Here is a 111,781-nt window from a genome sequence, read left to right as displayed (position 1 = left end):
TTGAAATCTAATACCACAAGGTTTATGTTGTTATCTGAATTGTTTAAGTTTTTTTCCTAAATTGTTAATCTTTTTGAAGAAATTAGCTTTTGTTCCTTTTTTACTCATTTTAAATTAAATACACACACACGGATAGAAACATTTACATTATTTATTTATTTATCCAGTGTATGTATTTTTAAATTGTGCTTAAATAATCTCTAGAAAAGCAATTTAATCGATATGTTCTTCCATTATGTTTAATATTACTTGAATGTTAGCACCAGATGAAAACCGCCCTCGTTAATAAGTTGTAGTCACGTGGGTGACTCGCGCAAGCTCTGCCGCACACCTCCTAGTTTGATTATATCGCAGATGACGCAGTAAGGTCCAGTGAAGATGGCTCCCTTTCCGGACGAGGTGGATGTTTTTACTGGCCCACACTGGCGAATGAAGCAGCTGGTGGGTCTGTACTGCGATAAGGTACGTATACACAGCCGTAGCTCGCCTCCAGTCAGTTTCTGAAAACAACAAGCAAACGGTCTGCGGTTCAAAGAGGAGTGTTCGCCAGCTAGCACGCTAGCTAGCTGCTGTTAGCTGGTTTGTTTGGCAGTGAGTGTTGAGACGGAGTGGATGAAATGCTCCCGGGTTGTCTCGGGACTGCTTCGGCGTTGTTTGGTTGATATAGTGTTGGACTAACATCTAAACTTCTATTACTTTAAATTCTGTGTTACGTTTCTCATAATAAATTGTTTGCACCTTTAGCACAACTGAAAAGCAGCTTCGTATTTGGTTAGCCTACGTGCAGTATGTTTTGTTATGCAACATGTTCTAAGTGTGACACGCACGCCTTAGTGTTTCATCAGGCAGGGTACTCATAATAATGGGATTTGAAAGAGGCTTCCTGTCACAGCCTACAATAGGCGTCAGATAAGCTCAATTAGGACACTAGCTAATGCACTGCTAACCTTAACAACTGTGGTTACAAAACACTGCACAGCTGTCATGTTACACATGTTTTGCAAAGTATCTGTTACCATAATATGACACCAACAATAGGAATTTGAGCTAATGCCAGTTCCAGTGTAATTATAAACAGCTTTTTTTTTTTAATGATTGACTCAGGCATGTCTCTTCTCCACAGCTGTCCAAGACAAACTTCTCCAACAACAATGACTTCCGCTCCTTTCTTCAGTCCCTGTGCGCCACCTTCAAGGAGTTCAAGATGCACGAGCAAATTGAAAACGAGTACATCATCGGTCTGTTGCAGCAGCGCTGCTGCACAGTCTACAACGTGCATTCAGACAACAAACTGTCGGAGATGCTGTCTCTCTTTGAGAAAGGACTGCAAAGCGTTAAGGTGAATCTGCGTTCAAAACCACCTAAACCAGCTCAATGTCGTCATGGCCTGGCCATAATTTGTACCTGCTGTGCTTTTTAACAATAGGCCAGCAGAAAAATACCAGGGTTATACCATAGAGGGAAACCATAAAGTGCATGTGCTTCTCCACTGATGGCTGGTTAACAGCATGTCATTAAATTAACTGTTATGTTTACCACCCAATGTCAAACAACAATGTCAGGCCTGTTAATTTTTTTACATGTACGTGCAATTTATGAAAATGTGTACTGTTTCTACTCAAAGTATTGTTTAGTTTATATTATGGGAATTTTAGCATCTGCTATAATCAAAAGTCAAAACTATTTCATTGCATTTCTCATAAAATAACTGGACTTAAAGAGAAAAGCAGTTTTTGTCTCGGGATTAAAAAAGAAAACGATAAAAAAAAGACATTCTGAGTAAATGTTTTGTAAATCTGACCTTCCGCTTTGCCAACTGCTTAAACAAAAACCTAATTTTGGGTCAGATTGAGATCTGGCTTCCTTTCTAAAATATGTTTTCATGAGAGATAAACAATACTGCTCTGATATATTTATAAATATTTGAAATATGTTTAATTTCCCTCTGTTTGAAAACAGAAAGTTTGGAACATTGGGTGACGGGGAGGTGAAACCCTGTGCCTCACAAACCTAAGAATAGCAACAGTGTAACAAAAATATTGCTATCTCGGCTAAAACTCCTTGCTTGTGAAAATATCAAGTCTGTGACTTGCCTTTTGTCAGTTCTGATTCGAAACGTAAACTGTTGTGGTCTTTTATTTATATATATATATATATATATATATATAAAAAAAGCCCATTACATGTGGAGTAAGTAAGTTTTGTTGAGGATTAAAAACCCCAAATTACCGATTTGATTTTTCTGATTGTAGAGTGAATATGAACAGCTCAACTACGCCCAGCAGCTGAAGGAACGACTGGAAGCTTTCACGCAAGATTTTCTGCCACACATGAAGGAAGAGGAGGAGGTATAAAACATTCAAATTTATCTCGGTGTGATAATCTGTTGCAAGTCGTTTTTAAACTAGAAGTGTGTTGCAGGTGTTCCAGCCTATGCTCATGCAGTACTTCACGTACGAGGAGCTGAAGGACATTAAGAAGCAGGTGATAGCGCAGCACTGCAACCAGCAGCAGCCGGACTGCGCTGCCGAGGTACTGAAGGGCTTCAGCTTGTGGACCCAGGCTGAGGAGCTGCAAAAGGCTTTTAAATATGCTGATCACGAGAAGACGGATTATGGTAAGTGTATTCTTTTAAAATTGTTTTACGTTTTCTTTACAAGCTCACTCTTAAGTTTTTTCGTTGTTGTTGTTTGTCCAGATCTGGAACAAAGAAGGAGTTCTTCTTCAACCCACGTCTCCCAGCTTCCTGCAGAAATCATGCTGAGGCTTTTCCATTACTTGGGCCCCGTGGATCTGTGCCGCTGCAGTCAAGTGTGCAGCGCGTGGTCAGACTTGGTCAAGACCGGCTCGTTGTGGAGGCACCTGTATCCTGTCCGCTGGGCCAGAGGTGGGCTTTAGTTTTAGAGTAAACCAAATGTACTTCCTTAATTTAAGGAAGCGGTGAGTATGCCGAGCTTCTAGAATATTTATTAAAAGGATGAACTATTATGTACCATGAGGCAGTTCAGTTTTATTGTATTTATTTATTGCAGACAAAATCAATTTTATTGCCAGTTACTGACACTATAGTTTGGTTAAGGAAGGTCAGTACAGATTCCTCTTGGTCAAAGTCTTCTCATGACTCTAGAGCAGGAGTCTGCAAACTGCTACTCTTTGGACCTTCTGCAATAGCTAAAAATGATAAAGAACAATCAATTGTTCTTTATCATTTATCAGATGGATGTAAAACAAATGTAAGTCAGTTTTTATGGAACAATTGCATTAAATTTCCACAACAAAATGACACAAAATTTACATCTTAGATCTATTTTCCTTGTCATTAGGTTGGCAACTATACCATATTTTCTGCACGTCATCATAACTTTACATATCCTCATTTTGGAAAAGTGTTTCTTTATTTTAGGATGACAAAAAAACTGAAATAAGTTGATGGTTCTTTAAAAATTACACTTTCGTATGTTAGATATTTTTCAAAAAACATTTTTTTTCTTTATGTAACATTTGTGGCTCTGAATGACTCAGTTGGCTTGACTCAGGGTAAAAATTTTATTTTTGGATTGTAAAAGCTGTAGACCCCTGATCTGAAGCTAAACGGACTAAAATGCAGGATCACTCATACAAACACTGAGTAATGTAATATTCAGATGAACCATAAACTAATAATCCCTCATTGTTTTTATGTTTTTTGTCTTATGTTGGCTTCTTTAACTTGGGTTTCATTGTTAATGCGTTCTTAAAGCTTATAGATGTTAACGTTGAGAGAGATATTGCTTTGATGGGTTTTTTTTTCTATAGTCTTAGTAATTTGTTACATAATCTCTAAACAGAGCTTTGAACGAACGAACGCAAACGTCTGTGATCGAGGCAACAGAAATGATTAAACAGCCGGTTTCTGTTTTCTTTAAGAAAAAAAAAAAGAAGAAACGGTTTCATCTCTGCGGTGTGCACCTGCGTCTTTTTTTCTTCAGGTGATTATTACAGCGGCCCTCCTGAGGATCTCGACCAGGACCCAGATGACGACTGGGTGAAGAGCCGGCAGAACGAGGGCCGCGCTTACCAGGAATGGGATGAGGATGCTGATGTTGACGAGTCAGGTGAGGTTTGGTTTTCAGCTGGTTTTCATCACTGTGGGGAAGAGTAAACAGTATCACCAGATGTGGCATCTAGAGCTGAAGCTGAACTGACTCGAAGGAAATGTTTGGTTTGAATCATCACCTGCATCGTCCGTGTCTTCCCAGATGCTTCCGGTCACACTGAAGGCTCCCTCGCCATCAGCACGGCCCAGAGGGAGAAACGGCTCCTAAATGGGATCATCCAGCACCTTCTTCCCACTGTGGGTTCTTTTGTCAAGTCCATGATTCTTGCCTATAGTTCTACAGTTTCAAGCAAAATGGTATGTTGCACAAGACTTTTTTTTTTTATCCTGGCACTTAACGTTTCCAACTCAGCATCCTCTGAAAGTTCTGCTGTATTTTATTTGCAGGTTCGTCAAATTCTCAGCCTTTGCCCCAACATCACTCATCTGGACCTGACCCAGACTGATGTTACCGATTTTGCTTTTGACAGGTAAAACGTCAAACTGAATGCTCTTTTCAAAAACATATTCTGAGTAATAGGAGAAGAAAATGATATGCCCTCTCCTTTAAGGATCCACAAGAGTTAATCTGAAGTTGACTGATCTTATCGATCAACTAGGCCTGTCATGAGAACAAATTTTGCTGGACGATTAATTGTCTAAAACATTATTGCATGCATGTGATGTCCTGCCATAGATAGATGCACTTTATTTTCAAAAGAACACATAACACTGGAACTAATAAACTAAATGAACAAAACAACCAAAACCAAAAATAAAATGGATTCTCAGTCTCCATTAACAAAAAACGTACTTGAATAAAAACTAAACATAAAGGCAAAGTGGAAATAAATATTGCATTCAACCAAAAGAGTGCAGATTATGAAGTCTGTATGTGCCCTTCAGTAATCACTAGATAGATAATGAAGATGGGCACATCCGACTACCTAATCCAGTAGTTCATACTACACTATTTTTTGCCCCTATTTTCTCCTTATGACAATCTTAGATCGTTGGCCGATCTAAGATTGTCGCTGGTGATTTCGTAACCGATCATCCTGCAGTGTGTGGTGTTATGGTGGATCGTCGTGGCCACTCCGATCTAAATCGGGGTTTTCCCCGACTGGGAGCTTAACGTTGAATGTGACAGGTAGCCAATCAGAAAGTGCAGATTCTCCTCCTTGCTTTCTGAGGAGAAATTACGGAGGGAAATCCCAAACAGCTGACACAGCGCAACCCGAAGTCCAGCGGACATCGGAGATGACATGTGATAACATTAATATTTATTCAACGTTTCGTCCAAAGAATATAGAAATGACAAGGAGAGGAGTTGGAGCCAAATTGCTACCGCAGTTGATAAACCCGGTAACTTTTCAGCTGTTCTTCGTTAATGTGAAAAAAATAGGTTATAATGATTTTCATTCAGTCAGGACTTTATGTTGACTCTAGCCACATGGATCACAGGTAGATTCTAGTAAAGCATTGATTAATGCCTGATTTTAAAATTAGTTAACTGGACTTGTAGCCATTATTTTGTGCCCATGTGGCTGGACACCACACGGCACGATCGAACAGTTATACCTAGGATTTCTGTCGGCTAATGTGTCTCAGGTTTTGAAAATGAGCCGACAATTGGCTGACAACTCGTGTAGTGTGAGTTGGACATTACACTAAGGAAATGAGGAAGGGAGGGTCAGTGCAGAGCACCAGAGCTTAGCCTTTTTCATTCAGTGTCATCAAGAGAAAGAAAAAAGGCAGGAAGAGACGATAAAGCTTATAACTAAAATGAGGTTGATAGGTTTAATTTATCGTGCGATGAATTGATTTATCGTTTATTGCGACAGGCCTACGATCAACTAACAATTTATTGATGAGAGCTGCCTTTTTGAAAAAACCTGAGAGGGCCAACTGTCTTTCTATAACATAAAAAGCTACGTTCTTCATACGTCGAATTAAAAAAAATAACAGTATAATTTTAGCATTATTTTGTGTCAGCTACTATTAAGTTGCTGACAAAATTTATATTCGTATTTCCCATTAACACATGGGATGTAATCTTAGTTTTATAACACATTTGGTTAATCTCTTAAAAGATGTAGTTTTATTAAAAAAAATTTCATGGGTTGATGGTGTAAAAATACCTTACATTCCTGTGACTCCAATACACAATTTTTTACTGAATTGTAGTCTTTGAACTAAATTATGACAATTATTATTTATTAAGAGAATTATAACATTGTACAGGTAATATTATAACAAATAGTATCTTAATAAATATAAAAATATGTTACACTTTGTTGATGTACATTTTAAGAAAAAATCAGCGAATGCTCAAATGCAACAACGGTACAGATCGCGCAGTCAGAAACCGTTTACCGTATGGACACCGCCATCTTTATTCCTGTATCAACTGGCTCCTCTTAAGGATGACCAGCTGCACCTCTTCTGGATGGAGGCCAAACTACAATACTAAGATGTTATTGATAGGAACTACTTTTAATCTAATCTAAAAACATTAATCACAAATTAATGTTTTTGCATCCGTTGTCTGCTTGGTGAGATTGTTGCTAAAATGATCCCAGAGCTCAATACTCGGTGTTGTTTCCTGTCTGTCCTCTATCAGCTGGTCCTTTCTTGGAGCTTGCCGCTCTCTGGAGCACCTGGATTTGTCGGGGTGCGAGAAAATCACCGATCAAACCCTGAAGAGACTGTCTGTGGGTCTGGGCGACCCCGTGTCCTCCATCAGTTTGGACAAACACTCAGAGCGACGAGCCAAGCTGCTCAAAAGCTGCCCTGTGCCCATTACCCTAGTGGAGGAGCGAAACCTGCACGCGGTTGGGCGAAGGCAGCAGGCCATCATTTTCAAGCACGGCACCAGTCGCTGGGGCTCTGCCTGCATCCCCACTCACGTCTGGGTCCTGGACACTTCCAGCCTCGCTGACATCGAAGACGCCGCAGAATGGAGTCATCGCGGCGGGATGCCTTTCTCTGAAAGCTTGGCGGAGACGACGCAGCTCGTGGGAGGCTCATGCTGCTGCAAGAGGAGGAGGAGGCACAGGACCGGCTCGGATTCATCCTATCTGCATCAGCAATATGCCATATCTGGGGAAATGTTTTGCGGTCACTCCACCTGCTGCTCAAGCAAGAAGGCCCTCAGGACTTTTACTGGGCCCCAAAGCGAGTTGGGCACCACCAGAACCAGCACTGCAGAATTGCGGACTAAATGCTCCCCGTCAGGGGGGCAGCAGTGTCTGGAGCCAGAGAACAGGACTGACTGCTCAAAGGCAAAACGATCACTCAAGTTTCTCAGCCTCTCTGGATGCTACCAGGTCACTGACCTGGGCTTAAGGTAATGATTGCACTTTGATTCAAACCAATAAATATTTACTTAGACTTCATTCTACCAGGATAAAATCCCTTTGAGATTAAAAGGCTTTTTCAATAGACTCAAAGTGAAATATGTCTCACTTGAAAAGTAATTATTTCCTGCTCAAATTTACTTTCTATTATGAAGATTGAAATGTTAAATTAAGGAGCTGCAGTGACATTCTTAATTCTTTAGTCTTTTCATAGCACAGATGAGGTTTTAAAACATTCAGCAATACTTTTGTAGCGATTCAAAAGAAAAGATTGAAATAACTTATGCCACTTATTGAGTAAACTTTTCTATACAGATATACAACTTGGATCCAATCCTCAGGTTTCTTAAAGCAAAATTTACACTGGTTTTTATAATTTAAAAAAATGTATATATATAATTTACTCATTGTCATTTATTAATTATTGTTTTATCATTTATTTTTCAGGTCTAGATGAGTCTGGAAAATTGGTTTTCCACACATTTTCTTTATTATCTTCTAAATGATAAACCTCAACTAAAGCCTAACTAATACAGGGTTTCTAAAGTCAAGAACAAATTTAAACATTTTTTATTGCTAAATCACATGTTGAATTGAAAGTTTCACTCGTATGTATTTTTCACTTACTGACTTGCTGCACCGTCATTAGGAATTCAGAAAACTGCAATTTTGTTGCAAACCACTTAGTTAATAGAAATCCTTACTTTTAAGGTTGAACTGGACTAGTTTCCAAACTGGGTCTGAGTAGTACTGGAGCATTTATAATAATTTTTTGCTAAATAAAATGAAGGCAACATTTGTTGTGAAATCTTTAAGGCAGGTTTCAGAAACTGCTTTAAAGAGTCAATTCCTTATTAGTCAAGACCAAAATTTGTAGATTAAAACGGCTAATGAACCAAATCCACAGTGTGAAAATTTGACAATATCATTATTATTATTGTGGAACCTAAAGAAGTTGGTCAAGCAATGTTAATACTTATTATATTGTATTGACATGTAAATAATAATAATAAAACAAATCTAAGGTGAATGTGTAAGAACCCTGACTCATCTGTCCTAAATAATACATTTGCTAATGAAATATTGTTAATCAGTGGCAATAATGAACAGTGCAGCTCCTATTAGTGTAAGTCTGGATTAACCATGTCCATATATTTGCCTGAGCTGTAAGTCTGCATTATTCTTTACCTTTAACGAGGTGGCATCCCCCTCTTGTATTTCAGGGCGTTATCTCAGCGTGGAGGGCTTCCTGTCCTGGAGCATCTCAACTTGTCTGGCTGCCTCTTCATCACTGAGGTGGGGCTGCAGGAGCTGGTGTCAGCCTGTCCTTCCCTCAATGATGAACACTTCTATTACTGCGACAACATTAACGGTAACACAAGCCAACGTGCTTTACACTTCTGCCTCCCATAAAATCCTTCATGTTTGTATGTTCTAGGAAGTGCCTTGATGAAGACCTTTGTCTCTGTTAAAGTGTAGTATTTTTTATGATGACTGTAAATGATTTGCCAGTAGACCTATAACTGTATGCAGCAGCTGTTACTTACAGGTAAGTATGAATTATGCTAGTGTCCGCCACACAGGCCTATGAGATGAGATGTTACAAGTTCAAAGTGTGTAAATATTAGTGATGCAAGTCATCCGTTAATGACTTAATCTAAAGCTGATTGATCTTATCAGTAGACCAACAATTAATTGATATGTAGCCATTTTCTTTTCATTTATGTGTTCGCATCCACCTGAATAATATGTAGTTGCGACCCTGATACTTGGTACCTGTGGTACCTGCATCTGTGGTTGTTCCAGGAGGAATGCTGCACTGAGAGCCATTTAAGGAGCTTGTTGAGTGTTTATATTTCAAAACAGAACCATGTAAAGTTAATTTTGCATCCTACACCCGACTCTGTTCGAACCATTTTTCTTTCCCATTCTGGTATGCTATCACATTCTTTGGTTCTGTATCAACTGATTCCACTTAAGGGTGACCAGTGGTGCCCTCTTCTGGACTGCTACCAAGTGACACTAAAAAAGGTCTTAAGTGGGCGCTATTAATCAATTAGAATTGATTTTAATCTAATAAGCCATTAATTGTTAATTAATTGTAAGTCAATTGCTTGCGTCTCTAATAATTTTTTTTGTAGCACAGCATTTGCTTCTTCCTGTTCTGATGTGTTTATCAGTAAGTAATCGGCATACAGGTGCTGGTCATAAAATTAGAATATTGTGATAAAGTTCATTATTTTCCATAATGTCATGATAAAAATTAAATTGTCATATATTTTAGATTCATTGCACACCAACTGAAATATTTCAGGTCTTTTATTGTTTTAATTTTGATGATTTTGGCAAACAGCTCACGAAAACCCAAAATCCCTGTCTCAAAAAATTAGAATATTATGAAAAGGTTCTCTGAACGAGCAATAAAAATAATCATCTGAATCAACAAAGTAACTCTAAACACCTGAAAAAGATTCCTGAGGCCTTTAAAAACTCCCAGCCTGGTTCATTACTCAAAACCGCAATCATGGGTCAGACTGCTGACCTGACTGCTGTCCAGAAGGCCATCACTGACATCCTCAAGCAAGAGGGTGAGAAACAGAAAGAAATTTCTGAACGAATCGGCTGTTTGCAGAGTGTTATATCAAGGCACCTCAGTGGGAAGTCAGTAGGAAGGAAAAAGTGTGGCAGAAAACGCTGCACAACGAGAAGAGGTGACCGGACCCTGAGGAAGATTGTGGAGAAGGGCCGATTCCTGACCAAATTAAATTTTCATCTCCATAAAGCTTTTCAGCAGATGGAAGCATGAAGTGCTCCAAAATCTTCTGATAGCTGCTGCATTGATCCTGCCCTTGATAAAACCCAGTGGACCAACACCAGCAGCTGACATGGCACCCAGACCATCACTGACTGTGGGTACTTGACACTGGACTTCTGGCATTTTGGCATTTCCTTCTCCCCAGTCTTCCTCCAGAGTCTGGCACTTTGATTTCCGAATGACATGCAAAGTTTGCTTTCATCCGAAAAAAGTACTTTGGACCACTGAACAACAGTGGTCCAAAGTACTGCTTCTCTGTAGCCCAGGTCAGGCGCTTCTGCCGCTGTTTCTGGTTCAAAAGTGGCTTGACCTTTGACCTGGGGAATGCGGCACCTGTAGCCCATTTCCTGCACACGCCTGTGCACAGTGGCTCTGGATGTTTCTACTCCAGACTCAGTCCACTGCTTCCCCCAAGGTCTGGAATCGGCCCTTCTCCACAATCTTCCTCAGGGTCCGGTCTCCTCTTCTCGTTGTGCAGCGTTTTCTGCCACACTTTTTCCTTCCTACTGACTTCCCACTGAGGTGCCTTGATATAACACTCTGCAAACAGCCGATTCGTTCAGAAATTTCTTTCTGTTTCTCACCCTCTTGCTTGAGGATGTCAGTGATGGCCTTCTGGACAGCAGTCAGGTCAGCAATCTGACCCATGATTGCGGTTTTGAGTAATGAACCAGGCTGGGAGATTTTAAAGGCCTCAGGAATCTTTTTCAGGTGTTTAGAGATACTTTGTTGATTCAGATGATTATTTTTATTGCTCGTTCAGAGAACCTTTTCATAATATTCTAATTTTTTGAGACAGGGATTTTGGGTTTTCAAGAGCTGTTTGCCAAAATCATCAAAATTAAAACAATAAAAGACCTGAAATATTTCAGTTGGTGTGCAATGAATCTAAAATATATGACAATTTAATTTTTATCATGACATTATGGAAAATAATGAACTTTATCACAATATTCTAATTTTATGACCAGCACCTGTATGTCTGTTCTCTGCAGGTCCTCATGCAGACACAGCCAGCGGTTGCCAGAACCTGCAGTGTGGTTTCCGAGCCTGCTGTCGCTCCGGAGAGTGATTCCTGCCTACTAACGCTCCCCTAAAAACGTCACGTCTCCCTATTGTTGCACTTTATCCTGGGAAATACCATTTGCTGTATTTTGTCACTTAAAAAGTGTTTCTTGATGAAACTGTAATTTTTGCTCCTGCTGTTTCCCTACTTATTTAGTGGAGATAACCGTTTAGAAAGAAGAAATAAATAACGGGGCGAAAGAGTACTTGTTGGTTCCTTTGGCTTTGGAAAAGTGAGAGAAAATTTTTACACAATTGTTTTTTTTTTTTTTGTAGATAGAAGCTGACTGTTCCCTAATGTTTGTACATACAACTTTTACCAACCACCACCCTTTATCCATCCCTTTGCAGTTGATGCTGGTGCAGAACATGTTTACTTTACTGAGGGCCCGAGTTCTGATATTTTCAGAATCAGGCACCTTCTGAATCGATCTACAGCATAAACAAAACAGTATGATTTTTGGATCCAGGCAGCAAAGACATAGGAACAGGCACATGATGTTGCCATATGTTTTGGTTATGATCTTTACCATTCTGCCCTTCAGCTCTCCTGTAAAGGCTTTTGCTCTTTTTCTCCATTTCTTTATGCACTCCAGTGGATAAAAAAGAACAAATGTTAATATGAGATGATCACCGCCATGTTGGAGGGCTCTGTTGTGTACATAACTGCTTTACCATTCATTCTGCAGCAGGATTTATTTTCTGGTTCTACAGTCTTGCATGAGATCTGTTGAAATTGTCAACTGGTAATAAAAGTTTAGGCACTGCAATCTACTTTTTTGTGTTCAAAAATACATTTTATTTTCAAATGTGTTTCCCTACTGTGTATTATCTGTAGTGCTCCTTTTCTACTGCTATTCCAATTCAAGGCATATAAATATTTCTAAGCACTGCACACCAGATATTTATACCACGTTGACAGATGCACAATAATTAGGTAGAAAGTCATACATTTTCTTTAAAAAAGAAAAAAAAAGCAACAGTGAAACGAGTGCATTGTTCAGTTTTTGTCATGTGCGGACAAGTGAGGCGAGGTACACCCACACAGACAGCACGTTGTTGGGATAAGGATGTATGTAAACGGCCAGTGCAAACTCCACATTGGATGAGTGAATATTGTGAACCCCAGTGCTGTGAACTGCCTCTATGATTGGTCCGACCTCAGAAAACGGCAGATGGAGGGGGAATCCTGAGATCTGAAAAGATGGGGATCTGCAGTCAGTTTTTGACAACTTTCTCCAAATACAGTGACATCTGCTGCCAGTTTCCACAGAGAACATTGAAGATATGACTCAAAAATTAGGAAGCAGTGTTAACAATGTCCTTTTATGGAAGTTGATCAGTGCTGAAGGGTCTCAAAGGTTTCCAACTCACCCTGTAGTCTCCGAGGAGGTTCTGCAGCTCCACACGGTGGCTCTCCGCTACATCCTGACCACGACCCTGCTCAAGTTTGGGCAGAAACTGTTTCAGGGTGGTGTTGCAGTACCGGTTCCAGCGAGTTGGGTGACGAGGGCGCCACTCCATAATCTTCTCCTTCAGTATCTTCTCAACTCTATCCAGAATTAAATGTTAAAGTGTAAATTTAAAAAAAAAAAAGTGTTTATAGTTGACCACTCTGGATCAGTACAGCATAACTTAGAGCTGCATTTATTCTTGTAACTCGCCTGTCCTGAAGCTCAGCTGCAGCTGCTTTGTCTGTTTGGCGGTACGCCAACTCCTCCGGCTTTGAGAGGAAAGAAAAACAGTGAGAACAGGGTGTCTGCAAGTTTTAGCAAATCACACTTTAAGACCATTTTAATTTCAGCTCAAATGAAATTTAAGACCAAAGAAACTAAACACTGGGAATGACTGGGGGATGATGCTGGCAGCAGAAGTGAGCCAGCAGCAAAAACAAAGATCGTCTATCCAACCGGTTGTACATTTGCACTTAGCCATGATAGCTAACTAGCTAGCTAACGAGGGTATTTTAGCAGCTAACTACCAACCGCCTTTAATCAGAATGTACTGAAGATGCTTGCGCAAGACTTTAAGCTGTTGCTTTACAGAAAAGTCCTGCAAGTCAAAAACAACTACCTGAATCGTTTTGCTACAACAAAATTTAACACTTGTAATTAATGTATTTGAGGTCAACTTACTATTTTCTCAATGAATTTAAAACATTTTAGGGATGCACGGGCACTCTAGAGAAAATGAAAATATAGATCTATATAGATAAGATTTTACATTCACCTGTACACTAGACAGCCCCGGGTGGGAGAAGGAGCGGGAGAAAAACGGTTTCCACATTTTGGCCTTGGTGATGTCAAAGTTGGTGTGTAGTGGTGAAGGATTTTCCTGAATGTTGAACCAAACCTAAACAACAAGCACCCCCCAGAATCTTGTTATAGAGGAAGGAGACATTAACATATGTATCATGTCACATATAACTGCTCATTTTTCACTCACGTTGTCAGAATTAACCAAGCACCCTACGGTTTGCAGAGGGCAGAAAGTGTCGCCCTTCTCATAGAACTGCCCGCTGCTGGGGTTCCAGATGAAGTAGCCACTCTGCTCATGGGTCAGAACATAAGCTGTTGGTCCCTGTGAAAAATCCACGCGTCTGAAAGGTGCTCCCAAACAGTTCTCTCTCTGATCTTGGAGGTTTTTGAAACGGCTCATTTTCCAGAAACAAAAAAAAAACGTGTGTTTTCTTTTTTAAGCACTTGAGCTGTTTTTAGAAACATTAGAGACCCAAATGGAAAAATAAAAACATGAAAAAAGTGAGTTTTGCATAATAGATCCCCCTTTATACTTTATATTTGATCAACTTCAAACCTGGCACACAAAAAAAACAAAACATTGCACTTGTGGCTACTTCTCCAATTTATCATTTCAGGTGGGTGACCATGTCTTGGAAGGTTTGCAGTTATTCCCTACTCTTTCCATTTTAACTAAAGCCCAATAAAATATATTGCAGTTGTATTTGTGGCAAAATGCACAACGATTCAAGGTTTGTTTATGAGGCACTGCCACTACAACAGGTTCAGGTTTAACAAGTAACGCTCACCTACCTCTGGTATGGCTGTGCCAATTATGAGCCATGCTTTCTTTCCCAAAAAAAGAAAGTAGTTGCACAACAACACAGCGTGTTCCTGCTCATCTCCTGCCAGTAGAGTCAAGAATTGCTGAGAACAAACAGAAGATACATGTGTAAGTACAGCGTTCGTACCGTTTCCACGTCTTACGGAGGTTTCACTCACGTCACATGTGCTCAATAAGTCGCAGGTCGCAGAGAAGGAAACCTGATCTGGCAAAGAAGGGATCAGGGAGACATATCGGGCAACGAGGCTCTGTGAGGGGACAGAAGGGGTATCAGGTCAGCCGGTACGCTGAAAGTGAAACCTGGCATCGCTCAGCGTTCAGTATGATCGCACCGACCGTGGCTTCCTGAGGGTTGTTAGGAAACGCATCCAGGAACTCCCGCGGGGGGTTGAGCGGTCGGATGTAACGAGTGATGAAGATCGTCTTTCCGCTGAGGTCGATGACCGTGGTGATGCAGGGTCGGTCCGGATAGCCTCTGGCTGCGTGTTTCTCAAACTTCTCTGAAGCCTGCAGTAAGCGCTCATCCTCCTGACTGTTGAACTAAAGTCACTTCAGATTAACACCGAGTGTCTTTCTAGAAACATTTTGACCTGATGCACAAGTCTGCACAAATGATGATAAAATGGGGTAAAAGAAAACAATAGAATGATACCTCTGCTTCCTTTATCTAGCGCACGAAGAGCAGAACATAAGAGAAGATAAGGACAAATTACTGAAGTGATATGTAAAAATCCTAATAAATACATAAAATAATAAATACATAAAAAGGAAAGATTATATATATATATACATACATACATACATACATACATACATACATACATATATATATATATATATATATATATATATATATATATATATATATATATATATATATATATATATATATACATACATACATACATACATACATACATACATACATACATATATATATATATATATATATACATATATACATACATACATATATATACATATATATATATAATATAAAGATATAGTGAAAAGTTTTTATAATCTTGAAACTTTTCAAACTGTGACATTACAACCACAATGTAACTGTGTTGTATTTTAACCAACACAAAGTAGAATGTAAATGTGAGGTGGAAAGAAAATATATGATATATATTTTAAAGTGTAGCCTGCATTTGCATTCAGTCAAATTTACTGTTACCCTTAAATTAAAAAAAAAAGCACAACTGAGTAGGGGCAGGTGGGCGATATGGACCTGAAGTTTAATCGCGATATTTTGTGTTTAATACTGTGACAACAACAAACTGAACTATTTATTATTTATCTTTTATGGCAGTGATGGCATAACACAGCCATATATTTATATTTATTTATATAAATGAAACAGCAGGTTTTGGTGAAACGATATCTCAGGCTTTGAACTCCTCACAGAACTGTGTAATCTACTGTAATCTACTGTAATCTACTGCTCCTCTTCCACAAGATAAAACTGAGATAAACTACTATGAAGCTTGTGATTGCAATGAGATAAACATTGGAAAAAGTTCAAGGGGTATAAATATTTTGCAAGTTAGTCTAAGCTTGAACCAAAAGAAGTCGAAAACAGCGATGCGGACACGGACACTAAAAAAAAAACAAAAAAAAAAAACCCGGACACAATGATGTGAGACTGGGTTACCTTCTCTCTGATGGACTCTCCAGGCACCAGCTGAGGTTCTACAGTGATGAAGAGCCGTACGAACGTCCCGCCCTGCGTGCTCCGCCACTGATCATAGACACTGGTGCTGCTGTGCTCCCTGCTGTATCCCAGCAGCACGGCCGGCGTGTTCACTTTGAACGCACCGTCAATCTGCCGGGCAAAGCGAGAAATGGAACGGTTGTTTGGGGAAATGTCTGCTTGTGCAAACAACGCAGTAGAGCCTTTACCTTTGACTGAGAGTAAATGGTGCTGAAGGGGATCTTGACGGAGCCCAACCAGTGCTTCTCTATCTGCGTGTGAATGGACGTCGCCCTCGATTTGTCGCCCTGCGCGGCAAAGTCACAGTTGTTACAACTTGAAGCGGCTGTTTCGGACATAAAACGTGATTTCAATCGTAGACGGCTCTTTACCGGTCCAGTCTCATAGAGCACTTCGTCAAATATGTTGATAAAGACTTCATCTTTGACAGACTGCAAACTGCCAGTGCTGTAGTCCCCATTCGGAGCACTGAGGAGAAGACATTTGAAACGGTACACCCATTTACCGCTTGGATGACTAGTTAGCAGTCCAGGAATGTCTCAGGATTCAGGTAATCATAATGTAAACACAAAATGAATTTTAATATATGCAGTATATAAAATACATTGAAGTTTATGGGAACAGGACAAAAATCTGTCCCAGCTGAGTCAAACTGGACGGCTGTGTTCGAGATCTATGTTTTAACTTAATAAAATAAAACCTTATAATAAATCATGAGAGGCAAAAAGTCTGCAGTCGGTTACTTAAATGGCAGCTGCAGCTCCTCATTCCAGCTGGGATTTGGTCCGTCTGCTGTGGTTGTTTGGAGCACCGTGCGCTGGAAGGACACTTCCACAAATGGCCTTACTTGTACCTGTATTACACAGAGTGTACATACTTAACATCGACCCTATAGCTCACAGTGTTTGGGTCGGGGTGTCCTGTACCTGGCTGAGGTACCAATCACTGCCCTGGACGGCACTCTGAGACGACTGTCCCGGTTTACTGGAAAGCAAAAAGTGGGACGGTGTCAGCCATCGAAAACTCCACAATCCAAGTACGAGTTCGACATAATGTCTTCTTGATTATTTAAAAGGAAAAAAAAAAAAGAAAAAGAAAAAAAAAGGTGCTGGCGCTCACCTGCTCTGGGGTTTGCGGATCGGGATGTTGTGGGCCCGGATGACGTTAACGAGCAGCTTGATGTCTCCGTCCGACAGATTCTGCGCTGTGACTTTTTTCCTTTCTTTCCTTTGAGGTTTCAGTGGCCGTTTGGATTCAGCCAGCTTGAACAGGTTGATTCCCAGAATGCTGTTGGCAGCAAGAGACAAGACGCATGAAAACCAGACGTTTAAACTATCTTATGGAAGAGAATAAAAATGGATGGGTGGGATTGTTGGCTGCTAACAGTACCCAGTGCATCAAGGAGACAGGCAGAGACTCCTGAGGTGAAAACTTAAGGTTCTCTATTGGTTAAAGCTTAAATTGTAGCTTTACTAGAGTGTGGCGTAACATATCCTGGATTTTAATTGTTGATATTTTAAGCAAGGACGTTAAAACCAACATTTTGCTGTAGATATAAATGACTTCAAAAAGGGTTTGTGTGTTAGTTACCTCATTGTGGAAGCAGTAATAGGATACAACTGTTATGACTTATGAATTTTGGCTTGTATAAAATATTAGAAAGGAGCAACATCACACACAAATGCCATAAGATGATGTATGCCAATGTTTCAGCACCAATTCTTACATTTTTGCACCATTTAATTGAGGTCATTCTACATAATCTTTTTCCAAAACCGTTGGAAAAATCTGAAAGTTTACAAAAGGACTGAACACTGCCAGTGGTCTACAGGCACTAGAGCTTTGGTACCTGCGTTTGCAGCTAAAAAGCACACAAAGACAGGGCAGGGTGGGGAAAGCGAAAAGAAAAGCATTCCAAACATACCCTGAACCTGCACCACTGTAAAAATGAAGTGCAAACGAATAGCATAAACATAGAAAACACATTTTAAACATCCAGTCACAGATATGAAAAGAACAGCAAACGTATCACAGATGCTCTGTTCTGCGTACATGTTATATATTGTACAAAGCAATTTTGTTGGGAAATGTGTAAAAAGTCATGAAGTAAAGTAATCTCTCTCTATTTTTTTTTTTTTTTTGCAGTAGTAGAGCAGGTAAATTCCAAATTTAGGCTTACAATCAAGGGATTACACTTTATTACCAAACTGTGCAGTTTGAATATCAAGCACTTTGAAGGGCTTTATAGAGAAGTCATGCACTTCCCAAACCTTGAAAACACCTCATTGATATTCAAGCATATTCAAGGATTTCAAGCACCTGTACAAACCCTGTAAAAAAAATTAAAAAAGTAGCCCCTGTGTATTTTATTTATTGCCTATGAGCCAAAAGGTCAGGGATTACTAGTTATTCATAGAGAAACGTATGAATAAAAAAAAGCTTCAGTTACATTAATTTTAAAGGGAATATCAATTGTGTCAATACCTGTGGCACTTCTCAATTCACCCCATAAATTAAAGGTTTTCTAGATTTTTTTAGAGCAACTGGAATGAAAAATGAACTTATTTTGGGGGATTTTTATGCATATTTATAAAGTTTTGTATAAATCTGATCATAACACATTTCTAAGACCGTCAAACTAATTGTTTGGATTGGTATTTTGCAGTAGCAACAAATTAATCTCACTCACTTCTTAGAACATTCTTAGAATAAACAATAAAAAAGAGAGTGAACTTTGCAAGAGGTGAGGCAAAATGTCTGGTTTAATATTCACCCAATGCTTGGTATTTCTTCTTCGATCACCAGGTCGGACAGCTGGTAGTGATGTTTGGCGAGAATAAATCTGTTGATGACCGATTCTCGTATCTGTGTGGCAACGGCAGCAGCAACACGGCTCGTTCAACGGCACAGAAAACAAAGATAGATCTCAGTTTCCACATTAAAAAAAAAAGCACTTAAACACCTGCTGAAGGTATTTGGCCACAACGGCTCTGTGAGGATCCAGATGTTGCCTGGTGTCAATCGTCTCCCCCTCTTTCAATCTTTTTTCATAATCCTAAACTCATTCAAACCAAAGAGAAAGAAGAACGGTTATTACAGCTCACAAATTGTCTGACAATCCTTTTCACAATATTCCGCGACGGAGTACGGCGTCGGAATTGCCGACCTGGAAAACCTTGTCAGAGACCTCCCTCTCCAGAAGAGGAACGAATTTGTAATTGCGAAACTCGGGCGCCTCCTGGTTCCTCAGCCTGAGCAGGCGGAACCTCTTGGACCTCTCCATCTCCTCATCGCTTACAAAGTTGAACTCCTCCTGCAGGTGTTCAAGGCGAAAGTAGTCGGGAGCGGTCACCTCGCCGCTGCTCGCCACCTGCGAAGACACGGCGGCTGCTCTTATCCGGGGATTTGACTTTATCCTGGGGAAATCCAGGAAGACAATCTTGTGTGTTACGCACTTTCAGCAGGTGCATGATGGAGGTGTTCTTGGGATCGTTGGGGTCCAGTCGCGACTGTACGGCCCACTCACCGATCTTTTTCATGTCATACAATCCAGACGCACCGATGTATGAGACGGCATCCAGATGGCCTAGCCCTCTGAGATGCAGAAATACACAATTGTTGATGTATGGGAAAAAGTCTAGAGGTGAGATATTTTCTGTGTAGGAGTGAGATGTGAGGTGTGGTTATGGAATTTCACTAGTTTTGTTTGCAGGCTGTATGGTTTCTTGCCATCATGTTTGTATCCTAACACCTCGCAACTCAACATCTGAATTTTTTTTTGTGCTGTTTCAACAAATTTTGAAACGGCACAACACTGAAGGTGGGTTTTGATTAGGCTGTCTGGTAAAAGAATATTTCACAGGTTTGCTGGCATCAGGAACAACAAAATCAGATTTTTTTTTAGGGATCAATAATACAAACTTATTAAATCAGAGATGGATTATCCTTTACTAAATGCAGAGTGATGATGCTTTGGAAGATTAGCTGGGAGCACAAGCAGCGGCACTCCAAACGGGGGGCATGGAGAGGCTGTGGCCCCCTCTTGCCATGTTCATGTAATAGAAAGGCTTACAGGGCCATCTTCTTCAGTGAAGATGTACACGTAAAGCCCAATAAATAAATAAAATTATATGTGGGTTTTTTTTTAAATTAATTTTTAGTTGTACTCACCTAAAAATTTTTTCTTGCCTTTCCTGGCCACCCCTATAAAACATTTTCTGAGGGTCCCACAGGTCCAGTTTAAAACTGTGACCATAGATGATCTATAAACTCTTTAGTTCTTCCCTCAGTTTTCTATACATTTAACATGTTTACAGAACTTTATGAACAGTTTTTATGCAAAACTAATTCAACTAGATTTTACAAATATTCTGGAAGCATTTGCTACAAATACGAGCAAATGTATTTGTCCTTGCCTAAGCAGACAAGTTTTCATTGTCCGTGTAGTAGGAATTCAACCTTACACCATCTGAGCAGCCCTTAGATCTGCGGTGCTGGTTTCATGGGCGCCAGGTCGGGAGCCGCTTTGTTTACAATGCAAATCGACAATCGTCCCCCTGTGACAGTGAGTACCTGTGTGTGCCACCAGGATGCTGAGAAAGAGGCGGTGCGAGTGGGACGCCTTCTTCCCCGATGCCCCACGACACGCAGCAAGACAGCTTCCCGGACGTCAGCAGTGTCAGCTTGTTGCTGCCATCGGACTCAAAGGAGAGCGGCACATCTGAGGACACCGACAGAGAAAGAGGGTCAGTGAGGATGCGCCGGTACTCCTTCATGCCTTTGAAATTTTGCTCCCAATGAATCGAGAATTTCTTTGCATTCTTTTTAAACAGCCAAGTTTTATTTTTATTTTAACTCGCTTTTATTTCTACTTTTGCATCTGATTGTCACTACGTTAGTGTTTGTTTACAGCTGTGGTTGACACAGAACTTTACAAGATTAACAGAAAACTAAGTCACAAAAACACATTTTTCACATTTTTCATATCTCGTTTCAACTAGAGCAGAGAAATTTCAGGATTCGTACACTTTCAAACTTCTACAGCACCACACTTGAGCTAAAGAATGAACTACAGAAGACCGCTCCTAATCACTGTTTTGTATCATTTATTACTGTTATTAATAATAACAGTATTGTCAATACTGTTATTATTAACAGTATTGCCAATACTAATCCTTGTGGATTAGTATTCTTATTTGTATGTTTTGAAGTGTCTTGCTTGTACACATCCTACACATGTGACTGATCTGAAATAGTTACAAAAAAAATCTCTAAAAAAGAGTTTTCTGGCATTAACTGACCTAAAGCAAGAGAAATTTGGTCTAATCTCATTTCAGAGGGTGAGGAAAAACATGTGCCTGTGTGTTTTAGTGTCGTTACATTTCAACTGTAAACAAAGTTTTCCAAAACGTTTTTACAAAACTGTGCAGTTTGAATATCAAGCACTTTCCAAACCTTGAAAACATTTAATTGCAAGCATTTTCAAGGATTTCAAGCATCTGTATGAATCATGATATTTGGGGCAGAAAAAAAGAGAAATTAGGAGTGACTTGAGTTGAGACTTTTGCAGAGTACTGGGTATTGTGGGTATTTTTAGTCGAAGGTAGAGTGATCTGGAAAAAAAAAAAAAAAACAAGTACCACTTCCAACTCCCTCGTGATCAAACATCACATGCTGGTTGCTGCTGAACTCGATTTCCTCTATAGGGGCTCTGCCTGTAACGACTGAAGGGTCGGGTACAGGAACAAACACCTGAGCCAGCAGGGAGTATGATGACCCAATCTCCTCAAACACCTGCTCAGACACAGTACACAAACACAGCCGGGTAGAACAGAAAGACTACAGCGAGTAAGTGAACCGAAATATGCAGGAACAGGCAAAAAGAGTTTTATTGTACCTGCAGATTAATGCTATGTGGACAGTTGAGCACCTTCAGATTGAAAATTTGTCCAAAGTGAACCCTGAAGTCGGTGCTCAGGGAGCGACTGTCTGTTCTGGAAACTTCCTTGTAGTTGTAAAGGATCTTGATGAAAAGAGAGCGCCTCGAAACATCTTCCCTGCGAGCTATTTCAGCCCTGAAAGACGATGCAAAACCTCTCAGTGTGGCGAACAATAACAGGGTTGATGAAGGTTTTGCCAACTCAAATTTAAGACATTTTAAGACCATTTCTAAACATAGGGCTCCCACTGGTTTTTAGAGAAAAAAAATCCATGATTTTCCATGACTCTCCATGACCTTCAATACAATTTTCCATGACCCATGCATAACAGGTTGAGAAAGAAAAGTGTATAACTGAAAGAGTAACTCCACCAGGCTGAACTACAGCAAACATGTAAAAGTGCAGTGCACTTTTCCAGAAAGGGAGGAAATGTTCAGAGCGTAACAGCGGCAACCGTTGCTAAGACGGTTGTGTATATTCGCTGTGTAGTAGCGATACTTCTTCTAATTGAGTTATTTTTAAGCTGGTGATGTTAATAATATATTCTATGGTATGTGGTATCAATTACCACATTGAGTTCCGTATTAGTATTGCTTCCATTTTAAGTTATTTTTACTTTGTGAGCCACAATTTTTTTGAAGAATCTAAGACATTTAAAGGCTTTTGTTTTAGATGCATGAATTTAAGACTTTTTAAGGACACGTGGACACCCAAAATACACCATTTGGCAAATATTCTGGCATCAGGAGGATTTGTTAGGTGCTACTTGAAGGTGCCTACCTGGGACAGAGATCGCTGGCCGTGACGCCTCCTGATGTACACAGCTCCGGGACCAGAATGGCCTCTCCTGGTTTCCTACGTATCCTGGAGGCTTTTTCTCTCACCCACTGCTCCAGGGAGTCAATGTTCGGCCTTTCTGGAACCTCCGGCTTCACGGGGGCTTCCTCAAATGGATCCTCTGACTCAGTCTGATCCTGTTCTTCTTCTTCTTCTTGTTCTTCTTCTTCCGTGTCGTCCTGTGTTTGGCCTTTCTTTTTCTTTTTCTTCTTTTTCCGCTTGGCTTTCTGCAAACAGTGAATATGAGAAGAGGTGCTTGAATACGAACGTGAGGCTGACGAAGTAAACAGGCTGACTATGACTGGTAGGAACCTGCTTCTTCCTCCAGAGTTTCCACTCTTCCAGTTGCTTGTTGTACTCTGCTAGCTTCTTTTGGTACTGCTCTTCACTTTCTGCTTCCAGCTCCAAAACTTCTTTCAGGATTTCACCTTCATACTCCCACTCGTCCAAAGCCCGATCTACGTTCTCCCTGAAGCAGTGACATAGAAAAAAAAGGAAATGTGACACAAATTAACACAAAGCTCTGATAAGAAGCAGATAAGTACAAGTAGTTGTTTTTACATTTGCTCATGTTACGATCACAAACTGTAATGAATTTTATTCGGATCTTATTAGAACAACGCAAAGTAAAATGAAAATTATGCATAAGATTAGAAAAACAAATAAAAATCTTAAAAGTGGATTCTTTTACTAATTAGGTGGATTCTGAAGGTAACTTGTTACAATGGTTGTATTTTCTGCCATATCTTCTTATTTTTAAAATTAGGGTGTCTATACAATCTTAAAAAGTCTTAAATGCATCTAAAATTATAGTACCTAAAATTAGTTTAAAGGCATTATTATTTTTGGTTGTTTTTTCCTTATGGGACTGTCGTGCAGACATCTTGAATTTTGTGACTTGAGGTGGTTGAAGCTATCGAGAACTAGTTGCTAACATACCCTTGCTGCCTAGCTAGCTAGCTTTTCTGTCTCTATCATGGGTAATTGCAAAGTTTTGGCCGGTTAGCAGGACGACAATCATTTTCGCCACATCTAGCGAGGCTAGATGCATTCTCTGAAAAAAATAAACAAAAAACTTTTAAGCTTGGCAGTACACAGGTCAAGGCTGTAGAAATCCATATGCAGTGTAATACACCGGGATCCCCAATATACTTATAGTTTTTTTCAGGTCTTAAATTTCATTCAAGGTGGCATTAAAACTGTCTTAAAAGCCTTAAAATTCTACTTCCTGAAACCCCCAGAAACCCTGAGAATATTGAAAACCACGTGTCATTTCCCTACCACCTCACTGTTATCCTGCACATTGTGTTGGTCCTTCATATAAAATCCATTGAGGTTTGCGGTTATAATGAGGAAATTATTGAAGGAGAGGGATCATTTTCACAGTGAAGCAACATCAGGCAGAAATTTAAAGATTAACTAATGATGTTTCCATTGAGAAGTCTATGAATTAAGTAGTTACCTTCTGAGAAAAAGCTTAAAAGGTGTATTGGTATACTTCTGAAACTCTCTCAGGGACTTGATCTCCTTCCACACTTTAATGATGCTCCTCAGTAGAGTCCTGTCTTTCTCCTGCTCCAAGTCGCGCAGCTGCCGAGTGTTCCTGTTGTGGACGAATAGAAAAACTGGTTTGTTACGTAGCCAGCACTGTTGTGCCTGCTACCGAAAAGAGACCTCACCTCACTTCTAGACTGTACTCAGAAATCCTGTGCTGCAAGGCCTCAGAGGAGCCCTGCTCACCATGGATCCTCATCATGTTACGCAGAGCTTTCCTCAGGCCGTTCAACTACAGCAGAACCAACACAAAAAGATATCAGACTCTATAAATACTGCAACAAAGCATCTTGGAACAATAGAAGCAAAATCGGGTTGGTGCGAGGACTGCTTTAATCCACTAGAGTTTACCTTCTCGGTAAGGTGCCCTGTGAGATTATTCTGTTGCCTGCTGAGGTACTGATCGTACAGCTGAGCCAGCCGCGATGCCAGGACGTGTTCGCGGCTAAAGAGAGGATGATGGGAGAAGATCAGCCCGGAGACATCAACGTCAAGCTGGTAGTCCCCCTCAGGGTCCGTGGCACCAGCAATGTACAGATTTGCATACTGGGACTTCATAGCCTAGGACATAAATAAAAGACACAATTACCCATCATCCACTGTCCTGAAGGATGTGTGTTTGGTTTCTTCACAATCGTTTTGTGAACATTTCATAGATAGATAGATTTAAGTTGTTTCAGAACATCTTTTGTGCAATTTATGAGCACAGATATCAATATCACAGCCTCCGGATCCTGCTGGTTTACAACTTGCAGTCTTCACTAGCAGAGGGATTTCTCCTGGATAATTTCCCCCCAGCGATAATGTCGGTGTTGCAGTGCTCATGTATGTGTCCAAATGCATTCAGTTGAATTTGGTTAAGGCAAAAATACAGCGTAGGAAAATTCTATACTTTGACTAGAACTTTTTGAAAAAGTTGCCACAAAATGAGCAACAACAGGCCACAACAGTCACAAAAAAAAACAAACATCCCAACATCCTGGAAAAACTATTAAAACTCCCAGCAAAGTCGCTCACCATGCTCAGCATTGTTACTATCAACATCAGATTCTGCTGATCAACATATTTCTTGGATGGATGGATTGGCTGTGAAGGAGTGTCTGACCTTCCTGTATACAGTTTGCAGAGCAGGATCCAGCTCTTCATCCATGTGGAAAAGGGGCGGCCTTGTGGACGATTCCTTTATGGGGTCAGGCAGAGCAAGAATCTTCCCATCGTCTCCAAACCATTTGCTTCCCTTCAAGGAAAGTAAAAAAAAAAATAAAAAAAAGACAAGCATAAATCTAAACTTGAACACACTTCTTTATACGAACAGTTTAGTAGATTAGCTGATGATACCTCAGCCATTTTCAAAATGCGATTCTCTGAAATGTTTTCGTTGGTCAAAGATACGGCAGGCCGTTGTCCCACGTAGAGGCCCTCCTCCTCCAGAAAGCGGGGCTTCGTGTTTTCAGGCAGCTTGATGGAGGTTGGGACTGTAAAGATTTTTGCACAATTCCAGTCAGTCCAACACTTGTGAGTCGAAGGGGTAACTGCTAAAACGTGCTTTACCTGTTCGAAAGCTCGGAGTAAACAGGAGTTCACGGTCTCGTTGGACGCGCTTTTTGAGACCAACGTACTCCGCTTTCCTCACTTCCACAAAGTCCTGAGGCGAATGGTCAATGACGAATAAATCGTCTTCATTTCGCACCAGAGGAGCTTCTTCACTCTTAGGCAAGGTGTAAAACAAGAGTCAGTCACTCACTACTTTACAGCGTAATACAGTGCTTTGATATTTCTTAAATGTTTCCATAGTTTTCCATGCTACATTCACAAAACTCAATTTTTTTGGGTGGTGCTATTTTGTGTTTCTGTTCATAATGTCGGACTAGGCCTGTCACAATAACAAATATTATTTATTTTGATATTTACAGGGATGATTATTGAAAATGGTTGCATTTTGAGATCATTTTCAAATAATATATTGATAATGGCATCTCAAAGACTAATGGACTTAAAAAACAAACAAAACAAAACAACCAAAAACAATAAATGAAAACAAAATAATAAAAAAAAAAACCCACACACAAACCCAAATCATAAATAAATTGATGATGAAGTCTGTGTGAACAAAATTGCCCTTCAAAAAAATATTTAAAGCTCATTTTAATTCATCATGCGATTAACTGATTAATTTCTAACTGCGACAGACTCAGTTGCACAGTTAGGAATAAAAAGAAAAACAGTCAGCTCCCATCTGTCGCCCTGTCCCAGTCTCTGTTTTTCACTGGCTGTCAGAAACATGTGTTAAAAGTAGATACGGTTATCGGTTCAGCCTGCATCCAGATCGGCCCTTGCAAAATTCAAAGATGTTGGTTTGACTCTGACTGAGTTCCTGTCCGGTCCCCTCACACACTTACAGAATCCAGTCTTCACCAAATCTCACACCAAATGTTACCTGGAATTCATTTTGGTCTTGATTATCTTCCTCTGCTTCATCCTCCTCTTCCACCTCAGCTTCTTCTTGTCCGTTCTCATCTCTGTCGTCCTCCTCAACTCCGTCTCTCTGTTTTTGTCTCTTCCTGCTCTTACTCTCTGGCTTACTTGGCCGGTCGGGCTCATAGTTAAATGTAAAGAAATTGTATGCTTCTTCAGTAGTTGGGAAGTCTTTTTCTACCTTGATTTGGAAAGGTACAAAAAAAAAAGCAGCATGTGAAAAGAAATATTAGTTTTAAGAGAAATATTAACGTCAGCATGCAGCTTACTCTTCTAGCTGGCTCTCGAAACTTGACTCTGGCGCGAAGGGTCAGGGGGTCGTCGTCTCTTCCTGAACTGGTTGGATCAGCCTAGTAAACACTGGAAAGTTACTTCTACTGCTGTACTTTATTACACATGCTCAGATGTCTTTCAAATCACCTCTCTATCGAATCTCGTTATGGTGTCTCTGTCTTTGAGCCGCTGGAGTCGACTGACTGGCTCACTAGAGTCCCTTGAGGTTTCCTGCTGCTGAAGGCTCTCTCCTTTAGACTGCAACGCAGCGTACATACAGTGGCACTCACAGACTGATAGGCATATGAGTGGTGATAGTCTTACTCATATAAAAAGGGAAAAAGAGAAACTGAAATTTACCCTCGCTGCTCTCAACTTCTCTTGCAAATGCCGTGTCACAAAGGTGTCTAAATGCAGAGAGCTGGAGGGCTGCTCAGATTTTACAGAGACACCTACAAGAAACAGGAGATAGATTGTAAATGCATTGTTCAAATTAACATTAAACTCTATAGAAAGTCTTGCAAAAATATAGACCTATTATTGGGTTGTTATTGCATTATATGACTGCTGTTTCCTTTATTCTGTGTACAGCATTTGGTCCTGTGGGCATTTAAAGAGCTCTATAAATAAAGCTGGTATGGAATGGCACTTAACAGTTAGATACCACTTTGTGTTTGTCTGTTACAGTAGATACAAATAAAAATGCATAAAAATGTGAGGTTGTTATGTGACAAAAACGGAAAAGGTTCAAAGGGGTAGACACAAACCTCTCTGAGAACCAGTTGGAGGTCTTGTAGAAACCACAGAATCATCCACCCTACTAGATGGTCCCTCATTTGGACTGTTGTACTGAGTGGGGGAAACTTCCCCAACATCCTCATCCTGGACGAAAGACTGTTCCAGCAACTAATCAACAAGAGCCACCAGTGATATTAGGCATAATGGGAGTAAAACTGAGCCAACATAAAAAATTTGAAAAAAAAAAAAAAAAAAAAAAAAAAATCCCAGACAACTGGGTTGCACCTTTGTCTTCCTCTTCTCTCTCTGGGCTCTCAGTGTGCGTCTCAGACTCTCTCCTGGGTCCTCATCGCTGCCCTCAGCTTCCTAGTGGAAGACAACCACGCAGTTTTAGAGCAGGCAGAAATACAGAGCCCACATCCACGCTGCTATTAGCCACTAAAGCTGCAGGAAGGCTTAGGATGAAGGGAGGTTGGTGTTGAAGAACCAGCAGCACACACAGGAGAGCAGCAACAGCCTAAAAGCTAAGCTAAAACACACAAACCAACCTTCATTGCAGTCGGTTGGTTGTCCACATTGAACTTGGCAGACGGAACCAGAGCCTATCGAGTACAGTTAGATTTATCAGAGCGTTAGCAGCCCCTGTTTCTGTGCTGTAACATCTCCTTCCTTCCTTTCTTCCCTCGGGTCATGTTCAGGCTTGTTAAAAGTGACGCTTCATGTTGGACTGACAGAATTAAGTATGCATGCACGCGCTAAATATTAAATACTCTGGTACGATATTTAGGCTTCATTTAACCTTAGAAGTTCAATTACTTTACCTGAATGTCATCCTCGTTTTTGTTTTTTACCAAAGTATCTTGCAAGGCCCGCCGTTTCTTTCGTAGTTTCTCCCGAATGTCACTAAAAATTTGTTTCAACACAGGAAATTATGTTTTATTAGTAACCAAGCGTTATAAAAGGTAATTCACAGATTTACTTGTTACCCGAGCAGTTAAATGTTTACCTTGACGCAGCCATTTTTTCCATCAACGTTCACCAACTTGTCGTGAAAATGTTACATTTATAACAGTGTAACTGTGCGTATAGATGAAGCGTTGTCTTTTAGACGAAGATGGTTTTCTGCTAATGTCTGGAACTCCGTTAACGCTGCTTGGTAACGACGTAAACTACTTCTCAACCTACCAAGAGCAACATCACGAATGCAACCTAATAGTCCAGAGAGAAGGATTTCTATTGGTCGGATTAACTGCCAATCAAGACTCTCATTTTAAAGCAACCCGCCCACTACATGGCGCGAGGAGGGACAAACGTGCAAGTTTTTTTTTTTTTTTTTTTTTTTTTTTTACGGAACTCATGTCGCTGGTGGAGTAGTTTTTCTCCTCCCTGCATCTACACTTCTGTAATAAGAACCAAATCTGACAAAACTGGGTAGAAATCAGCCCAGATTTGCAGATTTAACAAGGCTCGACAACAGCCTTGGTAGTAAGGCTAGACTTTATGGATGAATCCTGAACTAAAGTTGCAGTTTCATAGTGGAAGGATGGCAAATATTTCTTACTGCCTGCATGTCCTCTGCATTTTATCCCAGTCATTTTCTCACTTCCATTGCTGTATATTCTGCTAAATTTAAAAACTCACAAAAGGGGATCTTGTGTTTTTATTTGCAAATTATTTAAATCCAGCAAAACATGCTGAATATCAGTTTTTTACAGAGTTTGCATTCAAATCCATAATCCAAATAATTAAAGGGAGTAATGCTCACATCAAAACCTTGTTCAAAGCGATCTTAACTGGTCGCAGCGTTTATGTTCCGGGACACAGATTAAAGCCATCCCAACTGACCAGGATTAGGATTTACAGATTTGAAATTTGAATGGAGCAGACATGCAGCTTCAGCAGCTGTGTCTGTACATGGTGTTCAGTGTTTGGTTTTTTTTAACCATCCCAAAGCAAACAGGCTTTAATCCACTGGAGATCACAGAGGACACACAAGGTGACTAACTCAAAGAACATGAATGAGTATCACAAATTGAGACTTTACCACACCAGCAGAGGGTTGATCAATCGTGAATGAATGAGTGGCTTTCTTCTGCTTAACCAGCAGGTCAGCATCAGGTGTGAGTAGGCAGGTCTGCCTCAGATCATGTGCTGGTGGAACAAACCTGGCAGTAGAAGGAAAAGTACATGCAAAACAAGTTTTTTGAGAGTGGCCTAGTCAAAGTAAAACCTGTTAGTAGGGTTGAGGTGTGATTTCTTTTTCACATAAGCCCAGGCAGGTTTGGATAGCTCATTTCTCTAAACACACACACACTCACACATGCACGCACGCACGCACACACACACACACACACACACACACACACACACACACACACACACACACACACATATATATATATATATATATATATATATATATATATATATATATATATATATAATTGAAACAACTTTTGTATTTATTTATGTTATCTCTGATATTAAAATTTGTTTGATGATTTGATGAAACATTTCAGTGTGACAAAACGGCAAAAACAGAAGAAATCTGAATGGAGGGCAAATAAATTTTCACATGGAGAAGTCATGTTATGCTTACTTTGCAGAAATTAGTTTGCTTAATAGTCAGTTAGTTTAATTTTTTGGGGAAAAAAATGTTCACTGTAACAAATATGATAAAATTAAGGCAAAGCTTATGATTGTTCAGAGATCTTAAGCTCTGCTTAAGATCTCTAACATGAAATTCAAATATAATTTATGTATCCCAAAGAGAAATTAAACGTTGTTGTAGCTCACATTAATTCAATAAGGACTATAATATGGATGGTTAAGGCTGTTTTTCAGGAAAGATCTCCTGGAGCAGTCTGTATTACAGCACTCTGTCTCGTGAAGAGGATGATCAGGGTTGTCCATATTTGAAACTATAGGATTTCATTAGTTTAATTTAGAAAATATACAAAATAACAAATAGTTTCACAAAAACTTCTTCATGAATATAGAAGAATCTCAGCCAAAATTAGAGTAAAAAATGTCTCCCAAACTGAAGGTTAGAATGTTTTTTTTTCTAAACAAATTCACACCTTTAGTTATTTGGAATTTTTATTTAAATCAATTTTTCACCAGAATCAAATAAATCACCTTAAGCTTTATCAGACTTCCGCAATGTTAAATGAATACTTCAATAATCCCATAGTAGTACAAACATGTAAATAAAGCAATATATATAGTTTGTTCACTCCAAAAGTGTTCTGATTGAGTGATAATAGCAGTAGCAAACAGTTTGTGGTTCTGCCTTGTTCTCCAGGTTTTCTACGCGTAGTCGGCTGCCAGTGTGTCAAAGTAATTTGTGTCTGCATAGAGCAGGAACCCAGAGAACAGGCTGTCAGCCCAGCTGGGGTCCGTGAATAAACCGTTCTGATCACTATAGAAGATCTCCATCCAGACCTCGTCTTCAGGGTTCAGGAACATGACGGTGGAACCAGACGCCACGTCGTGGTTTCCTGTGTTGGCGTCGAAGGTCTTAATGCGGTACTGACCGTTCTGCACCAGACTGATGGCCAGGTGTTTGTTGGCCAGTGTAATGTCATAGGAGAAATAATAGACGCCTGGATATGCGCAGATGAATTTCCCCGTCTGGGGATTGTAGTGTCCGCCTTCATTGAAGAGGACCTTGTTGAACTTGATGGGGGTCTTCTCTGTGGGGTAGCTGCTGGTGATTCCCACCGAGAAGGCAGATTTGGGTAGCAGGCTGCCACATTTGCATGTTCCTGCAGTTCCACGGGGTCCCCGCTCGCCCTTATTGCCTTTATCTCCTTCGCGGCCTGCAGGGCCAGGAGGCCCCGCGTCTCCGTTGTCTCCTGCAGGGCCTCGTTTTCCCGCGGGGCCACGTTCACCTCGTTCTCCAATTTTCCCCGTCGGACCAACTCTGCCCTTCACCCCTAAAACAGAAACGCCAAAGTTAAATGTCAGTTTTGCAGTGTTATGGTTGTGACTTTACAACTGCAGGGTGTTCTATCGGGACACTATGAAACATATTTTGTCTGAAATTTCCTATTGTACCATGTTTTTCCCAACCCATTTGACCCAATTTCTTGCAAGATCCACCCCCAGCTCCCTGCTGGAGGGAAAAAAGCTGCTGGCTGACAATGACTACCTTTGGTTTTAGGTGCCAACTTGTCAACAAAACGCACTTAACCTTAAATGTACGCATGATATATAAAAGACAAAGGGATGCTAATTGTCAACACTATGACAACTAGATGACAAGGTCAGGAAAAAGTTTTAATAAAAAAAAAAACTACAACAAGGGAGAGGGAAGTAGGTTGGTGATGCTAGCTTGACTTTGACAACTTTAACATGTAGACGTGCTGTGGAATTTGGTTCAGTAAAACCGGCGACCCATACATAATTCCTACAGGTAGAACAGGTCTTTAAATTATTTTGTTTTCTTAAAATATTGCAAGTTTAACTTTTTAAACATATGGCCTCAGAGTAGTTCAGTTTGTGAAGATGTTGGTAAATGAACATCATTTCAGAATTATGCACTTCTCTGTGCTACGAAATCTCGATGAAATGCTCTACAGTTGGTGGTTGCTATGTAACACGTGAGAGGTCCATGGGTTACGAAGACTTTTTCACCTATGTACTGATTGCTTATTTTGTTGTTTTTCCATTAGTTGAATCAGTTTCAGCACCACACCCACCCCTTATATTAGGTCACAGCTGGAATGCAGCCAACCTGATATTAGAACAACAGCATAGTCTGGAGGCCACATTCCTCCGAACTATCTTATACCCGATCGCCTCCATCCAGAGTAAATAGCCCAAAGCAAGGACGTAGTTTATGTTTGAGCATGCTCCGTAGGCCCGAGAGGGTTATACAGGAATCCATGTCGTCAGACAATCTAAAACATAATCTTTTTTTCTTTTTACTTTTTTATTGCTGACAGATTTATTGTGTTATAGAGTTCTAAGGTGTTGATGGATTGGTATTTTATTTTGGCGAGACCAACAGGATCTAGGCTTCACAGCTTAATTGGATCCTTAGTGGAAGGGTTACATTTGGAGAAATCTTAAAGAAAAAAAAAATCTTGGCAAAATCAATAAATGCACAACCAAACAGCCCAATTTTTATGAATGAATCTATTTTAACTCGTGACATCTTACAAAATCATACCCATCTGCCTGTTTTTCACTCTCTGCACGTTGTCACTTTAAACAGTTCAGTGCAGAAGTACAAGGATGCAATTGTTAGGCTTGGCATTGCTGGTACATGCCTATAAGTTACACTGCGTGTTTTAGCAACTACCAATAACTCCAGCTCTCTATCAGCAAACTAAACAGTCAGTGCAGTAATGTTTAACGGAAACTCAGCCAAGACGAAACAGCTGTGTTTGAAAAACTCCCATTCTGAGTTGAAAACCAGCAGACCAAATACTGAAGTCAACTGGCAGGTATGATCACCTCCCCATGAGGGTTTTGCAAGGTTTTCGCTCACATCTCGAGTTATTTATAAAAAATAAAAAAATTTAAAAAAAAAAGACTTGGAAAAAGTGGTTTAAAAAAATTCCAAATCACTTCATGTCAGACTCTCTATGCCTAGGTTGGTATAATAAATGTTGAAGCTGATGATATTTACAAAATGACAGAACAAGTCTGACTTGATGGGAAGGATTGCCAGGCAGGAAAAGTCTGTTGCTTTTAATTTAAAAAAATGTGTTTGATGTTTTGTTTCTTTTCTTCAAAGTACATATGCCCAAAATAAAGAGTCCATATTATACCTGTATCGCCCTTTTCTCCCTTCTCCCCCTTTCGGCCGTCTCTGCCGTCTCTTCCTGGAATTCCGACATTTCCATCGGCCCCCGGCGGCCCGCTGGGACCCGGTTTGCCGGGCGGGCCAGGTGACCCAGGGACGCTGCAGATCAGTCGAGGCGCTCCTTTCAGCTTGGACTCGAGCAGCTGCCCGGTGACGCAGTGACACAGATAGATCACTCCCATTAATGCCCACATCTTCAAATCTGCAGAAGCAAATTATTTAGTGAAGGGCAGTTAGTTTTCCGTGTGCAAAACAATTTCTACCCCTGAACTTTTTCTGATTTTGTCATTTTGCAACAAACCTTAAAGAGTTTTATTCGTATTTTTGGACCAACACGAAGCAGTGTTTGGTTTAAAACTGGAAGGAACGTCACACATGGATAGCAGTTTTTTTTTTTTTTTTAATAAAAGTGTCAATACAGTCAATAGTACTATGTGGAAACACTTTGCACTGTATTTACTCGTGTTTTGGAGTGTGTCTTCTGCTATTTCTTTTTTTCCATGTAGGTTTTCCCTTTCTGAGAGAATGAAATTTGATGAGGAGTTTGTACATTAGGCCGACCCTCAACACCAATGATTGGAACAACTTACAAAAAACAAAGCTCAGTATGCTAACTTTAATATCAACCTTTATCAGCTCAGTAAAAACCAAACACCTTGATCAATATAGCTACTTTTAAAAACTATTGACGTAACATGAGATTATATTTAGTCAGTCTGAATATGGTTGCTCTTTTACTTTTTTTAATCATATTCTATTTTCTGCGATACGAAATTCCGTCGTATGATGTTTTAAAGTTTTCTGAACAGGTCGTTGTTGAAAATAAGATTTTGTTATCAATCAAGCTACCTCGTCAAATGAAGGTTAAATGAAATAATAATAATAATAATTTCCCATTATAAACATAAACATGCTCTACATCAAACCATTGCATTCATAATTCTGGTTGTATGTTAAAGCTCCTGTTCCTGTTTTAAGGTACATTAGATAGATTAAATCACATAGGTTACTTCTGAAGAACATAGGGTTTTATTTAGGGGTTTCAGAGTAAAAGGGACTTAAGACAAAAAAAAAAAGCAGGCGTCAGAATTTCATTAATAAAGAAATCTGAAAACTATTCCTCCCTTTCCTTCCACTCCCCAACTGTGGACTACTTTGGGTTGGTCTGTTTGTTACACTGAAGATACATTCAAGTCTGCAGTTGTAATGTGACAACATGTGAAAAAGTGTGAGTGTGTTGGGTGTGTGTGTGTGTGTTTGTGTAGGGGGGAATACTCTTGCAAAACCAAAGAAGGTTTTGTTCTTACAGATAATTAGGTGACAAATGAAACGACAGCTCCGTTTGAACCCTCACTCGGGGTTGACGTCATGGTGGCAGCAGGCGGTATGGAGAAAGCCTTTCGTCCGGCGCTGTTCTGTCTATACTGAACGCAGCATGAGGCCAGATGTGATTTTGTAATCAGGAACAGCTAATATCTGATCCACAGACTTCTCAACCAGCCGCAGGATTACGAGAGAGAGAGAGAGAGAGAGAGAGAGAGAGAGAGAGACATCAAAACAGAAATCTTTAGCTCTCTTCCAATGCAAGTCTTCTTCTGCCAAGACATTCTCCAGCTGTGACGTAACACGCAAGCGCGACTTCTGTCTCCTAAACACGAAGCAATGGCACTTCATTGGACCCCACGCAATCTAGCTTCCCCAAAGAAGAAGACGGAAGAACATCCCATAAGGAAAGGCATCCCAACGCAGGCAAATCAGCTCTCATCCTGGAAACCCTAACCCATCGTCTTCAATTCCTTACTTCTTACTCCATATGGATGTATACTGACAAATAATCCTGTCCTGTGAGAAGTCTTTAAACAGTTCGGCAGAGGGGGATTTGCGGAGATGATGGATGCACATGACCTTTTCTTGGCAGATTTGCCAACGTGGGTGTGAGAACGCGAGCAGTGCATCTGCTGTTTGTCTCTGGTCAGTGGAACATTCGGGTCAGGCCTACAGAGAAACATCGTTCCCTCCGCAGTCCTCAAACAGAGAGAGAGCTGTTTCTCCTTTCCGTTACTCATGCATTTGCTTTGTCTATCCTATAGACACCCCCAACCCGCCTGCAGGAATGTTCTGAACAGCCCCTCTTGTCATCGGTGTGCATTATATTCGATATCAGGGCTAATCAGTGGTCAGTCTCCTGGGGGTTATGTAATAGCTGCTCAGCTTTAAAAACAAAAAGATTAAATGAAGTTCCTGTATATAGCAGCAGGATAAGTTCTTTTATGTCCTCTGCAGGTGGAAGAGCATGTTTGTCTCGAGATCGATGTCAGCACTTTGGTGGTCACACTTTTGGTACTCAGCTATTCCAAATGGAAGAAAAAGTTAAGAAGTGAAAACAGAACAGAACATTGTCTCACTCGTACATCAGACATGTTTTTCATGCACTTATTATTCGCTCTAATGACAGAAAAGGGAGAACAATGGTCTGGAACATCATCTTCTCTTCTCATCCCTCCGAGTGAAACACTCTTAAATGTCCTTACCCCTCACTCTACAGTTGTGCGTCTTCACGGCTGATCAAAATTCTCCAACTTTGGAGCGTCTCCGTCCCTTTATGTGCTCATGTTCCAGCCTTTTCCTTCGCAGTACATGTTCCTCTGGCAGGTTTGACACAGAACTCCGCCGCTCTGCTGCTGACAGCGTCTCACAGTGCATCCAACTTCCTCCCCTCCTCCTCCTCCTCCTCCTGCTCTTCCTCCAGATCCACTCCCTTCTCTCTGCTCCATAAACTTCCCAAGGCAAACAGGCTGTGATCTTGTCAAACCCAGTGACCACATGTTGCAGTCTGGATCCGTGGAGTCATGGAAGAAGGCGCGGGTGTGAATCATGCGAGAATCGTAGAGCTTAGATGGGTTGATGTTGTAGAAATAAAGCAGGAAACCAGAAATGAGAACAATGGTTTGGAACGTGGTGACCTGTGTGGCTCTAATTTGCATTTATAGCGTTTACCTCAAGATGGCGCCATGACTTATTGTTATCTGTCACGTCGTTACGTTTCTAAAATAATAGCCTGAGTCATCTTCTTCTTTGTCTTCTTTTTTTTCTTTTCTTTTTTTTTTTGGACAAAGGTGATTTTGTCTAATAAATAAATATAAAACCGTACCACCCCTTTTTTGCCAAGATGATTTAGACAGAAAAAATATTTTTAGCAAAAAAAAAAAAAAAAAATTACGCCATTGTTTTAGGAAGGATGTGATGAAATATTAACTTTACATTGGCCTTTTGGATATTACTTTTAAAAAAATGAATAAACCCCCAAAACAGTAATAACTCTGAAGGACTAAATGAAATGTTTGAGACTTACAGTGAAAATAAAAATCGTTATTCAAACACTTCCATGAGAGCATCAACTATGACCAAAAACTGGGACTGAGACAGTAAAAAAGAAAAAGAAAGAATAGATAATTGACAACAATAGTCGTTCTCCGTTTATTTTCCCTTTATCGTTGAAAGCGCTCCTAGCCAAACGTGTTAGCTGTGTCTCTTTTATGGAGAAATGTACTGAGAGCGCTATTGGCGCCATTTACTCGATACGCTCATATCTCACATTTAAAGTTGCAGTAAGCGGCTTTTACAAAAATATGTTCCTAGCAAATTTGTTAAAAACGGTCACAGCATGGTGAGACAAATGACATGTGGAAACAAAAAGATGCTCCTCCACCTTTTACCAGAGTTTTCCAGTGCCTTCTAAAGAAATATGCACCACCACAAATAGCAGAGAGACCACTTACCATTCAAGGAAAACCATTTATGTGATGTCATCGGTGGCTATGCTAACTAGCCTGAGCATCCATGGTAGATTCTGTTGTAGTGAACCAACCAGCTGTAATGGTGTGAGCAGTACACAAATCATTGGCAGCGCTAAGACCCTCCTCCTGGCTCTGATTGGTTGTTTCTGACAGCAGTGTATTTTGTGCAAAATGACAGAGAAGCTAGATGAGCCTTTTTTTTCCCCACCAATTATCTCTTATACTGATCATTTTAACTAATATGTAAAAAAAAGAAAATCTTAAAAGTTACATAGTGTGCCTTGTATTACTGCACAGGTTTGACTGTGTGTGTTTTTTCTGTGCCTTTTTTTGAACCATGAGCTGGTCTTTTCAGATTTCTGTTCATGCTCAGCCTAATACTGCTGGAGGTCTCTTCCTGTTAAAAGCGAGTACTTCCTTTCCACTGTCTCCACATGCTTGATCAGGATGAGAGATGACAGCAAAATTAACCACTGAAGGTGTTCCAGATCACTTTTTTTTTTTTTTTTTGCTAATTAACACTATGATTCATTGGTGTATTGTATTGCAATTGGATCTGAATATGAAACTGAATCTGACTGACTATGAACTAAGTTAAATCTGAGACAAATGCAGAGTCTTTAAAAGAGGAGGGTGGCATGGAGGTCATTATGTAGTGACAAATATTTAGGAACAACACTGTTTTGTGAGAATTTGCTCAATTTTGTAGATTACATCACCGAGCTTGCATGTTACTTGAGGTTTAGAAAATACGGAAAACCAAGCCAAGGACAAACTGATCTTGTGCTAGACAACGTTTTGGCTGAAAACTATTGCTGGTGAACATAATCTTGTCTGAGAAACGGTGAACAAACTAAACAGAGCCCTCATTTGAGTGTGAGATCTAACTTGAAGACCAACGAAGAGCTCAGGGATCTAAAAAAAAAAAAAAAGACCAAAAAAGTTATTTGGAGCATTCGTTTTAATGAAGAAGGTGGATTATTCAGACGAGACACAGCAGAACTTGGCTTGCAGAACACGAGCCAGGTGATCTGTGAGTGGTCTTACACTTCAAAACTTGACATGTACAGGGGGTTTTGCAATAAAACGAAATATGTTTTAAATGAAATTTTATGAGTGTCAGAGATCCAACACAATCCCAAAAACCTTTTTTTTCTGAGGGTTGGAAGTAGACCTGTGGTGCTATACTAGATGATTGCACAAAATAATACATCATTCGACTGAGGGTGGAGAGGATAGTTAAGGCCTCACTCATAAGAACAGAAAATGTGCTTCTAAAATGGCACTAATTATTCACTTTACTCACTGATAAGTAAAGTGCAACATAGCTTATTTGCTTTTGTGCAAAATATTTTAAATTACACAAGAAATTGCACTTTTAGATACTTTTTCTCAATGTCAGCATATGAAGAAAACAAAAAAAGTTGATCTAAAAGTTTTATATAAAAATGTTTAAAACAGAAAATAGACTAGAGCATAACATCAAATATTTAAACCCTACAAGACATGATACTCTCTAGTAGACCTGAAGGCTCTTTGTAAATATGAACCAATAAAAATGCAGCCAACAGGAAGTCAGCGCAGTCAGCACTTTAACATGCTCACTCTTTCCCACTATTGCTAAAAGATGAGCAGTGGATGTTGCTGCTGTGTACAATAAAGGCGCAACTGATCTAAACGTAGTTATGACTTGTTTTTTAAATCTGGAAGGCAGGAATCTGTTTTTGTTAAGTGTCAACTGTACTGTCTGATTTTAGCAAAAAGGGCGCTTGGCTCGCCACTGTGGGCGCCATTCCATCTGGGGGTGGCACAAGAACTCAAAGACAAAAAGAAGTGATTTGTCAGGTGAACCCCAGACACATTTTTTATTAGTATCTGATAAACAATTTTTGATCCGATGCTGGCCTAAAAGTCTGTTTTTGAATCAGATCAAATTTGATAACTTTTGTTCACCATCGAATATACAAAGCTAAACTCTAAAGTATGCTATTTGTGAAAAGGTGTATGAAAACTGCAATATACTGTCAAGTAGAAACGGTCTCAAATATTCTGCACTGATTACTTCTCATCGAATTTTATGGATTTATTAGCCTTTGCTTTGCTTCTGAAGACAAAGAAAATCGTTTATTAAAAAAAGAAAAATCTCTAATCCTTTTTATGAGCCGATTTTCATGAAGGGTCTCAAGAGAAATGCGTCTTTGACGGGGAAAAACACACTGGGTCAGATTGTGTCCAAACAGAATGGGTCTTTATTCAGGAAGTGAAAGAAAAGAAGATTGTAATCAACACCCCATTTAAATACAAAACCAACAAAAATAAAAATAACCATGATATTCATCTTGCATATCAAAGAACCATTCAGTAATAATCGCAATCCAAACGCCTTATAGACCGCTTTGTGAATCTATACACAAACTTTGATTTAGAAATTAGTCACTTTACCAATAAAATTACAAATATTTAGCTTTAAAAATAATCAAAAACTCAAAAATATATCAGCAGTTAGCATCTCAAATATATTATGTGTGTCCACATAAAAATACAAATAAACCTCCACAAAAACAATGACATTTAAATATGACGAATTATTCCAAAGAAAAAATAAAGAAAAAAAGTCTGCTACTGTTAAACGAAAAATAAAAACGCAGGACAAAACAAGATGAAAGGAAATAGAAATACGCATGAAAAAGTCTCTCCTTTTGTTAGCAAAACACTATTCAAAATAACTACAATCATTTACATCAGTACAAAGATATCTGGATTTAAAAATACTCGCAATGAAAAAACGGGGTTCGTTTTTCTGACGGTAAAAAATGACACTGTGGATCAGAAATCTGCAAAATATGCAATGAAAAAAATAAATCTGCATTTTAAAAAGGTCTACACTGTAGTTCTTACTTTTATACAAACATTAGAAACAGTATTGCACATCACAACACAGAGTCGAGGTTAGTCGGCCTTTCAAAATGTGTTATATTCAAGTTTCAGAGCATCTACGAGGACAGGCAGCCGGGGCCTCGATGCAACGGGGGGAGGAAGGAAGTGGGGGTTCGGAGGGGGGCGAGAATGTCAAGTGTCTTCCCAGATTTAAAGAAAACCTTCATGTTTCCTTCCTTCAAACAACATGTGCCTCGCGTATCAAAATAAGAATCAACTGTGTATCAAAAACGTCTGATGGCGTTGCTAATGAAATGATTCCTCTGAACCTTTGGGGTATAATTCATTGGTTGGGGGCAGTGGGGGTGGGGAGTGGGGGAAATAAATTGTCATATTAGTCCTATTTAAATAGAAAAATACAATCAAAATCAAAAAATCTTTTTTCTCGTCTACAAAAATAGTGAAATAAATACGCTTTTACAAAAACAAAAGAACAAAACGAGGACACGTACAGAACAAACGAACAGTGTTTCAACATAGAAAATAAAAAAAGGAAAAAGAACCGCACGAAAACAGTTACGAGTCAAGTGTTACAGGTGACGATATTCACACATCATTGGGGTAACTAAAGGGAGGGAGACGGGTCGAGGTCGTTTCCATCGCTTCTCACTTTGTTTTTTTTTTTTTTCCTTTTCGGACTCCCGCTCCTCTCAACAACCAAATTACACTCAAATATATTAGGAAAAAATCTGGGATTCTGGCTCTAATCACAGAGAACATAGATAACTTAAGACCACTGCATCACGCTACATCTTAAATAAGTAATCGTGGGGAAAAAAAAAAAAATCATCTTTACAGTTATAATAAATAGGTGGAGTCCACGTTTGCACTGAAATCATTAGGTGGGGGGAGTGAATAGAAAAGTAGTGCATAATAATAATAATAATAATAATAATATATTATCAAAAAACATCTCAAAGAGCCAGTGAAGGGTAAGTAGTCGTCGACACAAACAGTTTAAATTATATGAACCACCTATAATAAGAATATATAAGCTTTGAGTTTCCGTCCCGTTAAGGTTTCGTAACAGCACACACTTGACTAACACTGAAGACCACACTTTGGGGGGCGGGGATGGGTTTGGGTTCGGACAGGGTGGACACCGAAATCACGACGACACAGGAGCGACACACGTGTACGGTAACTGAGTGGGCGGCCGGGGCGGGGCGGCCGTCCAAACAGAAAAGATTGTCCCTAAACGGTTTAAGTCGAAACGTCTTTCGAAGGATCAAGGCGGAAACCGACAGAAACGAGTAGAAACCAACGATTAGTTTTTTTTTTTTACTAAAGTCATCGTCCTTGCTGTAAGAGCGCAGGGCGGGAGATGATTCGTCGTCAGGTTTCCGTAAAACTGCGGCGCTCGGTCGCATGGCATGGAGCTGTGACTGTTACATTACAAAATATACGGAGCTTTGCAAACATATTCACACCCCTATATATACTTAGATTTAAAAAAAAATTAATTCATGTTACAACCACACACTTCCACGTATCCGTTTGGGATTTCATGTGACAGACCAACACAAAGCAGAGCATAACTGCAGAGTAGAAGGACAACGCTCCACAGCTTGCAATTTTGGGAAAACAAGGTCACCTGAAATCAGTGGACTAAAGATGACTCCAAACATTGAGCCAGAAATTGGCGTTCACATGTGCTCTCCATCTCAACAGAATGGCCTGCTTCTTTATTTCTCAAAAGAAATGTCAGACTGCACGTGTAATTTTCCTCCGTTTCAGAAACCTGCAATACTTCCCATTGGCCTATAACACATCGATGGTGGTTGTAGTGAGAAAAATGTCCGAGGGGTATGAGTACTTTTGCAAAACGCCGCATGCGGGCTGATGTAGGATGCTTAATAATGTCACTCTTGTGTTTGCATCTGTTTCTGCCATAGAGCTGCAGTCTCAGATCACTTGGGGACCGTTCAGAGGTCCGACCGTAGGAAAAGCGAAGGCATGTAGTTGAATTTATCTCTACGTAATCTGTTGATAACTAAACTAGAGCTATCACACTAAGAACAATCACACAGCACATGGACAACACAAACCACTGAACACCACTCTGCTTTTGAGATTTTTTTTTTCGTCTATACAAGGCGCCATGTCACCAAAGGATGGCGTATACTAAGTCTACATTAGAACCAATATCACTTGTTTTTGTATTGATAGTATGTAAACAGATCAAACAACAGAGAAACATCGATGCATGCAAGTTTATGTACTTTTTTTTTTCTTCTTCTTACCTAACTTCTTTTTATTTTTTCCTTGTCATTTAGGAATCTGCAGTTGATGATCATGCTACCCAGTACAGAATTTCAGTTTTGAAGCCTTTTTAAAATAGGATTTCAGTGATCAGCTGTTTTGGTTTATTATATCTTTCTCACATCTATCCTGCATGCTACTTCTGCAGCTACAAGCCTATTGTGGTTTGCATGCACTCTTAACTCTTTCTGTGGCGCCGTTAAGTGGTTGAGTGCATACTGCATTTCATTTTACATGATTCGGGTTTAAATATAACACCAACATATCTATTCATATATATTTATATATAGCAGCAAAGCTTCTAAAATAGCTTTTTTTTTCTTCTTAAGTATAAATGTTAGCAGAAAACCGGATTTTGTGTTTTGAGGTATCACTCTACAGGTTAGAATGAGCACAAAAAATAACCTTTTCTTCTTCTGGGTTTTTTTTTTCTCCTTTCAATAATCTCTCTAAAAAGTAAAAACAAAACAAAACAAAAAACAAAAACAACAAGAGAGCCCGTGGCGGCATTAGAAAGTAACGCTTGTTTCCACGTCAGACGGCGTGTCGGTTTTGAGCTTCCTATCGTTTTTTGCTACCTTTGGTTAAATCACCTGCGGCACGTGTCGACGTTAGAAAATCGAGGTCTTTTTTTTCTTTCCCCGGAAACAAGTGTGCACTGAACGCACTGTGTGGTTGCTAGCAGCAGACAGACAGACAGACAAGCTGCCCCCATGCAAAAAACATTCCTGTTTCTACTTTAAATCTCACATACAAAAATAATAAAAGTAATCACAATAATAATCATAATAATAATAATAATGATAATTATAATAAAAAAAGCTACAAAAATCAATCTCTTTTTTTTCTTTTAAATCTCCTCTTAGAAAAAGATGAAAGTACCACAAAAGAGTTGTAGAGTTGTCAGAGCCTGAGATGTGAGGGGGGTTTTGGTGAAAAACTGAGGCTTGCGGTGTTTGGCTGCTACAAAAGATATATAGCTATATATAGTATATATTGTATAGTGTTGCGCACTTGATTATACTGATAGCTTAGTTTAGCAGGAGAGGCAGAGCTAGACTCTTTTTCCCGTTAGCCGGTATTTCCCTTAACTCTGACCGTCACCGCTGGATGTGGAGACCCCCCGCCCCCTGTTAGTTCCAGCGGAAGTGAATCTGGCGCGGGCGGTCGGCGCCCTCCTTCACCAGGGGCTTGTGAAACTCTCGCCCTGCGCGGGAGTGGATGTTGGCCCAGCAGAACTCACAGTAGTACTGGAGACAAGTGACGTTAGCGCAGAAGAAGGGAGCGAATTTCCCGCCACAGCGAGCGCCCTGGCACTCGTCACACAGCTGGTCGTCCAGGACGTAGGGCTTCACCTCCACCTGCATTTTCAACGATAAATTGTGTGAGCGTCACATCTTAAATGGCTAGGTGTGTGGGAATTGTTAATAAAACAAACTGTACCCGCTTATCGATGTCTCCATGTTGCAGCTGGACGAATCTTGCACTGATGGCAGCGATGTAACTCTGCTGATTGGAGAAGGCCACCCGCCCCGCCCCCTTGGGGTACTTGAGCTCTGGATCTGTGTCGATTCCTGCGTAGCACACTCCACCGTAGAGGCGGTCCATGATCATGGCCAGCTCAACTAAACAAAGGCCAAGAATATTAAAAAAGAAAAGTTAACATGACATAATAGCAGTTGTGGGCACAGCTAGCTAAAAAGTTAGTTTCTCTAACCCTAAAACACTAATCATAAACAATAGTTACACAAATGCTAAAGCGCTAAGCCAACACAGTACTTAGTATAAGCTAATGCTAAAGCATTAAGCTAACATGATATTTAGCAGAAGCTAATGCTGAAGTGCTAACTTCAATTGAAATTATATGATGTCAGCCCTTGAAATGCTACAAAGGCAGACATATAAGCTCAGTTGAGGAAATTAGAAGTGAGGAAACAGAACTACAGCATGAACAGTCTCCACACACTTAAAAATAAGAGCATGAACGATTAGCTTGAAGAATTCATCTTAACAGTAGATAAATTGTCACAGATGTCAAACTTTATTCAACTGAAAGCTTACAAAACAGCCAAGAGAATGAGTACTTTATAATTCCCCAGAAAAAACATTTATTTAGGGGAGAGTAAGCTTGCTAAACGTTTTCAATGTTAGCAAAAATGCTAAAGCGCTAAACCAAGAAATAGCATCACTCTTAGCACATTAGTAGAAGAGAGACCACAATCGGATAACAGGCTGTCCCACTATGGCTGCAGTCAGGATAGTTTTGTTATTTCATGTTGTTGTCTACTAAAACACAGTCAGGGGTACGTACTTGCTCTCAGGGGACGAGGGACGCCTCCCACAAAGATGGTTTTACGGGGATCGAGAGGCTGTGATCCGTCCATCACAAAATCACTGTCGCTCAGGTTCCATGGTCGGATTTGCACCTGCAGTCAAACACGACGCAAGTTTGACTCACATCTCTTGATAGGACGTGAAACCTGTTCACGACAACTCCTTTTTGTTCCTGCCAGAGAGTTGCTGGGCGTTGAACTCACTGGTTTGTCCTTGATGGTGGGGCTGGAAACACACAGGTAGAGCTTCCCATCCTCCTCCATGCACGCGTCAATCAGGGCCTGCACCGAGCTCTCCTCCTGGAACAGCAGGAAGGCGTATCCTTGGACAAACACACACACACACAAGGTCTTAATGTGGATTCAGTTCAAAAACATCACTTTGCACAACCTACTAGGGCCAACAGGAAAGCATTTAATCTTCTCCCTTAACATTTCACCAGAGTGGATCATAGAGAAAGGGATATGTGAGCCTTCCTCTTTGAGAAATCTGTATCTGATGAGCCACTTCTGTGTTCAGTATATTTTGGGTTGTTATCTTGTTGGAAGACCCAGTGGGTTTGGTCCAGCCTTTTCTGTCTGTTCTTAAAATGATCCAGGATTAGTTGAACATGTTGGCCAAAATACGTTGTAATTTTCCTAGTAACTAAAAAAAATGCTGTTTGTGATTCACCAAAACTTATAATTATGTCAAAAATGTGCGTCTTATGTTTTATTTCTCACCGGTCGAAGTTGGGAATGTTAGGGCTACTAACTGCTTTCCATTGGATATTTCCTGATTTATGAAAATCTCTACAATATTTGAACGCAGAGCTCCTCCATTATGACTAATATTACAATCATGATTATTTTGGTCAGCAGTGATTTTAATGAGTTTCGAAAAACAGCACATTTATCACACTTGAATAACAATGAATAGCCCTGAAACACAACATTTCCCCTGATGTCTTCTTCTTGAATGGGAGGCCTAAGCCTCCCATAAAAAAACAAGTATTTATCCATATCCAGGCTAATAAATGTAGAATATATATATCAATTGCATAAACTCCAGCCCCTTTTTGCACATGTTTCTCATAAATCACTTCATGTTTCAATGTCGGCTGGCTAATCAGATTTGTCGTGTGGACGTGTGGTGCAGAAACCCTGGAGTAGAAAATCCTGCACATCAAGCATCTCTCTGCCATGTTTGATTGAGCTACATTTTCAAAATAAATGGGTCCAGCTTCCAGAACAAGACAATGACATCATCTACTATGTTTTTCCTATTTTGGATTAATGACTCGGGGTAATGGGTTTCTGTGTGATCATATTTACACCCCGGAGGGGAAACTCGACGTCATGGATTATTTACCAGAAATTGAAAATGACTGCTGGAGGCGAGGCTAAGCAGGGCGGATGATGGATGTTAGCAGGTGCTAATAATTGTGACACCAGTGATTCTACTAAATTATTTCTTAATTTGGGATTTTTTCCCACTAAATAAAGATTTTACTTTAAGGATTTTTTTGTTCTTTCTTAGATGTCAACATTTATAAAAAATGTTTATGATATATGTTGTTCATGTGTTTTGTCGATACCTTTAGGTGGAAAGTAGGATTTGCTCTCAGCTTTGTGTGGCCAGTCGACCACCAGGTGACCAAAGCGACGGAAGCTTGAGGTGATTTCATCTGAATCGACGTGTAGAAAGAAAAAAAACAAAAAAAAAAAACAAACAAAACAGACAGATGTAAAAAGTGAAAGACGGAACAGAAAAAAACCCCAGACGTGGGGCCGGTCTGGTCATCCTCACCTTCGTCTATGTCAGGAGGCAAGCCCCCCACAAACACCTTACGAGAGAAGCGCTCGATGCGCTCCCCGTTTTGGTGGGGGTAGCAGTTGGGGGAGCCGAGGACTCCAGGGACACCCTGGTTGCCGTGGCCATCGTCGAGGAGATTGTCGTCGATCGGGAAGAGAGAGGAGCGTCCTGGCAGAGACGAACAGAAAGGTGAGACAAGCGGGAATTTGCAGAAAGCGCCCCGGCGGTGCTGCCTCTTTAAGGGAGCATCATTTCTCCTCTTTACAGAGGGACAGATTAGAGAGTAAAGCGCTCTATAAAATAACCTGTCCACTTTCATCGCACTGCAACGCCGAGACAAAGCAGCAGCTTAAAGCGAGGATTATGTGCAGTTTCGTTTTTGGCAGATCTGTGACTGTGACACGCAATAATCTGCCCTCTGCGTGGAGCCGCATGGCCGATGAGGCAGGGCTGAAAAGCTGGGAACGAAATCATGTGACCTCCGAAGTGTTCAGTTTATTATCCGTCCAAATAAAAATAATTAAACTGATAACAGAAAAATCATGTTTTCGTCTAAAATTTCATTACCAGCTTTGCCAAAGGCAAATATATTCAATGTAATCTTTTGTAATTACGTTGAAACTATTTGTGGCCTGTTAGCCTAAAAAAAAAAAAAAAAAAAAACAATTAAGTGGTCCGCCAACTGTGAATATACAAAAACACAAAAAAATGTAATTAACTAAACAAGGTTGAATTACAAACTGAAGCAGCTTAGAGTTAGAAAATGTTACGGATAAGGAAAGAATATATGAGGCTCTCTCAAAAATTTTAAGAGTAATTTGATTTGGATTAAAAAAAAAATAAAAATACTGAACCAAACTTAAGGTGCCCAAAAAGTATTCACACTCCTTAAACTTTTCCCATTTTGTCCAGAAACCTGAATGTACCTCACTGGAATTTTATGTGACCGACACAAGAAGAGCATATTTACATTATTCAACCCCATTACTTTGATGCCTCTAAATAATATCCAGCAGGCCTGGATGTAATTTAACCACAGTTTGAATTCAGGTGATTTTAAAACATGGTCAGGATCAAAGAGCTTGAATACTTTAAGTCACAAAGTCGGTCCTGTAAACGCAGAAGGTGTTGAAACCTGCAGCACCTGCCTGTCAACGACCGACTCACATTCAGCTGCATGTGGCCAAAATGTTAGGCACACATATGTCAGGGCTGCACTGTGGAACAGAACAACCTGAATGTAATCCACATTCTGCAGAACCGGGCCTGGTGGGTGACCTTTTACAGAGAAGGACAAAACAAACTATCAAGAGCTAAAATTTTAGGGCTGTTGTCATGTTTTGAAAATCCAATCTGTTATCTAAAACGCCTGAAAAGAGATTTTTAATCAACCAGACATTCCATGTCTACGTCACTCACATCTGAAGAACTCAATAGTTACCAAGCAGTTTCCCAGACATGTTATTATTTATGTTAAAGTTGCAAACCTGGCATTAATGTTAATGCTTACGCTGAGGACACTTAGCTTTACATTTCTGCATCTCCTGATAACCGAAAAGCAACAGTTTAAACTGTATTTTACATTTTGACATGTTCATCAGAGACGTTTATCCAGCTTAACCAGGGAAAGACTACAGTTTCCATTAATGGCACAAACCTTTAGAGACAGAAACTAATAACACAACTTTGAAGCACTGGAAATGAACACCTTAGATTAAGTAAAAACTAAGTTTTTTAGTTTATTTTAATCTGAATTTTATAATTTCGTATGTTTTTTATCAACTGAAAACCATTTTCCTCCTAGTTTAATGCACAGGAGTTAATGCGTGTTTATATAAAAAGCTAAGCTGATTACTGATTGATCTACAGAATGTAAAAACACCTAAACAACAATAACTACATGTTTCAAATCAAATATATACTACTAATGGAAAGAGAATAACTGTCTGGAAACCACTGTTATCATTTTTACTTGGTAAGTAAAATAATTGTGTTGTGTTTTTTTGTGTACAGCAAAGGGGGAAAAGGAAGTTTCTTCCTAAAAACAAATAAAAAAAACCCAACATGTTCTAAAACCTAAAATCCAAAATACAGCGAGTTCTCGCTCCAGACTGAAAGCCCATTTACAGTATGCAGGAAAACATGCCACAGGAGAAGACAGACACATCGCAGTATTTACCTCGACGTCTCCCATAGCTTCTGGCTGCATGTAGAAAAGTACAAGAGGGCAAAGTTCAGCCGTGCAAACATTTTAGACTTTAATCTGCAATTATCTCATAACTTTATCCAACTACAAATCAACTGACTTCAGTAATTAATTAACAGGATGAAATGGCCTGCCTAAAAGTGAACCATTTGCAGTATCTCAAGAACATTTAGACTGCAGAGGAGCAAGAGAGAGCAAAACGTCGTCTGCTGTGAAATATGCTGAGTATGTTGGCAGCATTTTAGAAATCTCAGAGTTGAGTAAAGGAGCTTAATTTTCTAGATCAGTGGTGTCCAACTCATTGTCGTTTTGGGCCAAAGCAAGATCATAAATGCTCTTAAAGGGCCGGTTGTGCCAGAATGTATCGATAAAACCTGAACACAAACTGTTCAAATATCAATAAATAATATTATTAAATATCTTTTCAGTCCTTCCAGGATTTTGTGATTTTGTTTTTTTTTGCAATAAAAATCAAAGTGTTTGTGGTGCTAATTTGGATTTTTTTTTTTTTAGCAAAATCTGCAATAAGCTCCAAATTATGTATTCAGGCTAAAAAGTAATACAAGGGGATTTGTTGATTTTTGCATGAATTTCCACGATAATTCTCAAGAAACTGGAGGGACTGATTGATATAATTTGACAGTAAACATATAAAAAATTGCATTAATTTGACTGATGACATAAAATGTGAGCACAATTGGTGTTTAGTCTAGAACCCAGAGGGCCACACAAGAAGCTACGGCGGGCCAGATTTGGCCCATGGGCTTCTAGTTTGACACATGCCTTCTAGACCAGGGGTGTCCAAAGCAGGTCCTGGAGGCCCGGCATCCTGCATGTTTTATTCTCTCCCTGGTTTAGCACACCTGCATCAAATGATGGGTCATTAGAGGCCTAAGGAGAACACTGACTTGCTGAGGAGGTTGTTACTACCACTAGGGAGAGAACTAAAACATGCAGGATGCCGGGCCTCCAGGACTGACTATAGACACCCCTGTTCTAGATGGTCCAAAAGGGCTTGTGCTAAGTTGAGATTTTAAATTGAAACGATTTAGATTTTTTCTTATACTTAGAACAAATGAAAACAAAAATGTTTTGATTTTTTTTATTAAAAGGCATGCATGCGAGTCTGTCCCCACAGCTAGACATAACAATGTAGATCAGCTTCTGAGAGTATTAATACTAAGGCATCTACAGTATGTTTCCCTTAAAAGTGCGACAGCATTTTAAAATAGAAAGCCTTGAAGAGTTACAGAAGGAGCCCTGCAGGTGGTGAAGTGTGAGTCTAACGAGGTCAAAGAGTAACGGGGGATGCAGCGAGGGGAGCGGGAGACACAGAGGGAGACGACGCTTCCAGATAATTACCATTGAGCATGAGAAGGCCGTCGGCCCCGGGGTTAGGGCAGCCCACACGGCCTGACATGAGAAACACACATGTTACAAACTCAGACACACACCACAGAAATACAAATACAGATACCAATGAGGGGGAAAGCAGAGGGAGAGGGCAGGATGAGGGAGACGCATTTACATGGCAACTGATGCAGAAACAACAAACAGGAAGAGCACAGCTGTGTGCTGCAGGCAAAAACGATACAAATGTTGATTTAAAAAAAAAGAGAACATTTATGACATTTTTTTTCACTAATTACATTGATTTTTATTTTTATTCTTTTTAGAACAGGTGAACCTTTGCTGGCTTCATGCTGGAAATACTGGTATTCACTTAATGATCTGTCTTATTTATGGTTTTGGTTGTGTGTGGTTTCTACTTCTTTTTGATTTATTGTTTTTGGTTTTGTGTTTTATTTTGGATATTTAAAATCTCTTCCTGTTCTAGTCTTTGAGAGAGGGAACTTGCATTATTATCCCATTAACAACATATTACTTGGAAATGGTCTCAAAACGACAATATTATTGTTTACCGCGATCATTTTTGGGACAATGTATTGTCCAGCAAAACGTGTTATAGTGACAGGTCCAAATGGGATTTTTATGCAGTAACCAGCATACAGAGCAGGATGTTTTAGTATTATTTAATATTTAAATGGTATCTAGTTACTGTCAAAGCTCTGAAGCATGCAGTGTCTTATTGTCATATCCTCTCACTGAGCATTTGTATTCAGCCTCCCTTTGTCAATACTTGGTTGAGTCACCTTTTCTCTACAGTCACATCTGCAGGTCTTTTGGGAGTTTGCAAAACCACAGTTTGGAATTTTATACATGTTCTTCTTGTATAGCGCGTTGAGTGGTCAGTATGTCTGAAACAGCGCTATATAAGTTAGTTTAATCTAGGAATTTTGAGGAACAGCTGTATTTACGCTAAGTTACACACACAGGATGTGTCTGAAGATAAATGGTTCAAGTGCATCAGAGTAAGGGGGGCTGGATAGAAATGCACACCAGATACTTTCCAGATTTTCATTTGTAAAAGACAAAAAAAGAAAACCATGTTCATCATTTTTATACCTCTTTACAGTTTTGTTGTACTGCACCACATAAAATCCTACTTAAATCAGAGTTTCTGCAGGTTTCACCTACTCAAATTTAAGACTTTTTAAGACTGTTAAAACCATTTTCAACTAAATTTACGACCTGGTAAAGACTTGTAAGACTAATGTTTGAATGCCTTGTTTAAAATCCAGTGAACTTCCGATTTCAGAGTTTTTATGTCGCATTAGCATCAGTCACCGTTTTCTGGGGTGCTTCAGCCATGTAACTTCAAAACTGTGACTTTTCTGGGATCTGCTTTTTGCACAGCATGCACAACAAATTAAGCTATGGAGTTAGCTAGGAAGGGTATTAGCAGCTAGTTAGCAGTAGCCTCAACCACCTCAAGTCACAGAATGCAATGAAGATGATTAGATGACAAAGTTGTTTGAGAAAAAAACAACATATACAAGATAAAAATAGTCTTGAATGACAAAACATAAGAGTTGTGATTTTTACTGAATTTAAGACAGTTTAAGGCCTTAATTTGAATACTTTTAAGAGTTTTTATGGCTGCGCGGATTCTCTGAGAATTCACAGTAGTTGTCATGTGACGAATGATGAAAAGACTCGTAGTTCCTGTTGTGAGGAATTAGCACCAACCACGTCGCTTTTTAAGTTACCTAATCATTGTTTTTAGGTTACTGTTGGTGCAGGTTCATCTGCATAACCATTTGCAAGTGAATTCTGAGAATTTGCAGAAGATGTGACTTCTGAATCTTCTTCTTCAGGTCGTCTGACCTGTACTGACCAGTTTCACGCCGTGAAACTGCATTTGCATGACAAGAATACAAGGCAGGACACTTTGGCTTGGATTTGCCAAAACTCCAGCACATAAGCTGCAGATGAGTCATGGCGGAGCAGATAATGGGCTCGTCTGCGTTTAATTTTTGTTTATCTACCAAAGCGGAAAAAAATCTGAAATGTTTCATTCGTAGCTGGAAAACATTAAATAAACCTCAACAGCTTAAAAAGTTCTTAGCTTCTTTATGCTAACAAGCTAATGAAACCTGATAATTTTACCATGTGCTCTGATGTTTAAAAGCTGCTAAGCATAATAAAGTGGTAACGCTGTAAATAGCCTGTCAGGGCCTTGTAAGCCGTCGTCCCTCTCATCTCCCCTCTTGGCTGTCATAAACAGTGTGTGAAAGGGTGATCTCATCTAAAATTAGCCCACCCCCCTCCCGTCTTCTTTTTTGCTCTGCACACTGGTCCATGTCCTGTCCATCTGTTCAAGCAGGAAATCCCCCTCCCCATCCCAAAAAAAAAAAAAAAAAAAAATCTATCTCATGGAAGAAGAGCACAGGTGGATCGCTAATAAAACCGAAAGGAATGACGGCGCTTATTGCTTGTCCACAAACAAATCAGTAACCAAAGCAGACGTGCCTGCTTGTGCCACCCGTGTTCTTCCTCTGTTCTTTCAATATTGTAAAGTGAGAGCGTATATGGCTCACACGGCTGTAAATGAGCCACTGGCAGGCGGTGGCGGCGGCGGCGGAGACGGCGACTGAGAAAAAGGAGGAGGAAGAGGAGGAGGGCGCGAGGGTGCAGTCATCTGACACTGCTACTCTGATGTTCAGCAGCTGAGCGCGGGAGGCCAGGACAGTGTCGCACTCTCTGCCTGTCGCTGTCAAACCATTAGAAATAATTCAGAAGAAGCCCAGAGCTCATTCTGAATCTGTTGAATTTCCAAAGGCTGAGCAGTCAGAAAACAGGTTTCTCTTCTTACTCTTACTGAAGCACAAAAAAACACACAACAAACCAAAACAGCAGGCCGGTTCTGCTGGCCAGGTTAAGCCAGCCACCAGATCAGAGCTTTAAGGGTCAGTTGAACGTGCAGCTGGTGGCACCGGCATTAAGCTCTCAGCGGGGAGGTAAATAAGCCCGCGTGTGGAAAAAAACAACACGGCTGTGGGAGAAACAGGCTTGTCGGCTCCTGGAGACGATTTCCCGTGCGAGATCGCCTTCCTCTGACCCCCCCGCCCACGACGGGCAGAGACCAAAAGAGAAAAGGCCGCCTTACCTTTTATCGGGTCCTGCTCCACTCGCATGATGTTGATCAGGGAGCTCTCCAAGGAGTGCATGTTCAGGCTGTCGTACATTCTGGAGCGGTCCTGGAAAAATAAAAGTATAAAAAATAAAAGGGGGGGATGTTTGTTAATTTGCCAGACATAAATGAAGCACACTCACCATGATGCATGTGTAAATCTATCACAGATTTGTGATTTTGGCTTGTGAGTATTAAAGCCTCTGAAACGTGGCTGTTGGGCTTAGCATGCAGGGGACCGTAGATTCAGATTAACATTCTTTCCATATTTATTCAATTAGAGGGCCTGGAGGTGAGCCAGTGAGGGGCTGGACAACTATAAGGAACCGAGTTGTATACAAAAAGATGTCAGTGTACATATTCTTTTGTTGATGTTTTTTTCTTTTGCAGTTTGTCACGTAATAACAGGCATGTGATACAACACAAGAAAGTTGAAAAATGCTCAACTTTAGTCGACGTTGATGTTCATTGTTTCAACTTTCACCTGTCGCCATTGTTGCATAAATAAAGGAAGGCCTGCTAAAGGCCATTAGTGAACATCTGCATCATGTGGATTAAAGGAACGCAGCAGGCTAGCAGTATTAGATTATAAAAAAAACTACATCCCAAACTTGGACCAATCAGCTGACAGGAATACTACATGACATGCCGTCTACAAAGAAAGCAAGAAAGGCCATAGATAGGAAAGATTGGAGCAGTGTGGGGGTGGTTATGTTAAGCAGGGAAACTGCTGAGGTTTGATTGGAAGATACAAATACAGGACAATCCTGATGGAAAACCTGTTTGAATGGCTGAAAAAAGACTGAAAAAGACATGATACTGGAGTGAAAGTTCACCTTCCAGTGGGATGACAACCCTAAACCTACAGGCCAGAGCTACAAAGGAACGAATTAGATCATAGCATGTTGGCGTGTTTGAATGGCCTACTCAAAGTCTAGCCTGAATTCAGTGACAATCTCCGTTCAGAATTTTGCCAAGAAAAATCTGGAAAAACTTCAGTCTTGGGATCTGCAGCAACAGATGCTTCAAGTATTGAATCAGAACACAAACGCACAACAGTATTTATTTATATTTAATCATAAAGAAATGTGAAAACCTGGAATCCTTCCATTTCCAGGTTTTTTTTTGCGAGACTTTGCATCAGTCTGTCGCACGAAATTGAAAGTATTCAAAGGACGTTAATACTTCTGCAAGGTTCTACACGATGCAAGGTTGAAATATAATTAGTTTGATCTCATTCAGTACAAATGAATGACTAAAACATCATTTTATGAAGCCGTGAGGTACAAAGTACAAGATTGAAAAAGCATCCTTCGAAATTTCTCAGTGGTTTTCAGTCTTAAAACAGAGACAAATCCGCCCTGTAGTCCTGCTAACGTGTCAGATATGCAAGCAGAGACATCTAGCATGTTCAAACACAAAGATAAAGCAATATCTTTACTGGAAGAAATACTTCAAAATTTGACTGAACCGATTCGTTAGTAGCAAAAGTTGATTCTGTTATTGACGATTAATTTCAGCCCAAACTAAATTTGGTTGGGGAATTATTCTGACTTCTGACACCGAGAGCAGAGATGACTCTCTCTCTCTCTCTCTCTTACCGTCGTCAGTCTGAATCCCATGTGACTGTGGAAAGGTGATGCTGCGTAGATGCGCTCTGTCAGCCACTGCCAAACGTTAAACAGAAAAGGAAGGAAGGAAGGAAAAGACTTGGAATCTGAAAAATTTCTGGGTCTGACACTGTTTATGGAAATTCATCCATGAAGTCAGGCCTGCTTCCTGGAATGGTAGCGTTGTTCTTCTTGGCACCGATACGACTAAAAATACAAACTCATAGCAACAGTCGCACAACTTGGCGGCAACCTCATTCGGGCTGATATCATTAGTTTAATTTGAATGAGTCATATATGACCCAGTTAACGAACGTAGGAAAAACTAACCGTCTGACAAGGCCTCAGTAAGTGTAGATTATTAAATAAACCCTTTAGGAGAGACAAAATGTGACACTTTGGTTCAGTGTTCAGATGTAACTTTGTGATTTTCTCTCAGTATTTTCTGCCCGAATGGCTTCATGAGGGAATTTAACAAGAAAAACATCAGGTCTTTAGCTAAAGGACAGCTTGACGGAGTCTGGAGAATGTCTGGACAACTGCATCCCGATACTGTCCAGAGTTTGCCTCCGAGAACAGACGACTGCAGCCTGTTAATAGCACAGCATGCAGAACACACAATACTTCTTCCTCTAAGTTCCCTAATCAGTTGTCAGTCAAACCTGTCGTCACACTGGCTTCGGTAGCCAAAAGGAAACACTAAGTTTGAGATCTAGTCAGGCCAGTTCTTACTAAATTTGTTCCTAAATGCTTCTCGTCCAGGTGTTGATGAGTTGTCTATTTTAGCACTGCAGTGAATTTGAGAAAAAAAAAGCTTAGATTAGATGTTTTGATTTGGTTTATTTGAGTCATTAGGCAATTTACGTGATGCAGAATAAGTGAAACGTAAGTGCTTTTCTTTTACTCAGGTGGATTTTACATCCAAAATGATAGTTTTGGAAAATAAAGTGCATTTATTGTAAGAAAAAAATGCAAATATGAATGGAAAGAGTTTATGTAGAAAGAACCAACATGCAGAGATGGAAAAATTGTTCAGTCCATGATCAAATTTTCTCTAAATAGCTTCTGACCAATGATCAGGAAATACATTTGATTCAAACTCCCACTGTTTTGTTCTGTAAGTGCATCTTTATTTGCTATCTTTAATTGTAAAAAACAATAAAGTTTACACACACAAAAAACAGTATGTGTGTATAAAAATTAGGAAGTTAACAAAAATGAGAAACTGGTCCTGCCAGTCAAACTCTGAACCTCAAAACTGAACAGTCTGTTTCAGCAAAAGATCTGATATACATGAGGTGTTAAATTAAACAAGTTTTGCAAATTGTGTCAGAGTTGGCACGGAATAAGAGGACATGTTGGATCAGCAAATTTCAGTCTGAGCCAACGCAGTAAAACCCAACGATTGATCACATCTTTCCAGGCATGACAGGATACGCCAAACATCCACAAAGACGACAGACACTCCAAAAAGAGTCAACTTTCCTCTGAAGGATGTCGACTTCAGTTGTTGCTTAAACTTTCCTTTCGGCTTTCATTTGATTTGAGTTCAAACTAAGTTACAGCCATTATTGTTCCCAAAGGGACAGACTGGTTTACAATTTGATTACAGGATCAATTCACATTTTCCTGGTGAATGGAAACTCAGCTGTTGTTTCCTCCAATATCTAATTTTAGTGGCTGAGTTTCCCTTTAGAGGAACAACGTTCAGGTACCAGAAGAACAAATTCACAGAAATTGTTAGAAACAAAGACGTGAATTAGTGATTTAGCTCTTCAGAGTGCCTTGAAATACTCTTCTCCCTTGAGCCTTCTCCATATTTTATTACATTAAAACCACAAACTTCAATGCATTTTGTTGGGGTTTTGTCTCGTAGATCAACACAAAGCAGTATATAAAGTGTGAGGCGGGAGGAAAATGACAAATAGTTTTGGTAGTAATTTCCGAATTAAAATGTGAAAAGTGTTCAGCTCCCTTGAGTCAATGTCTGTCTGTACGTCACTTCAAACTCAATGCTGCCACCACCATGTTCCTGACTCTAATATTAAATTACAGATTTGTGAAAAACATGACTGACAGCTGTCAAAAAGAAAACATTTAGTTTTCTTTTTGACAGCTCCAGAGTTACAGTGACCTCCTGGCTGCTTCTCTGATTGACGGTTCATTGTCGGTTTATGTCTTGGTATTCTGACAGATGTACTCTACTCTTTTCGTTTTCAGATAAAGGACAGAACAGGGCTCTCTGTGACATGTTTAAATCTTCAGATGTTGTCGTAAAACCTAACCCTACTTGTTATTTTCTGACATCTGCTGTGATCCTTGCGCTTCAAGATGCTGTTTGTTCGCTCATGTCCTCCAATAAACCGCTGAGACCTTCACAAGAAACCTGGATTTATACCGACATTAAGGTAGCATTCACACCAGCCCCATTTAGTCTGCTGTAATCGGACTCAAATTGGTTTGTCTAGAAAGTCCAGTTTGTTTGTGGAGGTGTAAATGTGAAATTAAATTCTGATGCTGACCAGAAAAGCGAACTCTGGTCTGGCTTAAAACCTGTCTCGGTTTGATCGAAACGAACTCTAGAGCAGTTTCAATACATATGTGAACACAAGTGGACCTGAATCTGCTCTAAAAGCAGGAAGTGGACAATAGTGCAGGGCATTCTGGGTAAATGCAACAAGAATAAACACACTAATCTAGTGCTAGCAGGAGAACTGCCTCATGGTTGTTTGCCAAGCTGCTAAAACCTGACGCTACTCCATTTTTGTTTGCATTTTGCAAAGAAGGAAGCTGCTTTCAGTGTCGTCTTCAGAGGTTTTCATGCAGTTCCCTTCAATGGTTCTTGGTGAAGCGCCACCACAGGTAAGGAGGGGAATCATTTCACACAGTGCAGTGTGAAAGTGAACCGCACCAGCTGAACATGTAATAAATGTTGCAACTTTGGTTCCCAATTGAACCCAGTCTACCGGACTATCAGGTGTGAAAACATCCTAAATTACATGTTGACCCTTTGTGCTTTTCTATGGCATAAAAACCTGGAAAATGTATTGACGTTTGTGACTATAAAGCGACAAAATGGGACATTTGAGAAGAGAACAGGAAAGACAAAAACTCAACATTATGATTGGGTTAATATGCGCATTGATGCGAGCATGAACTAATGCAGTTTAACATAAATGCTGAAATCGTGTGAACAGCTGAGCTCATACCTGCAGGGGCAACATGGTGTTGCTGTTGCTGTCCGTGCGAAACATGTTCTCCTCCATCCAGGACTTCGGCCCCAGCGACCCTCCAGAGCGCGGGAACTTGGGCGGAGCAATGACGTTGCTGGAGAAGGGCTTCTTCAGGGGCGAGGCGTGACTGACAGAGCCAGGCACGCCCATGGCGCTGCCTCTGCGGTGGTCCCGACCCCAAGACATGCCCCCGCCACCGCCGCCGCTCCAGCCGTTCCCCTGGTGGCTCCCCCACGGGGACGCTTTCACCATGGGCTGCGCCGGCAACAAGCGTGAGGTTAGATCAAACGCATAAATATGCCTCAAACAAGCAGCAAGTTTAATGCTCGGTTTAATCCCATCCCTTATTTCCCCTCGTCAGCCACTGCCGAACTTTATCTGCTTCTGTAATGGGTGGGTAGATAAGAAGATTTAGAGCTTTAAGACTAATACTAAGTATACCGCGCCCTGCGACACCACCACTGTAACTTACACACTCTCTCCACCTGGACCTAGTGTCTTCTGCTTCAGCATCACCCTCTCAATCTTTTTTGGCTATGTCGTGTGGAAATCCTATCCAGAGGCATTAGGCTTTGTTTGTGACGAAGAGAACCAAAAATGTGAAATATAAGAGTGTACTTTGCTCAAAAATTCAAATCTGGTGTGTACTACTACCCCAACTGATAATTAATACTGTTACTGTTTTTGATCAGGTACAGGAGCAGAGCTGCAGCTAACAGTTATTTTAGTAATTGATTGTACTGACGATTAATTGGTTTTAAAAATTAGCAAATTATGCTGATTTTTCATTTTGTACAATATTGAAAATACATACAACATGTAAATATTTAAATTATTTTTTCTTAAAAGAGAAAATAAACATTTTATTGCCTTTAAATTCAAGAACACAGCATTACTTTAGTTGGTAGCTAAGGACGCATCTGCAGATAAAAAACTACATCTAACATCAACATGTGTAAACCCCTTTCTGCTTAACATCAGTGCATTGCAGGGCTAATCTGTTGACATTTTTTTTATTATCCAGTTAATAATTGGACAGCAAAAGGTGCTTAATTAGAGATTTATTATTAAATAATTTGAACCAGGTAAAAATAAAACTATGCCACTAAGTTTGATATCTAGTAAGGTGGAGGAGGAGTTCTGTGTAAAATATATTTACAAACAAAGTTGTTTTCTTTATCTTAATTGCAAAATGTATTTTTTGTACAGTTTTGGCTTAATTACTGGTCTGAGGGTGTTGTTCTTTCAGCAAATTGCCTTTTTTTTGTCAGTGTACTCCAATTAACAATTAATCAATTGCTAAATTAGTTGACAATTATTTCAACAATTAAAATAAGTAATCACAATTATTCCGATTAATTGTTTCAGTCCTATACAGGAGATAATGTGCGAAGGCCACAGCGTTTTTCTCAAGGAGAGAAATATTTAGAAAAATATTTCTAAATATTTTTCTAAAAGTGTGTTTCTTTTTTTTTTCTTTTTTTTTCTTTTTTACAAACTAGAGCATCATATTAAAAAAAAAAAAATCTAATCAGATGCTGGTCGCTTTGTGCTCACATCGTCCAGATGAGCAGAACGGCAGAACCTGCAGGAGACGACGTACCGAGAAACCGTCTGCTCTGGCTCTGGTCAGAGGGCGGAAATAGAAAGATCGGATCATTTTGTGATCAGCAAACCACAGCGGCCCCTAAGTGCTCATGGGTCACGCTGACGACAACAACGCTGCGATGGTTTGAGTTGTTACTGAGGGAAGGAGATCCGAAGCTGGCTCCGTTCTGTTGAGAGAGGTGTTTAAAAAGAAGTCTGAGGAAAGAAAAGTATTTCCCATGGAGGCACATCAGAAGTCAACAGGAAACCGAATGTACTCTAGCAAAGTTTCCTCTATTTTATCCTTTTGAAGAATCAGAATCTGTCTGTCATGGAGCGTAATGGAACCTGACATGTCCAGAACTTTTTCTGGACATTTGCAGAGCTTTGAAAACCTCACAGCTAAGGTAAGCGAATGGACTCTCTACACACACACACACTCACACACACACACGCACACACACGCATACACACACACACGCACGCACACACTCACACATGCACGCACGCACACACACTCACACACACACACATTCACAAAAGTGAAATTCTTTTTAACTGCCAAGCCGTGTAAAGCCGACTGACCTATCTCACACCCAGTGTGACGTCGTCTCCGGCTCTAATATAATTAATCATTATTGGACATAAAGGCAGCTTAAGGTAGACGAATGAATGAATGAATTAATGATCTAATAAATTAACACATCTGACGATAAATCTTGAGTTTTTCCTTCTTGAATATTAAGTTCAAATCCACAATTTTTTTAAAAATGGAGCTTGGAGAGAAAAATAGTATCTTGTTATCTGATGCACCTTTATAATTTTATGTGTGCTAAAAGAAAAAAATGTGGAATGTATACAATCTGGTAAAGTAGCAAAGGTGTAAAAATGGAGTCTTAGGGCCAATGTAGACAAAGAAAACAAACTTGCTGCAGAAACGTAAACTTCTGTCAAAAAACTGAAATTTTGAGAATAATTTCAAACATTAGAAAAATCTTGGATATTTTCTGATATTGAAAAGTCATTAATTTGCAAGAAAATTTTTTTTTTTTCCAGGAGTGTATTCATAAATCTACACCATAAAGTCAGACGTTTGTTTAACAGAAGTCCTCTAATGTTTAAGTGGTAAATACAGAAGATGTGCATCTATATACTTTTCACAGTGGTTTCTTTTTCTGAGCCAGAACGACACATACAGGGTTCAGACTCATCCTGAGCGCCTGAAACTGGATCCAGAATACACACCTGAGCCAGTGAGGAAGAAGCTGCAACATGGCTGCACCGAGTCTAAACCTGGGAAATGTCCTTCTAATAGTCTAGAGTCTAGATCCGCCACTTACACTTTGGAAAATATCCAGATACACATTTTCTAGATCTACTACACCAATTTTTGAGGACTTGTGGCATTTTTAGTGCAAATGTCTGATTTTGCAACATTAGTAAACTTCTGGGATTTTTCTTGCAAATTTCTGACTTCACAATGTCACGAATATCCATCCATCCATTTTCTTCCGCTTATCCGGGGTTGGGTCACGGGGGCAGCAGCTTCAGAAGGGAGGCCCAGACTTCCCTCACCCCAGCCACTTCTTCCAGCTCCTCTGGGGGAATCCCAAGATGTTCCCAGGCCAGCTGAGAAACATAGTCCCTCCAGCATGTCCTGGGTCTTCCCCGGGGCCTCATCCCAGTGGGACGTGCCTGGAACACCTCACCAGGGAGCCGTCCAGGAGGCATCCTTACCAGATGCCCGAGCCTCAACTGGCTCCTCTTGACGTGGAGGAGCATCGGCTCTACTCTGAGTCCCTCCCAGATGACCGAGCTTCTCACCCTATCTCTAAGGGAGAGCCCAGCCACCCTGCGGAGGGAACCCATTTCAGCCGCTTGTATCTGGGATCTCGTTCTTTCGGTCATGACCCAAAGCTCATGACCATAGATGAGGGTGGGAACGTAGATCGACCGGTAAATCGAGAGCTTTACTTTTTGACTCAGCTCTCTCTTCACCACGACAGACCGGTACAGCACCCGCTTCACAGCAGACGCTGCCCCAATCCGCCTGTTGATCTCCCAGGCGGATTGGGGCAGCCGCCTGGGAGATCTCCCGCTCCCTTCTTCCTTCATTCGTGAACAAGATCCCCAGATACTTACACTCCTCCACTTGAGGCAGGACGACCCCCCTGACCCGGAGAAGGCACTCTACCCTTTTCCGTCACGAATATCCAGTTTTTTAATATAAATTTATGCCTTTAAATATTGAAAACTGGATTTTCAATATTTAATGAAATTTATGACTTTTCAACCCAACAGAACATTCAACTTTACTCATGTATAGATGTGAAATTACTCTAAAAATTATGGAGATTTTGGGTGGTAATTTAGTCATCTGTTTCTAATTATATATTTTTCTTTTATCTCCAATTACCCTAACACTCTGTTGTATAAAAGAGGTATCACAACATTCTCGTTATTGTTTTTTTTTTTTTTACATAGATTCCTTTCGCATAACCAGGAGGATTTTCCTTTACTAGTACTGCAGACTGTCAGTCATGTGAAAGAGACACACCTGGTCCTGTTTTTGAAAAGATTGTTTTACTTTTCTGTTTTTGTTAGTATGTCATAACAGTCATGACTCTGTCACACAGCAACAGTCTTCAGTCAGGGGCCTCTTGTGATTCACTGGAAGACAGACTGCTACCAAAGATCCTTCCTGCCCACAGCATCACTGCCCAAGAAAGTTGGATTATGAGTTACTTACGACAGTCCTTATTTTCTCTTTTGTTACTTTTAACTGAACTGAATTTAAGTTAAATTGGGAAAAATCACATTTTTAATTCCTCCAGATAGGTCGTTCACTGTTCAATGTTTTATATAGTACTTAGAGTTAAATAGGAACTAACTTATTTAACTCTAAACTAGTTAAATAAAGCTAGGTCTCATTTAAGAACCAGCTTAAACAAGCTAGTTCTTTAAGCTAGCTCTTAAAACTAGCTTATTTAAACTAGTTTTTATCAAAGAACTAGCTTAGTTCTTATCTAGTTCAGGTCAGACCTTTACAAAAATTGGAATTAAAAAAAAAAACCCTTGATGTGACGTCATAAGAAAAGAAAAATATAGGATTAGAGTGTCATCACAGTTTGTCTCAGTTCAGCTTCTTCTGTGTTTCAAGATCCTAACGACGTCACCGCATGGAGAGAAGTCGACTTTCTGCCTTTTCTCGCCTGTCGATATGTTTTTGGATGAGTATTTGATCAGGGCGGAGCGAGGGTGGGGGGCGCGCCGCTGACAACAATCACATGATTGCCTTTGTTGCTTTCATGCAAATATATTTACAATGGATTCAAAGAAGAGAAAAAAAAAGGTTAAAGGGCGAAGAAACAACAACACTGCAGATGCATTTACAGGCACACCCAGTCAACACACACACACACACACACACACACACACCCACACACACACACACACACACACACGCTCCCATGCGCACACACACACACCCAGTCAGTGTGCAAATCACATGAGAAACCTGAAGCTGAAGGCTACCCGGCTCGTAAAGCTTCCTGTTGCAGAGCGGGGAGGTTCGTGTGAGCCTCTGTCGTCTTTCCTCAGGGTGTGCCACGCCACCACCCGCAACACTGGATGTTTTCATTTCACCCAAAAATAAATAAATAAAATAAAATAAATGAGCACCCATTTAGGACGCGGAAAAAACCCTGCGAGCCTTTGTATTCCCACCGAGCGAACCACAAGACAGGGATGGTCCGGCGCCATGTGACTGCATCCCACTGCCAGCTTCCAGGGGAGAACAACAGGAAGATTCAGCGATGCTCAGAGTTCCAGCGTTCCCCCGCTCCTTCTTTATGCCTCAAGGGAAGAGACTCTAAGCCTTGCATAATGCATTATGAAAAGAAATATTTATCCCTCAAAGATCCTGGCAGCAGACTGGGGACATTTTTTTCTAACACCTACATACTGTCACAAGGTGTTTCCCACAGGGATGGAACGATTAATCGGAATAATCGCGTTGAATCGATTATTGAGATAATTTAGATAATTCAGCTAATTTAGTGATCGATTCAGCGTTAACTGGAGGACTCAAAAAAGAAGCCGTTTTCTGAAAGAGCAACGTACTCAGAGCAGTAATTAATCCATAACTGTACAAAAAATTATATAAAGTTTCTATACACTATGTCGAACAGAAACATGTTGATGTTAGAAGTAATGTTTTAGCTGCATCCTTGGCTGCAAATGACCAAGCTTACTCTACAGGAATGCTATTTTATTGAAATTAAACAATAACATTTTTATTTCTTTTATAAAAAAGGAACGACATTATTTATTTGGATGTTTTAATGTATTTCTAATAAAACACTTAGCTGAATGTGGCAATTTTTCATCCAATTAAAATGTCAGAATAATAGACTAACCATAACTAAAATGATCGTTAGTTGCAGCCCTGTATCTCCATAATCTATAACATTGCTTCCATTAATAGACCCTCAATTTTGGCAATTTGAATACAATTAATTGAACTCCAGTGCGTTTTGAAGTATATTTTTCACTAATTCCTAGCTAATATCCTGCTACACAATGCACCGTCTTGCTATGAGAGGATGCTGCCCAGCTGCTCACCTGGTGTTGGTTGTAATTGTTCCTCTGCTGCAGGAAGGCCCCCTGCTGGGGGTGCATCTGGGGACTGACCGGGGACCTGCGGCTCTGCGGCTGCTGAGGAACGTTCATCTGAGGCGAGAACGGACCGCCGAAGCCCTGCACGTTAATCCCGGCGCACGGATTAGCCGACACCGGCGAAAAGCTCTGGAAGAAGGCCGGGTTGATGGAGGACGGGATGCCCGGGTAGAAGCTGTTCTCGGAGTCCGTGCTGGGCATCTGGCTGATGGCGTTCGCGTGCATGGGGTTGATGGAGTTGGCCGCCGGTGGGGGCGAGGAGCTGGTCTGCACGGACCAAGGGGTGCCGAAACCGGGGAGGGAGGGCGAGGACGGGCCGCTCTGGATCTCCTGGGAGGAGGGCAGGTTGGGGAAAGCGGCGCTGAGACCCCCGGACAGCATATTGCCGGTGCTGCTGCCATTGCCGTTATTCAAGTGGTGGGCGATGGGGGAGTCCATTTGGATCTCGTTCAGATTTACAGAGGGAGGCGATGGCGTCGCAGCATCGGCTTCGGCCGCCTCCACAGCAGAGCCGCGGGGGTCAGCGGCGCTGGAGAAGGGCTGCAGGTGACTGAAGCGCCCCTGGGGCGGGGGGGACTGCTCGGCCGGGTTGAACTCTAACTGCTGATGTATGCTTCGCTGAAGGTCACAGAGGGACTGCGTGTGGCAGAAATGCTCGGGGAAAGCGATCTTCTGGGTTAGGTGGCTGTAATCCGACGTGAAGGAGCTCAGCTGGCTCTCGGTCTGGATGGCTTGCTTCGCGGATTTGCTGACCGAGCCGCTGCTGCGGTCCTCCTCCTCGGCTGATGGGGGTAACTGCGCGGCTGTCACCCCCACAGGCTCATCCTGCATGTTGTGCTGATGCGCAGTAGCTGACAGGAAAAGAGGGACGCGGCGACGCTCGTGAAGGGCGAACCGAGGAATAAATTACTCTCGGGGAAACTGGCAGGGCGAGGCGCCGTATCCGTGCGGCGGCTAATTCTACGAACACCAAATTCGACGTTTTAATTCAGCATAAAAGCGTTTTAAATAATGTGTACATTCGACCGCCCGTGTGTCTGCGTGTGGTCCTTTCAGCGGGGGAAATATGAGTGAATTGGCTGGAGGTGGAGGGGGTCAGGCCTAGGCAGAAATACTCGCCTGGTTCTCGTCGTAATCTCTCCTCGTCTCGGCGGTCTCACTATCTACCTAAACACCGAGCTGTTTCGGCCTGGTTACGCGTATCCTAGCCGGCGCGGCCCATTTCTGTCCGAACCTTGCTGCCCCCCTCCTCCGGTGACCGGCTGGGCTGCTGCGGCAGAGGATTAAAGATCCCCGACTCAAACCACGTCACGGCCGCATCACGCCTCCGTGCGCCCGCCTCGAGCCTGGAGCCGCAAAGAGAGCCGCATTGTTTACGTCACTTTTTCATTATTCATAAAGTGCAGTAGGCCTACACACCCTCACTACAGCCCCTAAAGTAGCCTACAGCTGGGCGAGGCACCATATATTACCGTATCGTTGATTAATGCTGCCTTATGGAAGTGTATTCAGTCAATGAACGCAGTCACAAGCCTGTACATGGCCTACAGACTACATTGCCGAACGCCATAAGTGCCACAAACATAAATATACATGTAATAATTATTTTTAAATGTCAGTATAAAAATGTAAAATAAATTGGAAATATACATTAAACACCTGGTTACATTTAACTACATATGTCACTTGATTATTTTAAATGATTTAAGTCTAATTATATGGATTAAAAGTAAGTCAGACTAAAATTATTTCTTTTTTTATTTTATTACAGCAGTTTCATGGTTCCTGTTTTCCACTGTGCTATGCTCAGGGGCGTGTGTAGAATGTTTTTACTTTCTCTAAAATGAGAATTACTTGCTCTAAAATGGCAATTTTTGTATGGCCCATCAATTCATTTAATCACACAGTTAAGTAGTCATTTATTGATTTGTTCTTTTGATTATAGTATTTTTGGCTCAGCATCAGTCTATGAGAGGGGGTCACACTACAACTGTTAAGAGTGGTTTACCTGTAGTTAACTTGCTGGACAGGTTAACTAATTAAGCATCACAGTCTACTAAAAGAGCCACTGTGGTATTTGAAACTATTTCATGGTATGCAGCAAAAATGAACCATAAAATTATTAAATAATACTATAATAACATGTAACTTTAATGTGTCTTAAATTTTTATGTTATTGAATACAAAATAATGATTAATTTTTAGATTTCCAATAACTGACACATTAAAAATAAATAGGCTCTTTGTACATATTCTTTATGAATTTAATCTACTTTATTGAATTTCGTACTTATTAATCATATAAATATACATATAATGACGTTCTTGTTTATTTGATTTTGACACTTTTGTTCTTCCATAATGAACCATTGTAGAACATTGTGGACTATTTAATTTCTTAAGCTATTGTTATTCTATATAAATGACATGTTCTATTCAGAATGAACTATTTCGAAACCCAATTTCATTTTTTTTTTATTATTTTATTTAGCAATTAACCTTGAATTTGGCCAAAATTCCGTTTTTGTTCTCAGTTCCTCGCTGTAAGCCTAAATATCAAAAGGCTACATTTTCCTGAGCTCCTGCCAATCAGTATTCAGTTCACAGCCACCGTGCGTACGTCTGCGGCAGCGTCACGTTACGACGCCAGCTTCTAAATATAGTTTTCTATGTCAGCTCTTGATGTGGGGGGAGACAAATCTCAGTCGATGGACAAGCAACCCCACCACATGATCTGCCTCCTAAATGGCCATCACCGGCAGTCCCGGGCCTGCATGGCTGCTGGGGAAGTCTATTTCTGTGCAGATGGAAGGATTAGATTGTGAATCCTATACCTGACAGAGGACGGGGGAAATAAACGTCATAGGTTCAATAACATGAATTCAATTATTGCCCTTCATTTTTTCCTTGTTAGCCTTAGAGGTCAATGATAATAATAATAATAATAATAATAATAATAATAATAATAATAATAATAATAATAATAATAATAAAAATCTTATATTTTTTGGGTTTTGGATTATTGTAATTTTTTTCAGTAATTGATTTTCAATTGTTTTGAGTAGTTTATCCAAGCATCTACACTAAAATGAAAATCAGAAAAAGTTTATTTGACAAATGAGAAATGTCCTAGGTTGTGATCTATAATGTATTCCGAGCTCAGATTCAAGCAGTGACAATAAATAGGTGCAAAACATATCTTTAGATTGTGACAATATTAATATACCTACAAATGTTTTCCTAACTCCTTTCTGTATGAACTTCAACTCTCTTGGTGTCCCAAGTCTGTCAAAAGGATGTAATGAGTGGCCAGTATTTGAAAGAGCACAGAAATGCACACACACACACACACATATATATATATATATATATATATATATATATATATATATATATATATATATATATATATATATATATATATATATATAATGTTGCAACTCATTAAAACATAAACTATTCTGTAATATATTTGTAATAATGACTAACTAACATAGTTAGTTTCACTGGGGAGCAACTGGTGTTGCCAGAAAAAGTCAGCCACAACCCGGGCCTCCTCCGGTGGCGACGCTGCTTCTTATGACAAAGTACTCCGTGTTTATTGTGCCTGTCCGGCGCTGTCTTGTGTTAACATGGCATCGTGTTTGTTTGAGAACAGCGTGTCGGGGATCGTCACAAGACAGAGTCCAAGAACACATCCTTGTGGTACACCCAGTGTGTCAGTCTCCCATCTGGTCCCAGCTGTCATACTTATAACTTATTTAGCCACAAACTGCAACCAAAAGTTGCTTACTGACAAAAAGCCACAAGTTTGCCATAATTACATTTTGCTGTTTGTTGCAACACTGAGACAAGGTTTTCTGAAATAAATGCATCATCATTGATTGTTATTCCGTTCTGGTTGGGGGATTGCTTCCCCCCCACAGTGTGAACTCATCACCCCTTCTTCTCCAAACCCTTGACGTCTTACTTCACCTCCTCCCTCCTCTTCCTCCTCGCACCTTGAGCTGTAAGCGAACACCCCAATAATCAGGGTCCCAGATGGGACGGTCCCACCAGTGGGAGAGCGGGGGCAGGTGTGGTGGTTGCTGTGTAGCCGGTGAGCACCAGTGATTAGCCAGGCCCCGTAAAGTGCTGGAGGGAGTTCACAGAGTGCAGCCTTTCCAGCAGCTGGTGTCTGATGGTGAGGATGAGCTGGGGAAACAGGGAGGGTGGGGGGGCTCGGCCTTTCCGAGCGGGACTGCGGAAGGGAAGTAGAAAAAAGGAGGCGGATCCCAACGAGGCTGCAGAAATAGAAACGTACATCAAAAAATGCAGCCTGAGCAGAATCCCTATTTAGTCGCTGTCTGTAAAGACTTGATGAGAAAGTGTAGAGGATTCATTTTAGTTCATATTTTCAAACCAAACCAACGTAAAGCTGCAACATACACTTTAATCAAGTTTACGTGTGCTGCTGCTCTCTATTATCAGCAACACACCTGGCCTTTCAAACCATATCAAATTTCAACATGCTCCTGCAGCCAGCTCTATTTAGGCCTGTGCCACGCTGCAGCTGCAGTCGTCATAGCAACAGGTAATCTGCATCTCCTTTTGTATGCCTGATTAGTCTGTTTAGACTAAAGGCTCTGTGTCAGACTCCGTGTGTGTGCTTTAAGAGGGCCGGGCTGGTGCCATTGATCAGCTGGCTGAAAAAAAAAAACATCCATCAGTGCTGATGAGGGCTTTTGGATTGACATGGTGTGTTCCACCTCCTTTAATTCAATCTCTGCTTACCGACGTCACCTGGTTACGAAGACGTCGTTAGGCTGAGTTTTGTGGATCTCTAGAAAATCAGCATCCTATAATCTGATAATTAACTCGTGAGATTGCAAATTACAACCTGAACTCCATTCACATCCATTCACATCTGTAACTCCATTCACAACACGTCTTTAAAGAAACCTCTATAATATGGGTTATGACAACATTTAATTAATCAAGGTTTTTTTTTATTATGTCGATTCGGATGTCAATAGTGATCTACTTTTGCAGGCTCAAATTTCTCAGTACCAACAGTGAGATTGGTGCATATTATGGGGCAAATTGTGGCAGATGACAAAGTTGGTCTCTTTTGTATGGAATCATGGCAGTGCCAAAAGTAAAAAAATAAATAAAAAAAAATAAATAAATAAATAATAAATAAATAATAATAATAATAATAATAATAATAATAATAATAATAATAATAATAATAATAATAATAATTCTGCACCCTTAATTTTTCTTCTTGCTTGTACACTTTACTCTGAGAATTTATCCCGGGCTGATTCAGGAAAGATTATATGAACAATTAAAAGACAGCAACTCACTCGTTAGACAGGGGAAGCACGGGGATACGGATGAAACAAAAACAAAATAAAATAGTGGTAAAAGTGTCTCTGAACAATTGTCCTATATTTTACACCAAGTATAGTCAAGTTTGATGTAATTTAATTTAAACACATACAATATCCATGAACTTTTTGATACTTCCCATAGCCTTGCTGGTAGCATGCAAACACCACAGATACAAAGATATGTAGGAATTTGGCGATTTTTCTGAAACAAAAAGCCATTTAAAAAATAGAAACAAAATGCACCTATCAATCAGCCACAGATACAAATCTGCCCTTTTTAAAAATAAATGTACTGTGATTGGTGATTGGCAGGTCCAAACAGTGACAGACGTGACCTTTTCTTTCTGCTAACTAAATGAATCAAAACTAACAGCTCCCACCATTTTCTATCAGTTTATTGACTAATAGCATGTACTTTGATGCATTTTGTTTTGTAAAATGAAGGAAAATAAGCTAAAAGGAAGGGACATACATTTTCCTAAATAACCTTCTGCACATTTTGTTTTTTGTAGAATCGGAACCAGTCGTGATCAGAACTGGCAGGTCAGGCCTCATAAAGAGAGAGAGAGAAAAAAAGTATTAGTGTATTTATCTCAAACAACAATTAACAGTTGCTCTGCATGAAGCGTTTTTTTAACTGTTTGTAGTTGAATTATTTATTGTTACTATGCTATAGTCCACAGGGGGCTTAGGGAATTTGCTAAAAGTAAAAAAACAACTAAACGTCTTTTTGTGTCTTTTTGTCCAGAATTTTCAGCATATAATGGAAAACTTACCGTGTTATATGTCTCTCACCTCTGATCCAGTGCGATGTACAAAGTAACGGATTGTAGTTACTTTGTATATCATTACTTTGTACATCCAATCGGCAGATATGAACTCAAAATAGAGAGCCTTCTGTCCTGTTTTTCCTGAGTTAGGTGAACTTTCAGAACTTAAACATGAAAATTATTTCAATCAGAAGATCTAAAAGTAGATAAAACCAAAGCTAATTTGTTTTGCTCCTTTGACATAAAGGGACAGAGGAAATGTATTTGTATACATTTTGGAGTGTTGGACATTGAACCTTTTTATCAAAAGAAACGGTAGAAAATGAATGTTCCATCTCTCGACTCTAATTTTGTGCATTGATCCAGCAGTTTGGAGTCGGCTGAGTGATGGGAGGGGTTTACGTTCCAATTTATGCCCAGCTTGGCCTCCAGGACCGAGGTGTCTTTGTTGCCATAAACTGTCCCTTTGTTGCATCTCTCTGGCTTTTTGAATGGCCCTTTGTGTTTGCTGACTGATAAAGCTTCTGCAAACAGCCATCGTGGTCACACACACACACACACACACACGCACACGCACACACACACACACACACACACACACACACACAGGTGCATGAAGTGAAACACAGAGATATGCAGCCAGGAGGTGTCGATAATGACGTTACGTCCACGTTGTAAACTTATCTCGTTTTCGGTCTGGAGGTCTTGATCATGGATCAGGTCCACTATTTCTTCAGAATCAGTCAAAAACAAAAAAAAATAAATAAAACAGTCATGACAGACTTATATTTATTGTACATTTTATGGCCTGATGAAGAAAGATTGAGTTCAGCCTTCTGTGAGGTGGGGTTCGACGTTGGACATAGGATATGGTTGCCTTCTTACACATTTACTCTGGTTTTGCTTGTTTGTTACATTTTTCAAATTCATTTCTTGATCCCAAAGGGAAAATTGCATGTCGCTATAACTTATGTTAAATCAGGGTTCTTCAAAAAATTCATTTAGATGATGACGGCCAAAACGTCGTCTAAACCCCTTCAATGATGTTCAGATCAGAGGAAAACTAAACAAAAGTTTTGGAGTGGCCTAGTCAAAGTCCAGACTTAAATCTGACTGAGATGCTGACCTTCTGCTCCGTCTTCTCAAACCACCAGTCGGCTGTGGCAGATGGCTGCTTGCACTGGGACAGGCTCTGGTTCTGCTGGAGATTTCTTCCTGTTAAAGTGGAGTTTTTCCTCTACACCGTCGCCACATGCACGAGGGATTGCTGTAGCGATTGTCGCTCTGCGCTCATCCAGGAACAGTTAATGCTGCTCTGTGAAACCTACCGACCTTCTTGGAAAACGTTTGAAAGAACTATGAACAACTAACTGAGTTACCGTTTGATAACGACGATCAGCTGGAATGATTGAACTGAAATGATTTTTTTCTTAGTTCTTTGAAAACTCATTTGTCTATGAGTTGGTGCTACATAGATAAAACTGAATTGGATTGAATTGGCCTCACAGGCTTGGTTGGGATATTTCTCCTGCCCTCTTATTGAGTCAAGTGAACATTTAAAACTATTTTTGTGTTTATTCCACTTATCTTTGCCTGTGCTTTAAATTCTTTTCCATAATCTAACCCTAAAATCCGTCAGGAAGGTGAACATGTGTTCACGGCACTGCGTGTGACCTCACATTGTCGTGGGGGAGCCAAGACATCAGTCTGACCCAAATGATGGTCTTTTATCATGTTTGATCAGTCCGTTTCCTTTGTCTTAGCCCCTCTCTGGACTCTCGCTCCTAATCCAATTCCCCCGATATTGCCATGAGTGCTCTCCGGTGATCGTCTCCATATCACATCTCTCTCTGCTTTCTTCCTCGCTCTCAGCTTGTGCACGCGTTTGAGCGAGGTGGGGATGTTATCTTAACGTCGGTGTAAATTTCCTTCACTTGTCGCACAGAAGCCAGAGCGCTGTTGCAACAGCAAACACTCATATGAGGAGATAAGTGACCTGAAGCCTCCTGTTCTCCTTATTTGCACACAAATACGCAAACGGACACACCCACAGGCCCTAATGTCAGGCCCAAACAGGGGTTAGAAAACACACACGGGGATGCCTGCCCTACTGTATAGAGAGACAAAGGGCACACACACACAGAAAACACACAGCACAGGCTGTGTGTTTTCTGATTCAATCTCCGCAGGCACCTGTTCACCAGTGCATTACCGCCGCTAATGCAATTAGGTGTGTGCTTGCGCCTCGTTCATGTATGCGCCCGTGTTTGTCCGCGCGTTCTAGCCTGTTAGAAAGTGTCTCGTGTGTCTCTGGGAGGGACCTGCAGCTGGGGGTCAGAGGTCACCGGCGACAGGTGTTTCTCTGGTTTGCAGGTGCTGCATGGAAAGCCAGCAGGTGTAGTGGATATCACTAAAAATAAAAAAAAAATAAAAAAATTGAATAAGCAAATAAATAAATAAATCAGCGGCGTTGGTCGATAGTAACGTGTGGCGATGCTGTCTAATGTGGTCTCAGGCTGACCAGTTCAGAGAAATGAAGTCCAAATTAAGATAAAGCGATAATATCTTTTGTTTATTTTTTTATTCTTTGGGATAAATGCTTATAATCTATTCTAAGAGAAGGTAGATCTGGATTCATTTTAGATTCATTTTAACAGGTGGAAAGGTCAAAGTGCGCATACTGTATATTCCTATGAGGAAAAAAAAACAACACATTGCTTGGCCAAAGTATTCACACCCATTAACTTTTTTCACATTTTATTATGTCACATCCATAAAATGCATATTTTGTGACAAACCAACACAAAGTGGTTTATTTATTTTTTATTAAAAAAACAGAAGTGGATGTGGTCACTCCCCTTTACCAAGAGTCCCATAAATAAAATTAAAAAATGTAAAACAGTTTTAGCGGAGGAAGAGTAACTCGTCACTATGAATATAAGTAACACGGTGGTGACAGGATCATACATTAAAAATAATGACAAAAAACTGTGTTAGACCTTACACATTTTTATTTACGTATAAAGTCAAAGTGTTAACTGGGTCTACAAAGAATCAGCAATATGAGAGATTTGTACCTTTGAACTCCAACCCTGACTTCTCTGTGGTTGTTGCCGCTTTGTTTCTTGATAAAAAAAAAAAAGAGGCATGTTTATGTTTGATAAACGCCTTTCTGTCGCCTCACCTCCTCTTGCACGGCGCTTGTTCTCGCCTCCCCGAGTTTTGAGTCCCACCTGGGGGCCGCAGCAGGATGTGAGGAGGTGAGATGTTGGCAGACGAGATAAGGCGCTTCCTGATTATTTCTTGTGTGCTTATCTGCGGCGTTGCAAAGTGGGTTTGATGAAAATTGCTTGCATAATGAGTAAGACCTCCCATTTGATCCCACCTTGATTTTAAAATTAGGGAGCTAAATCATTCTTAAACCTGAATACATTCAACATTGATTTAGGATTTTATGTCCCTACTTCTGTTTTCCCCCCATTTATTTAAAATATATGCAAAAAACATCAGAAGAATTAGAAAACACAGCGTATGAAGGTTAGGATGACTGAAGAGCAGCAGTCACATAATATTTGTACTTGGACTCTTGCTCTCCGCAGGGTGTAGGCTATTGGTTTCTATGTGTGCAAATAAAAGAAAAAAGAATTTGTTATGCAAATTGAGGGTTAATAAACAAATATTTCGCCGAGGTCGCCTCAGGACGTTTACTTAGCGACTAGTAGTGCTGTCATGACGTGCAAAATGCTAACGGTGCCCTGTAACACTTTAAATAGCGATTAAACTATAATGCAAAAACCGTTTGTGCTGATTAATACTGCGGGTTGTGTTTCGTTGCTGTAAAACTTTAACGCGTAGCTCAACTGCTGCTGTAAAAACGTCAAATATTCATGTAAATTATTACTTGTCCACGCAAAGTTCTTAATCAAATACATAATAATGTAGTTTATCAAACTTCTGTTCTCCCTGTCAGAGTAAGCTCTAAACCTGACAAGGGAATCAATCAATGTTCCCAAAATGATCCTGTAAATCATCAGATAATGGGAGAGATTTGAAACGACCTCCACCTGGTAAAAATCTGCCTGCTGCAAGAATTTCTGCCATAGAACAGAACATCTAAAGCGCAAACAAATGTCCAAATTTCACAAGAATCTGCAGGTAAAAGTGTTCGACTCCTGGAGACGTTTGGCCATTGATACATTTATCTTAGGGAGCACCTAAGCCAAGTGGGAAAGGAGATAAATAATATACTTTATTTTACTTAATGTTAAATTCTACCTGAGCTTCTGAGGATGGTGTAAATTTCAGTAAGCTACGCTGTGAAAGATTCAAATAAGAGCCCAGAACTACCATCAAAACTCTGGATTTTTAAAAGGTGTGTCCATTCTGCCACATTATTAAACTACAGTTTTACTTTCATTTGGGGCCAACAAAACAGTTACAAAAGCCACATTTCTTTCTTCTCACGTTTACTTTTTTGTAATGGTTTATTCAAATGGAGGGCCTCGGCGCAGGCAGGATCATAAATGCCCGAATTTTAATGATGAAATGGGAAATGTCCAAAGTAAAATGAAAACAAAGATTCACCAACAGAACAGAGGCAGTGCGGCAGAGAAATCTAACAAAAGGAGGAAAAGGATAAATATTGAGGAGAGTGATTAGTGTGGGAGATAACTGATGCATGATTTCACTGATGTGTTGAAAGTTGGCAGGTGTCTTGCTGAGAGGATATATAGTCTTTCAGTTTTACTTCCCAATATATTGTTTAAAAATGTAGATTGTTTAAAAATGTAGATTTAATGTAATGTAATCATTTTTATGGGATTAAACCCCTATCCCCCCAGAGTTAAACTTTTCTCGTGGTGCCAGACGTCTAAGACATCAAGCGATGCTTAGCGCCCCCGTGTGGCTCAAACCGGAAGTTGGCTCATCCCTATCAGTTTCCCTGCTTTCCATTGATTATCTGGCCACTATTCAGGCATTCAAACGTGACCTAGACTGAGGATTGTAGTTCGCTTCAGCGTTTGATTCATCATTCACACCTGGCGAACAAACTGGAGTTCAATTAGAGCACTCAGGTGGTTTCACTAGTAGCCTGATTTATCTGAGGAGATTTGGATTTACTGAAGCATACACAGAAAATAAGGCAAATCAGCTTTAAAAAAAAATCCTCTATAATTAACTTGCCTTAGCCTCATTAGGAGAAGCGAAACAACCTGCAGAATTTGTAATAAAAATGACTGGACTCATGGTTCTAAAGAATATGTGTTTTCAAAGAGTTACCCTCAGTACAGTTCAGACTGCTGGCTATGAAAAGACATGCATGTGGAAAGGTTCCAGTTGAAATGTGCAGTCGTGCTGAAACATGTGGATAACAGACAAGACTAAGAAATGCTAGAACCAGCAGGAAGCAGACGTCTAGAAAAATCCAGCTTCCTGCTCATGAATGTTAAATCACTGCACAGTGACTAAAGCCTACAGGCCACACAAAGCCAGATATCAATTCATCCATCCATTTTCTTTACACCCTTGTACCTTAGTGGGGTTGGGAGGGTTGCTGGTGCATATCTCCAGCTAACGTTCCGGGCGAGAGGCGGGGTCACCCTGGACAGGTCACCAGTCTGTCGCAGGGCAACACAGAGACAGACAGGACACACAACCATGCACACACACATTCACACCTAGGAACAATTTGGAGAGACCAATTAACCTGATAGTCATGTTTTTGGATTGTGGGAGGAAACCGGAGTACCCAGAGAAAACCCACACATGCACAGGGAGAACATGCAAACTCCATGCAGAAGGATGGGAAAGTAATGTATCTTTCTGTTTTTTCTATTTGGACCTTTAATCCACATAAACACTCAGCTAAATGTCACTGGTTTTAACTTTGGGGTACACTGCCCCCTATGGGTTTGGCATGTTTAACACCTGGACAATGGTGATAAGTTTCAAAATGCTACTTCACTGAGCATCTTACATTGAGTAGATTATTGTTAGCTAATGAGCTATTGTGAGACACTGTGCTAAAATTAGCATTGTAATCCATCATGCTAGTGTAGCCAACATGATAACAGTTTTCACATAATTCTGATTTAAAAAGCTAAACTCAGTATACTGAATGGAGTGGGTTAATGTTAGTCAGCATGATGGTGATAGCACACATTCTGTAGGTAATATGTTGACTAATATTAGCATTTTAGCAAAATTTAGCTATGATGGATTTTTCACGCTCATATAGTCTGTTACTGTAGGTCAACATGCTAGTGCTAGCTTGGGTGCTATTACTGGTGTTTTAGCTTTAACTGTTTATCTAATTTTTGCTTTTGCATGTTTTTTTTTCACACTGCATGCTGTAGGTCAATTTACTATTGATAGTTCATGCTATCATTAGTATATCAGTTAGCTTTAGCTTTTTTTTTTAGCTAATTTTACCTTTTGAACTGCTGTGACCGAACAGTTTTGTTTTAGTTTTTCCGGGTTTTGCTTTCTTCTGTTGCTTCTGCCCGTTTCCTACATTTCTACAAGTTTTCTACTCAAGTGCTGAATGTTTTCGCCAAAAACATTCAGCTTGCAGCATTCACACTGCATTTTTGCATCAAAATTGCAAATTGTTCTACTTTTATTTTGTCTATCTCACTTCTCTCCAAAGCTGAATTGTAATTTTATTCATAAATGCCAACTGTAATAATGTCATAAAAATAGAATTGACAGGAAATGGACAAACGTTTTCTTTTCAGCTGTATGTAGCATTATTATTTTTCCCTCAAAGGTGTCCAACCACTTGTGCATAAGTTCATAATAACATAAACATTTTTACGTTCTAATTTTATTGTAATTCATTTCATTGTTCTGCAAGATAATTTTCAAGTGTTTCCAACAATATAATCACTCTACTGTTCAGAATATGGAAGGTTTTTTGCAACAATGTGAAAAATATTTAAAGTCTATTAATAAAATGTTTTTATGTTACGCCATAATATAGCTTTCTTTTATCTTCTGCTTGGGTGTAGCTTTTTTCTTATGTAATAAATGCCTCAATGCTATTTTCAGTATTTATATAACTACTGTTTTAGCACTGAAAAATGAGTCCAAGAAAGCCATTTACAAAAAGTACCGAATATTTCTGAAAGGCTTTGCAGAAACATCTGCAGTGTGTGGATCTAACCAGAGGGGGGCACTCTCAGCCTTTCCTTTCTTGACCTCTTCGCTCCTCCCAGAGATGGGAATAAGGGACTAAACCTTTAAGTGGCTTCTAAAAGCTTTCCCAGTCCCCCGTGGCTTGATTCAAAGCAATTAAAAAACGCCTCTATCGGCTGTATTTCCATTTGTTTTCCATTCCAGAAATCTAGATTTAAATGTTTATAATGTTTCTTCCCCCTCCGGGGGCTGCAATACAAAATCCTGCATCAATTAATTTATTTCTAGCAATTCATATCAGACATTTACATGCTCCACTAAACTGAGATATTGTAGGTGGAATGTTATGAGAGGATTTTTATAGTTTTTTCCACTAAAGTGTCCGCTGGGAAACCTCCCTGACAGGCAGAGGAGATTCCAGTGTTTTTGTGGAAAGTGCCCCACGTCGACCTCAAAACAAATTAAATTTAATATAATCTCAGCACCTCTTTTTTTTTTTTTAGACATCAAATCTGATCCGCCATCAGGACTTCATCTCAGCCTTACGAACTGTTAAAAACACCAGGTTGATGATTCTGTGTTCAGTCGTAACGTCTTTCTTATGCCGTAGATCTCTTTGCTTGTGAATGAGTTACAAATAATGAATTTTTTTTGGTTCACTTTTCTGCTTGCGCCACATAAAATGCATGGAAGTAAACCTTTTGTCCCTTAGAACATTTTAAATTAGGTGGATAAGGGTGTCACAAATGGATCAAATTGAAATCAAAACTCATAGTAAAATGGTCTTGCATGTAAACTTTGAGTAAACTTTTCACAACACCATGAGAGATTGTATTCCACCACTTGGAGCCAGTTTTTACATACATATACACCTTTATGCATGCAAATTGGAATAAAGTTCAGGTATAGATCAACCTTGCACATTTATTTTTTGTTTCATATTTTCAGTTGTTCTTGACTTGATGACGGATGTTCTGCTTGTTTATTTATCTGCTTTTTGTGTTTCCTTTTCTGAGTTTAATGTGAGATTCTTGATTTCCCCCACAGCTTCAGCCTGGTAACAATTAACCACCTCCTTGTGGCCACTAATCACCACCCAAACAGATATACCTCTCAGTTTACTCTGTTTTCATTTGTTATTTTGTCAGATCCTTCTGTTCTACCTTGTCCAGATTCTGTTGTTCTCCTTCATCCCTGAGTTTTCTTGTGTTTTTGCAAGTTTTGTCGTAAAACTAAAGTCTGTGATGTGAAAAAGTTTGAGGTGTATTAATTCTTTAGCAAAGCGCTGCACATCAGAACTGCCTTTTTCATCCTGTAGGTGGAACCAGACTGGGTCTGCCACTGGCATTGACGTCTTATACAAACCAAGTAAAGAATATGCAAAATGGGTAGAGCAACATTCACTCATTTACGTCTACCCGAGCAATATTTGGGACGAAATTTACTTGTAGGAGTATTTTTTTTTACCATAGATTTTACTGTTAGTAAATATATTACCTTACTTGAGTAAAATTTCTGAATCTACTCACAACTTCACTGAATGAAGAACCAAAATCAAAAACTCACCAGACACAGACACACACCTGTAGTTTTTGTTAAAGTTTCATAAGTTTTATATTGAAAGAAATGTTTATTTTGTAATGATATTATTTATATGAATGACAGAATTTTCATGCTTACCTTTCAAATACCAACATGTCCACATAACTTTATATTTTGGCTCGTTTGATGGCATGATATTTAAACGTTAAATGTTTTGATCATCACTCAGTACTTGACTTGTCTTTTTATCAAACACTTTCTTAGTCTTAGTAATTCCTCTGACACTTACTTTTTCTTTTGCGTTCCCTCGCCAAACGTTTCACATTTTCAATATACTTATTGCAGTATTTCCTGCTCTATTTTGTGTACAGTCACAAATGCCAATTTAAAATGTCAAATAAAGAGCCTCGGTGGAAATGGGTTTGTTCTTAACTCTTTGGTGCAAAAAACTGATTGAATCGATTTATTCACTGCATGGTTATGTCTGTGTAAGGCTGAGATGGAACAGCACATGAAAACATCCCTTTAAACCATTCAGACTACAAAAAAAAAACACAATCAAAATTGTCAGATGACTTTATTACCCCATCATAATAATTCAGAAATAGTCCAAATAGTTTGGATGTATTTTTTGTATTTCTTTCCCACTTATGAAAAGTTTCCGTTTCATAGGTTTGTGGTGCATTTCTATCCTAAAGGAAAAGATGTAAAACGTCAGATTTACCATAAGAAAAGCTTACAGTATTTAATTATGCCGCATGTATATTATTATTGTGAGGTAACGCAAAAGAAAAAAAATCCTCCATGTCCCCTAGGGGGCTCCATAACTTTTTACTTGTGTTTGAAGGGGGAAAAATGTGTTGAAGTAGTTCTTACTAAAGTACAATTTTTGGTTACTCTGCCCACCTGACAATAACAAGCTGGCAGGGTAGAATTATATCTGTCATGAGAGATATAATATCTCATCGTGTGTGTGTGTGTGTGTGTGTGCGTGTGTGTGTGTGTGTGTGTGTGTGTGTGTGTGTGTGCGTGCGTGCGTGTGTGTGTGTGTGTGTGTTTATCATAGGTGTGAATGTGGCTAATGACGTAATGCTCCTCCCGGTTTGTCCTCCTCATAGCCTGCAGACGGGAAACAGAGCGGGGAGCCTCCTCCACTTGTTTCTGCCTCCTCATGGCTGTGTTTACAATAAGCATACCGCGCCTGGAGCAGCTGCCTTCTAGAGTTTCACTAAAAAGCTCCGGGACAGATCTCTGTCTGAATCTGGCTGTAAACGGAGAGGCGAAACCTTTGCTCTTTGTTTATCCCTCTCCGTCCCCAGAGTATTTTCAGGCACCGCCGACATGTTGCCCCGCTAGCTGCCGATGACTGCTCCCTTATTGGATAACGAGAGGAAGTCGAGACGCTGACATGACATGAGCTCGTCACTTGCGTTTCCCTTTTATCTTACTTCGGTCGTGGCTTTTAGTCCTCTGGAAGAGCTTTTTGAGGAGGAAGACAGGATGAGTAAATTAGTTATTGAAGGTCCGATTTCAAAACAAGCGAGAGGCTCGTAAAATCCGACTGCTATGTTTGTTTATACTTTTATCAGAGGAACCTTCTAGTTTTCTGCTTCACCAAAACCCAACTAAGGGACTTCGTGTCGCGTGGGACAGTCGTTAAAGCGGAAGCTAGCTCAAAACAGCCGTCACGAGTTCAAGTCCCATCCTCTGTACCTTTCCCCCACTTTCTGTCCAATTACTTGGAAATGAAAGCAACTAGAGCCGAAAAAAAATCTTAAAAGCCAAACCAAACTTCCCAAAGAACGTTTTATCTTCTCTTTGAGCTAATAGCCTCGTCTGCTGAAGGCCTGGTGGGTACGATGGGGTGAAGCACGCACAACCAGGCTTCCTGTCGCCAACCTTCCCTCCCTCATTCTTTCCCTTGAACCCCTAACCTCCTGTCTTCTCCTCCTCCAACTCTCCTCACTGATGATGCCTTTAATACGAAGCAAAAGTGTTTGCTCTGAGCAAGTGTATCTATAAGAGAGCAGGGGAGATGTGTACCATCTTCAGCGGGGGTCAAAGTTCATGCAATGTTTGTCCTCCCTACTCCCTTTGAGAGGAGACAGGAGGTGGAAATGATGGGGAGAGATGTTTGCAGAGAGGTTGTTTGTCTGGAGAAGGCTTTCAGCTCTTCTGAGTTAATGATGAACTAAGAATTAGGTGTGATAGTCAGCTAAAACGTTGCTACTTGTTTCTGCCCCCCCCAAGCCTGAGTAAATTGGAAAAGAAAAACAACTTCAAATGCTGAGTTTATTATGTATTTAAAAGCAATTTAAGCTCCTTTGTAATTGCCCCTTTTTGTCAATCTTAAATTAAGTGTGATAGGTTTATTTTTATTAGCCGTACTGAGGTTTCATCAATGCCAGACCTTTTTAATCAAGAAATCACTTAAGAAGAATCCATCTGGCAACATGAACTAGGCCAAAAGAATGTGAATAGGCATCACATCGTGTCCCGATCAAAGGAAATTCGAGAGCACATTAGAAACAAAGTCTGGAAAACAAGTCTTTCCTATGTCCTTTCGGAGTTCATGATTCAGCAATAAGAAAGAAACTGGGTAAAAAAAAAAACCAAGGTGAAAATAAAACCCCTCAAGATCTTCAAGACTGTAGTTTGCATTTTCAGATGTTATTGTTGTCTATTAAGATTAGTTTGATGATCTGAAACATTAAGCACAACAAAATAGAGCAAAAACTGAAGAAATCTGTAAGTGGGAAAATAGCTCAAAAGTCACTGACGTGTTTCCGTCCAATCAGATGACACTCTCCATCCTGATGACTTCTGGTGGATCACCTGAGCCACTGGAGGTGTGTAAGAGGATCGCCTCCACCTCGCCGTGCAGTAACGTCTTACCCCCAGAGCAAACAACACCCAGGTCAGAGTACAATGAGGTTTCTGTTTTTTGAAAATGACCTGGTAGCAACATAGGACAGATACTCCCTTAAATCATAAACACGGGGAAAAGGTTTTTGTTACACCCTTAATATGGGGTATCAGTGTGAAATGCAAAACCCGCAACGGCCAAAAACAAGTTTGGTTTTATGCATGACTTGATATTCGAAGGGGGGGGGGAAGTCAGTCCTGCAATTGTGTCACAGTTTTATGAGGTCCTAAAAGAAATAGCTAATTCAAATTTCAGCAGAGATCTACGTCTCTCACTTACCAACATGTTGCAGATGGGTCAGATGAACATTACTGACTTTATTTATTTTATTTTTTTATTTTTCAAATAAATTGGGTCCAGCTAATTTAAGCTCTTGATTAATTGAACATCTGCAAATGTGATTACCTTCCATTTATTTTTGGTTTGCTGGTCTTGTACACACACAAAGACATCGGCACTGACCTTAGAGAAGAAATTGCTGCCGACCATTGGTCTGGAAGGAGTTACAAAGGGATTTTCAAACAAGATGAAGTCAATCTTTCTGCGGTCATAGCAAATATCCAAAAGAAAACTCACCACAAGGTCAGATGGTGCAATGCTCAAAGACTTGCTAAAAAGTCAAATCTACAACTTAGACTCTGGAGACCTCGGTTCAAGTTCAACGTTAAAGTTCATGGCTGAAAAAGGCTAAATGTGTCTTGCTGAGGTATTTTTTTTCTAAAGACGATCAACCAAAACAACTTAAGTTTGTAAAAGCATATCTGAATTAACCACAAGAATAAATCAAACCGTGAACTCCACTGTACATCCAATAAGCTCTGGAGTTCAACAGGAGATGAACTCCTCAACAGTTTGAAATTAAACCATGCAAAGGGACCGTTTTCAAATGAACCAGTTCATGATTGTTTTTTTTGTTTTTTTTTTTAAATGTGAAACGAATGTAGTTCACCCGCAAATCACTTAACACCGCTCTGTTTGGGGGTAAAGACGGACTGAGTCTGTGTTTTTCAGGGTCAAACTGAATATTTCACCCAGAAAGAGCTGCAGCATTTTCCCTCTAGGTGGGCGCGTAGTGACTGCAGCACAGATGCATTACAGGTAGTTTTATGCAGTAGAATGACGTAAAAATGTGCAGTGAGGTAGTACTGCTGCCCTGTTTTCTTCTACGACAATTTACTGGTGCGTGTTTTCGACAAAAAAAAAAAAAAAAAAAAAAAAAACTACTCATGCCAAGAAGATGTTTTCTTCTTGACTGTAGATCAAAGTCAAAATGTGAAGCACTCTGCTGCGAAACAGCCAGAGTCGTACGGCGAGCTACGAAGCAGTAAAAAAGTAACAGAATGTGCTTTGTGAACAATCTTTTCCCCTAAATTTAACAAAAAAAAGTAGTTCTTCATTGACTTTAATGGAGGAGATCATTTTCTCCATCTGCGCAATAAATCTTCCCCAGTGTGTGGATACTTTTTCAGGATTCAGCGCCGTAGCACCACTCCTCAATTCATTTTTGTGCGTCCATATCCATGTGCATAATTCGGGGACTTGTGAACACACATGCCCCGAGCGCTGATCTGTTTTCACAGCTGAGTGGCGGGGCAAATAGCACATTCAGTCTGGCCTCGGTTTCACGGTCAAGGATGCCGAAGTCATGAGGGTAATATTTATGACCACCAGGGTTAAAACACACATAAAAACAAAACATCTGTATAAAAATTGTCTATCAGAAAGCACTGAAATGTGTTAATTTCTTGTGACAATTTCCAACTTGTGTGGCGTTTCAACCACAAAATTCAAGGCATTTTGTTTGGGTTTTGTGTGACAGACAAACACTCAGTATTACTTAATGAGTTTTGGCTTTGAATTTGTTTTTATACGTAAAAATCTGAAAAATGTGGAGCGCGTCTGTATCCTTCTCGACACTTTGTGGAGCCACCTCTCCCTGCATTGCCAGCTGCGAGTCTTCTGGGAAGCTGCCAGCTTTGCACATCAACACACCGAAACATTAGCTTGTTGCCTGAGATTCTCAATTTGATTTAGGTCTGGACTTTAACTGGGTCATTCTAACATGAGTACACTTTGGTCCAAATCATTCTTTTGTAGCTCTGGCTGTATGTTTCTGCCATGCTCTTTCCATTTTCTGATGATTATTCACCCTGAACCTGCATTAAACTTCTCCATGACTTCATCCCTGACCTTTTCGATGCGTTTCTCGGTCTTCACTAATCTTTTCCAACAAACCATCTGATGGAAAACGGGTCAGCTATTTTTATACAGTTATGCAAATGCTGACTATATTGACTAATCATGTGGATTTTTTTTAGGCGTATTAAATAAAAGAGGACAGAATACAAATGCATGTTACACTTTTAGGATACAATTATGCACTACTTAATAATGAAGCTGAAGTTAGCTTACATAAAACACATTTTAAAGTGGCAGTATTATGTAAAATCAACTTTTTTTCATCATGTTATAATCTTGTTTCCTCATCATAAACATACCTGGAGTGTTGTTTTGGTTCTTTCATTCATGTTTGAGGAATCCTTTAGTCTCCCGTGGCAACCACTCAGCTGTGTAAAACGCCTGGTTGGACCTAGCTCTGCCTTCGAGACACAGCTCCTCCTTCTAGGAGCTGCAGTTTACAAGCTTCAGAGCTTACACCTCACAGAGCAGCTGTTGCCGGCTCCTTCAGACTAGCCGGCAGCAATTAGCAAACACCTGGTGGAACTGTGCATATGCTGAGCTCATTATAGGAGCTGCTGCTGAGAGAAACCCTGATAAAAACGGTGTTAAAGGGTTAATAGAGGAGCCCTGTTGTGATGACGGAGTTTCAGAAAGAGCAGGAGCTTCTTAAAGAGATAGAGGCCCAATTTCAAGGCGTTACATTAAATTTTTTTAAGTCATATTTCAGCATTTTTTACAATTGAAAGTAACATAATCACTTGATTGTGTCCAGGGTGAATACTTTTGCGAGATGCCGTAGTAGCTCATATTAAAAAAAAAATAAAAAAAATGCAGACTACATTTATTTTTACAAAACCACGTGAGTTGAATCCACATGCAAGAGATGTTTTTTCCTCCCTGTCGTTACTGTTGCTGACGCTAGATGACGCTGTTGTATCAACACTGGGCTGTGATTTGGCTGCCTACGCAGATCGCAAACAGATACTGACAATGAATGAATGGCTTCGGAATGGGAATATTGTTTCATCTCCTGTTATGAAGATTAATATGGATTTTTAACAGCACGCTGCTGTGTTTACCAGTTAGTTTAGGAGCTAACTTTATTGCCGGTCTTTTTTTTTTTGTCGTCAGATAACAAAAATGTAGTTATTTTCTCAGGGATCAAGAGAAGACGAGTAGTTATTAGTGTCCATCTGATGAGCCTTCATCCGATGAAGAGGAGCTGATTTTGCAACCTTGCATTTCAATTCTGCAGAAAACAGTCGCATCCCCTTAAATCCAGACGGGTGTGAGGGGGTGAGGGGACCCCCCACCACCACTCCATCGAATCAAGGCCATAAATTCGGGAGTCTCTTCAGTTCCGAGACTCTTATCTTGAATAAATGTTTGCTTCCCCTTCCCAGCCAACAATAACAGCACTTTATGGCTCACTGGGAATTTCCACAGCTGATCGGGGGTGGAGGTGGAGGAAGGTGGGGGGTTAGGAGACGGGGGGAAGGGGAGGTGGGGAGGAAAACAGGAGATGCGTTGCGTTGGTGTGCGGTTGCATGCGCACGGGCCAAAACCAAACTACAGGCTGCTGTTGTGATTGTGTCTGTCTGCACACCCGCCCAGGTATCAGAGGCCCGTGACAGAGCACGTCTAGCACGCCAAAGCCCTCGAGGGTTGCGTGACTCCGGCAGGGTGCCGCTACCGCTTCCACCGACAGTTTCCTGGGAGCATGAGAGTAAACACACAGGAAGGATAATCTGCGATTCTGACTGGGAAACCCCACACCGTCTTTAAAATTACAATATGCTACATCTTTGTTTACAGTTGTTGTTGTTTTTTTGTAATTAATATTATTATTTTTTTGTATATACTTTGTTCATCTGATCGTAAAGTTTGGGGTTCAGAAGTGCCTGTTTTCGGGGGGCTGTTTCTGGTTTCTGCGTCCCGGAGCGCAGGGAAGAAGAAGAAAAAGCAGAGGAAGAAGTTCGCACCAGTTTTTGCCTCCAATCCAGAGGAGGTTTCAATAGCAGCGGCGCGGCAGGGGAGGGACGCACTGCCAGCACTCGGGATACCCACTCAGTCACACACACGCACACACACACACACACATTCTCTCTCTCTCTACCCTCTCTCTCTCTCTGTCTTTCTTAGACACACACACAAACACACTCCTGCCCACTGGAGACCAGTTAAATCCGCAAGAAAACTGCAAACGCGCATCAGAGCGGTCGCTTAATCCGATTGATCGGTCCAGACAAGACGCGTGAAAACTGGAGGAACTACTGGTCACCGCAGAGGACAACTTGCTCTTTTGATTTTTGTTTTTCTCCCCCTGTGAGATCGGGGTCATTTTTTTTCACATTTTATTTTAGGGGAGTTTTGGCCAACAAGAGGCACCAGAGGTAAGGCTGATGTGAAGATGTTTTATTATTATTTTTTCTGATTCGGGATTTTATATATATATATATATATATATATATATATATATATATATATATATATATATATATATATATATATATATATATATATATATATAAACACACACACCAGAAAACTTTTTTTTATTTCTGAAACTTTTCTACCGCTCCCCCCTTTTTTTCTTTTTGCAGCTCTGTGTTTCTATATTTAAGATCAGAGCCGATCGGACTTCTTGTCTGGCAATGAGAGACAGAGAGCGGAGGAAAAGAAGATTTTTTTTTTTTTTTGCGGCTTACAACTGCGGGAAGTGAAAAGTTTCAAACGCACATGAAACCAAGCCCCGGCTCGCATGCCGTTTTAATTTTGAGTTTATCTTCGGGTTTGGCACGGCAACACACGGTGCGGATGAGATGATCAACTTTAGAAAAATCCTCTTCGCCTTTGTGCCTGCCTCCCCTCCCCGTCGGACGGGTTCCCATGCTCCCAGGGGTGACCCAGCACCCAATAAAAGGCGATTTATCATTACGCGCAGGACGTCTCCAAACTCCACGCGCGCTGCTTCTGATATTTGCTCCCGTCATAACTTTTTAGTATCAAAACTTTTTTGTCCCCCCCTCTCTTCTCCCCCGCCCCCCAAAAATCAAAGTTGAATGCGTTAATTTTTAGTGTCACCTTTGGCACCTATGGGTGCGTTTGCGCACCTGTGACAGCGCAGTCCCGGATGAAAGGAGCCCTTAAAGCGGAGCTACACTACAAAAACCGAACTGTTACGATTTAACCAAGGTATTCGGTGCGTACCTTTCATTTAGGTAGATCTTAACCAATAAGATCTTTTGCAACCTTAACCAAGTTTTGAAATGTACTTACCAGTCCCAATTAGTTCAAGTCTAATTAATTTTTATGTTCCAAATTAATTGTCATTGATTAGTCAAATAAATTTTGATTGGTGATAGCTGTTTGACTTTATGTTGACTAACATAAAGTTTTTGAAAAAACTGTAATATTCACCAAATGATGTCTTACTAAATCAAATGAAAACATCTGCACAATCGACAGCAAAAACCAATAGAATCCCACGAAGGTTCTCAATCGAGAAAAAAAAAACTTCCTTTAATTACATTATAAACCTGGAATTTCTGATCTATACCAAGAACACCTGATTAATAACGATACAACACAAGTGCTTTACAGATGCAGAACTATGTAACTTTGCTGGTCGTTAAGAAGAAAACCTCGTCACTGTTACTTTCATGAAGTCCTCACTTGTTACGGAGAAGCAGAAACTAAGACTTAGCCGTGGTGAAGGCATAAAACTTCATTAAAACCAGTTTCAATATGGTGGCATGATGGCTTTTTCTTTCTTTACCATAGGACCGCAGATTGGAGTTTGTTGGCAGTGAAGCCCAGTCTGTCAGTGGCTTGCTAGCTGTCAGACCTGCTAGCATGTTCAACACGACATGCAGCGGGGTCAAAGTTTTGTTCCAGCTCAAAAAGTTTCTCAACCACAATTCTTAAACTTTTAGGTTGGAATGCCATGCCCAAGGCGTACCCCGCCTCTCGCCCAATAACCGAACCAACATCTTCAGTTAGCCTGAACAGTAGAAATTCCTTCATAAAGTAAACGCAGCTAATGTTCCCACAGTGGAAATGAATTCTTACAGTGGTATAAAATTTTACTCCGAGGAAGAACACTGTGCAACTAAAACCTCTTATGACGATTGCTAACTTTTACGAAGACGATATATTCATTTACGTTACAACCCACATGTACAGCGCCGCGTGCGATGGGTGATAATAAGGTTGTTAATTAGTCAAAATTCAATCGTCTCCAAAATTCTGTTTTTACAGTGAACTTCTATTTATTTTTATTTACTTTTGTTTTACCTGCTGATGCGTTTTTGATTCACTGAAGCGATTCATTGCAGCTCTGACACTTTGTGTTGTTTTCCTCATCCGGTCCATCTGAGAGCCGTTCTGTCGGTGTTTAATGAGGGACGTACACCCAGGAGAGCACAGGGAGCTGAATAACTGTATTTAGCCGGGTGAAGACACACAGACTCCTCTTTAGCTTTCTCTGGAGAACGAATCATGAAGAAGGAAAAAAAAAAAAAAGAAAAAAAAAGTGGTGGTTGGGGTTCGGTGGAGTTGGATGGGGGGGGGGGGGGGGGGGAGAAAAACAGTCCTAAAATGGGAAGGTCCGCGTCGCATACCGTAACTAAACCGTGATTTGCATATGAAAACTCTGGGGCTGAAAGAATTCCACCAGTGTTGCTGCTGCTGCGGTCGCTCGCTTGCGTCCTGAGAGCTGACAGGTTTCTGCCTGTGTGTGCATACAGTCTCCTTTGCTTTTCTGTCACAAATCCAGAGTCAGAGCGTGCAAGTTTTTTTTTCCTTATTTCCTAGTTAAATTATTCATTATATCTCATGTGCCTCCTGACCCTCTGAACCCCACCCACTGCCACGCTCACTTTGCGAAGACCCTTATTATTCTCCCTCAGATGGACTGCTTTTTCCGTGCTCCACCTATCTGCTCTCTCACACATTCACACACCATCCAGAGTGATGGGCAGTGGGTGGATGACTTTCCCATGAGGGGGGCATTTTGTCCTGTAATCTACAATCACCCTTGTGGCAGTCACAATGCCAGCCACATCAGTCAGACTCAGTTCCTTCTGAGTGGATGCTTAAAGCCCACCCCGACCCCTGCTCAGAGAGGGGGGCACATTCCAGGATGCGAAAACCCCAAGGTCCGACGTCGGGCCGCGCAGAGAGCGAGGAAGGAGCAGGGGAGAGAGAGTTGGAAGGAAAACCGAGCTCCCCCATTTCCATGACGGCGGCGAGCGGTTCTGATCATGTGGACGCGGTTCAGAAACTCAAACTGTGAGTGATGTTGTGGATGGCGAGGCGACAGCTCCTGAGTGATGATGTAGACTTTGCGCAGAGGGTGGAACAGTGCAGTTTGATGGTTTGGATGCACTGCATTGCACACACACACGCACACACACACGCACACACACTCAAACACAAGATTAAAGTCTCCGTTCTTGGCTCCAAAGTCCCGAGCACACCACAAGTCTCTACCAAACCATTAACGAGCTGTTCTCGCTGTCCAAGAGATCCAGACCTGATTTGGTTTGGCCGGTTTCTTGCGCAGGTCCAGGGTCCTGTGCAGTTTTTTTTTTCTCTTCTGTCTTTGACTCTTGATCTTCCTCTCTCTCTTCTTCCACTTCTTCCACTCCATCACCAATCTACCATATTGCGCTGCAATTCCCCACGTTGGCCCTGAAGTGACAGCGCTGATGGAACTCTCTGCACAGCACCCACCGTAAATCTGCCCCCACAGACTTCCTTTAAGAAAACACACACACACACACACACACACACACAAAGAGAGAAAGAGAGAGAGAGAGAGAGAGAGAGAGAGAGAGATCCCGTGTGGGCCCCCGCCAGGCGTCTTGTTGGGTGGAATCCGAAATGTGTCTTTATTTGTGTAAAAATTAAACTGCCTTTTATTCCTTCCCGTTCTGTTAATGAGCTCCATGTGTCAGCAGGCAGGAAGCTTATCCATATTGACAAGGAGCTGGAAGGAAGGAGGGAAGAGGAAGGTTGGAAAAAAAGAAAAGTAGCTGGAGGAAGGGGAGGCCGAGAGCAGATTGGTGAGCACATGCAGCAGGGAGAAGGAGTACTGGACTTTCTTCTTAGGAAATATCTAACTTATTAGACATACTGACTTGAAATTCACATGTATGTTGACAATAACCCAATCAATCCACACGTACAACACACTCAAGTTATTTTCAAAGAAAGTGGATCGGTGCAAATTACAATCAGTACTAGCCCTACTAGATGGCCTAGACAAAGGTTTCTCAACTCCAAGGACTGCCACGAGACGGATGACGGGTGTAAGCAACGGGCTCTCTCGAAACCTTCACAGCCTTCTTGTTGGTTACAAGCGTCAATCGAAACCTCTGAAAGTTCCACAGAGTCCCTTAAGGGCCATAATCCAGAAGTGAAAGGAATGAAATTGTTACCGCAGACCAGTCATGGGAAGCCAGAGGGATAATTGGTTGTCCGAGTTCCAATGGCCACTTGCCGAAGAGCTGGAATCAGCATAGTTTTTTTCCCCCCACACAAAGAGAATGAGTAGAGCGCTCAACCGCCATCTATACAGTTACTGCGCGAGACTCCACTGCTGAAGAAAAGGCACGTTGAAGCCTTTACTTTGTACTTCAACACATTTGGATGCCATTCCCCAGGGACATGATATTGGGGAGAAAGGGCGCAGTACATCACTCACATCACTCCATAGACACCATGCTTACTGTGAAGTTTGGAGGAGACTGAATAATGATATTTTCAGCCCCAGACTTCGTAGAACTGAAGAAAGGGTCAACGGACAAACGTACCAAGACAGGAATCGGTTGCCGTTTTTCAAAAATACTCGACCAGAAATGAAGATGCAAGAAATGGATCCCCAATACGCTTCCAAGGAATCCCTTAACTAGCTACAGACAAAGAAAATAAAGCTTATAGAGTGGCGCAGAAGATTAGAGTCTTCTGAACAGTCAAGATTTGAAGACAGCTGTCTAGAGGAGTGGGTCAAAATCACAAAATCTGATTCCAGAGAGCAATTCAAGTTGTTGTCATCAAGAGATGCTGTTCAACCGTACATTTAAGTAAACAAGTGCAACATATTTCTTTCTGTTATTCCGCCTCATCACACAAAACTTTACTTATGCTCTAATTTGGGATGATTGCTTTGTATGAGTGGTTTGCTTGGTAATCATTTAGTGTCCATTTAGAATCCACAGCACGGACGTTTCATGTGATTTGCTTTGTAAAGTCCTCAAATCACAGCAGGTCAAAGCTTTTCCAAGTGTCATTCCTCAAAGAAAGGGTGTGGAGGTCATTGTTGAACTTTTTTTTTTCCTGTTACTGTAGATGTTGACAAGACTGTCATGGAAACAGAGAAATGATGACCAAAGTGCTGTGTTTTGTCCTTTAATCCTATTATATGGGCCCGCTTAGGCTCCAGAGTTTGCCCATTATACACACACAAGATGGGTTTTTTTTCCGTCCTGAATTCCTGTTGATTCCCACAAAAAAACAAAACGAATGCTATAAATATATAAATAAGCAGACCAAAAGCAGCGGGGAAACAAAGTTAACACGATTGCGGGTTAGTTCGTCTTAAAATGATTTGGTCTTCAAGATGGACTCAATTCTTCTGTGTTCTAATTAAACATTGCACTTTATTTCTTCCAGATGCTGCTTCGCTTTTAATGTGTTGTTTTGGTAGGTTAACTGTAGAGCACGGGAGTGTGTGTGTGTGTGTGCGTGTGCGTGCGTGCGTACGTGCGTATGTTTTGGGGGGCTTGGGGGGGTGGACAGCAGGCTCGTATGCAGAAACGGCCGCAGCCTGGACCGTGTTGACACTGCGACAGTCCGTGCGACTGCAGTGACCCGCCGCAGCTGCTCTGACATTCAGATGTCATCCCTCTGTGATACACAGTGCGCTGCGATGAAGGAGCGAGTGTTTTTGGTGTCTGTGGGAGAGGTGTCACACATGAAGAGCGCTCTGAAGACACCTATCAAATGTGCTAATGACAGGGGTGATAAAATACTTGGAATATGAGCCGGGTGACATCAGCGCTTTGGACCACTGCTGGCGCAGGAGAAGGGGTCCTCGCCGTGTCTGTTTGGCGTTTAGGGGATGTTGGAATGACTGGCAGCCGAGGGCAGCTATGCGCGTACCGCCTCCCCTGCCGTCTCGAGTATTAATAGACAACGTCTTTGTTCTAACTGACATGTTTTTTTTTTTTTTTTTTTTTTTTAAAAAGCGGAATGAGACGAGCCGAGACGATAAGGATCTCCGCTCTCTCTGTGTGAGTCAAACCTCAAAGTACCACTTAGGTGGTTTTTCTTTTGCTCTCTGATGTCTGGCGGTACAACAGCAGGCTTGGCTTAGTCAACAGCCAAGACCGAGACAATGACAGGACCTGTCGAGTTTTGTTTTTTTTACCCTTGCCTGCACTTTTAGAAGACCGTAATGAAGAAATAATCAATTTTTTCAATGGAGGTCCATCCTCATCACTTTAAATCCTCAGATGTTTACTAATCTGCCCCCCGTTTACAGTGACGGTGAAAGAAACCGCAAAGAATCGAAAAGGGAAAGATGTGTGTGCACAAGTGTTAAAGGGATTATTTGCTTGATGAAGAGGAAAAAAAAGAATAAAGGAAAAAAAAACCTGAGATCAACAGGCGAGGGCGGGAGTACTAGAGAAGGAGAGAGGGAAAGAGGTCATTAAAAGGACACAATCTCACTTGCAGTAAATGGCAGTAAAGTATCTGGCTAATCTGCCATCATTACGCTGATTAAATCACCGAGGATTTGGCGTTCCCATCAGCTGCAATCAATGGGGCAAAAATCAATAGACAGGCGATACGCGAGAGGCTGTTTGGCCTTGGTTAGCTGCACCTCGCCCAGATCGCTGCTCCAACTGCGGACTGCGCCACCAGCATTTTTATATTGGGTTCAATAAAACTTAAACGACATGGACCGGAGCATTTTATGTTAAGGGTTTTGTGAAATACTGCAGTGTGGTTCCCCGGGGGCACGAGGTGATGTCTTTTTCCTCTCACACATTCCCACTTAAAGTATAATCAATTCTCTCTTTTGGAGGAGGCCTGGGGTTCTCGTTAGCACTCCGTTTTCTGTGATTCTCGCTGTGATTTGGGATTGTCATTCACAAATTCATAAGAATTTTGCTCAGTAGAACTAAATTCCAAAGTCATAAGTAGGTGATGCCAAATTGCTGTGACGAAATATTAGGAAGTCATGTTGGAGGTCTTTATTTATGTAAATAGCTCATTGAAAGTGATAGCCAACTCTATAAAGTAGCCATTAACTATTTTGCTAACTGACTTTGTGCAGAACATAAAGTTGAAATGTCTCATATGTCTGTATGCTTTACATTAAACCACAAGCAGTTGTTAAATAACTTAATTTAGCTTACCTTAGCGTTAACAGCTAATAGTAGCTTCTTGCTTTAGTTTTACTTTTCTAAATTGTAATGTTTGGACCTTAAATAATGTTACATTTGTGAGAATAAAAAAAAATATTCATAGATTTAAAGTTGCATAAAGCACTCATTTATATGTACTAACCATAAAACTGGCACCAAAAGTCAGCTAGCTTCACCTAACTCTTTGTTACAAATGCGTATTGACAGATAAACATGTTTTCATAAAGCAGGAAAATAACAGTAAAATTCAAAAGGCGTGGTTTTTATGACATGTTAAAGAGCTAAACAAGAACAGCACCTATTTATTGCGTTTAGCTGTGTTGTTAGTCGTTAACGGTTAGCCGCTAATGACAGTTTTCGCACAGTGCTTACAAATAATTTGGATTTTGTCTGTCACTGTTACTTTTTTTTCGCTGAGTACTCAAAGTAACAAAGTTAATAAAGCTCCTTCAGCAGTTTTATGATAAGTGTCTTTATTAGTGGACTCTTGTTAGCATAATAGGACTTCCCTTTTTCCTTTGTTGAAACTGTATGGACTATTGATCAAACCGATTGATGACTGGGTATTAGTTGCTATAATGGCATCCTTGTTGTAGCTCAAGAGACAGAACAGAATACTAAGTTCAAGAGAACGAAACATAATATTAACAATATTTGTGAAAAAGGAGGTGCGGATGAAAAGAGTATTACTAAAGAGGCTATTTTTAAAGAAATAGTTTCTCCAATGAAATTAACTTCTATAAATCTTGTCTAAATTTTCTAAATAATAATCCATGATGTCATTTTTTCAAAGACATATAAACAAATAGCCTACAGGCTGGGTCGTAAAAACTAAGTAGCCCTTTTGTTTAATGATGAAGCTCCGAAGAAGATGCCAAGTTTAGTTCAGCTAGCAGCTAACGGTTAGCCGCTAATGATACAATATACTCACAGTGCTTACAAATCATTTGTATCTTGTCTGTTAGCGTTTCTTTTTCTCCTGAGAGGCAAAAATAACACCACAAAGCAACTTAGAAGTAGCAGAAGCCTCTCTGATGGTTTCATGACTGAAGGTCTTCATTAGTGGACTCTATTAGCATAACGAGGCGACTGCAGAATTATTTCCTTTTTCAAATCAAAATAAAAGCCTCAAACATACATAAAGGGACATTAAGCTTAAGGTACACACTTTTATTTCACTAGATAAATTACAAACAGCAAACTTCACGTTGACCAAAAATTTTGTGTTGTTTTAATATCCTGAGATCTTGCCTCTGAAATCGTTTCAACCCCATACCGGGAATTCATATTGGTTTTCCAAAAATAAGGTGGTTGGTGTCAAGTCAAGAAACAGTAATTTGTGATATGTCTCGGTTCTTATGGTGGCTGCATAAATGTCTGTGTATTTCAGAATGAGGCAGTGTAAAGGCTGGAGCTTAGTGCTGCTGATGGTCTTGGGCCTGGGATCGTTGGCCCAGAAGCTGCCCACGAGAGACGAAGGACTCTTTCAGATGCAGATCCGAGACAAGTCGCTGTTCCACGACTCGTCCGTCATTCCAGATGGAGCTGAGATCAGCGGCTACCTCTTCAGGGACACGCCAAAAAGGTGAGCACTTTGAAGACACCTAGTGGCAGACAGACTGGCATGAACCCAGTGACTTCTTCAAGACTGAATAAAATGAGTCAGTTTCACCTTGAGATTGGCTCATTCATACATGGAAGAAAATATCTCATTTGTGAATGGTTTGTCCCTATAAATAAGAAGGAAGATAAGATGTTTTTCTGTAACGTGATCTATCGAGTCGATGCAGACATAAATAATAGATGAGAATGTCAGTGTGGGAGAGCGAACAAGGTCAACAGTATAATATCCCTGTGTTCTTCAGTGTTGGTGTCCTAGATGGCCTGTGCATATTGTTTGGATAACATCAGACTATAATGAATCGTAAGCGCCAGTGTTCATTTCCACAGGTACTACTTTGTGGTGGAAGAAGACAACACCCCGTTGTCTGTGACAGTGACACCTTGCGACGCTCCTCTGGAGTGGAAACTGACCCTGCAGGAGCTGCCGGAGGAGTCCAGTGGAGAAGGATCAGGTATAACTTGACATCAGACAGCAGTGGAAGAGGTTAATGACATGCTATGTGGAAATATCGCTATCCTCCATACATAATTACCCTCCGTGCCAATGTTAGGCTTGGTGTTTTGGAGGGTTTTAATTAAGTCACACTCGTAGTGTCTAGTCTGACCACTAATGAGGCATGGGCCTGTCCCAAACTCACGTCTATAATTTCAACAGAGGGCTGTTCTCTAGTCAGCCTTCTGAATCAAAGTCATTACGTCCTTTTACTCGAAGCATTTTTGGCCTTTTCCAAGCTAAATTCTCCTCTTCTCTGTTCTGTCTGACTTCCTTCTGCTATTTTTTCTCTTTTGACTCACTTTAAAACTTTGTCCATGTGGAGGCTGTCCTATGAGCACGAGAGGCCTTGCCAGATGACCAAGGCAGTGGTTTAGACAACAGAAGTGTGATGTGAGCATATATTTGAATGTTAATGCACAAGCACCTGTTTGCGCCTCTGCCATTGTCAGATCAAATACTCTAAAATGAAAATTGGCTAGTAAACTAGCCCTACACAAGCCCTACCTCCGGAGAGAAGAGTTCACCCTAAACCCAAATAATGCGGAACAATGCCAGCTGGACTACGATTGGGCAAAGTATGAATGTGTGAAACCATAACAACTGTGAAATTGAAGTTTCACACAAACAAATGTATAGTTGGTATAACATTATTTTTATATTACAATGTTGTTGGGTATGACATTTTTAATACATAAAAAAATGTCAACAAAATTTGGAACCGAACATAAGCTCTCAGATGATATCAGAGGATAAACCATGAAATGAAGTCGATGGAATTACCTCATAGACCTCATAGACTGGAATATGTCAAAGCACATATCTGAGAATTGGACACAAACAAAAATAATCAGCAGGACTGAAAAGATCTCAGAAGTCACTAAAGCAGAGGTTTTTTGTTCCCTGGTGGACGTATTACAGGGAAGCATCCAGAAAGTCAGATATTGCTGATGCACTGCACTAATCAGGTCTTTACCACGATGACCAGACGGACATGGAAGCTTTAACTTTACCAAAAAGCAACACTGAAAGGGTTAGACCATGATAAACAAAATCCTCTGGTCAGATGAAACTAAAATAGAACTTCATCAACTGGCTATAAAAATCACTACTGTGATGTGGGCAACTAGACAACATCCAAACATTTAGTGTTCAGGAAAACCTGTTTTGGGGTTGTCTGGACCTGACAATAGGGAGAGGATTTGTCATCCAATCTGATAACAATACCAGACACACAGAGGAGTGGTTTTAGGAGCATCCCATGGATAATGCGTTTAAGTGGCCCAACCACAGCCCAGACTGAACTCCAGCTGAACATGGGGAGAGTTCAGACTGACTGAATCCAAGTCGAATGAGCTCAAAAGGCTCTGCAGAGAGGAACTGGAAAGATTATTTTAAAACAGGTGTGCCGATCTTGGAGCGTCTTAGCAAACAACAGACGTTCCTAAGCCTGGACTTCAAGGCCAACATGAGGTTGCAACTGTTGCCAAACGCTCTTTAAGAAAAATATTAAACCATTGGTGGAAATACATAAAGAACACTGAATTAACAAGCAGGGGGTAATTCTAAAAACTGTAGAATTACCCCCCTTTAAAACTAAGTAGTGGTTTTGATATACCAAAAATTTGATATATGCCAAAGCTCGACACACTATCAGTTTGTAAAAAAGGTGCTCCAGCAAGAGTCAGTCTTGTGAATTTCTTAATGTCTTTGGTCTTGGTGTCTCCAGAGGGAGTAGATCTTTGAGCATTAATTTTTAGCACTCCACTGAGCACACTCTCTGGCTGACAAACATAATATTATGGTTTCTGGCTTAAGTTGGAGTTGGCGCTCAGACTGTCTCTCTCACATAGGAGTTACAAGGCGCCTCTTTGTGGCACAGCTTCTCTTGGACAGCCAAGTGAATGCTGGCCTGTGATCTTCGGGGATGTTTGGAATGTAAACACAACCGTGATGCGAGCGAGCTCATTATCTATAGGTTTCATCGCAATCTAGCAGCAATAAATTTCTTGTAGTGGATGTTTTTGAATAAAGCATGAAAGATATCCTACACTTCTAATCTATATTCATGATAAACTAGCAGAGATGCAAAATCACGCAAGGAGCTCATGTTGTGTGTTTGCTTTTCTTTTCCAGGAGAGCCTGAACCCCTGGACCAGCAGAAACAGCAGGTGACTGTAGACGAAGGCACAGAGCTCTTCACCTACAAGGGAAACGATGTGGAGTCCTACGTGGCAACAAGCACGCCCTCTGGTCTCTACCAGCTGGAGTTGCTGTCCACTGAGAAAGACAGCAACTTCAAGGTGTACACCACCACAACTCCAGAGTCTGACCAGCCTTATCCGGAGCTGCCCTACGACCCCCGTGTTGACGTGACCGCGTTGGGTCGCACCACTGTCACGCTAGCCTGGAAGCCGACGCCGACAGGCTTTCTGATGGGCCAACCTGTTCAGTACTGCGTGGTAATTAACAAGGAGCACAACTTCAAAAGCATGTGTGCCGCGGAGGCCAAAATCAGTGCCGATGATGCTTTCATGTTGGCTCCGAAGCCCGTCAGAGACTTTAGCCCCTTTGACTTTGTGCACTTTGGCTTTGTTCCCTCTGACAATGGGTTTGGCAAGGAGAGAGGGCTTACTAGCAACAAGATTTCACGAGCATATTTAGCCAAACCCAAAGCGTCTGACATTCAGAAGGTGTCCATTGGTAACAAAAACATCTACACTGTGTCAGACCTTAAACCAGACACACAGTACTACTTTGATGTGTTTGCCGTGAACTCGGCCACCAACACCAGCACGGCGTACGTTGGAACATTTGCTCGCACCAAAGAGGAAGCCCGTCAGAAGACCCTGGAGCTGAAGGACGGCAAAGTGTCGGACGTTTTCATCAAGAGGAAGGGAACAAAGTTTCTCCGCTTTGCTCCCGTGTCTTCGCACCAGAGGGTGACGCTTTTCGTGCACTCGTGTCTGGACGCGGTCCAGGTGCAGGTGAGGCGAGATGGCAAGCTGTTGCTGTCGCAGAACGTGGAAGGAGTGCGGCAGTTCCAGTTACGGGGAAAGCCGAAAGCCAAGTACCAGATCCGCCTTCGAGGAAGCCGGAAAGGGGCGTCCACGCTGAAGGTGCTCGCCACCACGCGGCCCAGCAGCAAGCAACCCTTCCCTTCTCTACCCGAGGACACCCGCATCAAGGCCTTTGACAAGCTGCGCACCTGCTCCTCCGTCACCGTGGCCTGGCTGGGCACACAGGACCGCAACAAGTACTGCATTTACCGAAAAGAAGTGGCCGACAGCTACGGGGAAGAGCAGCGACGCAGGGAGCAAAATCAGTGTGCCGGGCCAGAGACCCGCAGGAAGTCCGAAAAGGTGCTGTGCAAGTACTTCCACAGCCCGAACCTGCAGAAAGCTGTGACAACAGAGACCATCACAGGTCTGGAGCCAGGCAAGACCTACCTGCTGGACGTTTATGTGGTGGGACACAGTGGCCACTCAGTAAGATACCAGAGCAAACTGGTGAAAACAAGGAAGTACTGCTAAATGACTCTGCAAAGAATAAATCTATTATATAAATATATATATATATAAAATAAGTTTATTTAACACTAAGTGATATTCTACTAAGAAGTGTACACAGACTGACTACTCATGCAGCTGATGGGCCCATAGTAGAGACTGAACTGTTTGTAGAGAAAGAGAGAGAGATATCAACCTGTATATTTATGTTTACATTTTTATCTCGGCGCATCCGAGAGGCCCGAAGCGCGAGCTGCTTTTCCTACCAGGCTTGTCGTCTCGACATCGAGTTGCCACCAGGAAGGGAGGCAGAACTTCAGCGAAAAATCACATTTCCTCCTGCGTCGGTTCCTGTGTCGCTGCATGACGTTTGCTTTCGTCCGTCACATCCTTCGGTCAGAGTCACGGCGACCGGAGGAGATCCAGAGGCTTCCCGCTTTGTATAGCTCTCTCAACTGCATACTCGTTTCATGTTTTAGGAGAAAATTTAAATTATTTTATACTTTGTGTCTATATTTTTGATCTGTTCCAGATAATTTCCGGTTTTTATGTGGAAGCTGTAGTTCAAGACATTCCCTTTGTGTATCCCAGCCAGTGTTTTCCTCTAGAGCCCATCTTGTAAATGTATTTGGTTTTGTGCTGGAGATCTGTGTTATTATCACTGTATCGCTGTGTGCGTGCACGTGCGTGTGTGAGTGCGTGCGTGAGTGAGTGTGTCACATGTACAGAGATGTCCTGCCAATATTCATGTACATAAAGCCTAAATATAGAACAAGTAATCCCTGTGTCACCCTGGGTGTCAAGTTCTTTTCACCAAGCAGTTAACATTGCATTCACTGCTCTGTGATGATCGAGCACATTGTGCGTTATATTCGCTCGAACAGGGGCCTGTTACGCTTTAATAACCTTTACTAACTTCCATAACCTGATTTTTATTGAACTCAAAATTTGCATCAAAGTAAATGCTTTTATTGAGGTCCAGAAATAATTAATTGAAAAAAATATATATATAATTTTCCAGTATTTGACCAACCTATCAATTGGAGTCAATCAAGAAATAGTTGATTGTTCTGTCCAACACATCATTACTCTGCAGTCAGCTATAGCTATAGCATTGTTTGCTTTCTTAACTCATATATAACTTAAAAAAATGAAAAATAAAACTAGTACATCATGCCATAAGAAGAGGCCACAATAGCCACAGGGAAAAGCAATCCACTCCCAGGTTTGATTTACTTTTCAACAAACCTGCTGTGATTTGCCACATTTCCGCTACAGGTAAACGAGCAATTACTGATAGTGGTTCACTTACTTGTTTGACAAGTAAGTGAAACAAGTAATGTAACTCAAGTAACTCACTACAAAAAAATACAAACTGACCCTTTACAGCTGCAGCTGGTAACTTCTATAAAATATATATATTTTTTTTTGCATATTAAAACTATTGCCACGTTGTGACAGTAGGACACAGATAATCTGAGAAAAGGTCAAGCTTCTCCACTTCCTCCAAAAAACAAATAATCAGAGTCAGGAGGAGCATCTCAGCGCTGTCAATCGACCTTGTGAACACGCTGCTAAATGTGCTAATGGCGGAGAAACAACTTGACATGGCTATGGCTATGCTAACGCTGTTGATGGTTTTAGCTTCGCAGAAATCGAGGGAGGGAGGGGCAGCGCTAAGACCCGCCTCCTGGCTGGTCTTAGCCAGGAGGCAGTTAGCACTGCCTTCTCAGTGCTAACTGCCTTCTCTAGTTAGCACTGAGAAGGCAGAAGAGCTTGATTTTTTTCACAGATTATACTGTGATACTACACTGTCACAACATAGTGACAGTTTCAGCAAATATGTATTACATACTGCAGTTTTAATAAGCTCTATCTCTATGTTACTTTTAAGCGCAGATGCTATCTGTGGTGTCCTTTTTCGCTAAATTTGCACAATAGGATACATCCAATGCTAGGAACCATGGTCAAATATATAAAACTTTAATTCCATAAAAATATCAAAAGTTGGTCAGCTCTTTCATGTGCTGCAGTGATTACTCCTCCTATAGCGGTGACATGGCCCTACATGTCTGTCTCCGCTCCTTGTCCAAACCCATCTACACACACACACATATATATATACAAAACCCATGCATCAAAGCCTGGCTCTCGTTGCTACAGGAAGGATAAACACAGGGAACCCTGCAGATGTAGGCGCTCACGTGAAGGCTTTGCCAGTGGATTTCCTGCAGCACGTTGGTTGCCTCACTCCTCTTGGGCCGAACTAAAAGCGGGACATTTCTATAAGCTTCACAGCTGATACCCTTCACACATGTAGGGGAAAGCATTTGAGCAGAGCTGGCCGGCTTTATTAGCAGGATACCCATAACTCCCACAGCTCTCTGAAAGCCCCTCCGCATTATTCCAGGGCAACGACAGGTTAATGGAAGCCAGGTGGGGCCTCCGCGCATTTCCTGCAACCAGGAGCCCCCGTGACTGACAGCAAACCGTGGCGGTAAATTGGGAGCGCAGCTACCCAAAATCAGAGTCAGGATGGAAACATGGCTGTTTTTTGAGAAACAGCTGCTTTTCTTGGCCGCATCGGACAAGAGTGAGCTTTTCCATCCACCGCAGACGGCGCTGTACGTGTGGATATGTGGACTAATGTGGGCCTGACCTTTCTCTTCGGAGGACTCAGTTCAAATGTGTCCAACTCTGGATTAGACAGACTGCTGTTCAAATTTAAAACTTTTTTTTTTTTTTTTTAACTCATGAAGAGAGTTAAATTAGTAGAATCTGCAGAATCTGGATCCTTGACTACTTTCCAAGATTTACTTTGAACTTAAATATTTAAAAAAAAATAACTCTTCTCTTTTTATTTATTTATTTTTAAGTTACCTCTGTGTATATCTGAACAACTTTTGTGATCTAATTGCAGGGTTTGTTCTGTTTTCAATAAACATACGAACAGACTTCCTGGTGTCACACATGTTGGAACTTTAGCATCAAGATCAATTTTCAAAGTGCTTGACAAAGATAGTGAAGCAGTGTGTAATTATGAGAAGGGTTCAGATTTATGTGTGTTCAAGTAGACTATTTTTCATCTGACTTCCATGTTAGCAGCAGATATTAACAGTCCCACTGTGGTGCAACATCTGTGTTTCTCCATGAAGTTATCCTGAGTAAAACTGAGGGATGTGTGTCACTTGCTGCTTTCCCACTGACTATATAATGGCACAATTTGACATTTTGGAATATGTTGCTTAATTGAAACATGGCGATTTTGAAAAAACAATGGTTTTTGATAAAAAGGTTTGCTGCTAGGAGGAGGTGTTTTTTTTGCTGTTTTGAAATTGGTTTATTTTTCAAAACTGAAACATAAACACTTTCTTTTGCATTACATAAGTCACATGATCAACAACCTACTGGCTTCTGGCGCAAACCTCAAAGAAGACAACAACAGGAAGTAGTAGGAGGATCATGGCATGTTTTTTAATGACTTATCACATGAACACACTTATTTAGATGGAATTTCAATTGCATTCCTGTTTTTTCAACATTAGGGGACTACTGACAAAGTTTTGTTTATATTTGGAATGGAAATGGAGCTAGTCTGCCAGATTAGTGGTTATTCCTCTCTAGTTCCTCCAAGAATGGGGAAAACCTTTAGGTTTTGCTTCATGATGTCAGTTGTGGAGCAGCATTAAAGATGGAAATTACTTTCTGGGTCTTGCAGGTGTTTAGAAATGATCCTACCTAGTCGACTGGTACAAGCAGAAGGCTCAACCCACAAAACATCACACAGAAATACGGATGTTCGACTAAACAACAGAAAACACGTCTGAATTAGGATTAGCTTACAATACATAGCAGTAGCGTACATAGCACTATATCCCACTAACATGAACACTTTCAGTCTGAGTCGTTTGAAGTAGTTATAATTACTTTGCTGTACAGCCACCAGATCCTAATCCAACAGAGAACCTTTAGATTTGGTAAACGGGGATTGCGTCATCGATGTGCAGCCAAGAAATAAAGTCTTTGGAAAAAAGCACTTTCAAAGATCCATTTCTTTCCAAATATTTCCAAATATTAGAGCTAACGTAGCAGAAAATCTCTGCTTTGCGAAATGTATGCGTTAGTGCAGTCAGCGAGCCTAAGGTCAGCCACTCGCTCTATTTAAAGAGCATTTGCACTTTGGCATTTGTGAGCGTGTTTTGTGTACATGAACATAAAATGCACTTGCGGCTCAACTGAGAGCTGAGTGATGCTTTCGAGCACAAGTTGTGAAAAGAGGGCAAGGAACAGACAGACACACTGGGACAGAGCTAAGTAAATCTCCTGCATCAGAAAACAAACACCGTCAGACTGATTGGGCGGATGGCATTGAAGGAGGAGGTGAATTAGAGGGGATTTGAAATAAAAATCTCTATATAAAGGGAAAACTATAAACATCCACACAAACAGGAAGTATGAGGAGAGCAAAACTGAAATGATTTCACTTCAGCTTCTCTGGGAGATAGATTAATTACTGAAGTATCAAGTCCAACCCAGTTTTCGTCTCCACTCAGCCCTGATTTTAGAGGTTTCAGCTATAAAAAAATAAATTAATTAATTAAAAAAAAGAAATTTGAGGCTTCCTTCCAAACCAGTGCTGACCAAGAGCTCCATTCCCAGGAAGGGTGGAGAGGCACCAGTGGCCCTGGGGCATTACTCATCACTGCTGATTACTATTGAGATAATTCATGCAGTTCACAAAAAAAAAAGAAAAGAAAAAAGACTGACTTCACAAGTGGAACTTTCATTTGGTTCTGCTGCATATTAAACTGCAAGGTCGGTTTTATATTTACACCGTTTTATCGCCGTAACCAAATAATCCTGTACACATGAGAAAAATTAAGGGATAAGAACATGGTTGGGGTTCAGAGACGTCTGCACATAAATGGGATTTCAGATTGTGTGTGTGTGCATGCCGCAGCCTTGCTTACTTCCAGGAGTGTACATATATATATCTATATATATCTATCTATATGTATATAGATAGATATATATAGATATATATATATGTGTGTGTGTGTGTGTGTGTGTGTCCACTTGCTGCCACCGCTCCCTCTTGCCTGATCTGCCCAGGGGGTGGTCCCCCTCTCTGCTCTCTTGTGCTGGTGAAATCACATCTAAGTGCTTGTAATTTCTCATGCTTCATCAGTACTGTAATTTCAAAGGGCTCCCTCTGAAGACCCTCCTTGTAGGGCGACCTGAGGTTGTCAAATGAAAACATCGTTTATCCAGTGGCCTCGAAGCTTCAGGAAATGGTTTGCCGGCTATTCAGCGGCAGCAGCCTTGAAAAAGGGAGCTGCGGTGAGGGTTTCTGAAACATGAAACAAAAGGTGGTCTGGCCCGTCAATCTACAGTATCAGGTTTGGGAGATTTCAGAAGAATGCACAGATCCATTTGGAAAAATCTCATATGAAACCACTTGTACGTTGGCCAAAGTGAGGTTTTCCCTCAGTGAAAATATTTACTTTGAAAAAAAAAAAAAAAAAGAGAAGTCCCGACTATTTATTTCAGCGCAGTTCTTTCCTTTGCTGTGTCTTAAGTGCGCTTTTTCGTTGTCGTTGCAGTTTCTGGCCCTCGGAGACGCTTACAGCTCAGCCACTGAGTGACTTGGTTCCAGCGTTCGATTGGTTCGGGTTCAAATTCGATGAGGTGATATTCAAAACCTCTTTGGAATTAGCTACTCGTTGAACGAAGCTTGCACCAAACCTTGTCGGTAAATCAAAATTCTTTATTATTAGTTAAAAAACTGCAATAGTTAAAAAAATGTTTTTTCTTACTAAACCTTACTTTAACCACATAAATACTCATTGAGATCAAGACCTCTTTCACAAGGATGACCTGGCCAAGAAAGGCATTATTAGCACACACCATAAAAGGCAAAACAAGTAAACAAAGCTAGCAAAAATAGAAATTAGAAATGAAATACATAAAACGTGAACAATTGCACAATAAAGGGCAGTAGCTGCAACCAATGTGGCTTACAAAAGCATAAAACTGCATCTCTGACACATTTTTTATTCAATTAGTCAGACCCATTAAGTCCGCTTCACAACAGACAAAACCAGGCCAAAATATCCAGGTAGAATGCGTACTTGGCAGATTATTTCATTCATAACATTTTTCCCATAAGTGAAATAATCTGCCAATGTAGCAAGTACTTTTCCGTCAATATTTGGAAATTATTCACTTAAAACACCTGTTTGTATCGAAAAGTAATTTTTGTCTTATCTCACGCATATAAGACAATATTTGCACTAGAATATCGATCAAAGTTGCTCGGTAAGAGTTTGTGTTTTTTCGCAGTGGAGCCAGGATCTCCCTCTGTGTTCTTCTTCATCTTGATGCGCAGGTGTTAAATATCAGCGGTGGAGAGATAATAACTACGGTATCTTAGTGAAAGCAGAGTGAAAGTTAATGGTCTGGAGGGTCTTTAGAGGGCACTGGGTAAAAAGGAAGGTCATGACATTAAATAGTTCTGCCCTAAAAGGCCGAGTCATTGGCAGAGCAGCGGACCAAGCAGGACGTAGGTGCTGGAAATGCACCCAAAGACCTTCAAAACACCGCGATAAGACTTGTTACCGAGGTGGGACTCCCTCTGCTGTCGATTAACTCACCACACTCACCAGAAATATGACTCCAGGCAGCTCACATGTAATTGTTTGAGATAAAGACATCCGTCCCAGGAATCAAAGGGCCTGTTTACCACCACTTCAAAATGGAAACGTTTCCTAAACAGCAGCTCGTGCACTCAGACACACCGGTTCGTTGCCACCGATGTAAACACGCGCACCGTGACTCGGTCTTTGCCGAAATCGCCGACCAACGCTCGTGATTTGGGCCAATCACGGAGCAGTTAGGCACAGAGCCGCGGCACTACAGGAAGCAACTGGCATAAACACGGGGTCCGAACACAGTAAACAGAACCGCCGGGAACACTAAACCAGCGCAGATTAAAGAGGAGCTGGAGGTTTGTGGAAGAGGTGTCCCGAAAACCGAGCATACACAAACAGTGAGTGATTGGAGATGATGCCAATCTCTGACCGTACGGCGAAAGTCAACAAATCAAGGTGAGCGGAGACAGATCGACTATAATGGAGTTCATGTGAGGTCCGAATGAGAGTTTCAGCATCTTACGGCAATGTATTCATAAGTTGTTCGGTCATTCTTTAGTGTTTAAAGCTCGGACATCAAAACTCTTCTTTTACGTTCTTTAAGTTGTCAGGTCTTTTCTTCTGTTTTTTAACCGAACAAGGTAATTATGACTTTTTAAAAAAAAAAGAAAACAAAGAAAAAAAAATGTTGAAGGTTTTAAACTACGCTTTTTTAAATAGTACAACAGTGCTTATGTAAAGTTTTCAAGCCTCATAAAAAGATTTCACCCACAAAACTTCAGTATCATTCATGTGAAAAAAATAGCACACCATATGACAAGCTGTGTTTTTCAATACCAAGAAATTAAAGAAAAATGAACAATTAGACTGAATAATATGCTTTTTAAAGTAGGTGAAGTGGAGTTCCTGATGTCAAATAAATTAGGATGCACCATAATTTTCTTTCCACTGAAATTGCTACAATCACACATCGGTGTATAAGGTTGAAATCAGCGATTCTACACTATATGTAAAATGCTATGCAAGTGGACAACGTTCAAAACAACTGCCTGCATTCAATGTCTGGTCGTACAAGGAAGTTCACCCTGAAAGCAGACAACAAGATGCTGAAAGAAGTCTCCAAAAATCCTAACGCGCCATCATTGGTCCAACAGCAAGTCCTTGGGAGTAGTCATCCAAAAAAGTTGTAGATTCAACTCCATCTTCCTCCTGACAAATATTGACGTATCCTTGGGCGAGGCACTTAACCCCAAACTGCCTATTGATCTGTGTACTACTGTATTACAGTGTGAATGTACACTTGCGTAACGATTTAAACCGTTTGTAAAGATATCGTAGCTAAAACAGATCTGAGTCCCGTATCATGTTGATTACCCACAATACACCACGAAATTCACCAAATGCTGGCTGAGAATTAAGAACACAGAAAGTCTTGTGTTGAGTCTGAGCTCACCTTGATCTCGTTGAGATGGAGCTTGAAAGGAAGCCCTCAGACGTTTCACAGCTGAAAGTAACTAGCAGGGTAAACACATTTTGTGTTTATGTACTTTGTGCGCTGCTTCAAAAAAGGCTAATGTGTGTTGTTTGAGTGCAATCGAATTGGCTTCTCTTCCAGGTTATGGTAGTTGCAATCAACAGTTTTCCCTCTGACAGATTAGTTTGTTTTTCCATTGAATTTTTTCAGGATGTGCCACGTTAACTGATTTAGCATTGTGTTATTTGAAAATCATTGTGATTTAAACGGATGTGAACACTTACTGAATCTGCTGTGCATTTTCATTGGGGGGGGGGGAGTTTGTAATGCTCAATGCTCAATCTGATAGGTTATCGCAATAAAAGCAGTCTTGGTAGCTGAAATTGTCACAGAGGATGAAGACAGCAGTCAGAACAACAGTGAAACTCTTCTGTCCAGTGTCGACTCCATTAACCCCTGCTTTTAAAAGTCACCTGATCTCTCTGTGTTTTGTTTAAGCTATTAGAGGCTTTAGATAAGCTTAGCAAAAACCATTTTTAATGTTTTTTTTTTTTTACTAATTCACTGTTTATAATCCATCCTCCCGCCAGTTGACAGCTGAGATAGGCTTTAACCTCCCCACGCCCCCCCACTCACTATAATACAAAGTGGTTGCACGAAGTGTGACAGAGTGAGGGCATCTGTGTTCAGAATGCTCACTTATTTACTCACACACCAGATATTCCTCTCTATCAAACTCCTGCAGATTTGTGGTCTATGCAGCGCAAGATTCACCTGGAAACCGAATACTTGGAGTGGCTCCAACTGAAGGCAGCTTGACCTACTTTCTGGTTAATCCAGCAAATAACTATTTAAGGAATAAAATAAGACGCAACATCTGTCGCAAATGCAAGCAGTAGGCGACTTTAAATTCCACACCACTTTTCCTGATACACATGCACTATACAGATAGCAGTGCAGCTAAAGCAACACGATTCTTTAAAGTTGTGACGCAACATGATGTTCCACAGAATACGATACATTTTGTGCATGGTAAGGCCAGAAACAGAGTAACAGGACATTTGGTTATTAGGTAAAGTGTGGAATCTGTGTGCATCATTCAACCAAGCTGTGTGAGCTTGGTTGAATTATGTTTTTTTTTTTTTTTTTTAAGTTCTCATGATCGTTGACTTGTTTTCTGTTCAGACAATACTATTGTTATGGATTCTGTGTCTTTTCCTCTATCTCTTTAATCTGCTTACACACACTGCTGCTGCTTGTGTAACCATATCACATAAGACCGGCGACAGTCACACATAAACAAAATGAAACTGATTAGACTAGCCTTTAAGGAGGGTACGGAATGAGGAGGAGAATAAAAGCTAAATTGACGCTACAATCTTTGCCTCACTTGGTTACATCCATAAGGTGAGCTGAGTGACGCCCAGCGCTGGACGGTGAATGTCACTTTGTTTCTCTTCCATTTGTATGACTTGCATGGCTTGTAACATTTGGTCAATTTTTGGCATTAAAAGCCCGTTTTATACTTCACCAAATCTCATTATTTGTCAAGGGGTTTTGGAACTGGTAAACTGACCGGGGTGGTGCACAGAGGGGAAAAATGGGTGAACCACAACACTATTTCTGTGCATATTTTTTAATAAGCTCATCACTGCTGGGACTCAGAAAAAGATAATACAAGTTGCTCAACTGTTGAGACTCCTGGTCATCGCCATTTTCAAAAAGTGGTGCATAAAAAGAAATATTTTCATATGTGACATACTAGTGGCAGCACAGATTTTTCCAGATTTTATTTTAAAAGCCTGGCCTATTGAAATATGATCAGAAAACCGTAGCAAAGTTTTGTATTACTATTTTAAGAAAGGAATGAAACCAGAGTCTGGAAAAAGTATGGAATTATGCCAGGAGAAATGTGTGTTAATGAGCAAGACAGCTGAATAATTCTGAATACTGAATAATAACCATGGAAGGGATGATTTACTACCCAAACATGTGCTGTTAAGCATAGCAAGAAATATTATTTTCATTTATTCTGTTTGATCAAGAAGAAATGATTTCCTGATTTCATTCAACTTAGTTTATTTCGGTTTGCATATGATTTTTTTTTGTTTTTTTGTCGTATATCTTCCTGTGGGACCGTATGGCTGCTTTGCTGCTGGCTTCAGGCCAGAACCATAAGAACCACAATACCACAGATGAATTCAAGCCAAGACACACAGAACATTAAAACGTTTGATTTCATGCTAATGGTAAGTGGGGCAAGTGAACATGAAGTTCTTTCTCATCTATGTCGAAGAGTCCTTGGTACACCTTCAAAGCACCTCTGGGGAAAATAAAAAACCTCACGTCTTCTTGGAAATGATCGGACTTTCCTTGCACACCTTTCTCTTTGACGTTTGTCCAATTCCTCTTTATAAAGCTGACAAGCTCGGCCAAAAAAACATACCGATGCAAAACCGTGCTCAGGTCTCTGGAGGTCCTTCATTAGGCTCCGGTTCGGGATGTGGCTGGGTCACCGACCCCGTATCAGCTTCAAATAGCTGCTTCTGTGTTTTCCTTGCTTTTTTGGGGGGGATTGGGTTCACAAACCTTTTATAGAAAGTGCTGCCTCAGGTAAAAAACAAAGTTTTCAAAGTATGACTGTGACAGTTCAGCAAGATTTCAGGATTTCATCCTTCCGTCATCCGACAAATTCATACTTGCTCCAATTTAAAGAGACCATTTAACCTAGCATAACAGAGATGTGTTTGGACTTTGGGGGTCAGAATATGCAAACTCTGCAGAATAATCCCAGATTTAACCTATATTGAAGTTGTACCAACAGTTCTCATGTTTGTAAACTTCTCCCCTTTTTTCCCTCTAAGTGCAACAATGGTCTTTGTGGAATTATACTCCAGCTTTTCTGTAGCTTTTGTAGTCATGGCTTCTTCCTCTCTGAGCGGCTTTTCAGGCACTTTCACTATAAACACTGACATTCTCCTCAGCCAGCAGCTTCACAACTTCACCAGATTTTGTTCTGGCGTAGATTTGCACGTTTGGGATCAAAACACGTTCACCTCTGAGTACGGCTGGACGTGTTTACATTTCCATGTAATAGTTTGAACTCATAAATGTGGCAACTTGAGGAATCTGGAAGTGTTATCACAAAATTATTCACACTAGCTGATTCATTCAGAACGTTTAATGATATCACAAAAGAAAGAAGCATTTCACATGTTGCCCTAAAATACATTGAGTAGTGTGTCTCATTTAAATTAAATAAGCTTGCAAAGTCACATTGTCATCTGAAGGCATAGTTATGTTACAATATGTACAGTTCTAAGTTTGAAAAAAAAACTTAATCCATATCTAATTATTTTAACATTTAGCTAATAGACGTGTTGCCGACCCTAACTGACCTAAAACAGAAAAAGTTTATTCTGATTTAATGTCATATAGACAAACCAAAACAAAGACATATGGTTGCCAATACATCACTCCTTTGTTGTTTACAGATAACTGAAGAATTATGGCTCTCTGATGCAAAATAAATAAATAAATACAGTTTTAATAGCTTAGAAATTAAGATTTTACACATTCAATATTGAATTTCTACTCGGTAACAAAACCAATAATAAGGCTACAGTAGTTTCAATTTACAATGTTTTAAAGACATTTTACTTAAAATTGTACTCAAGTGAGAGCAGCACTACTTCCACATATTTTTACTCAAGTAAAAGTAAAAAGTAGCCATCCAAGAAATTACTCAAGCAAGAGTAAAAAAAAGTAAAAAGTGAAAAGTCTACTCAAGTACTGAGTAATTGATCAAATTGTCAATTATTTAATACTTAAAAATGACATAATCAGGTAGACCAAGATATAAAGTTAAGTGGAAATTTTGGTATTTTAAGGGTGGAAATGACAATAATTCATATAAGTAATACAAAATTAAATTGGGGCAAAAAAAAAGA

The 111,781-nt window shown here is 40.6% G+C and overlaps 5 protein-coding genes across 8 annotated transcripts; 2 read left to right on the top strand and 3 right to left on the bottom strand.

Moving 5' to 3' along the window:
• Positions 1-305: 305 nt before the first annotated feature.
• On the top strand, positions 306-12,084 carry fbxl5 (F-box and leucine-rich repeat protein 5). The gene is made up of 11 exons (XM_015007897.2): positions 306-462; positions 1,124-1,339; positions 2,253-2,348; positions 2,422-2,617; positions 2,699-2,887; positions 3,969-4,094; positions 4,239-4,393; positions 4,484-4,566; positions 6,699-7,424; positions 8,658-8,806; positions 11,245-12,084. The coding sequence occupies exons 1-11, from the start codon at positions 379-381 to the stop codon at positions 11,319-11,321; spliced, it is 2,097 nt and encodes a 698-aa protein (XP_014863383.2). The 5' UTR covers positions 306-378; the 3' UTR covers positions 11,322-12,084.
• A 5-nt stretch (positions 12,085-12,089) lies between these two features.
• On the bottom strand, positions 12,090-29,776 carry cc2d2a (coiled-coil and C2 domain containing 2A). Of its 2 annotated transcripts, XM_015007885.2 has the most exons (39): positions 28,935-29,776; positions 28,750-28,831; positions 28,477-28,530; positions 28,214-28,294; positions 27,958-28,096; positions 27,551-27,642; positions 27,338-27,448; positions 27,187-27,267; positions 26,880-27,098; positions 25,994-26,150; positions 25,781-25,917; positions 25,548-25,679; positions 24,794-25,003; positions 24,568-24,674; positions 24,351-24,491; positions 23,201-23,357; positions 22,832-23,115; positions 22,009-22,186; positions 21,752-21,905; positions 20,685-20,832; positions 19,568-19,706; positions 19,279-19,482; positions 19,075-19,167; positions 18,886-18,977; positions 17,232-17,399; positions 17,039-17,096; positions 16,856-16,965; positions 16,484-16,580; positions 16,301-16,399; positions 16,053-16,223; positions 15,048-15,062; positions 14,732-14,935; positions 14,554-14,643; positions 14,365-14,478; positions 13,760-13,894; positions 13,544-13,666; positions 12,979-13,037; positions 12,689-12,866; positions 12,090-12,510 (listed from the first exon to the last, which is right to left on the bottom strand). In XM_015007885.2, the coding sequence occupies exons 1-39, from the start codon at positions 28,955-28,957 to the stop codon at positions 12,325-12,327; spliced, it is 5,022 nt and encodes a 1,673-aa protein (XP_014863371.2). In that variant the 5' UTR covers positions 28,958-29,776; the 3' UTR covers positions 12,090-12,324. The 2 variants fall into 2 exon arrangements, with proteins under 2 accessions (XP_014863371.2, XP_087861289.1); XM_088005163.1 differs by lacking the exon at positions 28,477-28,530.
• Positions 29,777-31,009: 1,233 nt separating this feature from the next.
• c1qtnf7 (C1q and TNF related 7) lies at positions 31,010-37,667 on the bottom strand. 2 transcript variants are annotated; one of them, XM_015007883.2, is made up of 3 exons: positions 36,275-37,667; positions 33,709-33,945; positions 31,010-31,866 (listed from the first exon to the last, which is right to left on the bottom strand). In XM_015007883.2, the coding sequence occupies exons 2-3, from the start codon at positions 33,935-33,937 to the stop codon at positions 31,238-31,240; spliced, it is 858 nt and encodes a 285-aa protein (XP_014863369.2). In that variant the 5' UTR covers positions 33,938-33,945; positions 36,275-37,667; the 3' UTR covers positions 31,010-31,237. The 2 variants fall into 2 exon arrangements, with proteins under 2 accessions (XP_014863369.2, XP_014863368.2); XM_015007882.2 differs by lacking the exon at positions 36,275-37,667 and adding an exon at positions 35,051-35,424.
• Positions 37,668-39,766: 2,099 nt separating this feature from the next.
• Positions 39,767-66,032, bottom strand: cpeb2 (cytoplasmic polyadenylation element binding protein 2). 2 transcript variants are annotated; one of them, XM_014973317.2, is made up of 10 exons: positions 64,661-66,032; positions 58,427-58,705; positions 53,584-53,674; positions 50,436-50,486; positions 46,862-47,035; positions 46,650-46,739; positions 45,277-45,395; positions 45,051-45,165; positions 44,183-44,364; positions 39,767-44,100 (listed from the first exon to the last, which is right to left on the bottom strand). In XM_014973317.2, the coding sequence occupies exons 1-10, from the start codon at positions 65,543-65,545 to the stop codon at positions 43,873-43,875; spliced, it is 2,214 nt and encodes a 737-aa protein (XP_014828803.2). In that variant the 5' UTR covers positions 65,546-66,032; the 3' UTR covers positions 39,767-43,872. The 2 variants fall into 2 exon arrangements, with proteins under 2 accessions (XP_014828803.2, XP_014828806.2); XM_014973320.2 differs by lacking the exon at positions 50,436-50,486.
• Positions 66,033-86,128: 20,096 nt separating this feature from the next.
• Positions 86,129-100,497, top strand: ndnf (neuron-derived neurotrophic factor). The gene is made up of 4 exons (XM_014973321.2): positions 86,129-87,038; positions 95,473-95,667; positions 96,033-96,157; positions 98,335-100,497. Exons 2-4 carry the CDS (start codon positions 95,474-95,476, stop codon positions 99,729-99,731), a joined length of 1,716 nt encoding a protein of 571 aa, XP_014828807.2. The 5' UTR covers positions 86,129-87,038; position 95,473; the 3' UTR covers positions 99,732-100,497.
• Positions 100,498-111,781: the final 11,284 nt, after the last annotated feature.

The sequence above is a fragment of the Poecilia mexicana genome, unplaced genomic scaffold (assembly GCF_051168715.1).
Source record: "Poecilia mexicana isolate PSO_F unplaced genomic scaffold, ASM5116871v1 scaffold_4, whole genome shotgun sequence".
In the NCBI taxonomy this organism is placed as follows: domain Eukaryota; kingdom Metazoa; phylum Chordata; class Actinopteri; order Cyprinodontiformes; family Poeciliidae; genus Poecilia; species Poecilia mexicana.
The sequence above is the reverse complement of the archived record's forward strand: the minus strand, read 5'-3'. Positions and strand labels throughout refer to the sequence as shown.

Bases quoted from the DNA above. Each gene is read 5' to 3' on its own strand.
- fbxl5 (XM_015007897.2), top strand. From the start codon at position 379: ATGGCTCCCTTTCCGGACGAGGTGGATGTTTTTACTGGCCCACACTGG. The intron at 2,618-2,698 runs GTAAGTGTATTC...TTGTTTGTCCAG, and splicing joins TCACGAGAAGACGGATTATG to ATCTGGAACAAAGAAGGAGT. The intron at 8,807-11,244 runs GTAACACAAGCC...TGTTCTCTGCAG, and splicing joins TTACTGCGACAACATTAACG to GTCCTCATGCAGACACAGCC.
- cc2d2a (XM_015007885.2), bottom strand. From the start codon at position 28,957: ATGGAAAAAATGGCTGCGTCAAG. The intron at 28,295-28,476 runs GTTGGTTTGTGT...GTCTTCCACTAG, and splicing joins ACCAACCGACTGCAATGAAG to GAAGCTGAGGGCAGCGATGA. The intron at 27,268-27,337 runs GTGATTTGAAAG...AGTGTTTACTAG, and splicing joins TAACGAGATTCGATAGAGAG to GCTGATCCAACCAGTTCAGG.
- c1qtnf7 (XM_015007883.2), bottom strand. From the start codon at position 33,937: ATGTGGGCATTAATGGGAGTGATCTATCTGTGTCACTGCGTCACCGGG. The intron at 31,867-33,708 runs GTATAATATGGA...TTTCTGTTTTAG, and splicing joins GGGAGAAAAGGGCGATACAG to GGGTGAAGGGCAGAGTTGGT.
- cpeb2 (XM_014973317.2), bottom strand. From the start codon at position 65,545: ATGCAGGATGAGCCTGTGGGGGTGACAGCCGCGCAGTTACCCCCATCA. The intron at 50,487-53,583 runs GTAAGGCGGCCT...TTCTCATGTCAG, and splicing joins GGAGCAGGACCCGATAAAAG to GCCGTGTGGGCTGCCCTAAC. The intron at 45,396-46,649 runs GTATCGACAAAA...TGTTTGTCCAAG, and splicing joins ATCCTACTTTCCACCTAAAG to GATACGCCTTCCTGCTGTTC.
- ndnf (XM_014973321.2), top strand. From the start codon at position 95,474: ATGAGGCAGTGTAAAGGCTGGAGCTTAGTGCTGCTGATGGTCTTGGGC. The intron at 95,668-96,032 runs GTGAGCACTTTG...TCATTTCCACAG, and splicing joins TTCAGGGACACGCCAAAAAG to GTACTACTTTGTGGTGGAAG. The intron at 96,158-98,334 runs GTATAACTTGAC...TTTCTTTTCCAG, and splicing joins GTCCAGTGGAGAAGGATCAG to GAGAGCCTGAACCCCTGGAC.